We start from the raw sequence: 144,179 nt of genomic DNA, 5'->3' as shown, positions 1-144,179 counted from the left end.
ACATTTAAACTCAGTTTTTCACAATTCCTGACATTTAATCCTAGTAAAAATTCCCTGTCTTAGGTCAGTTAGGATCACCACTTTATTTTAAGAATGTGAAATGTTGGAATAATAGAAGAGAGAATGATTTATTTCAGTTTTTATTTATTTCAGCTTTTCCCAGTGGGTAAGACGTTTACAAATACTCAATTAGTATTTGGTAGCATTACCTTTACAATGTTTAACATGATTTAAACGTTTCGGGTAGCCTTCCACAAGCTTCCCACAATAAGGTGGGTGAATTTTGGCCCATTCCTCCTGACAGAGCTGGTGTACCTGAGTCAGATTTGTAGGCCTCCTTGCTCGCACACGCTTTTTCAGTTCTGCCCACAAATTTTCTATGGGATTGAGGTCAGGGCTTTGTGATGGCCACTCCAATACCTTGACTTTGTTGTCCTTAAGCCATTTTGCCACACTTTTGGAAGTATGCTTGGGGTCAATGTCCATTTGGAAGACCCATTTGCGACCAAGCTTTAACTTCCTGACTGATGTCTTGAGATGTTGCTTCAATATCGCCACATAATTTTCCTGCCTCATGATGCCATCTATTTTGTTAAGTGCACCAGTCCCTCCTGCAGCAAAGCACCCCCACAACATGATGCTGCCACCCCGCGCTTCACAGTTGGGATGGTGTTCTTCGGCTTGCAAGCCTCCCCCTTTTTCCTCCAAACATAACGATGGTCAATACGGCCTAACAGTTCTATTTTTGTTTCATCAGACCAGATGACATTTCTCAAAAAAGTACGATTTTTGTCCCATGTGCAGTTGCAAACCGTAGTCTGGCTTTTTAATGGGGGTTTTGGAGCAGTGGCTTCTTCCTTGCTGAGCGGCCTTTCAGGTTATGTCGATATAAGACTTGTTTTACTGTGGATATAGATACTTTTGTACCTGTTTCCTCCAGCATCTTCACAAGGTCCTTTGCTGTTGTTCTGGGATTGATTTGCACTTTTCGCACCAAAGTACATTCATCTCTAGGAGACAGAACGCGTCTCCTTCCAGAGTGGTATAATGGCTGCGTGGTCCCATAGTATTTATACTCGCGTACTATTGTTTGGACAGATGAACGTGGTACCTGCATGGAAATTGCTCTCAAGGATGAACCAGACTTGTGGAGGTCTACAATTTGTTTTCTGAGGTCTTGGCTGATTTCCTTTGATTGTCCCATGATGTCAAGCAAAGAGGCACTGAGTTTGAAGGTAGGCCTTGAAATACATCCACAGATACACCTCCAATTGACTCAAATAATGTCAATTGGCCTATCAGAAGCTTCTAAAACCATGACATAATTTTATGGAATTTTCCAAGTTGTTTAAAGACACAGTCAACTTAGTGTATGTAAACTTCTGACCCACTGGAATTGTGATACATTGAATAATAAGTTAAATAATCTGTCTATAAATAATTGTTGGAAAAATTACTTGTGTCATGCACAAAGTAGATGTCTTAACTGACTTTCAAACTATAGTTTGTTAACAAGACATTTCTGGGGTGGTTGAAAAACGAGTTTTAATGACTCCAATCTAAGTGTCTGTAAACTTCCGACTTCAACTGTAAAAGCATTCTCTACTATTATTCTGACATTTCACATTCTTAAAATAAAATGGTGATCCCATCTGACATAAGACAGGGAATTTTTACTAGGATTAAATGTCAGGAATTGTGAAAAACTGAGTTTAAATTTATTTGGCTTAGGTGTATGTGAACTTCCAACTTCAACTGTATGCCAAGACATGAAAATGGCTGTTGAACAATTATCAATAACCAACTTGAACGAGCTTGAAGAATTTAAGAACATTGTGCAAATGTTGTAGAATCCAGGTGTGCAAAACTCTTAGAGATTTACCCGGAAAACTCACATCTGTAATTGCTGCCACGCTGGTATAAATTATTCAGGAGACAGGCGCAGGAATGTGTAATAGTTTTTAAAAAGTTGTACACAAATTATGGCGTACCGTGTAAAGACACAGGGACGAAGACCAAGCAAACATGTAGCAATAACACAGGGTTGAAACCCTAACAAAAGAACAAGGAGTACCTCGAATAAATACACACGTGCACAATGATTAATGCACGGGACGTGACCCGTAATAATCAGCACAATCCACAAGGGCACGAATTCCCAAAACACACAGCACAGGTACTCACATGCCCCAACGGACATAGTAACAATAATCGACAGCACCATGGTGAACAAAGGGCACACTTATACAAGTACTAATCAGTGGGAATAGGGGACAGGTGTGCGTAATGATAGTTCCAGAGGAACCCGTGACACATGTATTGACTCAGGGGTGTGAATACTTATGTAAATGAGATATTGCTGTATTTCATTTTCGTAAATTTGTAATTCAAAACATATTTAGGGTGTTTTTTACTCACTTTTTGTCTCTCCCAAGATGTTATTCCTCTCCTACAGCGTCCATCAGAATTACACGCACATGGCTATTTATGCAAATTAAGTGATGACGTCATTAGCGACTTCTAGAGACTTTTAGGACAGCCAATAGCTACTTTCCTTACGGAGGCGTTGGCAACACTGGATGGCTGGCTGCGCTCTCACTCAGTAGATAAAAACAAGTGACCATTATAATAGACAGGAGAGAGCTCAGTCTTATTGATAAGAATAACAGACTACACTTTCCAGCAGTCGGAAGGACAGTTTATGCGTCAACATGTTTAGCAGATCTTTATTACAGATCGGACTGCGTGTTTGTACACAGGAGAATAGGAACGGGATTAAAAGATTGACACCGACGTTAACCTACATTAGTGACAGGCGGCGCGATGCCTCTACCACTATCGTGAGGGACAACAATAAACAGAAAACTATAGATGATTTGGATGGGCCTAGTTTTCTGAGATCTTTATATTGGCTTTTCGGGAAAGGGTATTTTCAGACAGCACATCAAATGCAAGTAAGTGCTGTAGAGTGTTATTACAGTGCATTGCGAAACCTAGCTGCCAGTGTTATACCACACTGGTTGCGTATTATTATGTCTAATCTCCTAGTCCGTGTGCCAGGGGTTCGGTCAGGTTGATTTGGGGTGGTGTGACGATGTTTCATAGTGATTTTCTTGAAGCTCTTTGTCCATAGAGTTAGAAAATGTGTGATAGCAGTGTAGCAATGGCAACTTTGTTTGATTGCTTTCATCCCTTCCTCCCTCCCTCCATCCCATTACATTTTCCAAAAGGTATTTTATCCATTCACAAACAATGTCTGCGAGTTTTCACAAAATGTGGAAAAAGTAAAGGGGTGTGAATACTTTCTGAAAGCACTGTATCACATTATTCCTGCCACACTGTAGAAAGCCATGCATGGGATTCCTGAAAAATGTATGTCATGTTTCGACCAGTCTGAACAATCTGAACTGTGTTTTTTGCTAGGTAAACATCATTAAAAAAGTTAGCACAATGTGACCAAAACCTCTATTGGACAAAACAATGTGCACTTATACTTTTTTCAACCTATTATCTTCACATCTTGGACTATTATGTCTTGCTGTACTTTCCAGAAGAGCCAGATGTGCCATGCATGCACTCATTTATCAAAACCATTCCATAAAATTGTTTTGCATTTACTGTAGGTCTCACACTGCAATTATGCTCTTCTCCCCCCTCCCCCAGATTGAACACAGCAAGATCTATGGCCCTCTGTGGAAGTCAAAGTACGGGCCCTTGGTGATAGTGAACGTGGCCAGTGCTGAGCTGATTGAGCAGGTGTTGAGACAGGAGGGCCGCCATCCCACCCGCACGGACATGCCCCACTGGAGGAGTTACCGCGAGCTGAGGAACCACGCCTATGGGCCCCTCACAGAGTGAGTAGACAGTGGAAAGCCAGTTCCAGGCCCTTTCATTGTAGTCTGATCCCAGATCTGTTTGTGCGGCCGTGCCATCTCCTATGGTTATGACAAGGGCCTTACACTCTTAGAAAAAAAGGTGATATCTAGAACCAAAAGGTTATTTGGCTGTCCCAATACGAGAATCCTTTTGAAGAACCCTTTTTGGTTCCAAGTAGAACGCTTTTGGTTTCAGGTAGAAACATTTTGGGTTCCATGTAGAACCCTTTCCACAGAGGTTCTACCTGGAACCAAAAAGGGTTCTCCAATGGGGACTGCAGAAGAACCATTTTGGAACTCTTTGTTTTAAGAGTGTAGGAGCTGGCTAAACAGTACAATCTAGGATCAGGCTACTGTCATTGCACAGCCAGGATATTTAGTATTTTAGTATTTTATTACGATCCCATAAAGCTTCAGCTACTCTTCCTGGAGTCCAAACAAAACATAAAACATGACATAATACATACCTCTTGTCGTTCGCCTAGGATAGGGGGCGCTACAGTGATTTTTGAAAAAAATTCGTGCCCATTTTAAATGGCCTCCTACTCAAACTCAGAAGCTAGAATATGCATATAATTAATACTTGTGGATAGAAAACACCCTAAAGTTTCTAAAACTGTTTGAATGGTGTCTGTGAGTATAACAGAACTCATATGGCAGTCAAAACCCCGAGACAGATCGTAACAGGATGTGGAATTCTGAATTGCGGACTCAACTTCACCACTTTGCCTGTAATTCACACAGTGAGCAATGGTTCATTGAGCACTTCCTATTGCTTCCACTAGATGTCCCCAGTCTTTACAAAGTGATTTGAGCCTTCTACTGTGAAAACTGAATGAATGAGACGCTGTGGAAAGTGGTCACATGGAGAGGGCCATCACCATTATGACGCCGGCGCCCCTGGCTACCCTCCCCTTTCGAAACATTTTGAAAGACAATGCAATCATCCCCCTTGAATCTTATTGGAGCTCTGGTTGAAAAAGGCCCTAAAGATTTATGTTATACAACGTTTGACATGTTTGAACGAACCTAAATTTTAAAAAAATGCTTTTTTTCGAAAGAGGTGTCCCGCGCACGACGGAGCTTTTGGTGCAGCCTTCAGAACGCGCTAACAAGAACAAGCTATTGGAACATAAAGGATTAACTTTTTCGAACGAAAATACATTTGTTGTGGACCTGGGATCCTGGAAGTGCTTTCTGATAAAGACAATCAAAGGTAAGGGATTATTGACAATAGTATACAGCACTAACCTTTTACAAACTTCATCAGATGACACTCCTAGGACATCATGTTACACAATACATGCATTCTTTTGTTCGATAAAGTTCATATTTATATATAAAAACAGCATTTTACATCGGCGCGTAACGTTGACTAACTATTTTCCCTCAAATGCATCCGGTGAAACAGCTCTACAATTTACTAAATTACTATTCGAAAACATTTTTAAAATGTAATATTGTCATTCTAAGATTTATAGATGAATATCTCTTGAAAGCACCTGTAATGCCAGATTTAAAAATAACTTTACTGGGTAATCACACTTTGCGATAAAAGGGGATGCGATACTCAGAAAATAGGCTAGCAATACAGGTCAGCGCCATCTTGGAACAATCGCATATCAAATCTAGTCTTGTATACTATTGTCAATAATCCCTTACCTTTGATTGTCTTCATCAGAAAGCACTTTTTCGATTAACTTTTTCGAACGAAAATACATTTGTTGTGGACCTGGGATTCCTGGAAGTTTTTTCTGATGAAGACAATCAAAGGTAAGGGATTATTGACAATAGTATACAAGACTAGATTTGATATGCGATTGTTCCAAGATGGCGCTGACCTGTATTGCTAGCCTATTTTCTGAGTATCGCATCCCCTTTTATCGCAAAGTGTGATTACCCAGTAAAGTTATTTTTAAATCTGGCATTACAGGTGCTTTCAAGAGATATTCATCTATAAATCTTAGAATGACAATATTACATTTTAAAAATGTTTTCGAATAGTAATTTAGTAAATTGTAGCGCTGTTTCACCGGATGCATTTGAGGGAAAATAGTTAGTCAAAGTTACGCGCCGATGTAAAATGCTGTTTTTATATATAAATATGAACTTTATCGAACAAAAGAATGCATGTATTGTGTAACATGATGTCCTAGGAGTGTCATCTGATGAAGTTTGTAAAAGGTTAGTGCTGCATTTAGCTGTTTTTTGGTTATTTGTGATGCATGTGGTTGGTTGGAAAATGGCTATGTGGCTACTTTTACGATATACTCCTCTAACATAATCTAATGTTTTGCTTTTGCTGTAAAGCCTTTTTGAAATCGGACAACGTGGTTCGATTCAGGAGAGGTGTATCTATAAAACGATATAACATAGTCCTATATTTGAAAAAAAAAATATATTACATTTCGTTATGCTAATAGCGATAGGATTTTTTCGCTGGATGTCCGTCCCGCATACGGGACGAGCCCATCAAGAGGCTAAGGACAGAACAACATCTTTTTTTTATACATGCTTTCCTACATTTACAGTGAAGTCAGAAGTGTATATACACTTAGGTTGGAGTCATTAGAACTCATTTTTCAACCACTCCACACATTTTTTGTTAACAAACTTTTCTTTTGGCAAGTCGGTTAGGACATCTACTTTGTGCTTGACACAAGTCATTTTTCCAACAATTGTTTACAGACAGATTATTTAACATATAATTCACTGTATCACAATTCCAGTGGGTCAGAAGTTTACATACACTAAGTTGACTGTGTCTTTAAACAACTTGGAAAATTCCATAAAATTATGTCATGGTTTTAGAAGCTTCTGATAGGCTAATTGACATTATTTGAGTCAATTGGAGGTGTACCTGTGGATGGATTTCAAGTCCTACCTTCAAACTCAGTGCCTTTTTGCTTGACATCATGGGAAAATCAAAAGAAATCAGCCAAGACCTCAGAAAACAAATTGTAGACCTCCACAAGTCTGGTTCATCCTTGGGAGTAATTTCCAAACGCCTGAAGGTACCACGTTCATCTGTCCAAACAATAGTATGCGAGTATAAATACCATGGGACCACGCAGCCATTATACCACTCAGGAAGGAGACGCGTTCTGTCTCCTAGAGATGAATGTACCTTGGTGCGAAAAGTGCAAATCAATCCCAGAACAACAGCAAAGGACCTTGTGAAGATGCTGGAGGAAACAGGTACAAAAGTATCTATATCCACAGTAAAACGAGTCTTATATCGACATAACCTGAAAGGCCGCTCAGCAAGGAAGAAGCCACTGCTCCAAAACCACCATTAAAAAGCCAGACTACGGTTTGCAACTGCACATGGGGACAAAGATCATACTTTTTGGAGATATGTCATCTGGTCTGATGAAACAAAAATATAACTGTTTGGCCATAATGACCATCGTTATGTTAAAAGGAAAAAGGGGGAGGCTTGCAAGCCGAAGAACACCATCCCAACTGTGAAGCGTGGGGGTGGCAGCATCATGTTGTGGGGGTGATTTGCTGCAGGAGGGACTGGTGCACTTCACAAAATAGATGACATCATGAGGCAGGAAAATTATGTGGCTATATTGAAGCAACATCTCAAGACATCAGTCAGGAAGTTAAAGCTTGGGCGCAAATGGGTCTTCCAAATGGACATTGACCCCAAGCATACTTCCAAAGTTGTGGCAAAATGGCTTAAGGACAACAAAGTCAAGGTATTGGAGTGGCCATCACAAAGCCCTGACCTCAATCCCATAGAACATTTGTGGGCAGAACTGAAAAAGCGTGTGCGAGCAAGGAGGCCTACAAATCTGACTCAGGTACACCAACTCTGTCAGGAGGAATGGGCCAAAATTCACCAAACTTATTGTGGGAGGCTTGTGGAAGGCTACCCGAAACGTTTGACTCATGTTAAACAATTTAAAGGTAATGCTACCGAATACTAATTGAGTGTATGTAAACTTCTGACCCACTGGAAAAAGCTGAAATAAATAATTCTCTCTACTATTATTCTGACATTTCACATTCTTAAAATAAAGTGGTGATGCTAACTGCTTTTTACTAGGATTAAATGTCAGGAATTGTGAAAAACTGAGTTTAAATGTATTTGGCCAAAGTGTATGTAAACTTCTGAATTCAACTGTATGTAAATGTCTTTTGCAGTTTTTTATTTTCAATACATTTGCTAACGTTCTTAAAATCTTGTTTTTGCTTTGTCATTATGGGGTATTATGTGTAGATTGGTGAGGGGGGAAAAAACAATTTAAAACATTTTAGAATAAGGCTGTATCGTAACAAAATGTGGAAAAGTCTAGGGGTCTGAATACTTTCCAAATGCACTGTAGGTAACAACTCAAGGACAGAACTACTTTCCTACATTTAAAATAAGAATACACACTTCATACCCTTAAGCCTAACAATCAAACATCAATAATACTTTGATCTACTGAGGCAGGACCTGAAATCCTAATGTCACTTCACCAATGTTCTTTAAACAACCTGAGAGATTCTCAAGACATCAGCTAGTCAGTGAGCTGAGCAGACTATCATATCATACGGAGCATGACTGAAATCCTTACTCTACTGAGGCTTTGCTTACAATTACTTTCTCTGAACAGGCCCTAATATCCTAATGCCAAGGGCACACCTTATCTTGAACTTCAGCCCAAATACCAGATATTCTCAGGAGGGAGATGCTACAAGCTATTTAGGTCAGAGGCGTTGTGCTGTGATGTGCTGTTTTACTTGTTTAAAGCATTTTGCTGCTTTGGCTGCTTGCTTGAGTGATTTGAGATTGCAAGGAGTTTAATGTTATCATGGCTCTATACATTACTGTGCGTTGCCTTGAATTCGTTTTGGTTATAGGGACTGGGAAGAGTCTTCTGGTTGCAAGTCTTGTGGAGTATGAATGTCACTCCACTGGTATGTAGTTATTCCTGTGTTGCTTGTCCCAACACCACAGTGAAATATCAGTGTTGTAGTAGGAACATGCACAAGACAATGCGCAAGAATTTGACAAGCACAAACACTTGAACCATGGGCTGCATACAGAGCCTAGATGAGCCAGACTGTACATGAAACACAAAACCTAGGACATAAAACCTCAGCATGATCCATCATGTCGTGCTTGAACCAGTGTTGTAGTAGCGAAGGATTGTGGTGCATCTGGGGGATAGGTTAAAGAGATTTTCTGGTACTTCTGAATACTTTTTAGCCAGTAGTTCTGAAAGTAGCGCTCACAAGCCAAAAGTGGTCCCTGAAAAATAGCGTACTACGTCACATATGTGCAGATATGCGCACCATGTCATTGCTCTCTCTCCCGCTCTGCTGTGTGTGCATCTTGCTAGTTGTCACTCAAATGGCGAAGGGCTAAGGCTCATTGGCTAGAACTCAAATCGCTAGGGGCTGGCACACGTGGGACCACATTTCAGGAAAATGGCGCAGCACTGCTTTCAGAAAAACAGTTGCTTTCAAACTAGGGATTTTGTGGCTAAATGAGGTAAAATAGTTATTCTGGTCATAGATTATGCATGTACGAACCCATTGACACATCCAGCACAAATCGATTGTGTCACTTTTTGAACACAACAATATGTCAGTGGTACATCACTCTGTCACAAGTTGTCACAACAAGTTGAAATAACAGGTAAAGTGGCATAAAGTGTTTGTTTTCAGTGAATTTATCTAAATCACAAAGCTCATCTGCATTTCCTGTGGTGTGGAAAATTCTAGGCAACAAAAGAGTGATCAAATTAAGATCCTACCTCTGTACATAACAAGTTGTCTAAGGTAGAAATGTTAGATTAAATGGAAATGGAGCTCAGTTACAATGGAAAACAGCACACATGAGAGGGTCTGCCTACCTATGGGTGTTTTGCATGTTCTCTCTGAAACAGTTCTTCTTTGTTTCAAATTACTATACAATACATCTCTTCTCCATGTTAAAGCATGATTCTGTTTGTGTCTATACTACAGGATGGGTGCTCAGTGGCAGCGGATCAGGAGTATCCTGAACCCGCGGATGCTGAAGCCCAAGCATGTCTCAGCCTACACCAACGCCATCAATGACGTGGTTACAGACTTCATAGACAAGGTGGCATGGCTCAGGGAGACCAAGGGAGAAGGGGTCATGGTGAACGACCTGGCTGGAGAACTCTACAAGTTCGCCTTTGAAGGTTAACAGAGGAAATGACTGTCTGTAATAATTTTCTAGTCCCCATCAGATTAAAATCTGGACCTCTAAAACAGTTCCACTGCTTTTTAAAATTCTTCTGTTCTAATCAGGGACCTGGGACACCAAGTGGGTGCAATTAATTACATGGTTGAACAGAGCCAGAAATAGTCTAGACCTCGTAGGGTAAGATTTGAATACCCCTGGTCTAGTCATTAGAAAGGAAAATCTTAGAACAATCGAGGAACTGATATCTGCTTCATGAAGTATAAAAAGCTGTCCTCATCATGATCTTATAATTATGTCATTTTGACGCTACGTTCTGGCACAGGTGCAAGTGTTTCTGTGTCTTTGGTATTTGTTTTCTGTGAATTGGGAGAAACGTGTGAATGTGAAAGGACAAGGTCATTGTGAGGGTTGTGGACGGCTATATCTGTTAGAAAGTGATGACCTTGAAGTAATTGCATAGTGATCTTTAGCCTTGGAAGTTGAGTAGATACTGAGTAGCTGATCGTTTGACTACCTTGTTAGGTAGGCAGTTCTTATTATAATTTTGAAGGACATCGTATTCATTTGGTCAAGGGCAGTAGAGATGAAAAATGTCTATCTGGATGTTCTAGATCACGAGTCAAACTCATTCCACGGAGGGCAGAGTGTCTGTGGGCTTTTTCTCCTACCTTGTACTTGATTGATGAATTAAGGTAATTAATTAGTGAAGAACTTCCCTCACCTGGTTGTCTAGGAATTGATTGAAAGGAAAACCCCAAAATCCTAGACACACGGCCCTCCATGGAATGAGTTTGACACCCCTGTACTCGATACGAACTATGGTCTTTGCTCGCATATCGCGATTGTATGATGTGACATAATCACCGTCATACACTCTGTAAACTGCCATCCTGATGCTGTAATGTACCCTTTAACCTCACATAATGTCATCATACTCATGACATGGTCCTAAAGAAACAAACAAGTAATTCATAGGTTATAACTGTGTAATTACCATTTTACCATGCACTTTCTAAGTTAATAGCTGCTTATTTCTCTACTGGCATTGAATTTGATGCATTTGGATATCAATAAAGTATAGATCTATCTAATCTATATACATTTAAATAAACTGCTACCGTTGTTTGTCTCTGTCCTCAGGGATCTGTTCTGTGCTGTTTGAGACCCGTTTGGGCTGTCTGAATGAGGAGGTTCCTGAAGAGACCCAGAAGTTCATTGTTTCAGTAGGAGAGATGTTTCGCCTCTCCCCCATCATCGTTCTCTTCCCCAAGTCCACCTGGCCATACCTCCCCTTCTGGAAACATTTTGTGGCTGTCTGGGATCACCTGTTCAAAGTTGGTGAGTGATCCAGAAGCCTTGATTTCCAGAATGAATCATGCTATGTTTCACAATTGCGCAGATATTAGTTTTGCATCACATGCTCCATCGCGTATAGAAAATAGTTAAAAAAGTTACACAGTAAAACTTCACAACATAACACATCATCACATAGCCATGAACTTAAGTAACCTCTACTACATGCAAGCAAGTGAGGGGTGGGATGTAGGGTATATTTGGAGAGCACTCACTTGTTTCGCATGTGAAACATGCAAATGGTACAATGTGTTAATGTTGTTGATGTTATATTACATCATCAGCACACTTTCCGATGTTGGCACTAAGACCGCTCTCAACCAGCTGTAAATGGCCATAATCAAAGAAGAAAATGCACATTCAGAGGCAGTGTTTCTCGTGGCCAGTGAATTTAATGCAGGGAAACTAAAATCTGCTTTACGTCATTTTTTACCAGCATGTCACCTGTGCAACTATAGGTGACAATACTCTAGACGACCTTTACTCCACACATAGAAATGCACACAAGACCTTCCCTCACTCTCCCTTTGGCAAATCAGACCATAACTCTATCCTCCTGCTTCTTACTTACAAGCAAAAACTCAAACAGGAAGTACTAGTGACATGCTCAATACGGAAGAAGAGGTTCAATGAAGCGGATGCTAAGCTACAGGACTGTTTCGCTAGCACAAACTGGAATATTTTATGGGATTTATCCAACAACATTGACGTGTTTACCACATCAGTCACCGGCTTCATTAATAAGTTCATCGACAAAATCATCCCCACAGTGACCGTGCGTACATACTTCAAACAGAAGCCATGGATTACAGGCAACATCCGCACTAAGCTAAAGACTAGAGCTGCCGCTTTCAAGGAGCGGGACACTAATCTGGATGCTTATAAGAAATCCCGCGAACACCTCCGACAAGCCATCAAACAGGAAAAACATCAATACAGGACTAAGATCGAATCCTACTATGCCTGTAGCGGGGCTTGCAAACTATCACGGATTACAAAGGGAAACCCAGCCACAAGCTGCCCAGCGACGCGAGCCTACCAGATATGCTACATGCCTTCTATGTTCACTTCATGGCAAGCAACACTGAACCATGCATAAGAGCATGGTTCAGATGACTGTGTGATCTCGCTCTCTGGAGCCGATGTGAGTAAGACCTTTAAATAGGCCCCTCAGGGGTGTGTGCTTAGTCCCCCCCTGTACTCCCTTTTCACCTGGCAATGTGGTGCCAGGACAACAACCTCTTCCTCAATGTCAGCAAGACAAAGGAGCTTATCGTGGACTACAGGCAATGGAGGGGCGAGCACGCCCCCATCCACATCGACAGGGCTGTAGTGATCCTCAGAAAGTCCTACAGCTGCACCATTGAGAGCATCTTGACTGGCTGCATCACCGTTTAGTACGGCAACCGCAAGGCACCCGACCGTAAGGTGCTACAGAGGGTAGTGACATCACTGGGGCCAAGCTCCCAGCCATCCAGGACCTTTATACCAGGCGGTGTCAGAGAGAGGCCCAGAAAATGGTCAATGACTCCAGCCAACCAAGCCATATTCTGTTCTCCTATCTACTGCACAGCAAGCGATACCAGTGTACTGACTTTGGAACCAACAGGACCCTGAACAGCATTATACCCCAAAGCCATAAGACTGCTAAACAAGACTGCTAAATAGCTAATTTAATGGCTTCCCGCTGCTGCTACTGTCTATTGGCTATCCTGTTGCCTAGTAAGTTTAACCTACCTAAATGTACATAGCTACCCCTGCACATCGACTCGGTACTGGTACTCCCTGTAAATAGCCATGTTAATTTTTACTCGTTATTGTTATTCACTGTGTATTTATTCCTTGTGTCACTATTTTCATTTTTCTCATCTTTAACTCTGCGCTGTTGAAAAAGGACCAGTAAATAAGCATTTCACCGTTAATCTACACCGTGTTTACGAAGCATGTGACATAACATTTGATTTGATTTCTCATGTAAAAGGAGTGAGTGCCCTCACATACCCTACAATGCCGTCTCCTTTACTTTCAGCAGAGGTTTCAAAAGTTCAATGGCTGTGTTTCAGCTCTAAGCAAATCAAACAGGTGCACTGCTCCTGGCAAGAGACTTGCCCCAATAAGCAAAGTTCACTCTGACAATCCTTGGCTTGTTGGGTTGAGCTCAGGGTGCATGATAGGCTAAGTCATATTACAGTGTAGTATATCGCCATCTAGTGGCAGATATCCTACATGAGCAAAAATAACATCCCATCATGACTCAGGTCCATAGCGAGGGTGAAGTCTTTCCTCGGTTATTCGCTTCCTCTCCTTGCCTCCTCCTCAGAACATCAGAGGGAAGTGAGTGGGGAGAAGAACATCCAATGCCCTCCTCACTCTTGTTTGATGGTTTGAGAAGAAGGCGAGGATTGAGGAGGCAAGTGTAAAGGATGTCACGCTGCTTGCTTAGCCAGTCCTACTTTCTCCTGATTCAGCTCATACTGAGGCTTGAACACAGGACCTCTCACTTGCAAACACCTGTAACTGCCCTCCTGAAGCGTCTTACCCAGTTGTGCCACCGAAAAGCAAGCTATTCTGCAGAGCAAGTGGGACACTTCAGGCTGAATTTGAGTTTCACAGATCCCTATCTGCTACACAAGGAATTGAGAAAAGACTTGAGATTCACCCTAAGCATCTATATTGTCTTTGTGCTGGTTGCTATATCCTCTGACCTCTGCTCTCTCCCCATGCAGCAGAGGAGCAGGTGCGTCAGAAGATGGAGGAGATCCAGGAGAGGGTGCGCCTGGGCCAGCCGGTGCAGGGAGAGTACCTCACACACCTCCTTGTCAGCGAACAGATGTCTGTCACTGAGATACTGGGCTCCATCACTGAGCTACTGCTGGCTGGGGTCGACACGGTGTGTGTGTGTGTGTGTGTGTGTGTGTGTGTGTGTGTGTGTGAAAATACCAGTGAGGAGCTGTTTCACAGTAGGGTGGAAACAGGTGGGGAAAGGGGTGATGAGCTGGTGGGAGGCATTTTTTTTCTTAATTTCAGCCACTTTAGATTGTGATTTGCTGAATGAATGTTTGCAACATAACCACATTAGCTAACTTCGTCATGTACAGTTACAACTGCAGCATAACAGTATCCGTACAATATTATTAGCTCACAACCTATTCTTATTGTAATTGTTTTTGTATCCTCCAGACGTCCAACACCATCTCGTGGTCTCTGTACCACATGGCCCTGGAGCCAGAGATCCAGGAGAAGCTGTACCAGGAAGTGATCAGTGTCTGCCCGGGGGACAAGGTGCCTACTAGTGATGACATTGCCAGAATGCCATGGCTTAAGACTGTTGTCAGGGAGACACTACGGTATGTTATTAGTCATCTGTCATCCCCACTCAGGTCATTTTCAGTAAATTCACTAATTAATAAAATGAATAATGGGTTATTAAAGTTATTATATTCATAATGAGGTCTTCATAATGAATTATAATGAGTTGTTAAATTCATTATACGCCAATGTGCTTATGTGTAGTTTTTTTATTAATTTCTTGTTAATTAGTCAAATTAGTCAATCCCTTTCTCTCTCGAAGATGTACCACATAGAGCTATATTTTAGCATTTTATTCTGCAGTCGAAACTAACTCCACTACACTCTCTACTCCTAGTGACTTTCTTGTATTCTCCCTCCTCAGGATGTACCCAGTAGTACCAGGAAATGCCCGCATCAATGTGGAAAATGAGATAGTTGTGGGGGACCACCTCTTCCCCAAAAATGTGAGTTTTACTTTTGTCATCTTGTACTGTTGGAAATGGTTGCTATTGGTGAATTGAATTACTTTTCTTTTCATCCTGTATGTAGAGGAGATCCGATCACACTTGTGTATTCAGTTTTATCCAGAGATATACATGCACTTTCACCATTCAATATTTTATTTAGTTCAAATCCAGGGTAGAGTTTTGGTTTGTCAATATCGCTCATACCAAACAATTATACAGTATACCACTAATCAGAGTTAGAGAGCGGCTATGTTTGACTGTTCTCCTCTCTTCTGTTCTCTCCCTCCATCCCTTCTCTCTCCTCCTTTCTTTCCATCTCTCTGTTCCAGACCCTGTTCCACCTGTGTCACTATGCCGTGTCCTATGACCAGACAGTGTTCCCGGAGCCCCATGCCTTCCTGCCAGAGCGCTGGCTCCGTGGGGGCCGGGGGGAAGACAAGAAGAACCAGCACCCCTTCGGCTCAGTGCCCTTCGGTTTTGGGGTCCGGGCCTGCCTGGGCCGTAGGGTGGCCGAGCTGGAGATGTACCTCATCCTCTCAAGGGTAAGACTTCCAGGCCTGTTCTGTAGTTGTATAGTACTGTTATAGCATCAGCTACCCCTGCAGTAGCTACCCTTCATCAAACAGCATTCTTCTGTTGTTATGTAGGACTGTAATAGTAGCTAGGGATGCTGACCACTTGTTACAAAGCTAGATTTTCTGCATCTGGTAATGGTCAGGGCTCAATACAGCATCCTCTGTCTGTAATACATTTCCTACACCAATTTTCATATTTCATTTGACAGTGACTCTAGAGGGTTGAGAGGTTAAAGCTACAGTAAGTTTAACCAACTGTTTAGCCCCAAAACCAGGACATTGATTAAGTTAGTTAGTGTTGCTGTAGTCTGTAGTAACAGTCTTGTAGAATCTGGTTCAACTTGTTGTGGTGTTCCTCTGTTAGCTTTGGTATTGGAAGGAAAACATGGCAGACCAGACCTTCACCTTTGGTCTGATTCATCCCATCTGGATACATGGTGATACCATGAATCTGTCTGTCGGCAAAGAATATGTAATCATTAACTTAACTTGGATTGTTGGAAGGAAGGAGTTCAAACCTCCAGCCTTTAAGATCCTGTATAGTGTTCTCATATGTTTTATTGATTCAGAGACACAGTTCAATAATAGGATAAAACAATGACTTTCTCATGATCTATTTACTGTAAATGTTTCAACTGTCATGACACATTGTGATAAAACATTGTCATTAATTTCCCAATTAGGAGAGTTCATATTTCTAGGTTATTGTGCAATTCATGAGTTTTTGTTTTTGTTCCTTTTATCTATTATGTACAGTATATATCTTTCCATTGAACACGTGGATAGCTGATATTCTCTCAGACTAGGACAATAACATACTAATGTCAACATGTTTTCCTCTCTCTGTCCTCCCAGTTGATAAAACATTATGAAATACGTGCAGATCCTGCCGGAGCCACAGTTAAGCCAATCACAAGAACCCTTCTTGTCCCTGCTACCCCAATCAACCTGCAGTTTATTAATAGGACAGTCCAGTAGCAAGAGGAACCAATGGCAGCGGAAGGAATTTCCCTATGAACCACATTAGTATCAAAGATTGTATATTATATTGACAAGATAGACAAGTGACCGCTGTGCCAATGGAAATATATGTCCTCAAAGATGAAGGAGGAAACCAGATCAGGTGAGGCCATTCTAGCCAATGAAAGGGCAGATATGTGTGTAAACAACAGACAGGCCAAAGAGATAGATAAAGGACTTATCTTTGTATCTGTGCTATTATATATATTTTTTTGTAGAGAGGCGAAGGTCGAGAGCCGTGCGTCCTCCGAAATGCAACCCAACCAAGTTGCACTGCTTGTTGACACAATGCCCACTTAATCCGGAAGCCAGCCGCACCAATGTGTCGGAGGAAACACCGTACACCTGGCGACCGTGTCAGTGTGCACTGCGCCCGGCCCGCCACAGGAGTCGCTGGTGCACGATGGGACAAGGACATCCCTGCCGGCCAAACCCTCTCCTAACCCGGACGACGCTGGGCCAATTGTGCGCCACCCCATGGGTCTCCCGGTCGCGGCCGGCTGCGACAGAGCATGGACTCCCAACTCATAGGAATTCACACCCAATTGACTACTTTAAAATGGTGGAAGCCCTCAAAGGCAATGTCCATGCTAAAGCGTATAATATATGCCAAAGCGTATATCCATGATGAGTCCTCTATCTATCTCTATGACACAGGCACAACTCAAAGTAGCCCGAAATGCCAAATGCACTTATATCAGTGCATTTGTAACAACCTAAGCATCAAGAAACGTATATTTAATCAAATAAGCATCAATTAGCAATAAAACATTTTGATGACCAAATTAGACACTGATTGGCCTCCATACAAACATTCCTTACTTTGTGTGCTTATTTTCATGGACAGATTTTGTGTAACATCATGACCACAAGACAGCAAGACCACAGTAAGACCCTGTTGTTGACAGTGTGTTGTCATTATTTTAACATTTATTTCTGTAGATAGGTTTAATTTAACAACTGTCTTGCTCTAGGTGAGGCTATGTGTTATTTGTTGCTAGTAAACACTGTTTAATTTGTATGTTCTTTTTAAAAGTTATATGATTTTAAAATGTATTTTATGTAATATGACAATGCACTTAATATTATAGATGTATAATTACCTACAAAGTTATGCTGTTGATTCAGTATTGAAGACGTTCTAAATGAATGTAACACAATAAAAGTGCCTTTTAGACAGTTTTGTGATGTATTGGTGTACTTTTCACAGAGATTCCTTTTGAGGACATTCTCTAGTATTACAATGATTGATAAGACAGTTTGGACTTTGCCGGATGAAAGCTGGCAAAGTCCCAAATGGTACCCTATCCCCTAGTGCACTGATATTGACCAGGGCCCATAGTGGATAGGGTGCCATTTGGGACGCTGGCCTTTAGCCTCAACACTACTAGAGATGCTACTGTGGAATAACAGCTTGGACTGCTGGGAATCTTCAATAATGAGGTTCCACAATTTCACAGTTGTCACGTCCTGGCCAGTAAAAGAGGTTATTTGTTATTGTAGTTTGGTCAGGACATGGCAGGGGTGTGTTTGTTTTGGGTTGTGTTCTATGTTTTGTATTTCTATGTTCTATTTTCTAGTTTTTCTATGTCTAGTTTATTGTTTTGACCTTCAATTGGAGGCAGCTGTACCTTGTTGCCTCTAATTGAAGGTTCTATTTAGTAGGGGTGTTTTTTCTATGGGATTTGTGGGTAGTTGTTTCCTGTTTAGTGTTTGTTGCCTGACAAGACTGTTTTCGTCGTTCTTTTTGTTCAGTGTTCATTTTTGTTTAATAAAGAAGATAATGAGCATTCACGTACCCGCTGCATTTTGGTCCAATTCATATGACGCCCGTGACAGAACTACCCACCACCAACGGACCAATCAGCAGAGGAAGGAGCAGCAGCAGAGTTATAAGGAGTTTTGAACTTGGGAGCAGATACTAGTGGGAGAACGACCATGGAGGAAGGCTGGAGAGGACAGAGAACGCTATGCTGGGACACGGCTGGCAAGGAAGCCTGAGAGGCACCCCCAATATTTTTTTGGGGGGGGGTACAAGGGTAGTTTGGCTGGGCCAAGGGTGAGCCCTAAGCCAACTCCCCGTGTTTATTATGGGGAGCGTGTGGAGTGGATAGCGCCGGTGTATGCGGAAGTGTACACGATCTCACCCATGCGCACGCACAGTCCGGTGCGAGCGATCCCAGCCCCTCGCAAGTGCCATGCTAGAGTGGGCATCCAACCTGGAAGGAGGATGCATGCACATCACATCTGGCCACCAGTGCGCCTCCTAGGCCCAGATTACCCTACGCCTGCTCTACGCACGGCAGCCATCAGGCCTCTGCACAGCCCAGTTCGCCCTGTGCCAGCACTCCGCTCGTGCAGGGCTACTATTACCATCCAGCCAGGACGGGTTGTGCAGGAGGTGCGCTCCAGACCTCCAGTACCTACTCATGGCCCGGTGTATCCAGTTCTTGATCATTGCACTAGCCTTGAGGTGCGTGTCTCTAGTCTGGCGCCTCCAAAGCCAGAACCACGCACCAGGCCTCCAGTGCGTCAGCCCAGTCTAGTACGTCCTGTTCCCGCTCCTCGCACTAGCCTTGGGGTGCGTGTCTCCAGTCTGGTACCTCCAGTACCAGCCCCACGCACCAGGCCTCCAGTGCGTCAGCCCAGTCCAACTCGTCCTGCTCCTGCTCCTCGCACTAGCCCTGTGGTGCATGTCCCTAGTCTGGCGCCTCCTAAGCCAGCCCCACGCATCAGGCCTTCAGTGCGCAGTCCCCGTCCAGAGCTTCCGGCAACAGTGCCCCGTCCAGAGCGTCCGGCAACAGTGCCCCGTCCAGAGCGTCCGGCAACAGTGCCCCGTCCAGAGCATCCGGCAACAGTGCCCCGTCCAGAGCTTCCGGCGATAGTGCCCTTTCTAGAGATGGCCCACAGTCCGGAGCCAGCAGAGACGGCCCACAGTCGGAGCCGCCAGAGTCGGCCCTCCAGTCCGGAACCGGCGCAGCCAGAGTCGGCCCTCCAGTCCGGAACCGGCGCAGCCAGAGTCGGCCCTCCAGTCCGGAACCGGCGCAGCCAGAGTCGGCCCTCCAGTCCGGAACCGGCGCAGCCAGAGTCGGCCCTCCAGTCCGGAACCGGCGCAGCCAGAGTCGGCCCTCCAGTCCGAGGTCTCCAGCGACGCGCATCAGCCCGAGGTCTCCAGCGACGCGCATCAGCCCGAGGTCTCCAGCGACGGGCATCAGCCCGAGGTCTTCAGCGATGCGCCATAGCCCAGAGACTTCGGGAGGGGTAAAATATAATAAGCATTTAGCGGAGGTGGACAGGTTAGGTTGGGGAGTAAGGCCGGAGCCTGAGCCACCTCCGTAGTAGGAGGTAGGGGAGGGGGGGTGTAGCACAGAACCGTCGGTGACGGTGGCCACCCTTCCTTCCCTCCCTTTAGTTAGGATTATTATTGTTTTGGGGTTTATTATTATTTTTGTTTATTTTTGTGAGGTGCTTCCGGGGTCTGCATCTTTGGGGGGGGGGGGGTACTGTCACGTCCTGACCAGTAAAAGAGGTTATTTGTTGTTGTAGTTTGGTAAGGACATGGCAGGGGTGTGTTTGTTTTGTGTTGTCAGGGTTTTTGGGTTGTGTTCTATGTTTTGTATTTCTATGTTCTATTTTTTCTATTTCTATGTCTGGTTTATTGTTTTGACCTTCAATTGGAGGCAGCTGTTCCTCGTTGCCTCGTTGACTTTTCATAGCAGGTTAGGAGAGCATTTTAGCTAACCCTAACCTTTTTCCTAACCTTAAACTAAGTCTCCTAACCTGCCACATTAATTATCTTAACCTGCTACAAAAAAGTAACTTCCCGTTGAAGCTGTACTCCCTTTAGTTAGAACCACAAAAAAAGTGACATTTTCTCTACCAAGCATGGTGACTTCAAGCCGTGGATAGTAAGACTAGATAAGTCTTATGCATACTGAAGAGTCTTTTATCACAAAATATATTCAGTAAAAGTCCTGTCATTCATGTTTCCCTAGTATTCAATTCAAAAAACGTTTATTTCCTGAGAGGGAATTTCATGAGCGGTGATGGGGTGATACATACAAGACACAACAACATAGCAAAATAGAACATAGAAACATTAACAGTATAACAGATTAGATTGCTTCTAACCTATGCAATCACAGGCTATAAATACACATATTTAAAAAATCTATTAAAACGAGAAGCTGCTCTCTTAGAATTGTATGACAGATCTACAGTATATCTGCGTCCGGAGGGTAGGGGACTGTACTGGTCATGGAGTATGTGCATAATGTTCAAGGCTATTTGTTCCCCCTTCTTCCTTGTTTTTTTATAGATGTCACTAAGGGGTTTCTGGCTTTCTCCAATGACCTTCCCACTGTTTTTTATTACAATGGGCTCTAACTAGTGTTCCATAGAGCACCAAACCACCGCACAATATTAAAAGCTAGGATGGATTATATAAAGCATTTATAAAATGCTTGGAGGATGGATGGGTGTACATTAAACTGCCTACATTTCTGTAAAAAGAACAGCCATTGTTGACATTTAGAGTGAATCTATTCAGTGTTCCTTTTGAAGGAGAGCTTGTTGTGAATGATGGTTCCAAGGTATTTATAGTCCTCCACTCACTCAATGATCTGGCTGTTAATCTCCCCTTCAAACAGCATAGCTTCAAGTGCATCCTCATCCCTAGATAACCATCCATCCAAATGGTGCAGTTTCTGTCCTCATTCGAATATCATAAAGGAATAAAAGAAAGGTGTTGGCATGAAATTGCAACATAAAACAGGGGACCTTTACACTTTATGGCATTATTTGGAGTTAATTGTGACTTAAAATGTACTTAACAAATCAGTGTTGTGGATTTAGAGTGTGGTCATTTGAAGTCACTGGATGATAAGGGTGATATCACTATCAGATCTATTTGCTTATTTTAGTTACCATAGATACAGCGATTCAGTTGGCACAACATGTTTAGAAAACAACCAATGTTTGAAACTGTTAACCCTTTTGGAAGTGGTTCCATATTGAACTTGCAGGCTCGATTTTCTTTTCACATCACAGTTTTAACATAGCCTATATCTGAGACTGTGCTAGAAGGGTCCTGTGGTCAGAATTTCAAAGGAGCAATTGAAGTCTTTCAGTGAATTAGATTACTGAGTACAGGTCCTTGTATGGGTTGCTGTTTTCAATGGCCCAGGGTTCCCTTAGCTCTCTTGATCTCTCTCGCTCTCTTTTTCTCTCTTTCTCTCTCTCTCTAAATCCAGTTCAATTCAAATGGGCTTTATGGCATGGGAAACATATTTTTACACGGAACAAAAATATAAATGCAACATGTACAGTGTTGGTCCCATGTTTCTTTGACTAACAGATGCATATCTGTATTGCTAGTCAGGTGAAATCCATAGAATAGGGCCTAATGAATTCATTTAAATTGACGGATTTCCCTATATTAACTGTAACTCAGTAAAATCGTAGAAATTGTTACATGTTCCGTTTATATTTTTCTTCAATATATATTGCCTAAACAACACGAAAAACCATGTGGTCCTGTGTGGCTCAGTTGGTAGAGCATGGTGATTGCAGGGTTGTGGGTTCGATTCCTACGGGGGACCAATACGGAATTTTTTTTAATGAAATGTATGCATTCACTACTGTAAGTCGCTCTGGATAACATGAAATAAACAAAGACAAAAACAATAAACACACGAAAAGTTTCAAGAGAATAATAATGTTTAAAATATTATATTGTTAGCGATTAAAAAATGTAGTATAACATTTGAAATGTTACATCATTTTTATTTAGTTTTTCACCTTTATTTAACCAGGTAGGCCAGTTGAGAACAAGTTCTCATTTACAACTGTGACCTGGCCAAGATAAAGCAAAGCAGTGTGAAACACACAACAACAGAGTTACACATGGAATAAACAAATGTACAGTCAATAACACAATAGAAAAAAAATCTATATACAGTGTGCAAATGAGGGAAGATTATGGAGGTAAGGCAATAAATAGGCTGTAGCGGCTATTAGTAAGCTATTGTGACAATGTGCAACTAGTAGAATGAATTATTGATTGAAGGGAAATAAATAGGCAGATAAATATAGGTTATATTTATTTACATTAGTGTTTTTGACTCACTGGCTGACCTTTTCTTGTGGCAGCAAGTCACAAATCTGCTTCTGGGATTGCACACTGAGGTATTTCCCCTAACAGATATGGGGTTTTGAATTTGTGTTCAAATACTTTGTGGATTTGTGTAATTTGAGGGAATTATATGTCTCTTATATGGTCCTACATTTGGAAAGAAGTTAGAAAGTGCAGCTTGGTTTCCACCTCATTTTGTGGACAGTGGGTACATATCCTGTCTTCATGCTCCCGAGTGGGGCAGCAGTCTAAGGCACTGCAACTCAGTGCTTGTAAGGGGTGCATACTGGAGGCAGAGAAGTCAGACGCAGAAGAGCAAAACCTGTGTTTCCAATGGCGCAGTTTAATAAATAACACCCACCGGAAAACAGAACAATCAATAAATGGGTACAATACTCGACGCACACCAGACATAACGTGCACAAGCACTTACAATAAACAATTCCGGACAAGGACATGGGGGAACAGAGGGTTAAATACACAACATGTAATGAATGGAATTGGAACCAGGTGTGTGGGAAGACAAGACAAAACAAATGGAAAATGAAAGGTGGATCGGCGATGGCTAGAAGACCGGCGACGTCGACCGCCGAACGTTGCCCGAACAAGGAGAGGGACCGACTTCGGAGGAAGTCGTGACAGTACCCCCTCTTGGCGTGCGGCTCCAGCAGCGCGTCGACACCGGCCTCGATGACGACCCGAAGGGCGAGGCGCAGGGCGATCCGGACGACGATGGTGGAACTCCTGCAGCATTAAAGGGTCCAACATGTCCTCGACCGGAACCCAGCACCTCTCCTCTGGACCGTACCCCTCCCACTCCACGAGATACTGAAGGCCCCTCGTCCGATGCCTCGAATCCAGTATGGAGCGAACGGAGTACGCCGGGGCCCCCTCGATGTCCAGAGGCCCCCTCGATGTCCGCACCTCAGACTCCTGGAGCGGGCCAGCCTCCACCGGCCTGAGGAGAGACACATGGAACGAGAGGTTAATACGGTAATCGGGGGGAAGCTGTAACCTATAACAAACCTCGTTCACTCTCCTCAGGACTTTAAATGGCCCCACAAACCACGGACCCAGCTTCTGGCAGGGCAGGCGGAGGGGTAGGTTTCGGGACGAGAGTGTTATGGCCGTCGTCAGAAAGAGACCAAGGTGCAGCGGAGGATGTGTTCATCATAAAGGATTTAATGAATCGCATGAACACTACAAAATAAACAAAACGACCAGCAACAGTTCTGTCCGGTTACACACTAAACAGAAAACAATCACCCACAAACCCCAAAGGAAAAACAGGCTGGCTATTTTATGACTCCCAATCAGCAACAACGAACTACAGCTGTTCCTGATTGAGAGCCACACACGGCCAAACAAAGAAACAAACCAACATAGAAAAATAAACAGAACGCCCACCCATGTAACACCCTGGCCTAACCAAAATAGAGAACTAAAAACCCCTCTCTATGACCAGGGCGTTACAGTACCCCCCCCCCCCAAAGGTGCGGACTCCAGCCGCAAAACCTGACACTAAAGGGGAGGGTCCGGGTGGGCCTTCCTACGGCGGTGGCTCTGGTGCGGGCCGTGGACCCCGCTCCCCCCTCGGCTTAGCCCAACTAGGTGGCGCCCCTGGCTGCGCCGGAGGACTGGCGGGCGACCCTGGCTGCGCCGGAGGACTGGCGGGCGACCCTGGCTGCGCCCGGCTGGCGGGCGACCCTGGCTGCGCCCGGCTGGCGGGCGTCTCTGGCTGCGCCCGGCTGGCGGGCGTCTCTGGCTGCGCCCGGCTGGCGGGCGACTCTGGCTGCGCCCGGCTGGCGGGCGACTCTGGCTGCGCCCGGCTGGCGGGCGACTCTGGCGGCTCCGGACAGGCGGGCGACTCTGGCGGCTCCGGACAGGCGGGCGGCTCTGGCGGCTCCGGACTGGCGGGCGGCTCTGGCGGCTCCGGACTGGCGGGCGGCTCTGGCGGCTCTGGCTCAGGATTCACCAGGCTGGGGAGACATGCAGGAGGCTTGGCTCTGGGCGCAGGCACAGGACTCACCAGGCTGGGGAGACCCACAGGAGGCATGGTACGAGGAGGAGGCACAGGATAGACCAGGCTGGAGAGACCCACAGGAGGCCTGATGCGTGGTGCTGGTACTGGAAGTGCCAGTTCGGGGACACGCACCTCAGGGTTAGTGCGGGGAGCGGGAACAGGCTTAGTTGGACTGGGCTGCCACACTGGAAGCCTGATGCATGGTGCTGGTACTGGAAGTGCCAGTTTGGGGACACGCACCTCAGGGTTAGTGCGGGGAGCGGGAATAGGCTGAGTTGGACTGGGCTGCTGCACTGGAAGCCTGATGCGTGGTGCTGGTACTGGAAGTGCCAGTTTGGATACACGCACCTCAGAGCTAGTGCGAAGAGCAGGAATAGGACGAGTAGGACTGGGCTGACGCACTGGTGCGTGGGCCTGGTACTGTCTTTACCAGATGGCTAGCACGCACCTCAGGACAAGTATGAAGTACTAACTCAGGTGACATTATTTCTAGGACACGCTCTGCAGGGCGAATGCCGTGCCTAATACACCAACACAATAGCTCTCACATATACTTCTCCTCCAATTTACCCATCAACTCCTTAACAGTCTCTGCTTCGCTCCCCTCCAATTTTACCCCGACTGGCTCTGGTTCCATCCTCGGCTCCGCCGATCTGTCCATGTGCCCCCCCAAAGAAATGTATTGGGGCTGCCTCTCCGGTTTGAACGCTATCGGCGTTCCACTGTAATATTCCCGGTCCTTCTTTGCCTTCTTCCATGGGCCCACTCCGGCTCTGATCTCCTATCAGGTCCACGAGTCCATACTGCCCCTCTCCTGGTGCTTCTCCTTCCGCCGCTGCTTGGTCCGTTGTTGGTGGGTGATTCTGTAACGGCCGTCGTCAGAAAGAGACCAAGGTGCAGCGGAGGATGTGTTCATCATAAAGGATTTAATGAATCGCATGAACACTACAAAATAAACAAAACGACCAGCAACAGTTCTGTCCGGTTACACACTAAACAGAAAACAATCACCCACAAACCCCAAAGGAAAAACAGGCTGGCTATGTATGACTCCCAATCAGCAACAACGAACTACAGCTATTCCTGATTGAGAGCCACACACGGCCAAACAAAGATAAAAACTAACATAGAAAAATAAACATAGAACGCCCACCCATGTAACACCCTGGCCTAACCAAAATAGAGAACTAAAAACCCCTCTCTATGGCCGGGGCGTTACAGAGAGCCAGACCCGGTCTCACTGCGGTGGCGGTCTGCGTTCTCCTTTTGGCGCAGCACGGCCCGCTGAAGGTGGACACGGACAGCTTCCCATGTCTCCTCCGTGCGCCTGAACCAGTCGTCCACCGCAGGAGCCTCGGTCTGACCCTGATGCCAAGGCGCCAGAACCGGCTGGTACTCCAGTACACACTGGAAGGGAGAGAGGTTAGTGGAGGAGTGACGAAGCGAGTTCTGTGCCATCTCGGCCCAGGGCACAAACACAGCCCACTCACCCGGCCGGTCCTTGCAATAGGACCGTAGAAACCTGCCCACATCCTGGTTCACTCTCTCCACCTGCCCATTACTCTCGGGGTGAAACCCTGAAGTAAGGCTGATCGAGACCCCCAGACGTTCCATGAACGCCTTCCATACCCTAGACGTGAATTGGGGACCTCGATCAGACACTATATCCTCAGGCAGCCCGTAGTGCCGGAAGACGTGCGTAAACAAGGCCTCCACAGTCTGTAGGGCCGCAGGGAGACCGGGCAAAGGAAGTAGACGACAGGACTTTGAAAACCGATCCACAACGACCAGGATTGCGGTGTTACCCTGCGAGGGGGGGAGATCGGTTAGAAAATCCACCGACAGGTGCGACCAAGGCCGTTGTGGAATGGGTAAGGGGTGTAGCTTCCCTCTGGGCAGGTGCCTAGGAGCCTTACACTGGGACCACACCGAGCAGGAGGAAACATAAACCGTCACGTCTTTAACCAAGGTAGGCCACCAGTACCTCCCGCTCAAACAGCGCACTGTCCGACCGTTCCCAGGATGACCAGAGGAGGGTGACGTGTGGGCCCAATAGATCAACCGGTCACGAACAGCAGACGGGACGTACTGACGCCCAGCGGGACACTGGACGGGAGTGGGCTCTACACGTAACGCCTGCTCAATGTCCGTGTCCAGCTCCCACACTACCGGCGCCACCAGGCAGGAGGCGGGGAGTATGGGAGTGGGATCCATGGGCCACTCCTCTGTGTCATACAGCCGGGACAATATGTCTGCCTTCACGTTCTGGGAGCCTGGCCTGTAGGAAAGGGTAAACACAAAACGGGTGAAAAAAATGGCCCACCTTGCCTGGCGAGAGTTTAATCTCCTCGCTGCCCGGATGTACTCCAGATTGCGGTGGTCAGTCCAGATGAGGAAAGGGTGTTTAGCCCCCTCAAGCCAGTCTCCACGCCTTCAGAGCCTTGACGATAGCTTACAGCTCCCGGTCCCCCACACCATAGTTTCGCCCCCACCGGGATGAGCTTCTTCGAGAAGAAGGCACAGGGGCGGAGCTTCGGTGGCGTACCCGAGCGCTGAGAGAGCACAGCTCCTATCCCAGCCTCGGAAGCGTCCACCTCCACTATGAATGCCAAAGAGGGATCTGGATGGGCCAGCACGGGAGCCGAGGTAAACAGAGCCCTCAGGTGACCAAAAGCCCTGTCCACCTCAGCCGACCACTGCAAACGCACCGGGCCCCCCTTCAGCAGTGAGGTAATGGGAGCCGCTACCTGACCAAAATCCCAGATAAATCTCCGGTAGTAGTTGGCAAACCCTAAGAACCGCTGCACCTCCTTTACCGTGGTGGGAGTCGGCCAACTACGCACGGCTGAAATGTGATCACTCTCCATCTCCACCCCTGAAGTGGAAATGATGTACCCTAGGAAGGAGACGGACTGCTGGAAGAACAGGCACTTCTCAGCCTTCACGTACAGGTCACGCTCCAACAGGCGACCAAGCACCCTGCGCACCAGGGACACATGCTCGGCGCGTGTAGCGGAGTATATCAGAATGTCATCAATATACACCACTACACCCTGCCCATGCAGGTCCCTGAAAATCTTGTCTGCAAATGCCTGGAAGACTGATGGTGCATTCATCAACCCGCATGGCATGACGAGGTACTCATAGTGCCCTGAGGTGGTACTGAAAGCTGTCTTCCACTCGTCTCCATCTCGGATACGCACCAGGTTGTAATCGCTCCTGAGATCTAGTTTGGTGAAGAAGCGCGCCCCGTGCATTGATTCAGTTGCTGTGGCTATGAGCGGTAGAGGGTAACTATACCTCACAGTGATCTGGTTCAGATCTTGATAGTCAATACACGGGCACAGACCTTCCTCCTTCTTCTTCACAAAAAAGAAACTCGAGGAAGCGGGTGAAGTGGATGACCGAATGTACCCCTGACACAGGGATTTGGAGACATATGTTTCCATAGCCTCCATTTCCGCCTGTGAGAGGGGATACATGTGACTCCTGGGAAGTGCAGCATCTACCAGGAGATTTATCGCGCAATCGCCCAGGCGACGGGGTGGTAATTGAATCGCCTTCTTTTTGGAGAAGGCGAGAGCCAAATTGGCATATTAAGGGGGTATGCGCACGGCGGAGACCCGGTCTGGACTTTCCACCGTAGTAGCACGAACGGAAACCCCTAAACACCTCCCCGAGAACTCTCGCGACCACCCTGTGAGAGCCCTCTGTGGCCAAGAAAAAGTGGGGTCATGACAAACTAACCAGAGTAGGCCTAGCACCACAGGAAACGCAGGAGAGTCAATAAGGAAGAGACTAATTCTCTCCTTGTGATCCCCCTGCGTCACCATGCCCAGAGGAGTGGTGGCCTCCCTGATCAACCATGACCCTAATGGTCGACTATCTAAAGCGTGAATGGGGAAGGGTACAGCCACGGGAACAATGGAGATCCCTAAACTATGGGCGGACGATCTATGAGGGGAACGGCTGTGAGGGGAACGGCACCTCTGTACCTTCAGGCTCTGATCAGGCCCTACACCCAAACAAGGGCACTGCGTTCATCCACCTCTCGCCTCCCTACCTCTGAGGAAGCACAGTTCCCGCTCAGCCCAGTCAAAACTGTTCGCTGCTCTGGCACCCCAATGGTGGAACAAGCTCCCTCACGACGCCAGGACAGCGTAGTCAATCACCACCTTCCGGAGACACCTGAAACCCCACCTCTTTAAGGAATACCTGGGATAGGATAAAGTAATCCTTCTAACCCCCCCCCCCTAAAAGATTTAGATGCACTATTGTAAAGTGGTTGTTCCACTGGATATCATAAGGTGAATGCACCAATTTGTAAGTCGCTCTGGATAAGAGCGTCTGCTAAATGACTTAAATGTAAATGTAAATCTATAAAATTCCCAGCCGCGCCTGAATCGATGAGCGCCTTATGCTGGGAATGCGGGGAAAACTCAGGAAAAGTTACATACACAAACATATGTGCGACTAAGGGCTCTGGGTAGAATGGTGCCGGCTCACCTGGGGTGACGCCATAGCGCCCTGCCTGCTGCCTCGATACCCAGAGGAACCAACCCAGCACCGGCCGGCAGTTTGACCTCTGCGGCCACAGATGGTGCACGAGCTGGAACCACCTCCGGTCTCCCTGCACACCACCCCTCCCAGCTCCATAGGTATCGGAGAGGGGGTGCGAGGGAATGGAACCAACAGACCCCGATCTGAACGTCCGCGGGTAGCCGCAGGTTGTCCAGCCAGATGGACAGGTCCACCAGCTGGTCGAACGTGAGGGTGGTGTCTCTGCAGGCCAAATCCCGACGGACGTCCTCACGCAGACTGCAGCCATAATGGTCGATCAGGGCCTTGTCGTTCCATCCCGCGCCGGCTGCCAGGGTCCGAAACTCCAGGGCGGGCGAACTCCTGGGCGCTCCTCGTTCCCTGCCTCGGATGGAAGGCGTTCATCTGCCGCTCTACCCTCGGGCGAGTGGTCGAAGACTGCCCGGAAACGGCTGGTGATAGGTAGGAGGGGCGCGTAGTGGAGACCCTGGCTGTGCTGGTGGAGGCGCTGGGAGAACTCCCTGTCTCTCCCAGCGGTCCATTGTCTGGACAACGCGGTCCATGGTGGTGCCAAGATGGTGGAGCATTGCTGCATGCTCCCGGACGCGCTCCTCTACCCCTATACCCGGGGTACCTGCTCCTGCTGACTCCATAAGTTTGGTCCGGAATTCTGTAAGGGCTGCGTACTGGAGGCAGAGATGTCAGACGCAGGAGAGCAAAATCTGTGTTTCCAATGGTGCAGTTTAATAAATAAAACCCACCGGAAAACAGAACAATCAATACATGGGTACAATACTCGACGCACACCAGACATAACATGCACAAGCACTTATAATAAACAATTCTGGACAAGGACATGGGGGGAACAGAGGGTTAAATACACAACATGTAATGAATGGAATTGGAACCAGGTGTGTGGGAAGACAAGACAAAACAAATGGAAAATGAAAGGTGGATCGGCGATGGCTAGAAGACCGGTGACGTTGACCGCCGAACGTAGCCCGAACAAGGATAGGGCCCGACTTCGGAGGAAGTCGTGACAGTGCTAGAGGCGTCACTACAGACACCCTGTTTCGAATCCAGGCTGATTCACAACTGGCCGTGATTGGGAGTCCCATAGGGCGGTGCACAATTGGTCCTGCGATGTCCAGGTTTGGCTGGTGTAGGCCTTCATTGTAAATAAATAAAACCTTTTGGGGATAGGGGGCAGTATTTGCACGGCCGGATAAAAAATGTACCCGATTTAATCTGGTTACTACTCCTGCCCAGTAACTAGAATATGCATATAATTAGTAGATTTGGATAGAAAACACTCTAAAGTTTCTAAAACTGTTTGAATGGTGTCTGTGAGTATAACAGAACTCATATGGCAGTCAAAACCCTGAGACAAATCCTAACAGGAAATGGAAATCTGATGTGTGGAATCACTTCAAACCTTTGCCATTGAAACACACAGGGACTTATTAATCATTTAGCACTTCCTAAGGCTTCCACTAGATGTCAACAGTCTTTACAAAGTGGTTTGAGTCTTCTATGGTAGAAACTGACCCAAAGAGAGGCTTGGGAAGTTGGTCACAGGGGGAGGGCTATTACTACTATGACGCGGGCGCCCATGGGAACCCTTTTGTTCCGAAACGTTTAGTAAGAAAATGCAATCATCCGCCTTGAATATTATTGAAGCTCTGGTTGAAAAAGGCCCTAAAGATTTATGTTATACAACGTTTGGCATGTTTGAACGAACGTAAATATATTTGTTTTGCACATTCGTGACGACAAGTCCCGCGCGCTTCAGTACATTATGAGTAGCCTTCGGAACGCGCTAACAAGAAGGAACTATTGGGACATATTGGGACATAAATTATTAACTTTTTCGAACAAAACTACATTTGTTGTGGACCTGGGATTACTGGAAGTGCCTTCTGATGAAGATAATCAAAGGTAAGGGAATATTTACAATAGTATATTTGATTTTAGATGGTTCCAAGATGGCGCTAACATGTATCGCCTAGCCTATTTTTCTGAGCATACCACGTCGTTTATTGCAAAGTGTGATTTCCCAGTAAAGTTATTTTTAAATCTGGCAATGCGGTTGCATTCACGAAATGTTAATCTATATGTAACGCCCTGGCCATTGAGAGGGGTTTTTGTTCTTTATTTTGGTTAGGCCAGGGTGTTACATTGGGTGGGCGTTCTATGTTCCTTTTTCTATGTTTTGGTATTTATTTGTTTTGGGCCGTGTGTGTGGCTCCCAATCAGGCACAGCTGAAGCTCGTTGCTGCTGATTGGGAGTCACACATAAGGAGCATGTTTTTCCTTTGGGTTTTTGTGGGTAATTGTTTCTGTCAGTGTTTTGTACCAGACAGGACTGTTTGCTGTCGGTTTACGCTTTTCTTGTTTGTATAGTGTTCATGTTGTTTATATTAAATTCTAATAATGAACACTAACTCCGCTGCACCTTGGTCCACTTCTTCAGACGACAGCCGTTACACTATAATTCTTTGAATGACAATATTAAATTGTAACAATGTTTTCGAATAGTAATTTTGTAAATTGTAGCGCTGATCCACCGGAAGCATTTGAGGGAAAATATTTTCTGAACGTCACGCGCCGATGTAAAATGCTGTTTTTATATATAAATATGAACTTTATGGAACAAAAAATGCATGTATTGTGTAACATGATGTCCTAGGAGTGTCATCTGATGAAGATTGTCAAAGGTTAGTGCTGCATTTAGCTGTGTTTTGGGTATTTGTGATGCATCTAGTTGCTTTGAAAATGGCAGTGTGATTTTTTTTTGGCAGGGTACTCTCCTAACATAATCTAATGTTTTGCTTTTGCTGTAAAGCCTTTTTGAAATTGGACAGCGTGGTTCGATTCAGGAGAGGTGTATCTATAAAATGGTGTAAAATAGTCATATGTTTGAGAAATTGAAGTTATAGCATTTATGAGGTTTTGTATTTCGCGCGACGCGATTCCACTGGCTGTTGACTAGGGTGGGACGCAAACGTCCCACGTTCCCAGAGAGGTTAACTGACTTGCCTAATTAAATAATGGTTCAATAAAAAATAAATAAATAAAATTAACTGTTATGTAGTTAGTGTCTCTACTGCCGCCTGTGGTGCTCATGCATAGGGGATGGTGACTGGCACCAGGGTGGAACATCATAGCACATCAAAGGAGAATGTAAATGTGACATGCTGACCATTCATTTATTTACAATTGGAGACTATTGACATGGAAAATATAACCAAACAGCATGGTAGGGGTTTCATGGGGGAAATAGTTATATGCTAATATATACTATATACTATTGAGTTTTACAATCCACTATTTTGTTGCTGAGAATTGTCCTGCACTGCAAGGAATGCAGATGAGCTTTGCGATTTACATACATTCACTGAAAACCCACACTAACATGGTTATATTAACAGTATTGCACGTTTCATGTAGCCTACTTTTGGCCAGCTAATAGCCTAACCCCTTATCAAGCAACATTACAATGAAATCTTGTTTCTGAATGATTATTTTGCTGTAACAATACAGGTCAAATTAAGATCCTACACCTGTGTGTGGAAATCAGGAAATACTAGAGATGAACTACATGAAAACTTTTTTGTGTGAACAATTTGTTTTATTCAGTCACTTCAACAATAGCACTCTCCATGAGAAATAAATAAAAAATGCATGATAACAAAACCCCATAAATACATGATAACTTGTCCAAAAATGACTCAGTTAAAAGTGCCAGAACATATGGAAGTTATTCAATTCATAAGGTATTCAAAAAACAAGGAGGACCAGAGGCACTCTTCATATAATGAAAATGCCTTCATTTTTACAGTTTGTTTAATGGAACAAATATGTAAAATCTCTGACGCGTTTCAGCAGCATGGACTTCGTCAGAGTAGGCTAACGAAGTTACAAGTTACGAATTATTAATTCACACCAAGCCAACTACTACCAAAGTTTAATCGGTTAGATAGGCAGACTAATGATTTGATAATAAAATGATGAGGGATAAATGTTCTCTAAACTTTTCTTATCAAAAGGTAGGCTTAGCCTACCCTATTTTGTCTGAGCAAACACTACTGTTAGTCTACTATCCACCAGTGGGACTCAAGGAACTCACAGGCTATGATCACTTCAGGCCAATTTCAACAGGCATTCATTCCATGCTCAGGTTTGCGGGTTCAAAAACCCAAACAAGAACTCTATTGTGCATCCAGAATCTGGTTCACAGGCAGGTTCCCACACAGTCCAGTCAAGTAGCTGGGCTAAATGAAAGTCAAGTAAGATCTGTTATTCTACTGACAGTAACATATCTGTACTGAACAGCTCTTGAAGTCACAAATTCATGGATCTGGAGTCGAATATTATGTTGAACATATGTTATAAGAGAGCTGCGTTTTCCATTACTGCGCAGTGCGCTCAGAGTCATAGACAAGAGAGGAACGGACTTGGACACACGTCAAGAGGTCCACCGACCGATGCGACGCTAGTGTGCCAAAAACACTCCAGAAAAAAACAGAAGAAATGGAGACACGAAAGGGTAATGCATGTCTTTTTATTGGATCTATGGTCCATGCATATTTGAAGGAAAGAGTTTTACACACAAACTTTATTATCAATAGTTTTCAGTTTTTTGTAGAGTGACAAATGGCGAATGATTGTCGTTATGCATGCCAATGCTTGACAAGATGGATGGATGTAGGCAAATGTGTAACATGTGCTCGATTTATAGAAATGCTGAAATATGTGGAATTTGTAATTCTGCATTTAGTATTTGGTTTTCACTGCGAAACTTCGGAATATGTTTACCATCACATCTGTCTATTTGCAATGGAACTGAGTCAACAGGCGCATCATCGGAGCGTTTGTATTCATTTGACCTATTATTACCATAAACCACTTTCCTCTCATAGGCCATAGAGCGTAATAATAATGAGTAGTCTGGCATGAATTATTATTTTATTATTAATAGTCACTATGGCAATTCCCAGAAATTATGCACCTAATTGACTAGTATTTGTCACTGCGTGAATACTGCACTACGGGTTGGATTTCATTGCATTTGACAGAAGGCCTGCATTTATTAGAGATTATGTTTAAAGTAACTGTCCAGTGAAAATCTCACTTTTAAAAGTTCATATTCTGTTAACTCATACTCAAATAATGTTGTCCTATCCTATACTGGTACTTGTGGCCAAAGCATACATTGTAGAAAAAAAACATTCCAAAAACCCCACCTCAAACCTATATCTTAAACAGGCATTTAAAAAATGCTTACTATTTCCTGATGAGGATGAGCTGGCCAATCAGCGGTCTACTTGCATTAATATTTTTATGGACCAGTATACACCCACACCATTCTGTTGTTGGGGTACACCCACACCATTCCAACACAGAAAAGCTGCTTTTTAATCATAATTTTAAAAAGTGGAAGGAAAATGATTTCAATAATATTGTAATTAATTATAGATCTTATTTCATAGAAATCTGGAAACACTGGACAGTTACTTTAAATGTAGATACAGTACGTCATGTCATGTACATGCATCTTGTAAATGCAATACCTCCAATGTTAAATTATTTTGTGATTTCCTTACAGAACATGAGTTGAAAATTCATGAAAATGGAAAGACAAGCAAATCACCGGTAATTTTTGATATTTCTCTACTTTCATGTTTCATTGCACTATATCCATGGTCCTGTCTTTGGAAAGTGCCTTGAACAGTGTAACGCCCTGGCCATAGAGAGGGGTTTTTGTTCTTTATTTTGGTTAGGCCAGGGTGTTACATTGGGTGGGCGTTCTATGTTCCTTTTTCTATGTTTTTGTATTTCTTTGTTTTGTGCCGTGTGTGTGTGTGGCTCCCAATCAGGCACAGCTGAAGCTCGTTGTTGCTGATTGGGAGTCACACATAAGGAGCATGTTTTTCCCTTTGGGTTTTGTGGGTAATTGTTTCTGTTTAGTTTTGTACCTAGCAGAACTGTAGGCTGTCGTTCATTTTCGTGTTTTGTTTAAAGTGTTTCTATTAATTAAATATTGAATATGAACACTCACTCCGCTGCGTATTGCTCCACCTTTTCCGACGATGACTTCTCTGTTTCATCTGACGACGAAGACAGCCGTTACAAACAGGCACAATGTATATCGATTGGATGATTCTTGGAAAGTGGCATCTTAGTTATCTTGGTTTCTTCGTTGAGCAACATTTCAACTGTAACGATCGTCTGACAGAGGGGACCAAGATGCAGCGTGGTGAGTGTTCATATTGAAGTTTTAATAATACAAAACACTTGAACTTAAGAAACAAAAGTATGGCTCCCAATCAGCGACAACGATGTACGATTGAGAGCCATACCAGGCCAAAACAAAGAAATACAAAAACATAGATAAAAGCACATAGAATGCCCACCCTAGTCACACCCTGGCCTAACCAAAATAGAGAACAAAAAACCTCTCTATGGCCAGGGCGTGACATCAACTTTAATTTCTTCTTCTTCAGACCTTCGTAGTACTTGTCATTTCTTTCTATCATGAATGGATAATGTCATAATTGTATTATTTAACTGATTGTAGTTAGTCATTGTGTACAGTGAGGGGAAAAAAGGATTTGATCCCCTGCTGATTTTGCACGTTTTCCCAGTGACAAAGAAATGATCAGTCTATAATTTTAATGGTAGGTGTATTTGAACAGTAAGAGACAGAATAACAACAACAAAATCTAGAAAAACGCATGTCAAAAATCTTATAAATTGATTTGCATTTTATTGAGGGAAATGAGTATTTGACCCCTTTGCAAAACATGACTTAGCACTTGGTGGGCAAAACCTGTTGGCAATCACAGAGATCAGACGTTTCTTGTAGTTGGCCACCAGGTTTGCACACATCTCAGGAGGGATTTTGTCCCACTCCTCTTTGTAGATCATCTCCAAGTCATTAAGGTTTCGAGGCTGATGTTTGGCAACTCGAACCTTTAGCTCCCTCCACAGATTTTCTATGGGATTAAGGTCTGGAGACTGGCTAGGCCACTCGAGGACCTTAATGTGCTTCTTCTTGAGCCACTCCTTTGTTTCCTTGGTTGTGTGTTTTGGGTCATTGTCATGCTGGAATACCCACCCACGACCCATTTTCAATGCCCTGGCTGAGGGAAGGAGGTTCTCACCAAAGATTTGACGGTACATGGCCCCGTCCATCGTCCCTTTGATGCGGTGAAGTTGTCGTGTCCCCTTAGCAGATAAACACCCCCAAAGCATAATGTTTCCACCTCCATGTTTGACAGAGGGGATGGTGTTCTTGGGGTCATAAGCAGCATTCCTCCTCTTCCAAACACGACGAGTTGAGTTGATGCCAAAGAGCTCCATTTGGGTCTCATCTGACCACAACACTTTCACCCAGTTGTCCTCTGAATCATTCAGATGTTCATTGGCAAATTTCAGACGGGCATGTATATATGCTTTCTTGAGCAGGGGGACCTTGCGGGTGCTGCAGGATTTCAGTCCTTCACGGCATAGTGTGTTACCAATTGTTTTCTTGGTGACTATGGTCCCAGCTGCCTTGAGATCATTGACAAGATCCTCCCGTGTAGTTCTGGGCTGATTCCTCACCGTTCTCATGATCATTGCAACTCCACGAGGTGAGATATTGTATGGAGCCCAAGGCCGAGGGATATTGACAGTTCTTTTGTGTTTCTTCCATTTGTGAATAATCGCATCAACTGTTGTCACCTTCTCACCAAGCTGCTTGGCGATCGTCTTGTAGCCCATTCCAGCCTTGTGTAGGTCTACAATCTTGTCCCTGACATCCTTGAGGAGCTCTTTGGTCTTGGCCATGGTGGAGAGTTTGGAATCTGATTGATTGCTTCTGTGGACAGGTGTCTTTTCTACAGGTAACAAGCTGAGATTAGGAGCATTCCCTTTAAGTGTGCTCCTAATCTCAGCTCGTTACCTGTAGAAAAGACACCTGGGAGCCAGAAATCTTTCTGATTGAGAGGGGGTCAAATACTTATTTCCCTCATTAAAATGCAAATCAATTTTTTGTTGTTATTCTGTCTCACACTGTTCAAATAAACATACCATTAAAATTATAGACTGATCATTTCTTTGTCACTGGGCAAACGTACAAAATCAGCAGGGGATCAAATACTTTTTTCCCTCACTGTACCCTCTCTCTCTGCATTTCTCGCTCTCTCTCTCTCCCTTCTCCCCTCTCTCTGTCCCTCTGTCTCTCTTTCTCCTTTCTTCTCAGAAACTATGTGGGACCAACTACCCTGTCAGCATCTCCTTTATAGTGGTGAATGAGTTCTGTGAACGCTTCTCCTACTATGGCATGAAAGGTATAGTAACCTATAATTAAGAATGGTTCTCCTAACTAAGAACATTACTAAGAATGGTTCTCTGTCACGGTTGTCGTCGGTGAAGGAGGACCAATACGCAGCAGGTACGTGTATGCTCATCTTGAGAATTTATTAACTTCAAAAATGAATGTACAAAAAATAACAAACAAACGAAAACCACGAACGAACGAACAACAAACAGTCTGGTAAAGCATAAGGCTGAACACAGAACAATCACCCACAAATAACAACCACAAACACACCCTAATATATGGGACTCTCAATCAAAGGCAGATAGACAACACCTGCCTTCAACTGAGAGTCCCAACCCCAATCAACACAACATAGAAACACACTCACCAGACTAGACATAGAAATACATAAACAGACTATAAACCAAAACCCCGGAAATACTAAATCAAACACCCTTTAACCAAACACACCACCCTGAACCACATAAAACAAATACCCCCTGCCACGCCCTGACCAAACCACAAAACAATTAACCTTATATACTGGCCAGGACGTGACATTCTCCTAGAATGGCTTGAAAGATAGTTAACCTAACTAAGACACAAACAAGCGACGTGAGCAGGCAAGTGTACATGTGAAAATGTAGTTTCCATCAACCTCGCGCGCAATGTAGATATCAAACGCCACAGTTCGCGGAGTTGTAGGTGAAGCCATTCACTTCAGGAAAAGGAGTGATATAAAGTTTCCTTTCATTATGTGTTGCTGAATTCATAAGAATATTTGCTGCCATTGTAGTAAGGTTGGCAATACGAGAGGTCTTCGGACATTGTTCTTTCAAAGAAAATAATACAGCTAGTGGGTTTTGAGTGCTTCTCCCCTATTTGGGAAGTTGGTCTGCCTGCTCCTCAGTCTGAGAGAGATATTCTGAGAGTGTGTATGTGTCTCCTTCCTCTGTATTTAAAACTGTATAACACAATAGTGTCTTTGGAAAACTGGTTCATATATCCTGAAGTCAATAACGAATAGGACTATGTATATATTTATTTTGCCGTTAATGTATTTAAGACATATTTCGGCAAGTTAACCAAGTTTTTGCTGGCTTAGCTAGCCATGTTAATGACGAGCTAACTAGCACCGTTGGTCACTGCACTACAATGTCACTCTAGCTATTGCTAACAGGTGATTTGCTAGCTGGTGGTTTATTTAAATGTTAAGTGAATGCTTATTTTCTTACTACCTTAAAAGGTTTATATAAAAAGGGTTGTACTTGTGCTCTGTATTTATGGACGAATATCACTTCAGATTGAGAGTATGTATCACTACTGTTGCTCCTATCTAAAATATATATTGTGTCCTACCTAACCAGTGAACGTGTGGCTGTGACCGTCATGTCAAAGCCTGTCATCACTGTTTGATATCTTTTACCGCAGGTATGCTTTTCTGTCACGACTTCTACCGAAGGTGGCTCCTCTCTCTGTTCGTGCGGGGCTCGGCGGTCATCGTCGCCGTCCTACTAGCTGCCACCGATCCCCTTTTCCCTTTTCGTTTGGTTTTGTCTGTCTTGTGTTGCACCTGTTTTGAGTTCAGTTCATTAGTGGGTTATTTAGTCTTGCTGTTCTAGGTTGGGTTTTGTGCGGGATTGTTTCGTGTTACCTGTCGTGGGTTTGGGGGTTACGTATTTCTCTTTTTTCTATTGTGGACTGCCGTTTTATTCTGGACTGCGTTCTGGCCCTTTTGGGGTGGACATTTTTGTCTGGTTGAGTTTTCCTTATTCATGCCTGTTCATGGTGGTTTTGACTCTGGAAATAAAACGCTCTACTATTGCATATTTGGTCTCCTGTGCCTGACTTCACCCAACCACTCCTAGTGAGTACTGACAGAATCCCGCACCCGAATATTATGGAGTCAGCAGGAGCAGACGCGCCCCACCCATCCATGGAGGAGCGTGTCGCTCAACATACCGCCATCCTACATCGTCTGGGGACCGCCATGGATGAAGTGTTGGCGAGGATGGAGAGATGGGAGATGAGCGCTCTCCCTACCCCACCCTCCGCTGCTCTCCAACCTGCACCACCACCATCTCTGACGGCGCCCAGCCCCAGCGGGATTAGGCTTGCGCTCCCGAGGGAATACGATGGGACGGTTGCCGGGTGTAAGGTGTTCCTGCCCCAGTTGGAGCTTTACCTGGCGACCATCCACCCGACTCCCTCGGGAGAGGAGCGCGTCAACGTCCTCGTCTCCTGTCTTACGGGTAAAGCCCTGGAATGGGCCAACGCGGTCTGAGAGGGTCCGGATTCAGCAAGGGACCATTACCCAGAGTTCACCCGTCGCTTCCGGGCTGTGTTCGACCATCCACCGGAGGGCAGAGCGGCAGGTGAACGGCTATTCCATCTAAGGCAGGAGACGAGAAGCGAGCAGGACTTCGCGCTGGAGTTCGGACCCTGGCCGCTGGCGCGGGGTGGAATGACAGGGCCCTGATGGACCATTATAGGTGTAGCCTTAGAGAGGACGTCCGCAGGGAGCTGGCTTGTCGGGACACCACCCTAACTCTGGACCAACTCATTGACATGTCCATCAGATTGGACAACATGCTGGCTGCTCGCGGGCGTCCTGATCGGGCCCTGTTCGTTCCACCTCCCAGCACTCCCGCGCCGACGCCCATGGAGCTAGGGGGTGCTGCTGCTAGGACGACTGGAGGAGGAGTCTCCTCCTGCACCAGCTGTGGTTGGAGAGGACACACTGCTGACCGGTGCTGGAGGAGCTCATCTGGGAGTCGAGAGGGCAGGCAGAGCACTACTCGGACACCTCAGGTGAGTCAGCACCAGGCTCACCCAGAGCTCCCTGTCGGCCATATGTATGTGTTGGTTTCTTTTCCCAAGTTTTCCCCTCATTCCCAGCATAAGGCGCTAGTCGATTCAGGCGCAGCTGGGAGTTTTATGGACCGTGAGTTCAAGACTAAGTTAGGGATTCCTTTGGTTCAGTTGGACCAACCCTTCCCCGTGCACGCCTTAGATAGTCGACCACTTGGGTCAGGGCTGGTCAGGGAGGCCACAGTTCCACTGGTCATGGTAACGCGGGGGGGTCATGAGGAGCAGATTAGCCTCTTCCTCATTGATTCCCCTGCGTTTCCGGTGGTGCTGGGGGTTCCCTGGTTAGCTTATCACAATCCTAAAATTTTGTGAAGACAGAGGGCTCTTAAGGGGAGGTCAGAGGAGTGCTCGGGTAGATGTGTGGGAGTTTCCATCGGTGCGACTACGGTGGAGAGTCCAGACCAAGTCTCCACTGTGCGCATTCCCTCAGAATATGCCGATTTTGGCTATCGCCTTCAGTAAAACGAAGGCGACTCAATTACCACCTCATCGACGAGGAGATTGTACGCTACACTTCCCAGGAGTCACGTGTATCCCCTGTCACAGGAGGAGACGGTGGCTATGGAGACATACGTCACTGAGGCAGGGATACATTCGGCCATCCACGTCACCCGTCTCCTCAAGCTTTTTTTTTGTGAAGAAGGAGGAAGGTTTGCGTCCGTGCATTGACTATAGAGGTCTAAATTTCATCACAGTGGGATTTAGTTACCCGCTACCTCTCATCACCACGGCGGTGGAATCATTTCACGGAGCACGCTTCTTCACAAAACTGGATCTCAGGAGCGCAGATAATTTGGTGCGTATCCGAGATGGAGATGAGTGGAAGACCGCGTTTAGTACCACATCTTGCCATTATGAGTACCTTGTCATGCCGTATGGGTTGGAGATTGCTCCAGCCATTTTCCAATCCTTTGTAGACGAGATTCTCCGGGACCTGCACGGGCAGGGTGTGGTGTACATCGATGACATTCTGATCTACTCCGCCACACGCGCCGCGCATGTGTCTCTAGTGCGTAAGGTGCTTGGGCGACTGTTGGAGCATGACCTGTACGTCAAGGCCGAGAAATTTGTGTTCTCCAAACAAGCCGTCTCTTTTCTGGGGTATCGCATTTCCACATCTGGGGTGGTGATGGAGTGTGACCGCATTTCGGGCGTGCGTAATTGGCCGACTCCGACCACGGTAAAGGAGGTGCAGCGGTTTTTAGGGTTTGCCAATTACTACCGGAGTTTTATCCGGGGTTTTGGGCAGGTGGTGGCTCCCATTACTTCACTGTTGAAGAGGGGGCCGGTGCGTTTCCGGTGGTTGGCGGTGGCGGACAGAGCTTTTGGTCGTCTGAAGACTCTGTCTACCGATGCTCCCGTGCTGGCGCATCCAGACCCCTCTTTGCCATTCATAGAGGATTTTTTGCACAACTTTGGAAGTATGCTTGGGGTCAATGTCCGTTTGGAAGACCCATTTGCGACCAAGCTTTAACTTCCTGACTGATGTCTTGAGATGTTGCTTCAATATATCCACGTAATTTTCCTGCCCCATGATGCCATCTCTTTTGTGTAGTGCACCAGTCCGTCCTGCACCAAAGCCCCCTCGACAACATGATGCTGCCACCCCTGTGCTTCATGGTTGGGATGGTGTTCTTCGGCTTGCAAGCCTCCCCCTTTTTCCTCCAAACATAACGATGGTCATTATGGTCAAACAGTTCTATTTTTGTTTCATCAGACCAGAGGAAAGTTCTCCAAAAAGTACGATCTTTGTCCCCATGTGCAGTTGCAAACCGTAGTCTGGCTATTTCATGGCAGTTTTGGAGCAGTGCCTTCTTCCTTGCGGTGCGGTGTTTCAGGTTGTGTCGATTATAGGAATCTTTTTACTGTGGATATAGATACTTTTGTACCTGTTTCCTCCAGCATCTTCACAAGGTCCTTTGCTGTTGTTCTGGGATTGATTTGCACTTTTCACACCAAAGTACATTAATCTCTAGGAGACAGAACGCGTCTCCTTCCTGAGCGGTATGACGGCTGCGTGGTCCCATGGTGTTTATACTTGCGTACTATTGTTTGTACAGATGAACGTGGTACCTTCAGGCATTTGGAAATTGCTCCCAAGGATGAACCAGACTTGTGGAGTTGTACAATTTTTTTTTTCCCTGAGGTCTTGGCTGATTTCTTTTGATTTTCCCATGATGTCAGGCAAAGAGGCACTGAGTTTTAAGGTAGGCCTTGAAGTACATCCACAGGTACTCCTCCAATTGACTCAAATGATGTCAATTAGCGTATTAGAAGCTTCTAAAGCCATGACATCATTTTCTGGAATTTTCCAAGCTGTTTAAAGGCACAGTCAACTTAGCATATGTAAACTTCTGACCCACTGGAATTGTGATACAGTAAATTATAAGTGAAATAATCTGTCTGTAAACAATTGTTGGAAAAATGACTTGTGTCATGCACAAAGTAGATGTCCTAACCGACTTGCCAAAACTATAGTTTGTTAACAAGAAATATGTGGAGTGGTTGAAAAACGAGTTTTAATGACTCCAACCTAAGTGTCTGTAAAATTCCGACTTCAACTGTAAAAGCTGAAATAAAGCATTCTCTCTACTATTATTCTGACATTTCACATTTTTTAAATAAAATGGTGATCCTAACTGACATAAGACAGGGAATTTGTACTAGGATTAAATGTCAGGAATTGTGAAACACTTTAGCCAAATGCATTTAAACTCAGTTTATGTAAACTTCCAACTTCAACTGTATGCCAAGACTTGAAAATGGCTGTTGAACAATTATCAACAACCAACTTGAAAGAGCTTGAAGAAATTTTAAGAACAATGTGCAAATGTTGTAGAATCCAGGTGTGCAAATCTCTTAGAGATTTACCCGGAAAACTCACATCTGTAATTGCTGCCAAAGGTGATTAAAACACGTTGTCACGCTGGTATAAATTATTCAGGAGACAGGCGCAGGAATGGGTAATAGTTTTTTAAAATTGTACACAAATTACAGCATACCGTGTAAAGACACACATTCTTACAACAATATCCTGTTCATGGTAGATATTTCAACCTATTGTATCTCTGTGTTTACAGGTCTATATTTCCAAGATGCATTAAGATACCCTAACGCTGTTTGTTTGTGTATTGACTACTTGTATTACAAATGTTAGAAATATCAGAGCTTCATATATTGGGTTATATGAGTTTGTGTTTCATGGTTGGAGGGTGTGAGGTGTCACAGTATCTATCAATTTAACCACTTTTGCAGTTAAATATTTTTTTCACAATCATCCATTTCATAGATGGGAGACATTAGAGAATGTTTTTCCTCATAATCCTGGATTATCGGACCACCATTTTATTGCGTTTACAATTGCAACAAATAATCTGCTCAGACCCCAACCAAGGAAGATTAAAAGTCGTGCTATAAATTCTCAGACAACCCAAAGATTCCTTGATGCCCTTCCAGACTCCCTCTGCCTACCCAAGGACGTCAGAGGACAAGAATCAGTTAACCACCTAACCGAGGAACTCAATTCAACCTTGCGCAATACCCTAGATGCAGTTGCACCCCTAAAAATTAAAAACATCTGTCATAAGAAACTAGCTCCCTGGTATACAGAAAATACACGAGCTCTGAAGCAAGCTTCCAGAAAATTGGAACGGAAATGGCGCCACACTAAACTGGAAGTCTTCCGACTAGCTTGGAAAGACAGTACCGTGCAGTATCGAAGAGCCCTCACTGCTGCACGATCATCCTATTTTTCCAACTTAATTGAGGAAAATAAGAACAATCCGAAATTTCTTTTTGACACTGTCGCAAAGCTAACTAAAAAGCAGCATTCGCAAATGGAGGATGGCTTTCACTTCAGCAGTAATAAATTTATGAACTTTTTTGAGGAAAAGATCATGATCATTAGAAAGCAAATTACGGACTCATCTTTAAATCTGGGTATTCCTCCAGGGCTTCATTGTCCAGAGTCTGCACAACTCTGCCAGGACCTTGGCTCAAGGGAGATACTAAAGTGTTTTAGTACTATATCTCTTGACACAATGATGAAAATAATCATGGCCTCCAAACCCTCGAGCTGCATACTGGACCCTGTTCCGACTAAACTACTGAAAGAGCTGCTTCCTGTGCTTGGCCCTCCTATGTTGAACATAATAAACGGCTCTCTATCCACCGGATGTGTACCAAGCTCACTAAAAGTGGCAGTAATAAAGCCTCTCTTGAAAAAACCGAATCTTGACCCAGAAATTATAAAAAACTATCGGCCTATATCGAATCTTCCATTCCTCTCAAAAATTTTAGAAAAAGTTGTTGCGCAGCAACTCACTGCCTTCCTGAAGACAAACAATGTATACGAAACGCTTCAGTCTGGTTTTAGACCCCATCATAGCACTGAGACTGCACTTGTGAAGGTGGTAAATGACCTTTTAATGACGTCAGACCGAGGCTCTGCATCTGTCCTCGTGCTCCTAGATCTTAGTGCCGCTTTTGATACCATCGATCACCACATTCTTTTGGAGAGATTGGAAACCCAAATTGGTCTACATGGACAAGTTCTGGCCTGGTTTAGATCTTATCTGTCGGAAAGATATCAGTTTGTCTCTGTGAATCGTTCGTCCTCTGACAAATCAATTGTACATTTCGGTGTTCCTCAAGGTTCCGTTCTAGGACCACTATTGTTTTCACTATATATTTTACCTCTTGGGGATGTCATTCGAAAACATAATGTTAAATTTCACTGCTATGCGGACGACACACAGCTGTACATTTCAATGAAACATGGTGAAGCCCCAAAATTGCCCTCGCTAGAAGCCTGTGTTTCAGACATAAGGAAGTGGATGGCTGCAAATTTTCTACTTTTAAACTCGGACAAAACAGATGCTTGTCCTAGGTCCCAAGAAACAAAGAGATCTTCTGTTGAATCTGACAATTAATCTGGATGGTTGTACAGTCGTCTCAAATAAAACTGTGAAGGACCTCGGCGTTACTCTGGACCCTGATCTCTCTTTTGAAGAACATATCAAGACTGCTTCAAGGACAGCTTTTTTCCATCTACGTAACATTGCAAAAATCCGAAACTTTCTGTCCAAAAATGACGCAGAAAAATTAATCCATGCTTTTGTTACTTCTAGGCTCGACTACTGCAATGCTCTACTTTCCGGCTACCCGGATAAAGCACTAAACAAACTTCAGTTAGTGCTAAATACGGCTGCTAGAATCCTGACTAGAACCAAAAAATTTGATCATATTACTCCAGTGCTAGCTTCCCTACACTGGCTTCCTGTTAGGCAAGGGCTGATTTCAAGGTTTTACTGCTAACCTACAAAGCATTACATGGGCTTGCTCCTACCTATCTTTCCGATTTGGTCCTGCCGTACATACCTACACGTACGCTACGGTCACAAGACGCAGGCCTCCTAATTGTCCCTAGAATTTCTAAGCAAACGGCTGGAGGTAGGGCTTTCTCCTATAGAGCTCCATTTTTATGGAATGGTCTGCCTACCCATGTGAGAGACGCAGACTCAGTCTCAACCTTTAAGTCTTTACTGAAGACTTATCTCTTCAGTAGGTCCTATGATTAAGTATAGTCTGGCCCAGGAGTGTGAAGGTGAACGGAAAGGCTGGAGCAACGAACCGCCCTTGCTGTCTCTGCCTTGTCGGTTCCCCTCTTCCCACTGGGATTCTCTGCCTCTAACCCTTTTACAGGGGCTGAGTCACTGACTTACTGGTGTTCTTCCATGCCGTCCATGGGAGGGGTGCGTCACTTGAGTAGGTTGAGCCACTGACGTGGTCTTCCGGTCTGGGTTGGCGCCCCCCCCTTGGGTTGTGCCGTGGCGGACATCTTTGTGGGCTATACTCGGCCTTGTCTTCAGACGGTAAGTTGGTGGTTGTAGATATCCCTCTAGTGGTGTGGGGGCTGTGCTTTGGCAAAGTGGGTGGGGTTATATCCTGCCTGTTTGGCCCTGTCCGGGGGTATCATCGGATGGGGCCACAGTGTCTTCTGATCCCTCCTGTCTCAGCCTCCAGTATTTATGCTGCAGTAGTTTATGTGTCGGGGGGCTAGGGTCAGTCTGTTACATCTGGAGTATTCTCTTGTCTTATCCAGTGTCCTGTGTGAATGTAAATATGCTCTCTCTAATTCTCTCTTTCTTTCTTTCTCTCGGGGGACCTGAGCCGTAGGACTACCTGGCATGATGACTCATTGCTGTCCCCAGTCCACCTGGCCATGCTGCTGCTCCAGTTTCAACTGTTCTGCCTGCGGCTACGGAACCCAGACCTGTTCACCGGACGTGCTTGTTGCACCCTCGACAATTACTATGATTATTATTATTTGACCATGCTGGTCATTTACGAACATTTTAACATCTTGACCATGTTCTGTTATAATATCCACCCGGCACAGCCAGAAGAGGACTGGCCACCCCTCATAGCCTGGTTCCTCTCTAGGTTTCTTCCTAGGTTTTTGGCCTTTCTCAGGAGTTTTTCCTAGGGAGTTTTTCCCAGCCACCGTGCTTCTTTCACATGCATTGCTTGCTGTTTGGGGTTTTAGGCTGGGTTTCTGTACAGCACTTTGAGATTTCAGCTGATGTACGAAGGGCTATATAAATAAATTTGATTTGATTAGAGATGTGAAAAAAACATGATTGTGCTTTGTTCTACCTCTGGTAGGGGTATCTAAAAAAAAAAAAAACTAAAGCCCCTTTGATGATTTATAGAGCTCTAGCCACTGACTGTAACCTTGGACTGTAGGGAAAGGTTTCCTCTGGCAGTAAAGGGGAGTTCACATGGATAGCCGACAATAAACGGTATCAAAGTTCACTAGCGTTCTGAAAAATTAGGACAACAGTGGCAGTTGGATGGCTGGCTGCGCTCTCACTCAGTAGATAAAAACAAGTGGCCATTATAATAGGCAGGAGAGAGCTCAGTCGTACGGATAAGAATAACAGACTACACTTTCCAGCAGTCGGAAGGACAGTTTATGCGTCAACATGTTTAGCAGATCTTTATTACAGATCGGACTGCGTGTTTGTACACAGGAGAATAGGAACGGGATTAAAAGAGTGACACCGACGTTAACCTACATTAGTGACAGGCGGCGCGATGCCTCTACCACTATCGTGAGGGACAACAATAAACAGAAAACTATAGATGATTTGGATGGGCCTAGTTTTCTGAGATCTTTATATTGGCTTTTCGGGAAAGGGTATTTTCAGACAACACATCAAATGCAAGTAAGTGCTGTAGAGTGTTATTACAGTGCATTGCGAAACCTAGCTGCCAGTGTTATACCACACTGGTTGCGTATTATTATGTCTAATCTCCTAGTCCGTGTGCCAGGGGTTCGGTCAGGTTGATTTGGGGTGGTGTGACGATGTTTCATAGTGATTTTCTTGAAGCTCTTTGTCCATAGAGTTACAAAATGTATGATAGCAGTGTAGCAATGGCAGCTTTGTTTGATTGCTTTCATCCCTCCATCCCATTACATTTTCCAATAGGTATTTTATCCATTGGCAAACAACGTCAGTATACAACAAGTTATTTGTCATGTATACAGTTTAATCGTATATAATTGGAAAGCTTAGATTCACAGCTATCCATTAGGCATATTTTTGCAATGTCCAGGTCAATAGACTTTGACCTTTGACCTCTAGGGTACATATCAGATGTACCCGTATAAATTGCTTTAAAAAAAAAAAGATACATTTTACACTTGTTTGACAAGTGGTACTGAACAGTCACGAAATTACCTTTCAAATGATATATAATAAAAACAACTTTGAAAGCACCACCTACAATTATTGTTTAAAAATAGCCCATATTGTGCATACATTTTTTTGCCTTAGAATTCCACTTTAGTGATAGAAGCACCAAATTGCACCCGCACAGCTAGAATAGGGTTTTAAAAAGATTTGTAGATACACCACAGGATTCATGCATTAATCCCCGAGAAGCCTTTTTCTAATATGGCCTCCAAACAATTTAATGGGGTCTTATTGGATCAATTTCCCATGACCATAAATGTATGAAATATAATTGTATAATGCCCAATAAAATCATAAATGTTCACAGTGATTGATATAGAATACACAGCCAAATAAGGCGGATGTGCCAGATATACTGTATAAAGATGTTAAATTATTCACAAAATTGTTCTAAGAATATGCCCAAATTGTTATCCAAATTACTGATTTCTGAAGATCCTTAATTGCAATATTTCATGACATTTCACATGTATATATCAATTTGACATGCTTGAAGATTAAGATGAAGGATTAAATTAAGGCCATCTACACACAATACCCCATAAGGGAGAATAAAAAAAAATATATATTTGCAAATTTAATGGAAATGAAATACATAAATATCTAATTTACATAAGTATTCACACCACTGGGTCAATACGTTTGAATCATCTTTGGCAGCGATTACAGCTGTGCGTTTTCTGGGTAAATCTCTAAGAGTTTTGCACACCTGGATTGTACAATATTTTCACAAGAAAAAAGAAATTCTTCTAGCTCTTTTAAATTGGTTGTTGATCATTGCCAGACAGCCATTTTCAAGTCTTGCCATTTTCAACTCTAACTATGCCACTTTCAATGTTGTCTTGGTAAGCAACAGTGTATATTTGGCCTTGTGTTTTAGGTTATTGTCCTGCTGAAAGGTGAATTTGTCTCCCAGTGTCTATTGGAAAGCAGACTGAACCAAATTTTCCTTTAGGATTTTGCATGTGCTTCGCTCTATTCCATTTATTTTTATCCTAAAAAAAACGTAATAGTCCTTGCCGATGACAAGCCTACTCATAACATGAGGCCATCACCATGATTTAAAATACAAAGAGTGGTACTCAGTGATGTGTTGTGTTGGATTTGCCCCAAACATAAAGCTTTGTAAACTGGACATTTAAGCAAATTTCTTTGCTACATCCTTTGCAGTTTTACTTTTGTGCCTTGTTGCAAACAGAATGTATGTTTTGGAATATTTTTATTCTGTACAGGCTTCCTCCTTTTCACTCTGTCATTTAGGTTAGTATTGTGGAGTAACTACAATGTTGTTGATCCATCCTGTTTTCTCCTTTTAAAGTCACCATTGGCCTCATTGTGAAATTCCTAAGTGGTTTCCTTCCTCTCCAGCAACTGAGTTAGGAAGGACGCCATTATCTTTCTAGTGACTGGGTGTATTGATGCAACATCCAAAGTGTAATTAATAACTTCACCTTGCTCAAAGGGATATTCAATGTCTGCTTTTTAAAATTTAAGTTAGTCATAAGGTAGTCATTCAAAATTTCATGTTAAACATAGTCAATGCAACTTATTATGTGACTTGTTAAGCACATTTTTACTCCTGATGTAACGTTCGTCGTAAGGAGTGGACCAAAATGCAGCGGGTATATTTATCATCTTCTTTTTTATTGAAGGAAAAAACACTTAAACAAAACAAACGACGAAAACAGTCCCGTAAGGTGCACAGACTATACAGGAAACAACCACCTACAAACACAAGTGAAAACAAACACAACTAAATATGGCCTCCAATTAGAGACAACAACAACCAGCTGCCTCTAATTGGAGGTCATTGACAAAACTAACATAGAAATAGAAAGGCTAGATAAACACATAGAAATAGATAACCTAGAACATAAACCAAAAACCCCGAAACACACAAAACAAACACCCCCTGCCACGCCCTGACCAAACTACAATAACAAATAACCCCTTTTACTGGTCAGGACGTGACAGTACCCCAACCCCCCCCCCAAAGATGCAGACCCCGAATGCACCTCAAAACAAAAACCCCACAAAAATTAACCCCAACTTAAAGGGAGGGAAGGGAGGGTGGCCACCGTCAACGACGGCTCCCGTGCTACACCCCCCCCCCCCCCCCCCCAATCCTCCAACTACGGAGGTGGCTCTGGCTCCGGCCTTAGTCCCCATTCTAACCTGCCCACCCCCGCTGAAGGCTGATCCGTACTGATCCCGTGTGGCTCAGTTGGTAGAGCATGTTTGCAACGCCAGGGTTGTGGGTTCGTTTCCCACGGGGGACCAGTACGGAGAATTCTTTTTATGAAACGTATGCATTCACTACTGTAAGTCACTCTGGATAAGAGCGTCTGCTAAATGACTAAAATGTAAATGTAAAGCTCAGGGCTGTAGACCACTGCTGAAGGCTCTGGGCTAAGATGTGTTGCCGTCTCTGCGGGCTCCGGACTGTGGGCCGTCTCTGCGGGCTCCGGACTGTGGGCCGTCTCTGCGGGCTCCGGACTGTGGGCCGTCTCTGCGGGCTCCGGACTGTGCGCCGTTTCTGCGGGCTCTGGACTGTGGGCCGTCTCCGCGGGCTCCGGACTGTGGGCCGTCTCAGTCGGTTCCGGACTGTAGTATATTTAACAATCCCTTGAAAAAGGGGCACGCAGTTGTCCATGGTTTTAGCGGAGCTGTGGTCTCCTTGCCACCAAGCAGGCAAATCAAATATTGCGACGTTTTATTGATAACGATCTATTCAGTGTTACTGAATAGTGGGCAGGTGGGCAGGTCTCTGCGGGCTCCGGACTGTGGGCCGTCTCTGCGGGCTCCGGACTGTGGGCCGTCTCTGCGGGCTCTGGACTGTGCGCCGTTTCTGCGGGCTCCGGACTATGGGCTGTCTCAGTCGGTTCCGGACTGTAGGCCGTCTCTGTCGGTTCCGGACTGTAGGGCATCGCCGGAAGCACTGGACGGGGAACTGTCGCCGGAAGCTCTGGACGGGGAACTGTCGCCGGAAGCTCTGGACGGGGAACTGTCGCCGAAAGCTCTGGACGGGGAACTGTCGCCGGAAGCTCTGGACTGGGCAGGCGCACTAGAGGCCTGATGCGTGGGGCTGGCTTTGGAGGCGCCAGAACAGTAACACGCACCACAGGTCTAGTGCGAGGAGCAGGAACAGGATACACTGGGTCTTGAAGACGCACTGGAGGTCTGGAGCGCACAGCCTGCACAACCCGTCCTGGCTGAGTTGTTACTGTAGCCCGGCACGGGCGGAGTGCTGGCACAGGGCGAACTGGGCTGTGCTGAGGAATGATGGCTGCCGTGCATAGAGCAGGCGCAGGGTAGCCTGGGCCTAGGAGACGCACTGGTGGCCAGATGTGCTGAGCAGGCATACTCCTTCCTGGCTGGATGCCCACTCTAGCATGGCACTTGCGGGGGGCTGGTATCGACCACACCGGACTATGCGTGCAGATGGGCGAGACCGTGCGCACTTCCGCATAGCACGGTGCTCTCCACGCCAAACGCTTTCCATAATAAGCACGGGGAGTTGGCTCAGGGCTAACCCTTGGCCCAGCCAAACTACCCGTGTGCCCCCCCCAAAAAACCTTTGGGGGCTGCCTCCTCATACCTCCGTCGTTCTGCCTTAGCTGCCCCAGTTCCTCCTTTGGTCGCCGGTACTCCCCAGCCAACCTCCAGGGTCCCTTTCCATCCAATATTTCCTCCCATGTCCACGACTCCAAGTAGCTCTCCTGCTGCTCCTTCCTCCGCTGCTTGGTCCTTCTTTGGTGGGTGGTTCTGTAACGTTCGTCGTAAGGAGTGGACCAAAATGCAGCGGGTATATTTATCTTTTTTATTGAAGGAAAAAACACTTAAACAAAACAAACGACGAAAACAGTCCCGTAAGGTGCACAGACTATACAGGAAACAACCACCTACAAACACAAGTGAAAACAAACACAACTAAATATGGCCTCCAATTAGAGACAACAACAACCAGCTGCCTCTAATTGGAGGTCATTGACAAAACTAACATAGAAATAGAAAGGCTAGATAAACACATAGAAATAGATAACCTAGAACATAAACCAAAAACCCCGAAACACACAAAACAAACACCCCCTGCCACACCCTGACCAAACTACAATAACAAATAACCCCTTTTACTGGTCAGAACGTGACACCTGAACTTATTTAGCCTTGCCATAACAAAGGGGTTGAATAGTTATTGACTCAAGACATTTCAGCTTTTCATTTTTTATTAATTTGAAAATAATTCTATAAACATAATTCCACTTTGACATTATTGGGTATAGTGTGTAGGCCAGTGACACAACATCTCAATTTAATCATTTTTAAATTCAGGCTGTAACACAACAAAATGTGGAAAAAGTCAAGGGGTGTGAATACTTTCTGAAGGCACTGTATCACATTAGTCCTGCCACACTGTAGAAAGCCATGCTTGGGATTCCTGAAAAATGTATGTATGTACAGTAAGGGAAAAAAAGTATTTGATCCCCTGCTGATTTTGTACGTTTGCCCACTGACAAAGAAATTATCAGTCTATAATTTTAATGGTAGGTTTATTTGAACAGTGAGAGACAGAATAACAACAAAAATATCCAGAAAAACGCATGTCAAAAATTTTATAAATTGATTTGCATTTTAATGAGGGAAATAAGTATTTGACCCCTCTGCAAAACATGACTTAGTACTTGGTGGCAAAACCCTTATTGGCAATCACAGAGGTCAGACGTTTCTTGTAGTTGGCCACCAGGTTTGCACACATCTCAGGAGGGATTTTGTCCCACTCCTCTTTGCAGATCTTTTCCAAGTCATATTAAGGTTTCGAGGCTGACGTTTGGCAACTCGAACCTTCAGCTCCCTCCACAGATTTTGTATGAGATTAAGGTCTGGAGACTGGCTAGGTCACTCCAGGACCTTAATGTGCTTCTTCTTGAGCCACTCCTTTGTTGCCTTGGCCGTGTGTTTTGGGTCATTGTCATGCTGGAATACCCATCCACGACCCATTTTCAATGCCCTGGCTGAGGGAAGAAGGTTCTCACCCAAGATTTGACGGTACATGGCCCTGTCCATCGTCCCTTTGATAAGGTGTAGTTGTCCTGTCCCCTTAGCAGAAAAACACCCCCAAAGCATAATGTTTCCACCTCCATGTTTGACGGTGGGGATGGTGTTCTTGGGGTCATTGGCAGCATTCCTCCTCCAAACACGGCGAGTTGAGTTGATGCCAAAAGCTCCATTTTGGTCTCATCTGACCACAACACTTTCACCGAGTTGTCCTCTGAATCATTCAGATGTTCATTGGCAAACTTCAGACGGGCATGTATATGTGCTTTCTTGAGCAGGGGGACCTTGCGGGCGCTGCAGGATTTCAGTCCTTCACGGCGTAGGGTGTTACCAATTGTTTTCTTGGTGACTATGGTCCCAGCTGTCTTGAGATCATTGACAAGATCCTCCCGTGTAGTTCTGGGCTGATTCCTCACCGTTCTCATGGTCATTGCAACTCCATGAGGTGAGATCTTGCATGGAGCCCCAGGACTATTATGTCTTGCTGTACTTTCCAGAAGAGCCAGATGTGCCATGCATGCACTCATTTATCAAAACCATTCCATAAAATTGTTTTGCATTTACTGTAGGCATCATGCTGCAATTATGCTCTTCTCCCCCCTCCCCCAGATTGAACACAGCAAGATCTATGGCCCTCTGTGGAAGTCAAATTACGGGCCCTTGGTGATAGTGAACGTGGCCAGTGCTGAGCTGATTGAGCAGGTGTTGAGACAGGAGGGCCGCCATCCCACCCGCACGGACATGCCCCACTGGAGGAGTTACCGCGAGCTGAGGAACCACGCCTATGGGCCCCTCACAGAGTGAGTAGACAGTGCAAACCCAGTCCCAGGCCCTTTCATTGTAGTCTGATCCCAGATCTGTTTGTGCGGCCGTGCCAACTCCTATGGTCATGACAAGGGCCATACACTCTTAGAAAAAAAGGTGCTATCTAGAACCAAAAAGTTATTTGGCTGTCCCAATAGGAAAATCCTTTGAATAACCCTTTTTGGTTCCATGTAGAATGCTTTTGGTTTCAGGTAGAAACCTTTTGGGTTCCATGTAGAACCCTTTCCACAGAGGTTCTACCTGGAACCAAAAAGTGTTTTCCCATGGGGACTGCAGAAGAACCATTTTGGAACTCTTTGTTTTAAGAGTGTAGGAGCTGGCTATACAGTACAATCTAGGATCAGGCTACTGTCATTGCACAGACAGGGTATTTAGTATTTAGTATTTTAGTATTTTATTACGATCCCATAAAGCTTCAGCTACTCTTCCTGGAGTCCAAACAAAACATAAAACATGACATAATACATAACATGAATAGACAAGGACAGAACTACATATATTTTTATGCGTGCTTTCCTACATTTACAGTGAAGTCAGAAGTTTTCATACATTTACATTTAAGTCATTTAGCAGACGCTCTTATCCAGAGCGACTTACAAATTGGTGCATTCACCTTAAGATATCCAGTGGAACAACCACTTTACAATAGTGCATCTAAATCTTTTTGGGGGGGGGTTAGAAGGATTACTTTATCCTATCCCAGGTATTCCTTAAAGAGGTGGGGTTTCAGGTGTCTCCGGAAGGTGGTGATTGACTCCGCTGTCCTGGCGTCGTGAGGGAGCTTGTTCCACCATTGGGGTGCCAGAGCAGCGAACAGTTTTGACTGGGCTGAGCGGGAACTGTGCTTCCTCAGAGGTAGGGAGGCGAGCAGGCCAGAGGTGGATGAACGCAGTGCCCTTGTTTGGGTGTAGGGCCTGATCAGAGCCTGAAGGTACGGAGGTGCCGTTCCCCTCACAGCTCCGTAGGCAAGCACCATGGACTTGTAGCACTTAGGTTGGGGTCATTAGAACTCGTTTTTCAACCACTCCACAAATTTCTTGTTAACAAATTATAGTTTTGGCAAGTCGGTTAGAACATCTACTTTGTGCATGACACAAGTAATTTTTCCAACAATTGTTTACAGACAGATTATTTCACTTATAATTCACTGCATCACAATTCCAGTGGGTCAGAAGTTTAGATACACTAATTTGACTGTGCCTTTAAACAACTTGGAAAATTCCAGAAAATGATGTCATGGCTGTAGAAGCTTCTGATAGGCTAATTTACATTATTTGAGTCAATTTGAGGTGTACCTGTGGATGTATTTCAAGGTCTACCTTCAAACTCAGTGCCTCTTTGCTTGACATCATGGGAAAATCAAAAGAAATCAGCCCAGACCTCAGAAAAAGAATTGTAGACCTCCACAAGTCTGGTTCATCCTTGGGAGCAATTTCCAAATGCCTGAAGGTACCACGTTCATCTGTACAAACAATGGTACGCAAGTATAAACACCATGGGACCACGCAGCCGTCATACCGCTCAGGAAGGAGACGCGTTCTGTCTCCTAGAGATAAACGTACTTTGGTGTGAAAAGTGCAAATCAATCCCAGAACAACAGCAAAGGACCTTGTGAAGATGCTGGAGGAAACAGGTACAAAAGTATCCATATCCACAGTAAAGCGAGTCCTATATCGACATAACCTGAAAGACCGCACAGCAAGGAAGAAGCCACTTCTCCAAAACCACCATTAAAAAGCCAGACTACGGTTTGCAACTGCACATGGGGACAAAGATCATACTTTTTGGAGAAATGTCCTCTGGTCTGATGAAACAAAAATAGAACTGTTTGGCCATAATGACCATCGTTATGTTTGGAGGAAAAAGGGGGAGGCTTGCAAGCCGAAGAACACCATCCCAACCGTGAAGCGCGGGGGTGGCAGCATCATGTTGTGGGGGTGCTTTGGTGCAGGAAGGACTGGTGCACTTCACAAGATAGATGGCATCATGAGGCAGGAAAATTATGTGGCTATATTGAAGCAACATCTCAAGACATCAGTCAGGAAGTTAGAGCTTGGTCGCAAATGGGTCTTCCAAAGCATACTTCCAAAGTTGTGGCAAAATGGCTTAAGGACAACAAAGTCAAGGTATTGGAGTGGCCATCAAAGTGACCTCAATCCCATATAAAATTTGTGGGCAGAACTGAAATAGCATGTGCGAGCAAGGAGGCCTACAAACCTGACTCAGCTACACCAGCTCTGTCAGGAGGAGTGGGCCAAAATTCACCCAACTTATTGCGGGAAGCTTGTGGAAGGCTAACCGAAACGTTTGACTCAAGTTAAACAATTTAATGGCAATACTACCAAATACTAATTGAGTGTATGTAAACTTCTGACCCACTGGGAATAGCTGAAATATATAATTCTCTCTGCTATTATTCTGACATTTCACATTCTTAAAATAAAGTGGTGATCCTAACTGATTTTTACTAGGATTAAATGTCAGGAATTGTGAAAAATGTTTTTGGCTAAGGTTTATGTTAACTTCCGACTTCAACTATATATAAATGTATTTTGCAGTTTTTTATTTTCAATAAATTTGCTAAAGTTCCTAAAATCTTGTTTTCGCTTTGTCATTATGGGGTGTTATGTATAGATTGGTGAGGGGGAAAACGATTTAAAACATTTTAGAATAAGGCTGTATCGTAACAAAATATGGAAAATGTCAAGGGGTCTGAATACTTTCCAAGTGCACTGTAGGTAACAACTCAAGGACAGAACTACTTTCCTAAATTTAAAATAAGAATACACACTTCATACCCTTAAGCCTAACAATCATACATCAATAATACTTTGATCTACTAAGGCAGGACCTGAAATCCTAATGTCACTTCACCAATGTTCTTTAAACAACCTGAGAGATTCTCAAGACATCAGCTAGTCAGTGAGCTGAGCAGACTATCATATCATACGGAGCATGACTGAAATCCTTACTCTACTGAGGCTTTGCTTACAATTACTTTCTCTGAACAGGCCCTAATATCCTAATGCCAAGGGCACACCTTATCTTGAACTTCAGCCCAAATACCAGATATTCTCAGGAGGGAGATGCTACAAGCTATTTAGGTCAGAGGCGTTGTGCTGTGATGTGCTGTTTTACTTGTTTTTTAAAGCAAATTTTGCTGCTTTGGCTGCTTGCTTGAGTGATTTGAGATTGCAAGGAGTTTAATGTTATCATGGCTCTATACATTACTGTGCGTTGCCTTGAATTCGTTTTGGTTATAGGGACTGGGAAGAGTCTTCTGGTTGCAAGTCTTGTGGAGTATGAATGTCACTCCACTGGTATGTAGTTATTCCTGTGTTGCTTGTCCCAACACCACAGTGAAATATCAGTGTTGTAGTAGGAACATGCACAAGACAATGCGCAAGAATTTGACAAGCACAAACACTTGAACCATGGGCTGCATACAGAGCCTAGATGAGCCAGACTGTACATGAAACACAAAACCTAGGACATAAAACCTCAGCATGATCCATCATGTCGTGCTTGAACCAGTGTTGTAGTAGCGAAGGATTGTGGTGCATCTGGGGGATAGGTTAAAGAGATTTTCTGGTACTTCTGAATACTTTTTAGCCAGTAGTTCTGAAAGTAGCGCTCACAAGCCAAAAGTGGTCCCTGAAAAATAGCGTACTACGTCACATATGTGCAGATATGCGCACCATGTCATTGCTCTCTCTCCCGCTCTGCTGTGTGTGCATCTTGCTAGTTGTCACTCAAATGGCGAAGGGCTAAGGCTCATTGGCTAGAACTCAAATCGCTAGGGGCTGGCACACGTGGGACCACATTTCAGGAAAATGGCGCAGCACTGCTTTCAGAAAAACAGTTGCTTTCAAACTAGGGATTTTGTGGCTAAATGAGGTAAAATAGTTATTCTGGTCATAGATTATGCATGTACGAACCCATTGACACATCCAGCACAAATCGATTGTGTCACTTTTTGAACACAACAATATGTCAGTGGTACATCACTCTGTCACAAGTTGTCACAACAAGTTGAAATAACAGGTAAAGTGGCATAAAGTGTTTGTTTTCAGTGAATTTATCTAAATCACAAAGCTCATCTGCATTTCCTGTGGTGTGGAAAATTCTAGGCAACAAAAGAGTGATCAAATTAAGATCCTACCTCTGTACATAACAAGTTGTCTAAGGTAGAAATGTTAGATTAAATGGAAATGGAGCTCAGTTACAATGGAAAACAGCACACATGAGAGGGTCTGCCTACCTATGGGTGTTTTGCATGTTCTCTCTGAAACAGTTCTTCTTTGTTTCAAATTACTATACAATACATCTCTTCTCCATGTTAAAGCATGATTCTGTTTGTGTCTATACTACAGGATGGGTGCTCAGTGGCAGCGGATCAGGAGTATCCTGAACCCGCGGATGCTGAAGCCCAAGCATGTCTCAGCCTACACCAACGCCATCAATGACGTGGTTACAGACTTCATAGACAAGGTGGCATGGCTCAGGGAGACCAAGGGAGAAGGGGTCATGGTGAACGACCTGGCTGGAGAACTCTACAAGTTCGCCTTTGAAGGTTAACAGAGGAAATGACTGTCTGTAATAATTTTCTAGTCCCCATCAGATTAAAATCTGGACCTCTAAAACAGTTCCACTGCTTTTTAAAATTCTTCTGTTCTAATCAGGGACCTGGGACACCAAGTGGGTGCAATTAATTACATGGTTGAACAGAGCCAGAAATAGTCTAGACCTCGTAGGGTAAGATTTGAATACCCCTGGTCTAGTCATTAGAAAGGAAAATCTTAGAACAATCGAGGAACTGATATCTGCTTCATGAAGTATAAAAAGCTGTCCTCATCATGATCTTATAATTATGTCATTTTGACGCTACGTTCTGGCACAGGTGCAAGTGTTTCTGTGTCTTTGGTATTTGTTTTCTGTGAATTGGGAGAAACGTGTGAATGTGAAAGGACAAGGTCATTGTGAGGGTTGTGGACGGCTATATCTGTTAGAAAGTGATGACCTTGAAGTAATTGCATAGTGATCTTTAGCCTTGGAAGTTGAGTAGATACTGAGTAGCTGATCGTTTGACTACCTTGTTAGGTAGGCAGTTCTTATTATAATTTTGAAGGACATCGTATTCATTTGGTCAAGGGCAGTAGAGATGAAAAATGTCTATCTGGATGTTCTAGATCACGAGTCAAACTCATTCCACGGAGGGCAGAGTGTCTGTGGGCTTTTTCTCCTACCTTGTACTTGATTGATGAATTAAGGTAATTAATTAGTGAAGAACTTCCCTCACCTGGTTGTCTAGGAATTGATTGAAAGGAAAACCCCAAAATCCTAGACACACGGCCCTCCATGGAATGAGTTTGACACCCCTGTACTCGATACGAACTATGGTCTTTGCTCGCATATCGCGATTGTATGATGTGACATAATCACCGTCATACACTCTGTAAACTGCCATCCTGATGCTGTAATGTACCCTTTAACCTCACATAATGTCATCATACTCATGACATGGTCCTAAAGAAACAAACAAGTAATTCATAGGTTATAACTGTGTAATTACCATTTTACCATGCACTTTCTAAGTTAATAGCTGCTTATTTCTCTACTGGCATTGAATTTGATGCATTTGGATATCAATAAAGTATAGATCTATCTAATCTATATACATTTAAATAAACTGCTACCGTTGTTTGTCTCTGTCCTCAGGGATCTGTTCTGTGCTGTTTGAGACCCGTTTGGGCTGTCTGAATGAGGAGGTTCCTGAAGAGACCCAGAAGTTCATTGTTTCAGTAGGAGAGATGTTTCGCCTCTCCCCCATCATCGTTCTCTTCCCCAAGTCCACCTGGCCATACCTCCCCTTCTGGAAACATTTTGTGGCTGTCTGGGATCACCTGTTCAAAGTTGGTGAGTGATCCAGAAGCCTTGATTTCCAGAATGAATCATGCTATGTTTCACAATTGCGCAGATATTAGTTTTGCATCACATGCTCCATCGCGTATAGAAAATAGTTAAAAAAGTTACACAGTAAAACTTCACAACATAACACATCATCACATAGCCATGAACTTAAGTAACCTCTACTACATGCAAGCAAGTGAGGGGTGGGATGTAGGGTATATTTGGAGAGCACTCACTTGTTTCGCATGTGAAACATGCAAATGGTACAATGTGTTAATGTTGTTGATGTTATATTACATCATCAGCACACTTTCCGATGTTGGCACTAAGACCGCTCTCAACCAGCTGTAAATGGCCATAATCAAAGAAGAAAATGCACATTCAGAGGCAGTGTTTCTCGTGGCCAGTGAATTTAATGCAGGGAAACTAAAATCTGCTTTACGTCATTTTTTACCAGCATGTCACCTGTGCAACTATAGGTGACAATACTCTAGACGACCTTTACTCCACACATAGAAATGCACACAAGACCTTCCCTCACTCTCCCTTTGGCAAATCAGACCATAACTCTATCCTCCTGCTTCTTACTTACAAGCAAAAACTCAAACAGGAAGTACTAGTGACATGCTCAATACGGAAGAAGAGGTTCAATGAAGCGGATGCTAAGCTACAGGACTGTTTCGCTAGCACAAACTGGAATATTTTATGGGATTTATCCAACAACATTGACGTGTTTACCACATCAGTCACCGGCTTCATTAATAAGTTCATCGACAAAATCATCCCCACAGTGACCGTGCGTACATACTTCAAACAGAAGCCATGGATTACAGGCAACATCCGCACTAAGCTAAAGACTAGAGCTGCCGCTTTCAAGGAGCGGGACACTAATCTGGATGCTTATAAGAAATCCCGCGAACACCTCCGACAAGCCATCAAACAGGAAAAACATCAATACAGGACTAAGATCGAATCCTACTATGCCTGTAGCGGGGCTTGCAAACTATCACGGATTACAAAGGGAAACCCAGCCACAAGCTGCCCAGCGACGCGAGCCTACCAGATATGCTACATGCCTTCTATGTTCACTTCATGGCAAGCAACACTGAACCATGCATAAGAGCATGGTTCAGATGACTGTGTGATCTCGCTCTCTGGAGCCGATGTGAGTAAGACCTTTAAATAGGCCCCTCAGGGGTGTGTGCTTAGTCCCCCCCTGTACTCCCTTTTCACCTGGCAATGTGGTGCCAGGACAACAACCTCTTCCTCAATGTCAGCAAGACAAAGGAGCTTATCGTGGACTACAGGCAATGGAGGGGCGAGCACGCCCCCATCCACATCGACAGGGCTGTAGTGATCCTCAGAAAGTCCTACAGCTGCACCATTGAGAGCATCTTGACTGGCTGCATCACCGTTTAGTACGGCAACCGCAAGGCACCCGACCGTAAGGTGCTACAGAGGGTAGTGACATCACTGGGGCCAAGCTCCCAGCCATCCAGGACCTTTATACCAGGCGGTGTCAGAGAGAGGCCCAGAAAATGGTCAATGACTCCAGCCAACCAAGCCATATTCTGTTCTCCTATCTACTGCACAGCAAGCGATACCAGTGTACTGACTTTGGAACCAACAGGACCCTGAACAGCATTATACCCCAAAGCCATAAGACTGCTAAACAAGACTGCTAAATAGCTAATTTAATGGCTTCCCGCTGCTGCTACTGTCTATTGGCTATCCTGTTGCCTAGTAAGTTTAACCTACCTAAATGTACATAGCTACCCCTGCACATCGACTCGGTACTGGTACTCCCTGTAAATAGCCATGTTAATTTTTACTCGTTATTGTTATTCACTGTGTATTTATTCCTTGTGTCACTATTTTCATTTTTCTCATCTTTAACTCTGCGCTGTTGAAAAAGGACCAGTAAATAAGCATTTCACCGTTAATCTACACCGTGTTTACGAAGCATGTGACATAACATTTGATTTGATTTCTCATGTAAAAGGAGTGAGTGCCCTCACATACCCTACAATGCCGTCTCCTTTACTTTCAGCAGAGGTTTCAAAAGTTCAATGGCTGTGTTTCAGCTCTAAGCAAATCAAACAGGTGCACTGCTCCTGGCAAGAGACTTGCCCCAATAAGCAAAGTTCACTCTGACAATCCTTGGCTTGTTGGGTTGAGCTCAGGGTGCATGATAGGCTAAGTCATATTACAGTGTAGTATATCGCCATCTAGTGGCAGATATCCTACATGAGCAAAAATAACATCCCATCATGACTCAGGTCCATAGCGAGGGTGAAGTCTTTCCTCGGTTATTCGCTTCCTCTCCTTGCCTCCTCCTCAGAACATCAGAGGGAAGTGAGTGGGGAGAAGAACATCCAATGCCCTCCTCACTCTTGTTTGATGGTTTGAGAAGAAGGCGAGGATTGAGGAGGCAAGTGTAAAGGATGTCACGCTGCTTGCTTAGCCAGTCCTACTTTCTCCTGATTCAGCTCATACTGAGGCTTGAACACAGGACCTCTCACTTGCAAACACCTGTAACTGCCCTCCTGAAGCGTCTTACCCAGTTGTGCCACCGAAAAGCAAGCTATTCTGCAGAGCAAGTGGGACACTTCAGGCTGAATTTGAGTTTCACAGATCCCTATCTGCTACACAAGGAATTGAGAAAAGACTTGAGATTCACCCTAAGCATCTATATTGTCTTTGTGCTGGTTGCTATATCCTCTGACCTCTGCTCTCTCCCCATGCAGCAGAGGAGCAGGTGCGTCAGAAGATGGAGGAGATCCAGGAGAGGGTGCGCCTGGGCCAGCCGGTGCAGGGAGAGTACCTCACACACCTCCTTGTCAGCGAACAGATGTCTGTCACTGAGATACTGGGCTCCATCACTGAGCTACTGCTGGCTGGGGTCGACACGGTGTGTGTGTGTGTGTGTGTGTGTGTGTGTGTGTGTGTGTGTGAAAATACCAGTGAGGAGCTGTTTCACAGTAGGGTGGAAACAGGTGGGGAAAGGGGTGATGAGCTGGTGGGAGGCATTTTTTTTTCTTAATTTCAGCCACTTTAGATTGTGATTTGCTGAATGAATGTTTGCAACATAACCACATTAGCTAACTTCGTCATGTACAGTTACAACTGCAGCATAACAGTATCCGTACAATATTATTAGCTCACAACCTATTCTTATTGTAATTGTTTTTGTATCCTCCAGACGTCCAACACCATCTCGTGGTCTCTGTACCACATGGCCCTGGAGCCAGAGATCCAGGAGAAGCTGTACCAGGAAGTGATCAGTGTCTGCCCGGGGGACAAGGTGCCTACTAGTGATGACATTGCCAGAATGCCATGGCTTAAGACTGTTGTCAGGGAGACACTACGGTATGTTATTAGTCATCTGTCATCCCCACTCAGGTCATTTTCAGTAAATTCACTAATTAATAAAATGAATAATGGGTTATTAAAGTTATTATATTCATAATGAGGTCTTCATAATGAATTATAATGAGTTGTTAAATTCATTATACGCCAATGTGCTTATGTGTAGTTTTTTTATTAATTTCTTGTTAATTAGTCAAATTAGTCAATCCCTTTCTCTCTCGAAGATGTACCACATAGAGCTATATTTTAGCATTTTATTCTGCAGTCGAAACTAACTCCACTACACTCTCTACTCCTAGTGACTTTCTTGTATTCTCCCTCCTCAGGATGTACCCAGTAGTACCAGGAAATGCCCGCATCAATGTGGAAAATGAGATAGTTGTGGGGGACCACCTCTTCCCCAAAAATGTGAGTTTTACTTTTGTCATCTTGTACTGTTGGAAATGGTTGCTATTGGTGAATTGAATTACTTTTCTTTTCATCCTGTATGTAGAGGAGATCCGATCACACTTGTGTATTCAGTTTTATCCAGAGATATACATGCACTTTCACCATTCAATATTTTATTTAGTTCAAATCCAGGGTAGAGTTTTGGTTTGTCAATATCGCTCATACCAAACAATTATACAGTATACCACTAATCAGAGTTAGAGAGCGGCTATGTTTGACTGTTCTCCTCTCTTCTGTTCTCTCCCTCCATCCCTTCTCTCTCCTCCTTTCTTTCCATCTCTCTGTTCCAGACCCTGTTCCACCTGTGTCACTATGCCGTGTCCTATGACCAGACAGTGTTCCCGGAGCCCCATGCCTTCCTGCCAGAGCGCTGGCTCCGTGGGGGCCGGGGGGAAGACAAGAAGAACCAGCACCCCTTCGGCTCAGTGCCCTTCGGTTTTGGGGTCCGGGCCTGCCTGGGCCGTAGGGTGGCCGAGCTGGAGATGTACCTCATCCTCTCAAGGGTAAGACTTCCAGGCCTGTTCTGTAGTTGTATAGTACTGTTATAGCATCAGCTACCCCTGCAGTAGCTACCCTTCATCAAACAGCATTCTTCTGTTGTTATGTAGGACTGTAATAGTAGCTAGGGATGCTGACCACTTGTTACAAAGCTAGATTTTCTGCATCTGGTAATGGTCAGGGCTCAATACAGCATCCTCTGTCTGTAATACATTTCCTACACCAATTTTCATATTTCATTTGACAGTGACTCTAGAGGGTTGAGAGGTTAAAGCTACAGTAAGTTTAACCAACTGTTTAGCCCCAAAACCAGGACATTGATTAAGTTAGTTAGTGTTGCTGTAGTCTGTAGTAACAGTCTTGTAGAATCTGGTTCAACTTGTTGTGGTGTTCCTCTGTTAGCTTTGGTATTGGAAGGAAAACATGGCAGACCAGACCTTCACCTTTGGTCTGATTCATCCCATCTGGATACATGGTGATACCATGAATCTGTCTGTCGGCAAAGAATATGTAATCATTAACTTAACTTGGATTGTTGGAAGGAAGGAGTTCAAACCTCCAGCCTTTAAGATCCTGTATAGTGTTCTCATATGTTTTATTGATTCAGAGACACAGTTCAATAATAGGATAAAACAATGACTTTCTCATGATCTATTTACTGTAAATGTTTCAACTGTCATGACACATTGTGATAAAACATTGTCATTAATTTCCCAATTAGGAGAGTTCATATTTCTAGGTTATTGTGCAATTCATGAGTTTTTGTTTTTGTTCCTTTTATCTATTATGTACAGTATATATCTTTCCATTGAACACGTGGATAGCTGATATTCTCTCAGACTAGGACAATAACATACTAATGTCAACATGTTTTCCTCTCTCTGTCCTCCCAGTTGATAAAACATTATGAAATACGTGCAGATCCTGCCGGAGCCACAGTTAAGCCAATCACAAGAACCCTTCTTGTCCCTGCTACCCCAATCAACCTGCAGTTTATTAATAGGACAGTCCAGTAGCAAGAGGAACCAATGGCAGCAGAAGGAATTTCCCTATAAACCACATTAGTGTGAAAGATTGTATATTATATTGACAAGATAGACAAGTGACCGCTGTGCCAATGGAAATATATGTCCTCAAAGATGAAGGAGGAAACCAGATCAGGTGAGGGCATTCTAGCCAATGAAAGGGCAGATATGTGTGTGAACAACAGGCCAAAGAGATAGATAGAAGACTCATCTTTGTATCTGTGCTATTATATATTTATTTTTGTTATTTAATTTTTTTTGTATTTTTTTTTACCCCTTTTTCTCCCCACTTTCGTGGTATCTAATTGGTATTTACAGTCTTGTCTCATCGCTGCAATACCCGTACGGACTCGGGAGAGGCGAAGGTCGAGAGCCGTGCGTCCTCCGAAACATAACCCAACCAAGTTGCACTGCTTGTTGACACAATGCCCACTTAATCCGTAAGCCAGCCGCACCAATGTGTCGGAGGAAACACCGTACACCTGGCTACCTTGTCAGCGTGCACTGCGCCCAGGCCGCCACAGGACTCGCAAGGGCGCGATGGGACAAGGACATCCCTGCCGGCCAAACCTTCCCCTAACCTGGACGACACTGGGCCAATTGTGCGCCACTCCATGAGTCTCCCGGACGCGGCCGGCTGCGACAGAGCATGGACTCCCAACTCATAGGAATTCACACCCAATTGACTACTTTAAAATGGTGGAAGCCCTCAAAGGCAATGTCATGCTAAAGCGTATAATATATGCCAAAGCGAATATCCATGATGAGTCCTCTATCTATCTCTATGACACAGGCACAACTCAAAGTAGCCCGAAATGCCAAATGCACTTATATCAGTGCATTTGTAACAACCTAAGCATCAAGAAACGTATATTTAATCAAATAAGCATCAATTAGCAATAAAACATTTTGATGACCAAATTAGACACTGATTGGCCTCCATACAAACATTCCTTACTTTGTGTGCTTATTTTCATGGACAGATTTTGTGTAACATCATGACCACAAGACAGCGAGACCACAGTAAGACCCTGTTGTTGACAGTGTTGTCATTATTTTAACATTTATTTCTGTAGATAGGTTTAATTTAACAACTGTCTTGCTCTAGGTGAGGCTATGTGTTATTTGTTGCTAATAAACACTGTTTAATTTGTATGTTCTTTTTAAAAGTTATATGATTTTAAAATGTATTTTATGTGATATGAAAATGCACTTAATATTATAGATGTATAATTACCTACAAAGTTATGCTGTTGATTCAGTATTGAAGACGTTCTAAATGAATGTAACACAATAAAATGCCTTTTAGACAGTTTTGTGATGTATTGGTGTACTTTTCACAGAGATTCCTTTTGAGGACATTCTCTAGTATTACAATGATTGATAAGACAGTTTGGACTTTGTCGGATGAAAGCTGGCAAAGTCCCAAATGGTACCCTATCCCCTAGTGCACTGACATTGACCAGGGCCCATAGTGGATAGGGTGCCATTTGGGACGCAGGCCTTTAGCCTCAACACTACTAGAGATGCTACTGTGGAATAACAGCTTGTACTGCTGAAAATCTTTAATTATGAGGTTCCACAATTCCACAGTTCCACTATTTGTTTTACTACTTTACTCACCAATCTGTAACAGTATGATATTACACTGTTGTTACACTGGCATAAAGCTACTGTAATATAACGTGCCACAGAATAGAGAGAGTACAGCCATGACCGGAAGTGACTTTTCATAGCAGGTTAGGAGAGCATTTTAGCTACAGTGAGGGAAAAAAGTATTTGATCACCTGCTGATTTTGTACGTTTGCCCACTGACAAAGAAATTATCAGTCTATAATTTTAATGGTAGGTTTTTTTGAACAGTGAGAGACAGAATAACAACAAAAAAATCCAGAAAAACGCATGTCAAAAATGTTATAAATTGATTTGCATTTTAATGAGGGAAATAAGTATTTGACCCCTCTCAATCAGAAAGATTTCTGGCTCCCAGGTGTCTTTTATACAGGTAACAAACTGAGATTAGGAACGCACTCTTAAAGGGAGTGCTCCTAATCTCAGTTTGTTACCTGTATAAAAGACACCTGTCCACAGAAGCAATCAATCAATCAGATTCCAAACTCTCCACCATGGCCAAGACCAAAGAGCTCTCCAAGGATGTCAGGGACAAGATTGTAGACCTACACAAGGCTGGAATAGGCTACAAGACCATCGCCAAGCAGCTTGGTGAGAAGGGGACAACAGTTGGTGCGATTATTCACAAATGGAAGAAACACAAAAGAACTGTCAATCTCCCTCCACCTTGGGCTCCATACAAGATCTCACCTCGTGGAGTTGCAATGATCATGAGAATGGTGAGGAATCAGCCCAGAACTACACGGGAGGATCTTGTCAATGATCTCAAGGCAGCTGGGACCATAGTCACCAAGAAAACAATTGGTAACACACTACGCCGTGAAGGACTGAAATCCTGCAGCGCCCGCAAGGTCCCCTTGCTCAAGAAAGCACATATACAGGCCCGTCTGAAGTTTGCCAATGAACATCTGAATAATTCAGAGGACAACTGGGTGAAAGTGTTGTGGTCAGATGAGACCAAAATGGAGCTTTTTGGCATCAACTCAACTCACCGTGTTTGGAGGAGGTGGAATGCTGCCTATGACCCCAAGAACACCATCCCCACTGTCAAACATGGGGGTGGAGTTATGCTTTGGGGGTGTTTTTCTGCTAAGGGGACAGGACAACTTCACTGCATCAAAGGGATGATGGACGGGGCCATGTACCGTCAAATCTTGGGTGAGAACCTCCTTCCCTCAGCCAGGGCATTGACAATGGGTCGTGGGTGGGTATTCCAGCTTGACAATGACCCAAAACACACGGCCAAGGCAACAAAGGAGTGGCTCAAGAAGAAGCACATTAAGGTCTTCGAGTGGCCTAGCCAGTCTCTAGACCTTAATCCCATAGAAGATCTGTGGAGGAAGCTGAAGGTTCGAGTTGCCAAACGTCAGCCTCGAAACCTTAATGACTTGGAGAAGATCTGCAAAGAGGAGTTGGACAAAATCCCTCCTGAGATGTGTGCAAACCTGGTGGCCAACTACAAGAAATGTCTGGTCTCTGTGATTGCCAACAAGGGTTTTGCCACCAAGTACTAAGTCATGTTTTGCAGAGGGGTCAAATACTTATTTCCCTCATTAAAATGCAAATCCTTTTATAACATTTTTGACGTGTTTTTCTGGATTTTTTAATGTTATTCTGTCTCTCAATGTTCAAATAAACCTACCGTTAAAATTATAGACTGATCATTTCTTTGTCAGTGGGCAAACGTACAAAATCAGCAGGGGATCAAATACTTTTTTCCCTCTACTGTAACCCTAACCCTTTTCCTAACCTTAACCTAAGTCTCCTAACCTGCCACGTTAATTATCTTAACCTGCTACAAAAAAGTAACTTCCGGTCTAAGCTGTACTCCCTTTAGTCAGAACCACAGAAAAAGTGAGATTTTCTCCACCAAGCATGGTGACTTCAAGCCGTGGATAGTAAGACTAGATAAGTCTTATGCATACTGAAGAGTCTTTTATCACAAAATATATTCAGTAAAAGTCCTGTCATTCATGTTTCCCTAGTATTCAATTCAAGAAACATTTATTTCCTGAGAGTGAACTTCATGAGCGGTGACGGGGTGATACATACAAGACACTTAACAACATAGCAAAATAGAACACAGAAACATTAACAGTATAACAGTTTAGATTAGAAGCAATCTATGCAATCACAGGCTATATATACACATATTAAAAAAATATGTATTAAAACGAGAAGCTGCTCTCAGAATTGTATGACAGATCTACAGTATATCTGCGTCCGGAGGGTAGGGGACTGTACTGGTCATGGAGTATGTGCATAATGTTCAAGGCTATTTGTTCCCCCTTCTTCCTTGTTTTTTTATAGATGTCACTAAGGGGTTTCTGGCTTTCTCCAATGACCTTCCCACTGTTTTTTATTACAATGGGCTCTGTGACGACCCTCCCACTCTGTCTGCCGAATTCTTTCTCTTTGCTCTTATTTTCCTTAATAGGATGTCGGTGGGCAGAGCCGAGAGGGTCATCAGTGAAATGGGACACACCCGGGCTCGGGTGTGTCCCAGGATAAATGCACCTCTTCCCCATTTGTTGAGGAGACTCTCTTCATGCAGACACAGATTTTGGTTGTGCCATTTTTGTGGCTGTTTACTTTGGCACCTTTCAACACCCCCTCATTATCACATTTATGCACGCAACCACTCACTTACACTAGTGATTACTGACTACACACACCATTGTTAATTTTATTTAGTATACTTTAGTTAAATAAATATATTTTGTTATTCTCTATCTCCATGTTGTCTCCTTGTTTGTTACGTGCTTTGAGCCGGTTCGTGACAAGTGGGGGCTCGTCCAGGATCATAAGGTTGGTTCCTAGACATTTTGGCGTATAGCACTTTGTTACATTATGAAGGACTAATATCATTGTCATTTGGCTTACTAGTATGTGTGTTGTGTTTGGGAGAAAACGTGGCGTTAATGTTCAACTCTGTAGGTGCTTTGTTTGTATCTTTTGTTACAGATTTGAGTTGTAATGTTTGGTGCCCAGTACTGATTTAGTTTGTTTGTTTGGTAAACTTGCCACTGCGGTGGATAGTTTGTTGTGTGCTGTGTTGGAGAGAGTACATTGGTTAGTTTCCAGGCCCCTCCCCAGGCTGGAGACTCTTGCTCTACTGCTGTTGGGACATCGGTCCGAGGAGGTGAGTACAATCGGCGGTGTACCTCAGTGGGAGATTTGGGTAGGGTAGTGAAACTTGCTACCTGGAGCTATAGCCTTTTCCCCCTGTTAGGCTTAGCGACGTGTTTCATTTTGGTAAACGTTGGGCATGGTAATTTTGTTTTATTTTTGTGGTGTCTGTGGACTGAGCAGTTGTCTCAGGGGCACATTTGTGGCTTGGGGGAATCTGACAGTGTTTAATTACCCATCGCAAATCCGCATGAAGACTAGGGTTGAGTTACTGTAGGTTTTGGGGAAGCTCCAAATATCTCATCTTTCCTCTGTGGTGCCCAGTGTGATTGTCATTTCTCTGGTTGTGGTCTGGTGTGCTCAGCAGAGGGGAAGAGTGAGATATATCAAATTTTACTTGTGACAATGGCGTCTTATGTAGACGAGTTCATTCGCTTTCCATCAGAGGAACTGTTAGAATTATGTACTAAAGAACAGCTGTTGAAGGTTGCTGAACACTACCAGGTTTAAATTAGTGATAAACGTCTAACATTCTATTAGGTTAATATTGAAGGTCAATCTGATGGAGAGTGGTATTCTTGAAGTTACCACTGGGGCAGCCTCTGCTGAGGACTCGCTGTCTCCCCGTAACGTTACAATGACCGCTCCATCGGTTAGTCCTAGTAGTCTTATTTTTGAATAGCAGGAAGAACTGCTTCTGTTAGAGCGTGATCGCGAGAAGCTAGAGCATGACCGTGTAAAGTATGAAAAGGAATTGGCGTTTAAACAGGATTTGGAGCGTACTAAAATCAAGCTGCAACAAGAGCGGTTAGAGTTGTGAGCCGTGGCGAACTAGTCACTGCCCCGACTAACGAGAATACCACAAAGAAGTCTGTCACTGCTTTCCCTGTTATCCCCTTATCTGTATCCTGCTCCGATCTAATCAATGCGCAACGGACTAACCCCACATTAGAAGAGTTGTGTAACCAAATTGTGCCTGTGGAACAGTTGGGAGATGTCGCACATGGTTATTTTCTCCAAGAGGATGTCCTGATGAGAAAGTGGGTGTCTCATGGTAGTTGTTTTCTGGGGGAGGCGATTAGTCAGGTTGTTGTACCAGTTAAGCTTTGTGAGTTGGTGTTGACAACTTCCCACAACAATGTTGCTGGACATATGGGTGTGAGGAAAACCTACAATCGCATATTAAGACATTTCTTTTGGCCTAGGTTAATAAGGGATGTTTCTGAGTTCATCAAAACTTGTCACACCTGTCAATTAACTGGTAAACCTAAGCAAGCTATTAAGGAGGTACCAGTGTTTCCTATTCTTGTACTCGGCAAACCTTTTGAGTATCTGATTATTGACTGTGTTGGTCCTCTGCCTCGTTCTAAAAAGGGTAGTAATTATCTGTTTACTGTGATGTGTCAGACCACTAGGTTTCCTGCCGCCTATCTTCTCTTGTCTATCATGACTAAGTCTGTTAAAAGCTTTGACTCAGTTTCTCACTGTTTGGAATCCCTAAGGTCACTCAGAGTGATCACGAATGCAATTTCACCTCTAATCTGTTTGGTCAGGTTCTCCAACAGCTCCATATTAAACCCAATTTGTCTAGCGCCTATCACGCAAAAAGTCAAGGAGCACTGGAACGTTTCCATCAAACACTAAGTCTTATGGAGAGCTTATTGTACTGAGATGGATTTGGAGTAGGGGTTGCCTTGGTTACTGTTTGCCGCTAGGGAGGTTTCACAGGAGAGCATGGGTTTCAGTCCAAATGACCTTGTGTTTGGATATGGGGTGTGTGGACTTCCATCTGTTCTCCAGGATGACTGGAAGTCTCCCGAGCCCCCTCAGTCCCTGTTATCGTATGTGTGTGATTTCCGGCGACGCCTGAACGCTGCTGGTGAAATGGCTAAAGAGAAGCTATCATCTTCACAGGAGAGGATGAAGGGCATATTTGATCGGCGAACTGAGCCTCGTCACTGTTGTCCAGGTGACCAGGTTCTTGCTCTGCTGCTAATTGTCGGTTCTCCTTTTCAAGCCAAGTTTCAAGGTCCATATACAGTGGTGCGCCAGTACACTGAGCAAAACTATCTAGTTGCCACTCCAGAACGGAGAAAAGCACACCAACTGTGCCATGTAAATTTGTTAAAACCCTATTATGCACGTTCCTTTGAGAGTGAACAGTGGACGGTAAACCTGTTCTTTTGGCTGACACCGTTATTTCCCTGGGTTCTTGTCATGCTAGGTTCGTGCATGAGGAAGAAGATGTTCCTGGTCCCGACGATTGCATTTTAATTTTTTTATTTCACCTTTATTTAACCAGGTAGGCTAGTTGAGAACAAGTTCTCATTTGCAACTGCGACCTGGCCAAGATAAAGCATAGCAATTCCACACATACAACAACAGTTACACATGGAATAAACAAAACATACAGTAGAACAAAAGAAAACAAAAAGTCTATATACAGTGAGTGTAAATGAGGTAAGTTAAGGCAATAAATAGGCCATGGTGGCGAAATAATTACAATATAGCAATTAAACACTGGAATGGTAGATGTGCAGAAGATGAATGTGCAAGTAGATACTGCAGGGTAGATTGAAAAATTCAGAGACACTGGATATTTTAGACAGCCTTCTTGCTCATCTACCTGTTGATGGGCGGAAAGAGGTGGTTGGTCTGATTCTGAGATTTACAGGTTTGTTTTCTGATACACCTACACGTACAAACTTAATAGAACATGATATTGACATTGGAGATGCTGACCCCATTTGTCAGCGGTTCTATAGAGTTTCTCCAGAGAAACTGTTGTCTGGATGCTGAGGTCAGGTACATGCTGAAGAGTAAGATAGCAGAGCCTTCTTTCTCCAGTTGGGCTTCTCCCTGTATCTTGGTCAGTAAACCGGATGGGACAAACAGATGTACGGACTACCGTAAGGTAAACGGTGTCACTAAGCCAGATTCATTTCTTCTTCCTCGGATGGAGGACTGCGTAGATCAAGTGGACGCAGCTAAGTTTGTGAGCAAATTTGACCTGTTTAAGGGCTATTGGCAGGTGCCACTGACGAGTAGGGCACTTGAAATCTTTGCCTTTATTACACCCTCTGATCTGTACTTGTATTCGGTGATGAGTTTCGGCCTGCGTAATTCACCTGCCATTTTTCAGAGACTCATGAAATGGGTTGTCTCCGGTCTGGCTGGGTGCCCTGTTTATCTGGACGATAAAGTGATATATGCAGATACTTGGGAGGAACATCTGTCCCGTATTCAAGCCTTGTTCCGCCTTGCTGCGGGTCGCCTCACGCTCAATCTGGCTAAATGTGAGTTTGCTTAGGCGATTGTTACATACCTTGGAAAGGTGGTTGGGCAGGGTGAAGTGCGTCCTGTTTGGGCTAAAGTGTTAGCTATTGATGCTTTTCCACCACCAACTACTAAAAAGGAACTGATGCGTTTCTTGGGAATGATTGGTTATTACTGTAGTTTTTGTAGGAACTTCTCTACTGTGGTCGCTCCCTTGACAGATTTGCTGAAAGCTAAGGCTGTTTATGTATGGTCTTCTCATTGTCAACAGGCTTTTGAAGATGCAAAGAGGTTGCTTACCTCAACTCCGGTGCTGGCTGCTCCTTGCATGGATTTGTCATTTAGGTGCAGTTTTGCTGCAAGCAGATATTTCTGGGGTTGAGAGGCCTGTTAGCTTCTTTACCAAAAAGTTTAACCATTATCAATTGAGCTACTCGGTCATTGAAAAAGAAGCGCTAGCACTCATATGGACGCTACAACACTTCGAAGTGTATGTCGGGTCAGGAGTAGTACCTATTGTGGTCTACACCGACCATAACCCTCTCACCTTTTTGAGGTCCACGATGTGTCCTAATCAGAGGATAATGAGATTGGGTTTATTTTTACAAGCATTCCATCTTGATGTGTGGCACATCCGGGGGACTGATAATGTCATTGCTAACGCACTCTCTCGTGCGCCCTGTTCCTGAATGTCCACGTGACTGACCACTTATTTTGGGTCTGGTATTGTCCTGTTCTGCCGCTCCTGTCTGTTCCCTTCTGGTCTCGTTTTCTTTCCTCTTAAAGTTTGCTTCCTGTCCGCAAAGGTTGCTGAGGTCTGGGGAGGACGAGGATGGCTGGGGCAAGTGGATGTAAAGGCTGGATCAATTTGTTCTGTGACTGGTATGGTGTTCCGGGGTCTTTGTTGGTCCCCGGTTTTATGTGGGGGGGTGTGACAACCCTCCCACTCTGTCTGCCGAATTCTTTCTCTTTGCTCTTGTTTTCCTTAATAGGATGTCGGTGGGCAGAGCCGGAGGGTCGTCAGTGAAATGGGACACACCTGGGCGTGGGTGTGTCCCAGGATAAATGCACCTCTTCCCCATTCATTGAGGAGACTCTCTCCATGCAGACACAGATTTTGGCATTTTTGTGGCTGTTTTTGTTGTTTGCGTTTGCACCTTTCAACACCCCTCATTATCACATTTATGCACGCAACCACTCATTTACACTACTGATTACTGACTACACACACCATTGGTAAATATATTTAGTTTACTTTAGTTAAATAAATATATTTTGTTATTCCTTATCTCCATGTTGTCTCATTTGTTACGCGCTTTGAGCCGGTTTGTGCCAGCTCTAACTAGTGTTCTTTGTCATAGCTTGATAATTGTGTAGTTTAGTAATTACCGAGGTTAGCTAGCCAGCTATTGTCCCCCGCGACGCCATTTTTCCAAACCCAGCCAACTAGTAACACTGTAGAAACTAACTACATTACAAAGGAACGTCTTGATTAGTGTTATGTTAGCTAGCTACAAAGTTGCTTTTGTATCATGACAAGGTGTAGTACTGAAACAATCCAGGTCACCTAGCCAGCTACACCTAGCCAGCTACACGGTCAAGCAAAGTCAACAACGCAGCCACTGCTAGCTAGCCTACTCCACCAGCCAGCAGTACTGTATCATTTTCGTCATTTTAGTCAATAAGATTTTTTGCAACGTAAGCTTAACTTTCTGAACATTCGAGACGTGTAGTCCACTTGTCATTCCAATCTCCTTTGCATTAGCGTAGCCTCTTCTGTAGCTTGTCAACTATGTGTCTGTCTATCCCTGTTCTCTCCCCTCTGCACAGGCCATACAAACGCTTCACACCGCGTGGCCGCTGCCACTCTAACCTGGTGGTCCCAGCGCGCACGACCCACGTGGAGTTCCAGGTCTCCGGCAGCCTCTGGAACTGCCGGTCTGCGGCCAACAAGGCTGAGTTCATCTCAGCCTATGCTGCCCTCCAGTCCCTAGACTTCCTGGCGCTGACGGAAACATGGATCACCACAGATAACACTGCTACTCCTACTGCTCTCTCCTCGTCTGCCCACGTGTTCTCGCATACCCCCAGAGCATCGAGCCAGCGGGGTGGTGGCACTGGAATCCTCATCTCTCCCAAGTGGACATTCTCTCTTTCTCCCCTGACCCATCTGTCTATCTCCTCATTTGAATTCCATGCTGTCACAGTTACCAGCCCTTTCAAGCTTAACATCCTCATCATTTATCGCCCTCCAGGTTCCCTTGGAGAGTTCATCAATGAGCTTGACGCCTTGATAAGTTCCTTCCCTGAGGATGGCTCACCTCTCACAGTTCTGGGTGACTTTAACCTCCCCACGTCTACCTTCGACTCATTCCTCTCTGCCTCCTTCTTTCCACTCCTCTCCTCTTTTGACCTCACCCTCTCACCTTCCCCCCCTACTCACAAGGCAGGCAATACGCTTGACCTCATCTTTACTAGATGCTGTTCTTCCACTAATCTCATTGCAACTCCTCTCCAAGTCTCCGACCACTACCTTGTATCCTTTTCCCTCTCGCTCTCATCAAAAACTTCTCACTCTGCCCCTACTCGGATGGTATTGCGCCGTCCCAACCTTCGCTCTCTCTCTCCTGCTACTCTCTCCTCTTCCATCCTATCATCTCTTCCCTCTGCTCAAACCTTCTCCAACCTATCTCCTGATTTTGCCTCCTCAACCCTCCTCTCCTCCCTCTCTGCATCCTTTGATTTTCTCTGTCCCCTATCCTCCAGGCCGGCTCGGTCCTCCCCTCCTGCTCCGTGGCTCGACGACTCACTGCGAGCTCACAGAACAGGGCTCCGGGCAGCCGAGCGGAAATGGAGGAAAACTCGCCTCCCTGCGGACCTCGCATCCTTTCACTCCCTCCTCTCTACATTTTCCTCTTCTGTCTCTGCTGCTAAAGCCACTTTCTACCACTCTAAATTCCAAGCATCTGCCTCAAACCCTAGGAAGCTTTTTGCTACCTTCTCCTCCCTCCTGAATCCTCCTCCCCCTCCCCCCCCTCCTCCCTCACTGCGGATGACTTCGTCAACCATTTTGAAAAGAAGGTTGACGACATCCGATCCTCGTTTGCTAAGTCAAGCGACACCGCTGGTCCTGCTCACACTGCCCTACCCTGTGCTTTGACCTCTTTCTCCCCTCTCTCTCCAGATGAAATCTCGCGTCTTGTGACGGCCGGCCGCCCAACAACCTGCCCACTTGACCCTATCCCCTCCTCTCTTCTCCAGACCATTTCCGGAGACCTTCTCCCCTACCTCACGTCGCTCATCAACTCATCCTTGACCGCTGGCTACGTCCCTTCCGTCTTCAAGAGAGCGAGAGTTGCACCCCTTCTGAAAAAACCTACACTCGATCCCTCCGATGTCAACAACTACAGACCAGTATCCCTTCTTTCTTTTCTCTCCAAAACTCTTGAACGTGCCGTCCTTGGCCAGCTCTCCTGCTATCTCTCTCAGAACGACCTTCTTGATCCTAATCAGTCAGGTTTCAAGACTGGGCATTCAACTGAGACTGCTCTTCTCTGTGTCACGGAGGCTCTCCGCACTGCTAAAGCTAACTCTCTCCTCTGCTCTCATCCTTCTAGACCTATCTGCTGCCTTTGATACTGTGAACCATCAGATCCTCCTCTCCACCCTCTCCGAGCTGGGCATCTCCGGCGCGGCCCACGCTTGGATTGCGTCCTACCTGACAGGTCGCTCCTACCAGGTGGCGTGGCGAGAATCTGTCTCCGCACCACGTGCTCTCACCACTGGTGTCCCCCAGGGCTCTGTTCTAGGCCCTCTCCTATTCTCGCTATACACCAAGTCACTTGGCTCTGTCATATCCTCACACGGTCTCTCCTATCATTGCTATGCAGACGACACACAATTAATCTTCTCCTTTCCCCCTTCTGACAACCAGGTGGCGAATCGCATCTCTGCATGTCTGGCAGACATATCAGTGTGGATGACGGATCACCACCTCAAGCTGAACCTCGGCAAGACGGAGCTGCTCTTCCTCCCGGGGAAGGACTGCCCGTTCCATGATCTCGCCATCACGGTTGACAACTCCCTTGTGTCCTCCTCCCAGAGTGCTAAGAACCTTGGCGTGATCCTGGACAACACCCTGTCGTTCTCCACTAACATCAAGGCGGTGACCCGATCCTGTAGGTTCATGCTCTACAACATTCGCAGAGTACGACCCTGCCTCACACAGGAAGCGGCGCAGGTCCTAATCCAGGCACTTGTCATCTCCCGTCTGGATTACTGCAACTCGCTGTTGGCTGGGCTCCCTGCCTGTGCCATCAAACCCCTACAACTCATCCAGAACGCCGCAGCCTGTCTGGTGTTCAACCTTCCCAAGTTCTCTCACGTCACCCCGCTCCTCCGCTCTCTCCACTGGCTTCCAGTTGAAGCTCGCATCCGCTACAAGACCATGGTGCTTGCCTACGGAGCTGTGAGGGGAACGGCACCTCCGTACCTTCAGGCTCTGATCAGGCCCTACACCCAAACAAGGGCACTGCGTTCATCCACCTCTGGCCTGCTCGCCTCCCTACCTCTGAGGAAGCACAGTTCCCGCTCAGCCCAGTCAAAACTGTTCGCCGCTCTGGCACCCCAATGGTGCCAGAGATCTTCTGTTGAATCTGACAATTAATCTGGATGGTTGTACAGTCGTCTCAAATAAAACTGTGAAGGACCTCGGCGTTACTCTGGACCCTGATCTTTCTTTTGAAGAACATATCAAGACTGCTTCAAGGACAGCTTTTTTCCATCTACGTAACATTGCAAAAATCAGAAACTTTCTGTCCAAAAATGACGCAGAAAAATTAATCCATGCTTTTGTTACTTCTAGGCTCGACTACTGCAATGCTCTACTTTCCGGCTACCCGGATAAAGCACTAAACAAACTTCAGTTAGTGCTAAATACGGCTGCTAGAATCCTGACTAGAACCAAAAAATTTGATCATATTACTCCAGTGCTAGCTTCCCTACACTGGCTTCCTGTTAAGGCAAGGGCTGATTTCAAGGTTTTACTGCTAACCTACAAAGCATTACATGGGCTTGCTCCTACCTATCTTTCCGATTTGGTCCTGCCGTACATACCTACACGTACGCTACGGTCACAAGACGCAGGCCTCCTAATTGTCCCTAGAATTTCTAAGCAAACGGCTGGAGGTAGGGCTTTCTCCTATAGAGCTCCATTTTTATGGAATGGTCTGCCTACCCATGTGAGAGACGCAGACTCAGTCTCAACCTTTAAGTCTTTACTGAAGACTTAAGTATAGTCTGGCCCAGGAGTGTGAAGGTGAACGGAAAGGCTGGAGCAACGAACCGCCCTTGCTGTCTCTGCCTTGTCGGTTCCCCTCTTCCCACTGGGATTCTCTGCCTCTAACCCTTTTACAGGGGCTGAGTCACTGACTTACTGGTGTTCTTCCATGCCGTCCATGGGAGGGGTGCGTCACCTGAGTAGGTTGAGCCACTGACGTGGTCTTCCTGTCTGGGTTGGCGCCCCCCCCTTGGGTTGTGCCGTGGCGGACATCTTTGTGGGCTATACTCGGCCTTGTCTTCGGACGGTAAGTTGGTGGTTGTAGATATCCCTCTAGTGGTGTGGGGGCTGTGCTTTGGCAAAGTGGGTGGGGTTATATCCTGCCTGTTTGGCCCTGTCCGGGGGTATCATCGGATGGGGCCACAGTGTCTTCTGATCCCTCCTGTCTCAGCCTCCAGTATTTATGCTGCAGTAGTTTATGTGTCGGGGGGCTAGGGTCAGTCTGTTACATCTGGAGTATTCTCTTGTCTTATCCGGTGTCCTGTGTGAATGTAAATATGCTCTCTCTAATTCTCTCTTTCTCTCTTTCTTTCTTTCTCTCGGAGGACCTGAGCCCTAGGACTACCTGGCATGATGACTCCTTGCTGTCCCCAGTCCACCTGGCCATGCTGCTGCTCCAGTTTCAACTGTTCTGCCTGCGGCTACGGAACCCTGACCTGTTCACCGGACGTGCTTGTTGCACCCTCGACAATTACTATGATTATTATTATTTGACCATGCTGGTCATTTACGAACATTTTAACATCTTGACCATGTTCTGTTATAATATCCACCCGGCACAGCCAGAAGAGGACTGGCCACCCCTCATAGCCTGGTTCCTCTCTAGGTTTCTTCCTAGGTTTTTGGCCTTTCTCAGGAGTTTTTCCTAGGGAGTTTTTCCCAGCCACCGTGCTTCTTTCACATGCATTGCTTGCTGTTTGGGGTTTTAGGCTGGGTTTCTGTACAGCACTTTGAGATTTCAGCTGATGTACGAAGGGCTATATAAATAAATTTGATTTGATTTGATTTGGTGGAACAATCTCCCTCACGATGCCAGGACAGCGGAGTCAATCACCACCTTCCGGAGACACCTGAAACCCCACCTCTTTAAGGAATACCTGGGATAGGATAAAGTAATCCTTCTAACCCCCCCCCCCCCTTTAAAAGATTTAGATGCACTATTGTAAAGTGGTTGTTCTACTGGATATTATAGGTGAATGCACCAATTTGTAAGTCGCTCTGGATAAGAGCGTCTGCTAAATGACTTAAATGTAAATGTAAATGTAATGTGTTCCATAGAGCACCAAACCACCGCACAATATTAAATGCTAGGATGGATTCTATAAAGCATTTATAAAATGCTTGGAGGATGGATGGGTGTACATTAAACTGCCTACATTTCTGTAAAAAGAACAGCCATTGTTGACATTTAGAGTGAATCTGTTCAGTGTTCCTTTTGAAGGAGAGCTTGTTGTGAATGATGGTTCCAAGGTATTTATAGTCCTCCACTCACTCAATGATCTGGCTGTTAATCTCCCCTTCAAACAGCATAGCTTCAAGTGCATCCTCATCCCTAGATAACCATCCATCCAAAAGGTGCAGTTTCTGTCCTCATTCGAATATCATAAAGGAATAAAAGAAAGGTGTTGGCATGAAATTGCAACATAAAACAGGGGACCTTTACACTTTATGGCATTATTTGGAGTTAATTGTGACTTAAAATGTACTTGACAAATCAGTGTTGTGGATTTAGAGTGTGGTCATTTGAAGTCACTGGATGATAACGGTGATATCACTATCAGATCTATTTGCTTATTTTAGTTACCATAGATGCAGCGATTCAGTTGGCACAACATGTTTAGAAAACAACCGATGTTGGAAACTGTTAACCCTTTTGGAAGTGGTTCCATATTGAACTTGCAGGCTCGATTTTCTTTTCACATCACAGTTTTAACATAGCCTATATCTGAGACTGTGCTAGAAGGGTCCTGTGGTCAGAATTTCAAAGGAGCAATTGAAGTCTTTCAGTGAATTAGATTACTGAGTACAGGTCCTTGTATGGGTTGCTGTTTTCAATGGCCCAGGGTTCCCTTAGCTCTCTTGATCTCTCTCGCTCTCTTTTTCTCTCTTTCTCTCTCTCTACATCCAGTTCAATTCAAATGGGCTTTATGGCATGGGAAACATATTTTTTACACTGAACAAAAATATAAATGCAACATGTACAGTGTTGGTCCCATGTTTCATGAGCTGAAATAAAAGATCCCAGAAATGTTCCATCTGCACAAAAGCTTATTTCTCTGCAATAAACGGCCACTGAAATGTACAGCTCTGTCACACAACTCAATGCCACAGATGTCTCAAGTTTTTAGGGAACGTGCAGTTGGCATGCTGATTACAGGAATGTCCACCAGAGCTGCCAGAGAATTTTATGTTCATTACTCTACCATAAGCCCCCTCCAACTTAATAAAAAAAATGTGGCAGTACGTCCAACCAGCCTTACAACCGCAGACCATGTTTATGACATCATGTGGGCAAGCGGTGTGCTGATGTCAACGTTGTGAACAGAGTGCCCCCAGTTGTGGCAGTGGGGTTATCGTGTGGGCAGGCATAAGCTACAGACAATGAACACAATTGTGTTTTAACGATGGAAATTTGAATGCACAGAGATACCGAGACGAGATCCTGAGGCTCATTGTTGTGCCATTCATCCGCCGCCATCACTTCATGTTTCAGCATGATAATGCACAGGCCCATGTCGCAAGGATCCTTACACAATTCCTGGAAGCTGAAAATGTTCTTCCATGCCCTGCATACACACCAGACATGTCAACCATTGAGCATGTTTGGGATGCTCTGGATCGACGTGTACGACAGCGTGTTCCTGTTCCCGCCAATATCCACAAACTTCGCACAGCCATTGAAGAGGAGTGGGTCAACATTCCACAGGCCACAATCAACAGCCTCATCAACTCAATGTGAAGGAGGTGTCGTGCTGCATGAGGCAAATGGTGGTCACACCAGATACTGACTGGTTTTCTGATCCACGCCCCCCATTTTTTTAAAAGTATCTTTGACTAACAGATGCATATCTGTATTGCCAGTCATGTTGAATCCATAGATTAGGGCCTAATGAATTCATTTAAATTGACGGATTTCCCTATATTAACTGTAACTCAGTAAAATCATAGAAATTGTTGCACGTTGCGTTTATATTTTTCTTCAGTGTATATTGCCTAAACAACAACACCAAAAACCAACAAAGCAAATTAAACAAAACAAAGACAAAAACAATCAGACATAACAGCAAACAATAGACACACAAAACGTTTCAAGAGAATAATAATGTTCAAAATATTATATCGTTAGCGATTAAAAAATATAGTATAACATTTAAAATGTTACATATTCTTTTTTCGCCTTTATTTAACCAGGTAGGCCAGTTGAGAACAAGTTCTCATTTACAACTGCGACCTGGCCAAGATAAAGCAAAGCAGTGCGACACAAACAACACAGAGTTACACATGGAATAAACAAATGTACAGTCAATAACACAATAGAAAAAAAATCTGTGAGGTAAGATTAGGGAGGTAAGGCAATAAATAGGCTGTAGCGGCTATTAGTAAGCTATTGTGACAATGTGCAACTAGTAGAATGAATGATTGATTGAAGGGAAATAAATAGGCAGATAAATATAGGTTATATTTATTTACATTGGTGTTTTTGACTCACTGGCTGACCTTTTCTGGTGGCAGCAAGTCAAAATCTTGCTTCTGTGATTGCACACTGAGGTATTTCCCCTAACAGATATGGGATTTTGAATTTGTGTTCAAATTCTTTGTGGATTTGTGTAATTTGAGGGAAATATACGTCTCTTATATGGTCCTACATTTGGCAGGAAGTTAGAAAGTGCAGCTTGGTTTCCACCTCATTTTGTTGACAGTGGGTACATATCCTGTCTTCATGCTCCCGAGTGGGGCAGCAGTCTAAGGCACTGCATCTCAGTGCTAGAGGCGTCACTACAGACACCCTGGTTCGAATCTGGGCTGCATCACAACCGGCCATGATTGGGAGTCCCATAGGGCGGTGCACAATTGGTCCTGCGTTGTCCGGGTTTGACTGGTGTAGACCATCATTGTAAATAAGAATTTGTTCTTAACTGACTTGCCTAATTAAATAATGGTTCAATTTAAAAATAAATACATTAAATTAACCCTTTCTCTCAGCACACACATTCAACAACCAATTAAAAAGTCATGCTGTTATGTAGTCAGTGTCTCTACTGCCGCCTGTGGTGCTCATGCATAGGGGATGGTCACTGGCACCAGGGTGGAACATCATAGCACATCAAAGGAGAATGTAAATGTGACATGCTGACCATTCATTTATTTACAATTGGAGACTATTGACATGGAAAATATAACCAAACAGCATGGTAGGGGTTTCATGGGGGAAAGAGTTATATGCTAATATATACTATATACTATTGAGTTTTACAATCCACTATTTTGTTGCTGAGAATTGTCCTGCACTGCAGGGAATGCAGATGAGCTTTGCGATTTACATACATTCACTGAAAACCCACACTAACATGGTTATATTAACAGTATTGCACGTTTCATGTAGCCTACTTTTGGCCAGCTAATAGCCTAACCCCTTATCAAGCAACATTACAATGAAATCTTGTTTCTGAATGATTATTTTGCTGTAACAATACAGGTCAAATTAAGATCCTACACCTGTGTGTGGAAATCAGGAAATACTAGAGATGAACTACATGAAAACTTTTTTGTGTGAACAATTTGTTTTATTCAGTCACTTCAACAATAGCACTCCATGAGAAAAAAAAATGCATGATAACAAAACCCTAAAAATGTCTCAGTTAAAAGTGCCAGAACATATCGAAGTTATCCAATTGAGAAAATATTTAAAAAAACAAGGAGGACCAGAGGCACTCTTCATATAATGAAAATGCCTTCATTTTTACAGTTTGTTTAATGGAACAAATATGTAAAATCTCTGACGCGTTTCAGCAGCATGGACTTCGTCAGAGAGTAGACTAACGAAGTTACAAGTCACGAATTATTAATTCACATCAAGCCAACTACTACCACAGTTTAATTAGTTAAATAGGCAGACTAATGATTTGATAATAAAATGATGAGGGATAAATGTTCTCTAAAATTTTCTTATCAAAAGGTAGGCTTAGCCTACCCTATTTTGTCTGAGCAAACACTACTGTTAGTCTACTATCCACCAGTGGGACTCAAGGAACTCACAGGCTATGATCACTTCAGGCCAATTTCAACAGGCATTCCATGCTCAGGTTTGCGGGTTCAAAAACCCAAACAAGAACTCTATTGTGCATCCAGAATCTGGTTCACAGGCAGGTTCCCACACAGTCCAGACTCTGCTGGGCTATATGAAAGTCAAGTAAGATCTGTTATTCTACTGACAGTAACATATCTGTACTGAACAGCTCTTGAAGTCACAGATTCATGGATCTGGAGTCGAATATTAACTAAGGGGTTGAACATATGTTATAAGAGAGCTGCGTTTTCCATTACTGCGCAGTGCGCTCAGAGTCATAGACAAGAGAGGAACGGACTTGGACACACGTCAAGAGGTCCACCGACCGATGCGACGCTAGTGTGCCAAAAACACTCCAGAAAAAAACAGAAGAAATGGAGACACGAAAGGGTAATGCATGTCTTTTTATTGGATCTATGGTCCATGCATATTTGAAGGAAAGAGTTTTACACACAAACTTTATTATCAATAGTTTTCAGTTTTTTGTAGAGTGACAAATGGCGAATGATTGTCGTTATGCATGCCAATGCTTGACAAGATGGATGGATGTAGGCAAATGTGTAACATGTGCTCGATTTATAGAAATGCTGAAATATGTGGAATTTGTAATTTTGCATTTAGTATTTGGTTTTGACTGCGAAACTTCTGAATATGTTTTCCATCACATCTGTCTATTTGCAATGGAACTGAGTCAACAGGCGCATCATCGGAGCGTTTGTATTCATTTGACCTATTATTACCATAAACCACTCTCTTCTCATAGGCCATAGAGCGTAATAATAATGAGTAGTCTGGCATGAATTATTATTTTATTGTTAATAGTCACTATGGCAATTCCCAGAAATTATGCACCTAATTGACTAGTATTTGTCACTGCGTGAACACTGCAATACGGGTTGGATTTCATTGCATTTGACAGAAGGCCTGCATTTATTAGAGATTATGTTTAAAGTAACTGTCCAGTGAAAATCTCACTTTTAAAAGTTCATATTCTGTTAACTCATACTCAAATAATGTTGTCCTATCCTATACTGTCACGGTTTTTGTAGGAATGAGCAGACCAAAGTGCAGCATGTGTGTCATTCCACATTTTATTTATACTGTGAAACTATGCAATACATAAATAAACTGAATGACAAAAACAGCAAACCTTGAAGCAGAGGTGAAACATACACTACTCAAAATTAATCACCCACAAAACCCAGGTGGAAAAACCCCTACTTAAGTATGATCTCCAATTAGAGACAACGAGGACCAGCTGCCTCTAATTGGAGATCATCCTAAACAAAACTCCAACATAGAAATACAAAACTAGAACCTAAACATAGAAATAGAAAACATCGAGAGAAAAAAACCTGTCACGCCCTGACCTACTCTACCTTAGAAAATAACATCTTTCTATGGTCAGGACGTGACATATACTGGTACTTGTGGCCAAAGCATACATTGTAGAAAAAAAACATTCCAAAAACCCCACCTCAAACCTATATCTTAAACAGGCATTTAAAAAATGCTTACTATTTCCTGATGAGGATGAGCTGGCCAATCAGCGGTCTACTTGCATTAATATTTTTATGGACCAGTATACACCCACACCATTCTGTTGTTGGGGTACACCCACACCATTCCAACACAGAAAAGCTGCTTTTTAATCATAATTTTAAAAAGTGGAAGGAAAATGATTTCAATAATATTGTAATTAATTATAGATCTTATTTCATAGAAATCTGGAAACACTGGACAGTTACTTTAAATGTAGATACAGTACGTCATGTCATGTACATGCATCTTGTAAATGCAATACCTCCAATGTTAAATTATTTTGTGATTTCCTTACAGAACATGAGTTGAAAATTCATGAAAATGGAAAGACAAGCAAATCACCGGTAATTTTTGATATTTCTCTACTTTCATGTTTCATTGCACTATATCCATGGTCCTGTCTTTGGAAAGTGCCTTGAACAGGCACAATGGATATCGATTGGATGATTGTTGGAAAGTGGCATCTTAGTTTTCTTGGTTTCTTAGTTGAGCGACATTTCAACTTTAATTTCTTCTTCTTCAGACCTTAGTAGTACTTGTCATTTCTTTGTACCATGAATGGACAATGTCATAATTGTATTGTTTAACTGATTGTAGTTAGAATGGATATTGGCTACTCCAGTAAACTGTGCATAGTCCTTATGTACCCTCTCTCTTTTTTCTCTCCCTCTCTCTCTCTGCATTTCTCTCTCTCGCTCTCTTTCTCTCTCCCTTCTCCTCTCTCTGTCCCTCTGTCTCTCTTTCTCCTTTCTTCTCAGAAACTATGTGGGACCAACTACCCTGTCAGCATCTCCTTTATAGTGGTGAATGAGTTCTGTGAACGCTTCTCCTACTATGGCATGAAAGGTATAGTAACCTATAATTAAGAATGTTTCTCCTAACTAAGAACCGAACTAAGAATATAATAAAGAATGGTTCTCCTAAGTAAGAACCTAACTAAGAACATTACTAAGAATGGTTCTCCTACAATGGCTTGAAAGATTGTTAACCTAACTAAGACACAAACAGGCGACATGAGCAGGCAAGTGTACATGTGACAAAGTGAAAATGTAGAGTTTCCATCAACCTCGCGCGCAATGTAGATATCAAAGAACGCCGCAGTTCGCGGCGTTGTAGGTGAAACCATTCACTTCAGGAAAAGGGGTGATATAAATAAAGTTTCCTTTCATTATGTGTTGCTGAATTCACAAGAATATTTGCTGCCATTGTAGTAAGGTTGGCAATACGAGAGGTCTTCGGACATTGTATTATTTTCTTTGAAAGAACAGCTAGTGGGTTTTGAGTGTTTCTCCCCTATTTGGGAAGTTGGTCTGCCTGCTCCTCAGTCTGAGAGAGATATTCTGAGAGTGTGTATGTGTCTCCTTCCTCAGTATTTAAAACTGTATAACACAATAGTGTCTTTGGAAAACTGGTTCATATATCCTGAAGTCAATAACGAATAGGACTATGTATATATTTATTTTGCCGTTAATGTATTTAAGACATATTTCGGCAAGTTAACCAAGTTTTTGCTGGCTTAGCTAGCCATGTTAATGACGAGCTAACTAGCACCGTTGGTCACTGCACTACAATGTCACTCTAGCTATTGCTAGCTGGTGGTTTATTTAAATATTAAGTGAATGCTTATTTTCTTACTACCTTAAAAGGTTTATATAAAAAGGGTTGTACTTGTGCTCTGTATTTATGGACGAATATCACTTCAGATTGAGAGTATGTATCACTACTGTTGCTCCTATCTAAAATATATATTGTGTCCTACCTAACCAGTGAACGTGTGGCTGTGACCGTCATGTCAAAGCCTGTCATCACTGTTTGATATCTTTTACCGCAGGTATGCTTTTCTGTCACGACTTCTACCGAAGGTGGCTCCTCTCTCTGTTCGTGCGGGGCTCGGCGGTCATCGTCGCCGTCCTACTAGCTGCCACCGATCCCCTTTTCCCTTTTCGTTTGGTTTTGTCTGTCTTGTGTTGCACCTGTTTTGAGTTCAGTTCATTAGTGGGTTATTTAGTCTTGCTGTTCTAGGTTGGGTTTTGTGCGGGATTGTTTCGTGTTACCTGTCGTGGGTTTGGGGGTTACGTATTTCTCTTTTTTCTATTGTGGACTGCCGTTTTATTCTGGACTGCGTTCTGGCCCTTTTGGGGTGGACATTTTTGTCTGGTTGAGTTTTCCTTATTCATGCCTGTTCATGGTGGTTTTGACTCTGGAAATAAAACGCTCTACTATTGCATATTTGGTCTCCTGTGCCTGACTTCACCCAACCACTACTAGTGAGTACTGACAGAATCCCGCACCCGAATATTATGGAGTCAGCAGGAGCAGACGCGCCCCACCCATCCATGGAGGAGCGTGTCGCTCAACATACCGCCATCCTACATCGTCTGGGGACCGCCATGGATGAAGTGTTGGCGAGGATGGAGAGATGGGAGATGAGCTCTCTCCCTACCCCACCCTCCGCTGCTCTCCAACCTGCACCACCACCATCTCTGACGGCGCCCAGCCCCAGCGGGATTAGGCTTGCGCTCCCGAGGGAATACGATGGGACGGTTGCCGGGTGTAAGGTGTTCCTGCCCCAGTTGGAGCTTTACCTGGCGACCATCCACCCGACTCCCTCGGGAGAGGAGCGCGTCAACGTCCTCGTCTCCTGTCTTACGGGTAAAGCCCTGGAATGGGCCAACGCGGTCTGAGAGGGTCCGGATTCAGCAAGGGACCATTACCCAGAGTTCACCCGTCGCTTCCGGGCTGTGTTCGACCATCCACCGGAGGGCAGAGCGGCAGGTGAACGGCTATTCCATCTAAGGCAGGAGACGAGAAGCGAGCAGGACTTCGCGCTGGAGTTCGGACCCTGGCCGCTGGCGCGGGGTGGAATGACAGGGCCCTGATGGACCATTATAGGTGTAGCCTTAGAGAGGACGTCCGCAGGGAGCTGGCTTGTCGGGACACCACCCTAACTCTGGACCAACTCATTGACATGTCCATCAGATTGGACAACATGCTGGCTGCTCGCGGGCGTCCTGATCGGGCCCTGTTCGTTCCACCTCCCAGCACTCCCGCTCCGACGCCCATGGAGCTAGGGGGTGCTGCTGCTAGGACGACTGGAGGAGGAGTCTCCTCCTGCACCAGCTGTGGTTGGAGAGGACACACTGCTGACCGGTGCTGGAGGAGCTCATCTGGGAGTCGAGAGGGCAGGCAGAGCACTACTCGGACACCTCAGGTGAGTCAGCACCAGGCTCACCCAGAGCTCCCTGTCGGCCATATGTATGTGTTGGTTTCTTTTCCCAAGTTTTCCCCTCATTCCCAGCATAAGGCGCTAGTCGATTCAGGCGCAGCTGGGAGTTTTATGGACCGTGAGTTCAAGACTAAGTTAGGGATTCCTTTGGTTCAGTTGGACCAACCCTTCCCCGTGCACGCCTTAGATAGTCGACCACTTGGGTCAGGGCTGGTCAGGGAGGCCACAGTTCCACTGGTCATGGTAACGCGGGGGGGTCATGAGGAGCAGATTAGCCTCTTCCTCATTGATTCCCCTGCGTTTCCGGTGGTGCTGGGGGTTCCCTGGTTAGCTTATCACAATCCTAAAATTTTGTGAAGACAGAGGGCTCTTAAGGGGAGGTCAGAGGAGTGCTCGGGTAGATGTGTGGGAGTTTCCATCGGTGCGACTACGGTGGAGAGTCCAGACCAAGTCTCCACTGTGCGCATTCCCTCAGAATATGCCGATTTTGGCTATCGCCTTCAGTAAAACGAAGGCGACTCAATTACCACCTCATCGACGAGGAGATTGTACGCTACACTTCCCAGGAGTCACGTGTATCCCCTGTCACAGGAGGAGACGGTGGCTATGGAGACATACGTCACTGAGGCAGGGATACATTCGGCCATCCACGTCACCCGTCTCCTCAAGCTTTTTTTTTGTGAAGAAGGAGGAAGGTTTGCGTCCGTGCATTGACTATAGAGGTCTAAATTTCATCACAGTGGGATTTAGTTACCCGCTACCTCTCATCACCACGGCGGTGGAATCATTTCACGGAGCACGCTTCTTCACAAAACTGGATCTCAGGAGCGCAGATAATTTGGTGCGTATCCGAGATGGAGATGAGTGGAAGACCGCGTTTAGTACCACATCTTGCCATTATGAGTACCTTGTCATGCCGTATGGGTTGGAGATTGCTCCAGCCATTTTCCAATCCTTTGTAGACGAGATTCTCCGGGACCTGCACGGGCAGGGTGTGGTGTACATCGATGACATTCTGATCTACTCCGCCACACGCGCCGCGCATGTGTCTCTAGTGCGTAAGGTGCTTGGGCGACTGTTGGAGCATGACCTGTACGTCAAGGCCGAGAAATTTGTGTTCTCCAAACAAGCCGTCTCTTTTCTGGGGTATCGCATTTCCACATCTGGGGTGGTGATGGAGTGTGACCGCATTTCGGGCGTGCGTAATTGGCCGACTCCGACCACGGTAAAGGAGGTGCAGCGGTTTTTAGGGTTTGCCAATTACTACCGGAGTTTTATCCGGGGTTTTGGGCAGGTGGTGGCTCCCATTACTTCACTGTTGAAGAGGGGGCCGGTGCGTTTCCGGTGGTTGGCGGTGGCGGACAGAGCTTTTGGTCGTCTGAAGACTCTGTCTACCGATGCTCCCGTGCTGGCGCATCCAGACCCCTCTTTGCCATTCATAGAGGATTTTTTGCACAACTTTGGAAGTATGCTTGGGGTCAATGTCCATTTGGAAGACCCATTTGCGACCAAGCTTTAACTTCCTGACTGATGTCTTGAGATGTTGCTTCAATATATCCACGTAATTTTCCTGCCCCATGATGCCATCTCTTTTGTGTAGTGCACCAGTCCGTCCTGCACCAAAGCCCCCTCGACAACATGATGCTGCCACCCCTTTGCTTCATGGTTGGGATGGTGTTCTTTGGCTTGCAAGCCTCCCCCTTTTTCCTCCAAACATAACGATGGTCATTATGGTCAAACAGTTCTATTTTTGTTTCATCAGACCAGAGGAAAGTTCTCCAAAAAGTACGATCTTTGTCCCCATGTGCAGTTGCAAACCGTAGTCTGGCTATTTCATGGCAGTTTTGGAGCAGTGCCTTCTTCCTTGCGGTGCGGTGTTTCAGGTTGTGTCGATATAGGAATCTTTTTACTGTGGATATAGATACTTTTGTACCTGTTTCCTCCAGCATCTTCACAAGGTCCTTTGCTGTTGTTCTGTGTTTGATTTGCACTTTTCACATCAAAGTACATTAATCTCTAGGAGACAGAACGCGTCTCCTTCCTGAGCGTTATGACGGCTGCGTGGTCCCATGGTGTTTATACTTGCGTACTATTGTTTGTACAGATGAACGTGGTACCTTCAGGCATTTGGAAATTGCTCCCAAGGATGAACCAGACTCGTGGAGGTCTCCAGTTTTTTTCCTGAGGTCTTGGCTGATTTCTTTTGATTTTCCCATGATGTCAGGCAAAGAGGCACTGAGTTTGAAGGTAGGCCTTGAAATACATCCACAGGTACACCTCCAATTGACTCAAATGATGTCAATTAGCCTATCAGAAGCTTCTACAGCCATGACATCATTTTCTGGAATTTTCCAAGTTGTTTAAAGGCACAGTCAACTTAGTGTATGTAAACTTCTGACCCACTGGAATTGTGATACAGTAAATTATAAGTGAAATAATCTGTCTGTAAACAATTGTTGGAAAAATTACTATGCAATTGTTGGAAATTTGTGGTTGAAAAACGAGTTTTAATGACTCCAACCTAAGTGTATGTAAACTTCCGACTTAAACTGTAACTAGTGGTCAGGGAATATCTGACTCATTTCTTGGTGGACTGCTCTCATTCGTTGTAGTCTCTCTCCCTGTGAACGTACCACAGAGTTGGTCAGCAACTCTACTGATTCATCACAATCTCATCTTTCATCTATTATTTAGTTTGTCCCTCTGTGATGAACAAAGTGGTTTTGTTTCACATCTTCAAACTGTTAAATTTTTAAAATTAATTTCTATATAAATTGATGTGTGTTTGTCATAGAACGATGGAACTACTGTCTAACGCTCCAGTAAACTCTCAGTTTTGCAGCTATATGCAGCTTATGTGCCTGTGATGTACCGTTCCGACACAAATTGACAGACAGTCCAATCACTGAATGAGCGTTAAGGTGGTACTCCCAAGTCTCCAATGGCTGTGGATATGTGACCGGATACCCCAGAGTAATTTGAGGCTAAATTAATTGAAGCAGTCAAATTCGTTGTTGGTGAAAACCCAGTGTAACAGAAGTTGATTACTAAGCCAATAACCTTGATATGCCTTGGTAAAACAATTACATTATAACGAAGGTCTCCTAAATAGGGGACTTAATGTTTAAAAGGTTTTAAGTGTGTTTCCTTATTTTCAGTAGTAAAGAGTTTACATAATCTTATCCTTATTTTTAGTAGTAAAGAGTTTACGTAATCTTATCCTTATTTTCAGTAGTAAAGAGTTTACGTAATCTTATCCTTATTTTTAGTAGTAAAGAGTTTACATAATCTTATCCTTATTTTCAGTAGTAAAGAGTTTATGTAATCTTATCCTTATTTTTAGTAGTAAAGAGTTTACATAATCTTATCCTTATTTTCAGTAGTAAAGAGTTTACGGAGTCTCACATATAAAAAATACATTGTAGTAGTCAGTGAGATAGTGGGTCTCAAAATTGTATTTGGTGAATTGTATTGTACGCTAATTGAAAATAAGTAAATATATACATATTATAGCAAACAATACTGAAAAAAGAGAGTTTAGCCACATTATTATATTGCAAAACTCTGATCCCTAACCTGGTGCTTACTGTGTTTCTTTGTAGCGGTGCTGACACTGTACTTCATCAACTACCTGCATTGGGACCCGAACCTATCCACAGCAGTGTACCATGCCTTCTCCAGCCTCTGCTACTTCACCCCTGTGCTGGGGGCCCTCATCGCTGACTCTTGGCTGGGCAAGTTCAAGTGAGTTAGATGTAGAAGCCACTTTAAAAAATATATATACTTTAAATTTCAACTTTATTTAACCAGGTAGGCTAGTTGAGAACAAGTTCTCATTTACAACTGCGACCTGGCCAAGATAAAGCAAAGCAGTGCGACACCAACAACAACACAGAGTTACACATGGAATAAACAAACATTGTCAATAACACAATAGAAGTCTATATACAGTGTGTGCAAATGATGTAAGATAAGGGAGGTAAGGCAATAAATAGGCCATAGTGGCGAAATGATTACAATTTAGCAATTAAACACTGGAGTGATAGATATGCAGAAGATGAATGTGCAAGTAGAGATACTGGGGTGCAAAGGAGCAAAAAAATAAAATAAATAACATTATTGGGATGAGGTAATTGGATGGGCTATTTACAGATGGGCTATGTACAGGTGCAGTGATATGTGAGCTGCTCTGACAGCTGATGCTTAAAGTTAAAGTTAGAGGGAGATATGAGTCTCCAGCTTCAGTGGTTTTTGCAATTCGTTCCAGTCATTGGCAGCAGAGAACTGGAAGGAAAGGAGGCCAAAGTAGGAATTGGCTTTGGGGGTGACCAGTGAAATATACCTGCTGGAGCGCGTGCTACGGGTAGGTGCTGCTATGGTGACCAGTGAGCTGAGATAAGGTGGGGCTTTACCTAACAAAGACTTATAGATGACCTTGAGCCAGTGGGTTTGGCGACGAATATGAAACGAGGGCCAGCCAACGAGAGCATACAGGTCGCAATGGTGGGTAGCATGTGGGGCTTTGGTGACAAAACGGATGGCACTGTGATAGACTGCATCCAATTTGCTGAGTAGAGTGTTGGAGGCTATTTTGAAAAATGACATCGCCGAAGTCAAGTATCGGCAGGATAGTCAGTTTTACGAGGGTATGTTTGGCAGCATGAGTGAAGGAGGCTTTGTTGCGAAATAGGAAGCTGATTCTAGATTTAATTTTGGATTGGAGATGCTTAATGTGAGTCTGGAAGGAGAGTTTACAGTCTAACCAGACACCTAGGTATTTGTAGTTGTCCACATATTCTAAGTCAGAACCGCCCAGAGTAGTGATGCTGGACGGGTGGGCAGGTGCGGGCAGCGATCGGTTGAAGAGCATGCATTTAGTTTTACTTGTATTTAAGAGCAGTTAGAGGCCACGGAAGGAGAGTTGTATGGCATTGAAGCTTGTCTGGAGGTTAGTTAACACAGTGTCCAAAGAAGGGCCAGAAGTATACAGAATGGTGTCGTCTGCATAGAGGTGGATCAGAGAATCACCAGCAGCAAGAGCGACATCATCGATGTATACAGAGAAAATAGTCGGCCCGAGAACTGAACCCTGTGGCACCCCCATAGCGACTGCCAGAGGTCCGGTCAACAGGCCTTCCGATTTGACACACTGAACTCTGTCTGAGAAGTAGTTGGTGAACCAGGCGAGGCAGTCATTTGAGAAACCAAGGCTGTTGAGTCTGCCGATAAGTTGTGATTGACAGAGTTGAAAGCCTTGGCCAGGTTGCTGAATACAGCTGCACAGTATTGTCTCTTATCGATGGAGGTTATGATATCGTTTAGGACCTTGAGCATGGCTGAGGTGCACCCATGACCAGCTCGGAAACCAGATTGCATAGTGGAGAAGGTACGGTGGGATTCGAAATGGTCGGTGATCTGTTTGTTAACTTGGCTTTCGAAGACCTTAGAGAGGCAGGGTAGGATAGATAGAGGGGGATGACCGCAGCAGCTTTCCAATCTTTTGGGATCTCAGACGATGCGAGAGGTTGAACAGGCTAGTAATAGGGGTTGCAACAATTTCTGATAATTTTAGAAACAGAGGGTGATTTGTAGGAGTCCAGATTTTGCAGCTCTTTCAGATCATGAGCTATCTGGATTTGGGTGAGGAGAAATGGGGAGGCTTGGGCAAGTTGCTGTGGGGGGTGCAGGGCTATTGACCGGGGTAGGGGTAGCCAGGTGGAAAGCATTGCCAGCCGTATAAAAATGCTTCATGAAATTCTCAATTATCGTGGATTTATCGGTGGTGACAGTGTTTCCTAGCCTTAGTGCAGTGGACAGCTGGAAGGAGGTGCTCTTATTCTCCATGGACTTTAGTGTCCCAGAACATTTTGGAGTTTGTGCTACAGGATGCAAATTTCTGTTTGAAAAAGCTAGCCTTTGCTTTCCTAACTGCCTGTGTATATTGGTTCCTAACTTCCCTGAAAAGTTGCATATCACGGGGGCTATTCGATGCTAATGCAGTACGCCACAGGATGTTTTTGTGCTGGTCAAGGGCAGTCAGGTCTGGAGTGAACCAAGGGCTGTATCTGTTCCTGGTTCTACATTTTTTGAATGGGGCATGCTTATTTAAGATGGTGAAGGAAGCACTTTTAAAGAATAACCAGGCATCCTCTACTGACGGAATTATGTCAATATCCTTCCAGGATACCCGGGCCAGGTCAATTAAAAAGGCCTTCTCGCTGAAGTGTTTTAGGGAGCGTTTGACAGTGATGAGGGGTGGTAGTTTGACCGCAGACCCATTACGGACACAGGCAATGAGGCAGTGATCGCTGAGATCCTGGTTGAAGACAGCAGAGGTGTATTTGGAGGGCAGGTTGTTTAGGATGATATCGATGAGGGTGCCCATGCTTACAGATTTGGGGTTGTACCTGGTAGGTTCATTGATCATTTGTGTGAGATTAAGATCATCAAGCTTAGATTGTAGGATGGCTGGGGTGTTAACATGTCCCAGTTTAGGTCACCTAACAGCACGAGCTCTGAAGATAGATGGGGGGGCAATCAATTCACATATGGTGTCCAGGGCACAGCTGGGGGCAGAAGGTGGTCTATGGCAAGCGGCAATGGTGAGAGACTTGTTTCTGCAAAGGTGGATTTTGAAAATTAGAAGCTCAAATTGTTTGAGTTCTGCTGACAGTAAAACAGAACTCTGCAGGCTATCTCTGCAGTAGATTGCAACTCAACCCCCTTTGGCAGTTCTATCTTGTTGGAAAATGTTATAGTTAGGGATGGAAATTTCAGGGTTTTTGGTGGTCTTTTCATCCCTTAAAGGGAAAAATACTCTGATCTATTGTGGTTTCAAGTATTCTATTCTATTCTAAGCTAATTGTGAAAGTAACTACTGTGTGTCATGTCATCCACAGGACCATTGTCTACCTCTCTGTTGTCTATGTGCTCGGTCACATCGTCAAGTCTGTTGGGGCCATACCGAGTGTGGGGGACTCAACCATACACATGTGGGTAGTTGATCACTGATTGGTTAAGAGCTAGAAATGTTACCCTGTAAATGGGTTGACCAATCTGACATCTAACGCTGTGCTCTGTATGTGTATGTGTATGTGTATGTGTGTTTGTGTGTTCTAGAGTACTGTCTATGGTGGGTCTGATCCTCATAGCCTTTGGTACAGGAGGTATCAAACCCTGTGTAGCAGCGTTCGGAGGTGACCAGTTTGATGAAGAGCATGTAAGAGAATATTATATCCAACATTTATACAGGGGTTGGAACTTTTCAGGGAACAGAACCAAAAAAACTGAAAATAATGAAATTATTTGAGGAACAGAACCCAAACCGGAAACGAAAGTGACCTATACTGTTCCGAAACAGAAACTTTATTTTAAAAGCATGGGAACCGGTAAATAACGTTATTTTACATTCCGGGCATTTTTATCCAGTCCCACACAAATTACAACAAAAAGCCTATGCAAAGGCCTCACTCTGTCACTCAGAAACTTAATCCAGCGTCTTCCTGCCAGCTGGAAATCTTTGCCAGTGGGTATGCGTTTATGTGTAGGCTGCCCCTCCCCTCTGAAGCATAGGTTACTTTGTAGCTTACTGACAACATTAAAAATTTCAGTAGCATCTCACGCCCTACACTGTGACTGGCAACACAGTGTGTCACGGTTGTCGTTGGTGAATGAGGACCAAAATGCAGCAGGTACGTGTATGCTCATATTTAGATTTATTAACTTACAAAAAACAACTGAATACAAAATAACAAAACTACTAGAACTAACAAACGAACAACAAAACAGTCTGGCAAAGCCTAGGGCTGAACACAGAACAATCACCCACCAAAACACAAACACAAACACACCCTCATTTATGAGACTCTCAATCAAAGGCAGATAGAAAACACCTGCCTTCAACTGAGAGTCCCAACACCAATTCACCAGACATAGAAACAGACATACTAGACTCCACATAGAACTACCTAGACATAAACCAAAACCCGGACATACTAAATCAAACACCCTTTACACAAACACACCACCCCGAACCACATAAAACAAATACCCTCTGTCACGCCCTGACCAAACTACAAAACAATTAACCTTATATACTGGCCAGGACGTGACAGTACCCCCCCCTTAAAGGTGCTACCCCAGAAGCACCTTAACACAAAAAAAATTACCCCCAAACAATACCCAAAAGAAAATTCCCCCTTACTAAAGGGAGGGAAGGGAGGGTGGCTGCCGTCAACGACGGCACTGTGCTACACCCCCCCTCCCCAACCCACCTATATTGGAGGCGGCTCCGGCTCAGGCCGTTCCAGGCTGTCTGGGCAGTCTGGCAGCTCGGGACGGTCAGGGCAGTCTGGCAACTCGGGCAGGTCAGGGCAGTCTGGCAACTCGGGCAGGTCAGGGCAGTCTGTCAGCTCGGGGCAGTCTGGGCAGTCTGTCAGCTCGGGGCAGTCTGGGCAGTCTGGCCACTCCGGCAGGTCAGGGCAGTCTGGCCACTCCGGCAGGTCAGGGCAGTCTGGCAACTCGGGCAGGTCAGGGCAGTCTGTCAGCTCGGGGCAGTCTGGGCAGTCTGTCAGCTCGGGGCAGTCTGGGCAGTCTGGCCACTCCGGCAGTTCAGGGCAGTCTGGCCACTCCGGCAGTTCAGGGCAGTCTGGCCACTCCGGCAGTTCAGGGCAGTCTGGCCACTCCGGCAGTTCAGGGCAGACTGGCCACTCCGGCAGTTCAGGGCAGACTGGCCACTCCGGCAGTTCAGGGCAGACTGGCCACTCCGGCAGTTCAGGGCAGACTGGCCACTCCGGCAGTTCAGGGCAGACTGGCCACTCCGGCAGTTCAGGGCAGACTGGCCACTCCGGCAGTTCAGGGCAGACTGGCCACTCCGGCAGTTCAGGGCAGACTGGCCACTCCGGCAGTTCAGGGCAGACTGGCCACTCCGGCAGTTCAGGGCAGACTGGCCACTCCGGCAGTTCAGGGCAGACTGGCCACTCCGGCAGTTCAGGGCAGACTGGCCACTCCGGCAGTTCAGGGCAGTCTGGCCACTCCGGCAGTTCAGGGCAGTCTGGCCACTCCGGCAGTTCAGGGCAGTCTGGCCACTCCGGCAGTTCAGGGCAGTCTGGCCACTCCGGCAGTTCAGGGCAGTCTGGCCACTCCGGCAGTTCAGGGCAGTCTGGCCACTCCGGCAGTTCAGGGCAGTCTGGCCACTCCGGCAGTTCAGGGCAGTCTGGCCACTCCGGCAGTTCAGGGCAGTCTGGCCACTCCGGCAGTTCAGGGCAGTCTGGCCACTCCGGCAGTTCAGGGCAGTCTGGCCACTCCGGCAGTTCAGCGCAGTCTGGCCACTCCGGCAGTTCAGCGCAGTCTGGCCACTCCGGCAGTTCAGCGCAGTCTGACCACTCCGGCGACTGTTGACTGACGGGCAGCTCCGACGACTGTTGACTGACGGGCAGCTCCGACGACTGTTGACTGACGGGCAGCTCCGACGACTGTTGACTGACGGGCAGCTCCGACGACTGTTGACTGACGGGCAGCTCCGACGACTGTTGACTGACGGGCAGCTCCGACGACTGTTGACTGACGGGCAGCTCCGACGACTGTTGACTGGCGGGCAGCTCCGACGACTGTTGACTGGCGGGCAGCTCCGACGACTGTTGACTGGCGGGCAGCTCCGACGACTGTTGACTGGCGGGCAGCTCCGACGACTGTTGACTGGCGAGGCTGGGTTTACGCACTTGCCGTTTAGTGCGGGGAGCGGGAACAGGACGAGTCGGACTGGGTGGACGCACTTCCGGGTCCGCACGAGAGACAGGAGCTGGAAACCCAGGGCTATGGAGGCGCACAGCCGGTCTAGATCTTACCTCCTGCACAACCCGCCTTGGCTCGATGGAACTAGTAGCCCTGCACGAGCGGAGTGCTCGTACAGGGCAGACTGGGCTGTGCAGGGGCTTGATGGTAGCCGTGCGTAGAGCGGGAGTTGGGTAGCCTGGTCCTCGGAGGCGTACCGGCGACCAGATGCGCTGCGCAGGCATCCTCCTACCAGGCTGGATGCCCGCTCTAGCACGGCACCTGCGAGGGGCTGGAATAACTCGCACCGGACTGTGCGTGCGTATGGGTGAGATATTGCGCTTCTCAGCGAAACATGGCGCTCCCCACCTCATACGCTCCTCCATATAACCACGGGTAGCTGGCTTCCGGCTCTTCTTACGCCTAGCCAAACTACCCGTGTGCCCCCCCCCAAAATTTTCTTGGGGGTGCCTCTCGTGCATCTCCTTCAGCGCGTCCACTCTGGCCTCGTACCACCGCCTCTCTGCCTTGGCTGCTTCTATTTCCCACTGCGGGCGGCGATACTCCCCAGCCTGATGCCAAGGTCCGGCCCCGTTCAGAACTTCCTCCCAAGTCCACTTCTCCCGCCAGTCCAACTCGAACTCCGTCTGCTCCTTCCTCTGCTGCTTGGTCCTTTGGAGGTGGGTGATTCTGTCAGTATTTTGTTCCAGACAGGACTGTTTGCTGTCGGTTTAATCTTTTCTTGTTTTGTATAGTGTTCATGTTGTTGATATTAAATTCGAATAATGAACACTAACTCCGCTGCACCTTGGTCCACTTCTTCAGACGACAACCGTTACACAGTGTGTGTTTTTCTTTCACTATGATTAAAACTATGCTGTTACGGCAAAATACAATTTGCTCTTAATGACTTTCCTATACAGATTAAATCGCTTACCCGCTCCAAAGCAAGCAGTTCTATCCACACTGATTGGTGAAGCAATTCAATGTCAAGCTAAATGTAAAAAAACATGCCTAGAAGGCCAGCATCCTGGAGTCGCCTCACTGTTGACGTTGAGACTGGTGTTTTGCGGGTACTATTTAATGAAGCTGCCAGTTGAGGACTTTTGAGGAGTCTGTTTCTCTAACTAGACACTCTAATGTACTTGTCCTCTTGCTCAGTTGTGCACCGGGCCTCCCACTCCTCTTTCTATTCTGGTTAGAGCCAGTTTGCGCTGTTCTGTGAAGGGAGTAGTACACAGCTCTGTACGAGATCTTCAGTTTCTTGGCAATTTCTCGCATGGAATAGCCTTCATTTCTCAGAACAAGAATAGACGAGTTTCAGAAGAAAGGTCTTTGTTTCTGGACATTTTGAGCCTGTAATCAAACCCACAAATGCTGATGCTCAACTAGTCTGAAGAATGGCAGTTTTATTGCTACTTTAATAAGCACAACAGTTTTCAGCTATGTTAACATAATTGCAAAAGCGTTTCTAATGATCAATTAGCCTTTTAAAATGATTAACTTGGATTAGCTAACACAAAGTGCCATTGGAACACAGGAGTGATGGTTGCTGATAATGGGCCTCTGTACGCCTTTGTAGATATTCCATTAAAAATCAGCCATTTCCAGCTACAATAGTCATTTACAACATGAACAATGTCTACACTGTATTTCTGATCAATTTGATGTATTTTAATGGACACATTTTTTGGCTTTTCATTAAAAAACAAGGATATTTCTAAGTGACCCCAAACTTTTGAACAGTAGTGCATATCTGTACTTTTTTGGGGCCCAAACCGGTTCAGAACTTTATTTTGCGGGTCAGAACAGTGGAACGAAGAAAAAATAATAATACTTCTGTTCAGAACAAAATAATTAGAAACTATTTTCAGTTCCAACCCCTGCTTTTATACCGTCACTGCAATATGTGAGGGATGGTTCAATCTAACATCTGTGATTGAACCACATAAAATGTGTTTTGTTGAAGGCCTATTGAAGTAGAAATATGATAGAAATTCAGCCATGAATGGAAGAAAACAACAACTTTATTGAGCTGTAAAAGAACTAATCTAAATTGATTTTCTGATATTAAACAGTGTTCACCATCATTGGTTTTCTTCCCTCTCACCTCAGACAAATGAAAGGAGGAAATTCTTCTCCATTTTCTACATGTCCATCAATGGTGGGAGTGTCTTATCGACACTCATCACACCAATATTGCGAGGTTCGTGTCAACATTAACCTTAATCCTAACCTTAATAGTGAGGGCTTTGGCCTCTGAAATTGCATATGGCTGCTGCATAGACAGCACAGCTTAACTGTACTGTGTGTTCTTACACTTGCAGGAGATGTGCAGTGTTTTGGTGGTGACTGCTATGCTCTTGCCTTCGGAGTACCAGCGATTTTGATGGTCGTTGCTCTAGGTGAGTGTACTCTCTTCTTCACACCTCTTCTTATGAAGCCAGTCTGGATTTCTACTTGAGACTAGAATATACCCAGTCAGTAAACCTGGTAGAAAGGATGTTATTACATTACCAGATTACAACCTTGACTGCTGGGTAAAGTATGTATTGAATGCATTCAGCACAGACCTGGTTGTGCAGCAGACTTGTATACATGAGCTACTTTTCACATGGCCAAGCTACCATTATGGGTCACAGTGGGGGGCTGTGGCCCCCGAGTCGGAAAACAGAGTTTGTTTTGATAGCGCATGCTTTAGCCTGGCAGAGGCAGTGAACCCTAAAGAAGAATGGGATTCTGAGGCAGTCAGCAGAAAGACCCTAATGGCAGGAACACCGATGTGTGTGTAGGGCCTGGTAAACATGGAGCCTCGCCAGTCAAAACAACACGGAACTGTGTTAGACACACACAAACATGCATAGGCACACACACACACACACACACACACACACGGCTGGTATTGGCTACTTGCTGGTCTTGTCCATTATAACATATGCTTGATTTAGCGGTAGGTGGGTTACAATAACAATACAAACATTACACAAATGTTGTTGACATATGTAAATACAGTCTGCAGGTCTTTTGGCTAATTTGTTTTAGTCAAATCAAAATCAAATCAAATCAAATCAAATGTATTTATATAGCCCTTCGTATATCAGCTGAAATCTCAAAGTGCTGTACAGAAACCCAGCCTAAAACCCCAAACAGCAAGCAATGCATGTGAAAGAGGCACGGTGGCTAGGAAAAACTCCCTAGGAAAAACTCCCTAGAAAGGCCAAAAACCTAGGAAGAAACCTAGAGAGGAACCAGGCTATGAGGGGTGGCCAGTCCTCTTCTGGCTGTGCCGGGTGGATATTATAACAGAACATGGTCAAGATGTTAAAATGTTCATAAATGACCAGCATGATCAAATAATAATAATCATTGTAGTTGTCGAGGGTGCAACAAGCACGTCCGGTGAACAGGTCAGGGTTCCGTAGCCGCAGGCAGAACAGTTGAAACTGGAGCAGCAGCATGGCCAGGTGGACTGGGGACAGCAAGGAGTCATCATGCCAGGTAGTCCCGAGGCATGGTCCTAGGGCTCAGGTCCTCCGAGAGAAAGAAAGAAAGAGAGAAAGAGAGAATTAGAGAGAGCATATTTACATTCACACAGGACACCGGATAAGACAAGAGAATACTCCAGATGAAACAGACTGACCCTAGCCCCTCGGCATATAAACTACTGCAGCATAAATACTGGAGGCTGAGACAGGAGGGATCAGAAGACACTGTGGCCCCATCCGATGATACCCCCGGACAGGGCCAAACAGGCAGGATATAACCCCACCCACTTTGCCAAAGCACAGCCCCCACACCACTAGAGGGATGTCTACAACCACCAACTTACCGTCCGAAGACAAGGCCGAGTATAGCCCACAAAAATCTCCGCCACGGCACAACCCAAGGGGGGGCGCCAACCCAGACAGGAAGACCACGTCAGTGACTCAACCCACTCAAGTGACGCACCCCTCCCATGGACGGCATGGAAGAACACCAGTAAGTCAGTGACTCAGCCCCTGTAATAGGGTTAGAGGCAGAGAATCCCAGTGGAAAGAGGGGAACCGGCAAGGCAGAGACAGCAAGGGCGGTTCGTTGCTCCAGCCTTTCCGTTCACCTTCACACTCCTGGGTCAGACTACACTTAATCATAGGACCTACTGAAGAGATAAGTCTTCAGTAAAGACTTAAAGGTTGAGATTGAGTCTGCGTCTCTCACATGGGTAGGCAGACCATTCCATAAAAATGGAGCTCTATAGGAGAAAGCCCTACCTCCAGCCGTTTGCTTAGAAATTCTAGGGACAATTAGGAGGCCTGCGTCTTGTGACCGTAGCGTACGTGTAGGTATGTACGGCAGGACCAAATCGGAAAGATAGGTAGGAGCAAGCCCATGTAATGCTTTGTAGTTTAGCAGTAAAACCTTGAAATCAGCCCTTGCCTAACAGGAAGCCAGTGTAGGGAGGCTAGCACTGGAGTAATATGATCAAATTTTTTGGTTCTAGTCAGGATTCTAGCAGCCGTATTTAGCACTAACTGAAGTTTGTTTAGTGCTTTATCCGGGTAGCCGGAAAGTAGAGCATTGCAGTAGTCCAGCCTAGAAGTAACAAAAGCATGGATTAATTTTTCTGCGTCATTTTTGGACAGAAAGTTTCTGATTTTTGCAATGTTACGTAGATGGAAAAAAGCTGTCCTTGAAACAGTCTTGATATGTTCTTCAAAAGAGAGATCAGGGTCCAGAGTAACACCGAGGTCCTTCACAGTTTTATTTGAGACGACTGTACAACCATCCAGATTAATTGTCAGATTGAACAGAAGATCTCTTTGTTTCTTGGGACCTAGAACAAGCATCTCTGTTTTGTCCGAAGTTTAAAAGTAGAAAGTTTGCAGCCATCCACTTCCTTATGTCTGAAACACAGGCTTCTAGCGAGGGCAATTTTGGAGCTTCACCATGTTTCATTGAAATGTACAGCTGTGTGTCGTCCGCATAGCAGTGAAATTTAACATTATGTTTTCGAATGACATCCCCAAGAGGTAAAATATATAGTGAAAACAATAGTGGTCCTAAAACGGAACCTTGAGGAACACCGAAATTTACAATTGATTTGTCAGAGGACAAACCATTCACAGAGACAAACTGATATCTTTCCGACAGATAAGATCTAAACCAGGCCAGAACTTGTCCATGTAGACCAATTTGGGTTTCCAATCTCTCCAAAAGAATGTGGTGATCGATGGTATCAAAAGCGGCACTAAGATCTAGGAGCACAAGTGCAGTCTCAGTGCTATGATGGGGTCTAAAACCAGACTGAAGCGTTTCGTATACATTGTTTGTCTTCAGGAAGGCAGTGAGTTGCTGTGCAACAGCTTTTTCTAAAATTTTTGAGAGGAATGGAAGATTCGATATAGGCCGATAGTTTTTTATAATTTCTGGGTCAAGATTCGGCTTTTTCAAGAGAGGCTTTATTACTGCCACTTTTAGTGAGCTTGGTACACATCCGGTGGATAGAGAGCCGTTTATTATGTTCAACATAGGAGGGCCAAGCACAGGAAGCAGCTCTTTCAGTAGTTTAGTTGGAATAGGATCCAGTATGCAGCTTGAGGGTTTGGAGGCCATGATTATTTTCATCATTGTGTCAAGAGATATAGTACTAAAACACTTTAGTATCTCCCTTGAGCCAAGGTCCTGGCAGAGTTGTGCAGACTCAGGACAATGGAGCTTTGGAGGAATACCCAGATTTAAAGAGGAGTCCGTAATTCGCTTTCTAATGATCATGATCTTTTCCTCAAAGAAGTTCGTAAATGTATTACTGCTGAAGTGAAAGCCATCCTCCATTTGCGAATGCTGCTTTTTAGTTAGCTTTGCGACAGTATCAAAAATAAATTTCGGATTGTTCTTATTTTCCTCAATTAAGTTGGAAAAATAGGATGATCGAGCAGCAGTGAGGGCTCTTCGATACTGCACGGTACTGTCTTTCCAAGCTAGTCGGAAGACTTCCAGTTTGGTGTGGCGCCATTTCCGTTCCAATTTTCTGGAAGCTTGCTTCAGAGCTCGTGTATTTTCTGTATACCAGGGAGCTAGTTTCTTATGACAGATGTTTTTAATTTTTAGGGGTGCAACTGCATCTAGGGTATTGCGCAAGGTTAAATTGAGTTCCTCGGTTAGGTGGTTAACTGATTTTTGTCCTCTGACGTCCTTGGGTAGGCAGAGGGAGTCTGGAAGGGCATCAAGGAATCTTTGGGTTGTCTGAGAATTTATAGCACGACTTTTAATGCTCCTTGGTTGGGGTCTGAGCAGATTATTTGTTGCAATTGTAAACGCAATAAAATGGTGGTCCGATAATCCAGGATTATGAGGAAAAACATTAAGATCCACAACATTTATTCCATGGGACAAAACTAGGTCCAGAGTATGACTGTGGCAGTGAGTAGGTCCAGAGACATGTTGGACAAAACCCACTGAGTCGATGATGGCTCCGAAAGCTGTGGACTTTTCCATGTGAATGTTAAAGTCACCAAAAATTAGAATATTATCTGCTATGACTACAAGATCCGATAGGAATTCAGGGAACTCAGTGAGGAACACTGCATATGGCCCAGGAGGCCTGTAAACAGTAGCTATAAAAAGTGAGTGAGTAGGCTACATAGATTTCATGACTAGAAGCTCAAAAGACGAAAACGTCATTGTTTTTTTTTTGTAAATTGAAATTTGCTATCGTAGATGTTAGCAACACCTCCGCCTTTGCCGGATGCACGGGGGGTATGGTCACTAGTGTAACCAGGGGGTGAGGCCTCATTTAAAACAGTAAATTCATCAGGCTTAAGCCATGTTTCAGTCAGGCCAATCACATCAAGATTATGATCAGTGATTAGTTCATTGACTATAACTGCCTTGGAAGTGAGGGATCTAACATTAAGTAACCCAATTTTGAGATGTGAAGTATCACAATTTCTTTCAATAATGGCAGGAATGGAGGAGGTCTTTATACTAGTGAGATTACTAAAGCGAACACCGCCATTTTTAATTTTGCCCAACCTAGATCGAGGCACAGACACGGTCTCAATGGGGAAAGCTGAGCTGACTACGCTGACTGTGCTAATGGCAGACTCCACTAAGCTGGCAGGCTGGCTAACAGCCTGCTGCCTGGCCTGCACCCTATTTCATTGTGGAGCTAGAGGAGTTAGAGCCCTGTCTATGTTCGTAGATAAGATGAGAGCACCCCTCCAGCTAGGATGGAGTCCGTCACTCCTCAACAGGCCAGGCTTGGTCCTGTTTGTGGGTGAGTCCCAGAAAGAGGGCCAGTTATCTACAAATTCTATCTTTTGGGAGGGGCAGAACACAGTTTTCATCCAGCGATTGAGTTGTGAGACTCTGCTGTAGAGCTCATCACTCCCCCTAACTGGGAGGGGGCCAGAGACAATTACTCGATGCCGACACATCTTTCTAGCTGATTTACACGCTGAAGCTATGTTGCGCTTGGTGACCTCTGACTGTTTCATCCTAACATCGTTGGTGCCGACGTGGATAACAATATCTCTATACTCTCTACACTCGCCAGTTTTAGCTTTAGCCAGCACCGTCTTTAGATTAGCCTTAACGTCGGTAGCCCTGCCCCCTGGTAAACAGTGTATGATCGCTGGATGATTCGTTTTAAGTCTAATACTGCGGGTAATGGAGTCGCCAATGACTAGGGTTTTCAATTTGTCAGAGCTAATGGTGGGAGCAGTCAGCGTCTCAGACCCCACAGCGGGAGGAGTAGAGACCAGAGAAGTCTCGGCCTCCGACTCCGACTCACTTAATGGGGAGAACCGGTTGAAAGTTTCTGTCGGCTGAATAAGCGACACCGGTTGAGCATTCCTACAGCGTTTCCCTCCAGAAGCCATGAGAAAGTTGTCCGGCTGCGGGGACCGTGCGAGGGGGTTTATACTAACGTTACTATCTGTACTTGCTGGTGGCACAGACGCTGTTTCATCCTTTCCTACACTGAAATTACCCTTGCCTAACGATTGCGTCTGAAGCTGGGCTTGCAGCACAGCTATCCTTGCCGTAAGGCGATCGTTCTCCTGTATATTATAAGTACAACGACTGCAATTAGAAGGCATCATGTTAATGTTACTTAGCTTCGGCTGTTTGAAGTCCTGACGAACCATGTCCAGATAAAACCTCCGGGGTAAGAAAGTTGAATGAAAAAAGTTGAGTGAGGGTAAAAAGTAAAAATATACGGTAATGAAAAAGTAAAAACCGTTAGGTAGCAAAGTAAGATCGGCAACAAAAACGCACAGCAGCGTAAACAAGTCTAGTTCCTAAACAAATGTCACCCACCCAGATAGCACACATCATCAACACTCTTCAGTGTGTAGTCAAGAAGTTTACTATAACAGAGAGTAAGGGTCTTGTTTACTTCTAACCATTCAGGGATGACCATGGGTGGAAAAGGCTTCTGTAGGAACTCCTAGAATTCAAATTTGTACATGTCAAAAGGACTTCACTTCGGGAACTCATTGGGAACTCCCGCATGTCCGTCTCCCCTCAGTTCTCCCTTGGTCTGACAGAAAGACAACAGTGATGATCATTTGTTTGCAGTTAGGGAGTGCTCTTTGGAGGAGACCAACACTCATAAAACTGTTTTGCCATAGTACATTTACAATCAGTTTTTTAATAACCAATGTCAAATAAACTCAGCAAAAAAAGAAACGTCTTCTCACTGTCAACTGCGTTTATGTTCAGCAAACTTAACATGTGTAAATATTTGTATGAACATAACAAGATTCAACAACTGAAACATAAACTGAACAAGTTCCACAGACATGTGACTAACAGAAATTCAAAAATGTGTCCCTGATCAAAGGTGGGGTCAAAATCAAAAGTAACAGTCAGTATCTGGTGTGGCCACTCTTCCACCTGCAAGTTCACGGGCATTTCTGGGGGGGATGGCCCTAGCCCTCACCCTCCGATCCAACAGGTCCCAGACGCGCTCAATGGGATTGAGATTCGGGCTCTTTGCTGGCCATGGCAGAACACTGACATTCCAGTCTTGCAGGAAATCACGCACAGGACGAGCAGTATGGCTGGTGGCATTGTCATGCTGGAGGGTCATGTCAGGATGAGCCTGCAGGAAGGGTATCACATGAGGGAGGAGGATGTCTTCCCTGTAACACACAGCGTTGAGATTTCCTGCAATGACAACAAGCTCAGCCCAATGATGCTGTGACACACCACCCCAGACCATGACGGACCCTCCACCTCCAAATCAATTTCGCTCCAGAGTACAGGCCTCGGTGTAACGCTCATTCCTTCGACGATAAACGTGAATCCGACCTCACCCCTGGTGAGGCAAAACCGCGACTTGTCAGTGAAGAGCACTTTTTGCCAGTCCTGTCTGGTCCAGCGACGGTGGGTTTGTGCCCATAGGCGACGTTGTTGCCGGTGATGTCTGGTGAGGACCTGCTTTACAATAGGCCTACAAACCCCCAGTCCAGGTGTTGTTACACGTGGCCTACCACTGCGAGGACGATCAGCTGTCCATCCTGTCTCCCTGTAGCGCTGTCTTAGGTGTCTCACAGTACGGACGTTGCAATTTATTACCCTGGCCACATCGGCAGTCCTCATGTCTCCTTGCAGCATGCCTAAGGCACGTTCACGCAGATGAGCAGGGACCCTGCGCATCTTTCTTTTGGTGTTTTTCAGAGTCAGTAGAAAGGCCTCTTTAGTGTCCTAAGTTTTCATAACTGTGACCGTAATTGCCTACCGTCTGTAAGCTGTTAGTGTCTTAACAACCGTTCCACAGGTGCACGTTCATTAATTGTTTATGGTTCATTGAACAAGCATGGGAAACAGTGTTTAAACCCTTTACAATGAAGATCTGTGAAGTTATTTGGATTTTTACAAATTATCTTTGAAAGACAGGGTCCTGAAAAAGGGACTTTCTTTTTTTTGCTGAGTTTAGCAGAACTTCTACTCAACATCTACTCAAACTCCACTCTTTATATGTTTATGTCTTTGTAGTTGTGTTCATCTCTGGAAGTGGGATGTATAAGAAGAGTCCACCGGAAGGGAACATCTTGTTGGATGTGTGTAAGTGCATGGGGGTAAGTCATCCGTCTCTCACTCTCTCAGCAGTCATATACTTCCATAGAAAGATGTCTCTCGTGGCAGACTGTTAACATTGCTGGCCAGCACACTCAATATTTGGTGCTGGGTTCTGAGATTACAGAAAGATAAACCTCTGAGAAATTCTGTCCCTGTGCTTAATATTGTACCATGACTGCTCCTGTTCCCTCCATCCTACAGTTGGCCATCAAGAACCGCTGGAAGAGCTCTAAGTATGACCCTAAGAAGAAACACTGGCTGGACTGGGCAGAGGACAAGTATCCGGTATGATTATCAAGAATGAAATAACTTTTTCTGATTAACTCCAGTGACGACTAGAATGACTTCATGGAGCTTTTAACTGCCCCCATTAACAATGTTTCAGATTAAGATATGATAAAATAATATAAAGATAAGAAAACGTTATTGTCCCTAAGATTTTCATAAAATTGCATTGTCTTTGGAGATCTGGCCTAGAGGTGAACGTCTACAGGAAAAGGTATATGTGTATGGATAAAGAAGTCTCTCCTGGTAGTGACCCATAATGTATGGTTTCCTATGTGTTTCTCTACAGAGACGTCTGATCCATGAGATTAAGATGGTCCTAAGGGTTCTAGTGCTCTACATCCCTCTGCCCATGTTCTGGGCTCTGTTTGACCAGCAGGTAAGGACCCAACGCTTACCCTTACCCTAACCAGCCTCACGAGAACAGTAATCACCACCCTCGCTGTTAAAAAGCCCCGGCCTAAGCAATACCTTTCATGATTCCGAAACCCGGGATACAGTCCAATACAGTGGGTATGGACTGAGTTAAGACAGTAATTTCAACCAGCTTTGCCCTCTGGGACCCCAAGTTCTGCTTGCCTCACTGCTTGATCTTAAGGTTCCTCTCCTCTCCTCTGGCCAACAACAAACAGCACCACACTACCATCTGATTAGGGAAAACTCCAAACCCACATCTATCCAACATTCCCGAACCCAAACTTCGTGGGAACATTCCTCTTATATAACACAGTGATTCAAACTAACAAGTAGAACAAAAACGTTCATCTTAGTTTTAAAGGAAGGGAATTTATGTTGTTTATAGGTAAGAACATTTCGTTTGGCTTTCCATTAGGCATGTTAGAAGCCAAGGACATGTTGGATTAATGAGGTTTGCCATTGAAGTGAATGGTGACGGCGAACCAGCTATCCAGTGCCATAGAATACAATGAATGGGCCAGTGATAACATGATAACTTTCAGCCATCTTTGTTTTGTGATGCTTTAGGGATCCCGTTGGACTCTCCAGGCCACCCGGATGAACATGGCCTTCGTAAGTTCCTTTTTCTTTCTTTCAATGTACAGTACATAACAACAGTGGTATGAGTCTCGTTGTGAATGGTCTTCGTAAGTTTATTTCCTTGTGTAGCAATGTGCTTTACAACTGTGGTAAAAGGTGATTGTACAATATTTATGATTTCATAGTATTCTGAATTGTTTTATTATCGTTGACTGTAATCTGAAATTGAGATCTTGTTGTAAAATCTGTCTCCATGTTACAGGGATCAACATTTGTCCTGAAGCCTGATCAAATGCAGGTACCTGCAGTTCCTTACTTTCTTCCCACTCTCTGCGGGGTCGACAGAAAGACGATGTTTTCAGGAATACAGTATTTTCAACCTAACTTCCGCTTCCCCTGAAAAATTGATATGGGGCCTTCGCTCAATAGTTTTTTCACACCTGCTAACTTAGGTTACTCACTTCCTAACAGTATATAATACATTACTACTGCTTATAATCTTTATACTAAACTCAGCAAAAAAAGAAACGTCCCTTTTTCAGGACCCTGTCTTTCAAAGATAATTTGTAAAAATCCAAATAACTTCACAGATCTTCATTGTAAAGGGTTTAAACACTGTTTCCCATGCTTGTTCAATGAACCATAAACAATTAATGAACATGCACATGTGGAACGGTTGTTAAGACACTAACAGCTTACAGACGGTAGGCAATTACGGTCACAGTTATGAAAACTTAGGACACTAAAGAGGCCTTTCTACTGACTCTGAAAAACACCAAAAGAAAGATGCTCAGGGTACCTGCTCATCTGCGTGAACGTGCCTTAGGCATGCTGCAAGGAGACATGAGGACTGCCGATGTGGCCAGGGTAATAAATTGCAACGTCCGTACTGTGAGACACCTAAGACAGCGCTACAGGGAGACAGGATGGACAGCTGATCATCCTCGCAGTGGAAGGCCACGTGTAACAACACCTATACAGGATCGGTACATCCGAGCATACACCTGCGGGACAGGTACAGGATGGCAACAACAACTGCTCGAGTTACACCAGGAACGCACAATCCCTCCATCAGTGCTCAGACTGTCCGCAATAGTCTGAGAGAGGCTGGACTGGGGGCTTGTAGGCCTGTTGTAAGGCAGGTCCTCACCAGACATCACCGGCAACAACGTCGCCTATGGGCACAAACCCACCGTCGCTGGACCAGACAGGACTGGCAAAAAGTGCTCTTCACTGACGAGTCGCAGTTTTGTCTCACCAGGGGTGATGGTCGGATTCGCGTTTATTGTCGAAGGAATGAGCGTTACACCGAGGCCTGTACTCTGGAGCGGGATTGATTTGGAGGTGGAGGGTCTGTCATGGTCTGGGGTGGTGTGTCACAGCATCATCGGACTGAGCTTGTTGTCATTGCAGGCAATCTCAACGCTGTGCGTTACAGAGAAGACATCCTCCTCCCTCATGTTGTACCCTTCCTGCAGGCTCATCCTGACATGACCCTCCAGCATGACAATGCCACCAGCCATACTGCTCATTATGTGCGTGATTTCCTGCAAGACTGGAATGTCAGTGTTCTTCCATGGCCAGCGAAGAGTCTGGATCTCAATCCCATTGAGCATGTCTGGGACCTGTTGGATTGGAGGGTGAGGGCTAAGGCCATTCCCCTCAGAAATGTCCGGGAACTTGCAGGTGTCTTGGTGGAAGAGAGGGGTAACATCTCACAGCAAGAACTGGCAAATCTGGTGCAGTACATGAGGAGGAGATGCACTGCAGTACTTAATGCAGATGGTGGCCACACCAGATACTGACTGTTAATTTTGATTTTTACCCCACCTTTGTTCAGGGACACATTATTCAATTTCTGTTAGTCACATGTCTGTGGAACTTGCTCAGTTTATGTCTCAGTTGTTGAATCTTGTTATGTTCATACAAATATTTACACATGTTAAGTTTGCTGAACATAAACGCAGTTGACAGTGAGAAGACGTTTCTTTTTTTGCTGAGTTTAGAACTGGAACCATGGCCTTGACTAAGATCACACTTGTTTTCTCCTGAACCCAAACCCTTTTATAATGGACATTACCACCATAAGGCTATCTTTTTATTGAGAACATTGAGCACAAATATTTACTGGTGTCTTTTATAAGTATGCTGCATTAACCTTTATGATTTTATGATATTTTTAGGGGATTTTTTATTGTCATTTATAGGCGTGTGCCCTGTGTTTTGTTCTTGCTTGTTTTTTCAGATGTTAAACGCTCTGCTGATCCTCGTGTTTGTGCCTATCTTTGACATGGTTGTGTACCCACTCATAGGCCTGTGTAGGATCAATCTCACGTGAGTGGACCTTGTGTGTCTGAACACTAGCTGTCTCATCCTGGCTTCCTCCGTCCTTATTTCCTCAATTCCTTGCCTTTCCTATCAAAGCTCATTGGAGGAGGGACCTTGGATCCTCTTCTCCAATGCGTTTTAAGGATTATTGGGGAAACAAGGATGAAGGAAGCAAGGCTATGTTTTCAGATACAGCCCGTCTCTAAACGAGCAGGAGCTTTAGCTGACGGTGGACACTACAGCATTCCACAGTCATCTTTTATGAGGAAACTAAGGGAGTAATGGTGCAAGAACAGGCATCATGTGGCTTACACAGCTTCCTGTTGGCCATAAAGAAAACATTTGTAGCTGCTCTACCAAACCTTGTGATCTTATCATGTCATAGAGATGGGTGAAAGATACGTGGAAACAATGTTGTGCAAACGTCTTCTCCTACAGAGATATAAAACAACTGACCAAATTAATCATTTCTGAGAACAGAAATTGTTGTTACTGTGTAGTAGCAACTGTGTACTACTGGTTAGTACTGTGTAGTAGTGCGTGGTAACAACTGTGTTAGGGACAATGTGAGTTGACCGTCAAGCAGTCTGTTAAAGATGCACTCTCGAACGTTTGTAGAAATTCAGCCAGTAGTTTTGAAAGTGGTGCTCACAAGCCAAAAGTGGTCCCCATGTTTTGTGTACTTCGCCATCAAGTCATATACTACGTCATCCTTTTCGAATGCTATGTTATGTCATGCAAAAAAAATTATCCAATTCGTACTATATGTTATGAATTTGTGCTTAAGATCCAAGAGGGCATCTTTAAAAGTCTATAAGAGTGTAGTGTAAGGTATCTAAGGGTAGTGGGGTCAGATTGTTTGATTGTCAGATTCTTCTATCTCTTCTCAGGCCGCTGAAGAAGATGGCTGTGGGTATGATCTTTGCAGCGCTGGCCTTCGGTTCTGCCACCTTGGTGGAGGTCAATGTCACGGTAAGACTAAACATCTCTGGCTCAATTTCACTTTAGATTTTGTTTGTATAACTTGCCAAAGGCCAGAACAATCCCTAATCGTGTTTTTGCAAGATTATCATAATTCTCAATAACTTCTGGAACGACCTCTTTAAATCCATAGTGACAGAATCATGGCGTTCTACCCTACCTATAGCAGCTGTAGCTGTGGGAAGAGACTACCTTGATTCTAATGTCCCCTCTATCTTCTCTTTGCCTCTGGTAGAAAACGGTGGTGGAGACTGCGCCACAGGGACAATGTCTGCTACAGGTCTACAATCTGGCTGTCAGTGACGTCAAACTGAACATCCCCGGGAGTAACCTCTTCTCACAACCCATCAAATCCTATGAGGTAAACTAGATTGGCAGATTTGTAAAACAATACAACAGTAAAGCACATTACAGGATAATACCAAACAGGATGTTTTACTGTAACCTAACCATAGAATTAATGTACCCATGAGGGTGTGGCCAAATTGCTGTGGTCTGGGTGGCTTTGTACATTCCTGTAATTCTATTTCTATGAACTTAACTTAAGTTGATAATACTATGCGTATAACACATGTATTTATAAACGTTGACAGCAGCTCTTACAGAAAGCAGTCCTACCAGATAGGAGTGTGTTCTTCTGAATCAGCGTGTCTTTTGTTTTGGCTATATAGCTGAACGTAAGCCTTGTCAATTCACTCTGCCACTGTGTCTGACCATTAGGATCCACCAGCATATCAGCATATTCAACTAGGGGGACACAACAAGACCATCAATATGGCGGTCACCCAAAATGAAATCCTTTACCAGTGTGTCCAGACCTTCACAGAGCAGAAAGCCTACACTCTCGTCCTGCACAGCAATGGTTCTGGGATTGTGTGTAAACTAGTGAGTCTGAAGTCTGATCTGAAGCACGATAATGATTACAAAAGTTATTGAACGACCAGTAGCTCTTAATAGCCTACTACAGAAATGATTTCTGTATTTCCAACTTTCATGATCTTTTCTGTTTATTTTTTATTTATTTTTTCATAATATAGGCGACAGACAACATACATAAAAGTGAAAAAATGGAAGCGTACCTGAGGTAATGATGTTTTTATGTGTGAATTTAACTGGAGGAAAGAATAAGAGTTCATCTTGTGAATCATCTTGTACAATGGAAAAATACATGTTCCCCATAACTCTCAGCTATAGATCAATGAATACACTTTATCCCATCTCTGCATACCTGCATTAGAAATGTATTGGAGCTGAAGCATTTAACATGTACACTGTCTCAAACAGATTCATCAACACACGGAGCGAGGCTGTGAACATAACAGTGGGTGCTGTGGATTTTTACGTACCTGCTGACTATGGCATATCTCCCCATAACAGTGTGGAAAGAAAAGAGTGAGTATGACTTGCATATTTCCTTTCCATTGTAGTTCACCTTAACAAATATTAAAGTATCTCATCCCAGTCCACTGACAGAATATCCTATAATTGATATTCCTAATTTTCTAACATTGAAAATCTGAGTGATATATTAACAAATTGGTAATAGATACAATACTAGATCATATCTCAGTAGACACAGATCACTTTTACCTCTGCCTTCTCTAAATCCTTCACCTATCCCATCTCTCACAGGTACACAAATGATAAGTGTACATCAGGCTCACAGGATTTCCTCATCACCCTGGGCCTGCTTGACTTTGGAGCCTCGTACACTGTCATTCTCAAAGGAGTGAGTCAGGCCACTGGTTTTACATGAGACCACAAAAGACCATACTGTAGATACTATATGTGTTTCCTGCTACAGCCTGAAGCCAGTATAACTATAAATACCTGGACTAGCCTGCGATAATTGAACACACAACCTTGGCATTGTTAGCATTTTCAGTGCCTGCACTGGCATACAGTACTAACCTCCTTTACTTTTTTCCCAGCATCCTGGAGAGATCATTCTCCAGAAAATGGAGGATGTGAAGGCCAACAATGTCCACATAGCCTGGCAGATTCCACAATACGTCCTGATCACAGCAGGAGAAGTCATGTTCTCCATCACAGGCCTCGAGTTCTCCTACTCACAGGTCAGTAGTTGTCCTACTCACAGGTCAGTAGTTGTCTTACTCACAGGTCAGTAGTTGTCTTACTCACAGGTCAGTAGTTGTCTTACTCACAGGTCAGTAGTTGTCCTACTCACAGGTCAGTAGTTGTCCTACTCACAGGTCAGTAGTTGTCCTACTCACAGGTCAGTAGTTGTCCTACTCACAGGTCAGTAGTTGTCCTACTCACAGGTCAGTAGTTGTCTTACTCACAGGTCAGTAGTTGTCCTACTCACAGGTCAGTAGTTGTCCTACTCACAGGTCAGTAGTTGTCTTACTCACAGGTCAGTAGTTGTCTTACTCACAGGTCAGTAGTTGTCCTACTCACAGGTCAGTAGTTGTCCTACTCACAGGTCAGTAGTTGTCCTACTCACAGGTCAGTAGTTGTCCTACTCACAGGTCAGTAGTTGTCCTACTCACAGGTCAGTAGTTGTCCTACTCACAGGTCAGTAGTTGTCCTACTCACAGGTCAGTAGTTGTCTTACTCACAGGTCAGTAGTTGTCCTACTCACAGGTCAGTAGTTGTCCTACTCACAGGTCAGTAGTTGTCTTACTCACAGGTCAGTAGTTGTCCTACTCACAGGTCAGTAGTTGTCCTACTCACAGGTCAGTAGTTGTCCTACTCACAGGTCAGTAGTTGTCCTACTCACAGGTCAGTAGTTGTCCTACTCACAGGTCAGTAGTTGTCTTACTCACAGGTCAGCAGTGATTGGTAATTGGTTATTGGTTGAGTATTGATAATAAGCCTAAAATGCCTATATAGTGTAGGCACCTCTGAATATCTGAAAGAATTGGGGTGTCCAATATGATGAAAATTCTACCTAGCCTTTCACAGGGCAAGATGAAGCTAAAACCATATTGCTGATACCAACCTGAACCCTTTCAGATCTACATGAAATGCGTTGGGGGATTACAAGGTTATGGGTTGATTATTTGGAATTCCGCCTTTACAAGGAGAGAATATAATGTTTGAGTAAAGAACGTGTGCATCATCACTATTATCCCCCAGAGCTGTGTGATCTGTCCCTGCTTTTCCCCACCAATGATAAACAATATATAGGTCTATGTTCAATACAGGCCCCAGCTAACATGAAGTCAGTGCTGCAGGCCGGCTGGCTGCTGACTGTAGCCTTTGGCAATGTCATTGTGCTGATCGTCGCAGAGGGGGCAGGTCTGGATCAGGTAGGTCCCAGTCCCAGTAGTAGAAGAGTGCTTTTGTTTTCACTGTGCCGTTTAGAAAATCTTGTCATTGCACCATTGAACCCATAGACTGCATAAAACAGTTAAAAACAGTAAAACAGAACCAAATGTCTGTGGTAGTCCACTAGAGGGCAATCAATCACAACATCATTACTGTCTTGGTCCCTTTCTCAAGTAGAGTACAGCAGGGTAATAAATATGGCTTTCAAATAACAACATAGACCTGTGTTAAATGTGTTTAACGTTGAGTCGAACTTCTAATTCCCAGTGGATGGAGTTCCTGCTGTTCGCTGGCCTCCTGGTGGCAGTCTGCATCATCTTCTCCATCATGGCTTACTTCTACACCTACGTAGACCCTGACGAGCTAGACAAGCTGTTCCCAGACAAGGCAGCCAATGACGACGATGAAGACAACTTGAAAAAGAACCAGAAATACCACATGGACCAGACAGACAACAGTATGTACTTGAACCCAGTAGAGAAGAGCACTAAGATGTAGCTTGGTGACTGACGTACTGCGTTACGACTTCCCCCTCGATAGACCTGTAAGCCCCTATTGTGGAATGTTTTTATGCATTGGTAAATCGAAGCAAAGCATTACGATTTGGTGAATGGTGTTTGAGTATATTTTCACTGAGCCTTACTGTATGTAGTTTGTTGTTGTCACACCCTGTCTGTGTGATCTTATGTATTAACCAGAGTTAACACTCCAACCTAAACACCTCAACATCCACAGGTGGAACCAGGATCAGTAGGAACAAAACAACATTGTTGAAATACTTTATGGCAAAATACATTTAATTTTTGTGGATTTATAACATTTTACAGAATTTTGCAGTACTGCACATAATTAAACAAACGTTAGTTTCCTGTTTATAATGTTGTTCATAGTAGACAAGGAACACAACTGTCTCTTACAGTTAATGATAAATGAAAGAGAACCTATCCAAAAACAACACAATAACAGGACATTGTAAAAATGGTCCCTCTTCATACTGGCTACTTGAGAGGCAACAGTAAACATGTAGTCCCGCACAAATGATGCAGCGCCACCACCTTGGGCTAATGGAGATATTGCGTGTGACTAGTAAATTTCAGTTAATTACTATAGCTCCACGCCTTGGCCAATCAGTGTAATTTTGTAAAAGCCGAATCTCTGTGGCAAGACGTACGTACAAACAAAAGGAAGGATGGAGACAAATCCACAGTACTCTCCCCGATTTCATCGTGAGGGACAACTGTGGAGTCAGGGAAAAGTCTCAAGACACTCTAGAGAAGACACGCTGCTCCTAATCATCAGCATAACATTTTCTAATCTTGAGAAACATTTTCCTGTAATTTTACTGTAAATAAAAAATTAAATGCTAAATAAAAAGGTGTACATTTCTCTAGTTGAATATTTTATACTTTTATTTCTGATGGTGTCACTAGAAAGCTTACTACTCCTATGGCTTTGCAGGACTAGCTCACTGTTGGTGGAATTGGTATGCACATTTATCATTTTTACTCATTCATGGCTTTGGCACGTGGGATTTCCTTCCCTTATCACAGATCCATGACTACCGACAGAAAGCAATCACACCACTTCCTAGTAACGGACATATTACATCCATCACTCCTTAGACAACCTTCATTAATCACTGTTTCATAACAGGCTGCCATTCTACCATTCCAAAATGGCACCTATAGGGCTCTGGTCAAAAGTAGTTCACTAAATAGATAATAGGGTGCCATTTGGGATGCAAACAGCTGGGGAATGTAATGCAGAAAATGTAGCCGACATCTGAGAGATATCACTATTATTACAAAGATTAGGATCATACAAAGTAACTCTAAGTGCTATTTGAGTGCTATTTGCTCGGCGTGTATAGAATTAAATGAATCAAACTAATAGCACAAGACAACAAAACATGGTAAGAATGTAAGAAATAATCTTGTCTTGGATTTGACCTCATGGAACTGAGTCCCCAAGATTATAATAGTCATATAAATCATTATAACAGACTACAATAAACCATATCTATGGGGGTAGAAAAAGAAGGAGCATCTCTTTACTTTTTCCTTCTCTGACACTGGAATAACTATGAGCCAGGCAGGATTTCCCATGTGGGCACTGCAGAGCAGAGAAGTTCATTCCGTGGTTTCTAAATCTCTAAAACACTGCTAACTCCACAGAGAGAATCTCAGCAGCCGTATTAGAGGACATAAGAGCCGCTGTCAGAGGTTTTACTACTATGATCTACCTTCACTACCTCAGGTACTCAAGTCAACTGTCTTACTGATCTCCTTCCCCCTTTTTTAACACTTAAGGGAACTTATTTACAATCTACTTCTTCGATGAGTGTTGTGGTGCATTTCAAGTGTTACTCAACTAAGTCCAAAACGATATACTTACAGATTACTTACTGACCTGTTTTCACCCTTTTTAACAATTGAGGGAACTTAATTAAAGGAGTAGTTCACTATTTTACAACGTGATGTTAGATGTTTCTTAACCTGTAAATTAGTTGATGGGCCAAGATAACTGAACCCTGAATTATAGTTTTTCTCTAAACAGCCACTACAAATGCCAGCTAACCTTAGCCACCACAAGCTAACAATCAACGGAAGTGAGAGCATGTAAAAAGTTAAAATCACCTGAAATCAATTAAAATCAACTCCACATTTAGTTTTATGTTACTTAAAGGTGATTTGGCCATTGAAAAAAAACATGCTCACATGCCCTATCACTTCCATTGATTGTTAGCTTGTGGTGGCTAAAGTTAGCTGAAGTTTGTAGTGGATGTTTAAAGAGAGCTGAACCATACATTACAGTTTCTCCTGGCCCATAGACTACTTTCCAGGCAATTAACCATCTAACATCAAGTTGTAAAATAGTTAACTACTCTTTTAACAGTCAATCTACTTCTTCTGTGAGTGTTAGACTCTGCTGCAGTATCCATATATTAGCTTACCACTTAGTATGAAGTAATGTAGTATGGCATTCATCCTAAGTAGTATGCTAGTATGAACATTGTAATGCAGACTATGAGGCTATGGAGGGGCTGTCCCTGATCTGACTGTCTCTCCATCAGTAGTTCTGCAGTAGGTCGTTGGTGATGATGGAGATGGGGCAGTGTGCTCCGTCACCCTCGTCTCTGTCCCCAGGTTGTGGCCTTCCTATATCTCTATAGCCTGGCTCTGGTAACACTAGAGGGTCTGAAGCTGAACTGGAGATTGGACATGCCTCCCCTCCATGCTGGTGTGGGCTCTACTATCACAACCAGGTCTGGGTGTGATGCTTTGTGTTATGCTGCTAGGCCTGACGATGTCTTTGGATGGTGATGGTCTGTCTTTCTCTTTGGGGTTCTGCTCTGTAGTTTTCTGTTTGCCATTCTGGTTCCAGGTCACAGGGATGAGGTGGGGGCCGAAGGGTACAGTAGATTGTGAGGAAGAGGAGGGTGAGTAGGAGTCCTCTGCTGGTGGTGATGAAGAGCTAGTGTTCTAAGCTTGGCCTTTGGAGTCACGATATGCCCCTGTACGGGTCCCTGGATGGCCCCCTGCTGGGGTATCCTGGGTCTGTTGGTCACCGTGACTTGTCCCTCTCTTCTCTATTCAGGCCCCCACAGCCAACTTCAGGTACTGCATGTTCACATCAGTACCACCAACCCCTCCTTCAGAAAAATAAAGTTGAAACCAAAATAACCAATGTTTCAGCACTATCCACCTTACTCAGGGTTGACATACCTCAGGGACTATGGTCAGTACTGTATGTTTACAAGGTCTCTGTCTCTTAATAACTAGTCTCACACACGTAATCCTTTGTTCTGTAGCCTCTTTCGAGCTCTTAATTTCTTACCTAAAAAGCCAAGTTTTAGACTAGGCAATCTCTAGCATAAGGTCAGTCAACAACTCAAATGCTTGAATGCTAATTGGAGCTAGACAGATTTGTCAATATGGGTGGGTTGGAATTCAGTCATCTCCTCTCTGTTGTTCTATGCTGCATTCCTGGGACTTTTGTCTTTCCCTGGACCTCAGCCAAACGGGACAAATTCCTCACTGTGATCTATGTTCTTATAAGGACAACAAATGGTCGGACTGCCCTGAGAATGACCCTGAGTGTGCATGACAAATGTACCATCAGATTCTGCAAGGTACAGGGGGCTCGTTGTGGCTTGTGGCAGTGCCAAGTGAACTGTCAATATTTTGACATACAGTAGGGTGTGAAGAGGATAAGTCGGGGTCAATGTAACCTGGTCCAAGATCTGTTTATGCCGTCTTCCCAAGTCTTATGGTCATTGTCAATGACAATTGGTATATTTTCAACTGTATATAGACTTTTTCCTATTGTATTATTGACTGTATGTTTGTTTATTCCATGGGTAACTCTGTGTTGTTGTTTGTGTCACACTGCTTTGCTTTATCTTGGCCAGGTCGCAGTTGTAAATGAGAACTTGTTCTCAACTAGCCTACCTGGTTAAATAAAGGTGAAATAAATCAAAACAAATAAAAAGACAGCACAAACAGATCTGGGACCAAGGGTCAGGATACTGTACCTCAGTGGGATTGAGCCAGTCATCATCATTGTCGTTACTAAGTGTTGTCCTCAGAGCTCAGACGATGGCTTTGGCGAGGGCCTCGCCTACTCTTGCCTCATCATCAACTTCCTGTATCAGATCAGGAAGAAGAAAGAAACTCCTATCATGGGAAAGAAGTCGCTGATAAAGACATTATGTGCAGCAGGCATAATTGATTGTGTCTGTGACGTTGTCTCAGAGCCAGTTATCAGGAGGCACCAGAGGTGACACACTACCTGAATACACATTCCTCTCATCTAGATATATCAATGTGTTATGCAGTGCACCACTCCTTTACATGCACACCCACAAATCATTATGACAGCCATAGCTTTACTCTGAGGCCTGTTCATTACTCAAAAACCCACAGTCATCATCAGGGAGTCTCAACACCCGTCACATCCATCACCCGTGAGGCTGCATCCCAAATGACACCCTATTCCCTATATAGTGCACTACTTTTAACCAGGGCCCTATGGGCGGTAGGGGTAGCTTGTGGTGGGAAAACCACATCAAGCTGTAAATATGGCCCTCTGAAACGTTTAATTTCCTCTGAAGCATATGAGGTGACTTTACTGTACTTACCAACTCAATCCAGGAGTTGACGGAGACGTTAACAGGGTCGACAGACTCCACATGGTGCCCCCAGTGTCTGGGAACAAATAGCACCTATTGGAATAGGAGGGCAACAGGGCCCGATGTCAGAAGAAACGCAATGTCAATATTTTGACATACAGTAGGGTGTGAAGAGGATAAGTCGGGGTCAAGGTAACCTGGTCCAAGATCTGTTTATGCCGTCTTCCCAAGTCTTATGGTCATTGTCAATGACAATTGGTATATTTTCAACTGTATATAGAGGAATATGGATAAGAAATGTATTTCTTAGTAGGAGCACTGAAGGAGCCAAAAATGTCTGGAATTGTCTTCTAGCACCACAGATCACAGTCCAGGGGTCAGAGAGCAGAGCAGAGCATAGCCAGTCAATAAGTAGTAGAGCTGAAGGAGTCAAGGACTGTAAGGATTAGAATGCTGAGTGCTCTGTGTGACGACCCTCCCACTCTGTCTGCCGAATTCTTTCTCTTTGCTCTTGTTTTCCTTATTAGGATGTCGGTGGGCGGAGCTAGGAGGGTCTTCAGCGAAATGGGACACACCTGGGCGTGGGTGTGTCCCGGGATAAATAGACCTCTTCACCATTCATTGAGGAGACTCTCTCCATGCAGACATGCTGTTTGATTTTGGTTGGGCTGGTTGCATCTTTCAACGCTCCTCATTATCACATCTATACACGCAACCACTCACTTACGCTACTGACTAAACACCATTGTTTATTTGTATATGAGTTACCTCAGTTAATAAATATATCTTTGTTATTCCATATCTCCATGTTGTCTCCCTTTTGTTATGGGCTTTGAGCTGGTTCGTGACAAGTGGGGGCTCATCTGGGGTTTTGAAGGTATGTTTCTCACATTATGGTGCGAGTCAGCTGGGATTTTGAAGTTATGATTTTCGCTTTGTGGTGTGAGTCATCCAGGATCATAAAGTTGGTTCCTCGACATTTTGGTGTATTGCACTTTGTTGCATTATCAAGGACTAATACTAGTGTCATTAGGTTAACTGGTATGTGTATTGTTTGGTAGAAAATGTGGAGTTAATGTTAAACTCTGTAGGTGCTTTGTTTGCATCTTTTGTTTGAAATGTATTTGTTATTTTTTAATATTTTTTTTGAGTTGTAATGTTTGGTGCCCAGTGTTGGTTGCCTTTTTGTTTGGTAAACTTGCCACTGTGGTGGATAGTTTGTTTGCCCAGGCTGGAAACTCTTGCTCTACTCGCTGTTGGGACATCAGTCTGAGGTGAATACAATCTGCAGTGTACCTCCGTGGGAGAAATGGGTAGGGTAGTGCCATTTGCTACCTGGAGCTATAGCCTTTATTTTTTTTCACCTGTTAGGCTTTGTGATGTGTTTCATTTTGGAATAGGTTGGGCATGGTTATTTTTTTGTTGTTGGTGGTGTCTGTGGACTCAGCAGTTGTCTCGGTGGCACATCTGTGGCTTGGGGGGAATCTGCCAGCGTGCTGGTGGGGGTTTTCCCTTGCTAGCGGTGTACAGTGTGTAATTACCCACCGAGAATCTGCACGAAGACTAGGGTTGAGTTATTGTAGGATTTGGGGAAGCTCCATATATCTCATCTGTCTTCTGTGGTGCCCAGTGTGATTGGCATTTCTCTTGTGGTTTGGTGTGCTCAGCAGAGGGAAGATTTTTTTTTGTATTTACTTGTGACTATGGTGTCTAATGTAGACAAGTTCATTCGCTTTCCATCAGAGGAACTGTTCGAATTCTGTACTAAAGAGCATCTGTTGAAGATCGCTGATCACTACCAGGTTGAAATTAGTGATAAATGTCAAATTCTGTTAGGTTGATATTGAAAGCGAATCTGATGGGAGTTACCACTGGGGCAGCCTCTGCTGAGGACTCGCCGTCTCCCCGGTTCAATGGCCGCTCCATCTGTTAGCCCTAGTAGTCTTTCTTTTGAACTCCAGAAAGAACTGCTTCTGTTACAACTAGAGTATGATTGTGTTAAGCTAGAGCATGATCGTGTAAAGTATGAAAAGGAATTGGCATTTAAACAGGATTTGGAGCGTACTAAAATCAAGTTGCAACAAGAGCGGCTAGTTGGTTAGGGAAGGAAAGCTCTCAGGGAGAGTTTGCTCTGGGATGGTGACCCAGATTTACCTAGGGGTCGCTCTTGGTTGTGCCTGGGCTTATTTGATATTGTTGTAAACTTATGGTTGCTGGCAAAATTTAATGGAAGGACCCTGAGATGTTCTTTTCGTTGGAACTTGTTGCTGACGCGCTCTCTCGTATGCCCTGTTCCTGAATGTCTACATGACTGACCGTTGTTTATTATGTTTGGTATTGTCCTGTTCTGTCGCTCCTGTCTGTTCCCTTCTGGTCTCGTTTTCTTCTTTCCTCTTAAAGGTTGCTTCCTGTTGCCAAAGGTTGCTGAGGTCTGGGGAGGACGAGGTTGGCTGGGGCAGTGGGACTAGGATCCAGGGCAGTATTTTATTTGTGTGATTGGTGTGGTGTTCCGGGGTCCTTGTTTGTCCCTGGTTTTATTTGTATATAGGTTGCCTCAGTTAAATATATTTTTGTTATTCCTTATCTCCAAGTCGTCTCTTTTTTTTTTGTTACGGGCTTCGAGCTGGTTCGTGACATATGAAACAGAAATTTGAGACTGGTTCAACACAGCCACTAGATGGCAGCTTGTGACCTCCCTCCACTCCCTCTAAGAGACTTTTGTCCAATTCCTAATGTGGCTCTGGTCTTCAAGTGAACAGGCCATATTGATCCTCTGGTTCCACTGCAGTCTTAATTCATTCAGCCTAGAGAGCAGTCTGCTGCGTGCTTTGTTTGATTTGGACAGACTTAGCAATATTTCAATAAATCACATAGTGATAAGTGTTTTTTTCTAGGGGGGAACTGGGCTTAGTCTTGACACAACAGACGATTGGTCCTAGTTCAACCCTACAGACATGGACCTGTGGAAAACAACTGAAATTAGTTACTAAAAATCTGAAAGTGAATCACCTGAGATAATAGTGCAGGATAACCTGTACGATAATGCTTGGTTTCCCATCTACAGCTTTGTACAACAGATGTCTGTTATAACAGTGTATAACCTCTAAAGACCTAATTCTTTGAAGTCCCCTTAAAACTAGGTGTCATGTACCTACATAATAGGTTTAACTTATAAACCAAATGAACGGCCCCCACTGTTTTGTTTCTTAGTGGTAGCACTTGTAACTAACTTCCTTAGCATTCCGCAGGAGCACTATGTTCTCAGAGATAGTAAGTGGGATAGAAACTCATTGTTTTGCCACTGTCTTGACTCAAAGAGAGAGTTTATGGATGTGCTGGCTGATGCTGCTAGAATCTGAAGGGTGAAAGAGTGGTGGGTATCAGAGACAAAAGACAACACAACCCCTCTCCTAATTAGCTTCTAGAGTCAGTATCAAGACAGGAAAAGGCCAGCGGTCACAAACCAAAGTATCAAAAATGAGACAAAGATACATTTTAAATTATTTAAACATCTTTGACCTGCAAACTCACTCAGACCTCATACTGTGCAGCAGCAATGTGGGGTTGAGTAAGGCTGAACTTCCAATGATTAATATTCCATTGACTAGGGCTGCTGCGTCTGAATTGGTGAATCTGGTCAATATAAGTGGATTATATAGGGAATAGCGTGCTATTTGGAACTCCTAGAAGTCTGGGTGGCTGATGGCACAATCTTACTTTGATGCAGCATACCTGTCCTCTTCATCCATAATGAATCTCTGCTCTGTTCTGCCAGAACAATCCTCAGCAGCCAGTGTTATAGATTATTGCTAGGTCTTAATTGGATTTATAAACCAAAGTCCTTATCACCAGTCCTGCATCCTAACAGATGAGAGGCTGTGCGCTGAGGCAGAGAAACATGCTCCTTTTGAGAGTCAATAATGTTTAACATTAAAGCTTCTGTTCTGTCACGATTACTCAATTATTAACCGATAAAACAAACATTTCATTGTCCCGCTCTCCTGTTCCGGCACTCAACGTGGCCGGTCTACTAACCACCGGTCCTGGCAATCCACGTTACGCACACCTGGAAACCATCATTGCACACACCTGCTCCCCATCATTACGCACACCTGAACTTCATCATCACCCTGATTACTCTCCCTTTATTTAGCCCTCAGTAGCTCAGTATTCAGGCAGTTTTGGTTTTGTTTATACCTAATTTGAGCATATTCATGGTTTTATTATTAAACTCACCGTCTTCCTGACTCCCTGTGTATATGTTACAGAATACTGCCTCTCAAGATATGGAAGCTGCAGAAGTTAAGGATATCTCCCAGATGGTTGACGAACAGGAACACCTACTCCGTCAACACCATGGCCAGCTGGCTCAACTGGGTACGGTAATGGATAAGGTCCTCCGCGTTCTCCACCACCTGTGAGAATTCATCTCCAACTAGCGGAGGTTCCTCTACCACGAGTCGTCCCAGTGAGCCAGACCCCCAGCCGATCCAGCAGTCCGCCCAGGTCAGCGACGTAATATATATATGACGCGACTCCATCGGAATGCCGTGGCTTCCTACTCTAGTGCTCTCTCTATTTCGCTCATCAGACAGGAGCCCCCACCACCGAGAGGTCCAAGGTTGCTGCGGTCATTTCCCTGCTGACTGGACGGGCTTTGGCGTGGGCTACGGCCGTCTGGGAGAGAGGAGAGGAGGAGCTGGGTTCCTATGGCTCTGTTTATGGCGATCTTCAATCATCCACCTGAGGGCAGAGCAGGAGGTGAGTGACTACTCCGTCAGGGTGCCCAGATCACTGCGGAGTACGCCCTCACCTTCCAGACTGTGGCAGCCTCCAGCAGATGGAATAAGACGATTCTCTAAATCCTGCTACTTTATCCCTCCCTCTGGTCTCCCTACTGCTCTCCAGGTCGCTGAGGCACAGTTCCAGCAGGTCTTCCGACACTATGACCTTCCGGAGGACATCGTCTCCGATAGTGGCCTCCAATTCACGTCACGGGAATGGAAAGCCTTCATGGAGAAGCTGGGGGTCACCGTCAGCCTCACTTCTGGGTACCGGCCTCAGTCCAACGGGCAGGTGGAGAGGATGAACCAGGAGCTGGGGAGGTTCCTTAGGCGCTGGCCTAGTTTCATCCCTGGATGGGGTACACCCAGAATTCACACTGCCACTCCTCCACCGGGCAGACCCCCTTCCAGTGTGTCCTGGGATATCAACCATCCCTGGCTCCGTGGACCCTGAGCCAGACCGACTCTCCTGCGGCAGACGAGTAGTTCAGAAGGAGCAGGTGGAGCCGGCGGACTGAGGCTTCCATATTCCATCCTGGTGATCGTGTCTGGCTCGCCACCGGAACCTCCTGCTCCGCCTGCTCTGTAGGAAGCTGAGTCTCTGGTTTATGGGGCCCTTCAAGGTCTTCCGGTCAATGAGGTAACCTATAGATTACAACTACCCAGTGGTTCCTGGTGTCGTCCCCCGCCCCTGGACATCAATGGGAGCATCACCTTTGCCGTCAGGTCCCTCCTGGACTCCCGACGTCGTGGGGGTTGACTCCAGTACCTGGTGTACTGGGAGGGTACCCCTGGCCTGGCGTCATCCTGCGGCTAGAGGGGAGGGGGGGGAGGGGTACTGTCACGCCTACTCCGGCGCTCGACGTCGCCAGTCTACTAACCACCGGTCCTAGCAACCCACATTAGACACACCTGGCAACCATCATTGCGCACACCTGGACTTCATCATCACCCTGACTACTTTCCCTTTTATTTAGCCCTCAGTATTCAGGCAGTGTTGGTATGGTTTACTTTGAATACGCTATCCCTGTTTTGATTATCTTCATGTTTCTTATTATTAAACTCACCTTCTACACCTGCTTCCTGACTCCAACACAGATTAAGCCTAGTCCTGGAATTAAAAACATGCTCAAGAGAGAATCTGTCCAGGAAACTGGCACAGTGTGTACTTGTCCAGGCTAGAGGGTGACTGTGTGGGCCGGAGTATGTCTGGCTGGAGTACGTCACACTAGACTCCTCATAGGGGATCCTGCTGGGGTACAGACAGCTTGTTTGCAGGGGGGAACAGCTGCCAACGCTTCCTGAAATACAACAGGGTAGGAGTGCTGATCTAGGGTCAGTTTATTTTAAAGGGAAAGCCATCACCAAAGCCATTGCATGCATCATTGCAAGTTAAGCATGTCACTGTACTTCAGCATGTGACAAATAAAACTTGAAACCACAATGGTTATACTCTATGTAGTTGAGGAAACCTGGAATCTATCGCCATTCAATTTAAGAAGCTATAGTTCAATATAATCCTCTATTTATTGAAATATTATGTAATGTGAGTTCTTTGGTTAGGTCATCACATCAATGTGAAAGGTTTCAACAGCCAATTTAAAGAAACAAGAATAGTGATCTTCATATGTGAATGAAGTGAGAATATAATATACAAAAATATATTTGTATCTTTTGTCAGACTGTGCTCCACAGAACTAATATCTCTGTTCTAAAGAGCCTCACCTCATACCCTTATCTCTTTCTCATGAGACGTCGATAAATGACTTTCTCTTTCAGGGGCCAGAGAACCCATCTGATTCTGTCCCCAAGTGAGTTTCATCCCCTTCCCCTCTGTCTCCCTACCCTCCTCTCAGCCCCTCACCCCACTCCCCTCCCAGGAAATAAAAACGGCCACCTCTACATCCTCCAAAAGGGGTTTCTAAACCTCCTTTCCTCAGAGTTAGAGGGATGAATGGTGAGTAGATCTTTGCCCTACAGACAGTTCTCATTCTGTTGATTTGCTGTATCTATTGTCTGACTCCAGTACCACTCCTTTCTTCTTAGCTATAATGCTGTTAAATTGTTTCTTTCTAATCTATTGTACAATTCCCTCTGTGAAGGGGAACATCCATCGTCTGTGTGCACTACTACCACTTGCCAGTGAGGTATGTTTTGTTCATTAGGGCTCATCGAAGCAAAACATTTTGCAACAGAAAACAAAAAGCGCTTCTTATTGGACATATCCAGGTAATCTCTCTCCATTTCACAGGTGTTTTTTCTTGTTTTGTGCCTACTGAACACAACCCAGTTCTGTACAATTACCTTCCTTGCACCTGTAGTACCAGGTTGTGCCCATAGGGGTCCAGGTGGCAGAGAGTATTGGCACCTTCTGTATCAATCCACAATGTGCTGTCTCTACCAATACAACTCAAACTGAGACCACACTACGTCCTGTAATGCACACAATACAGTTCCAATTACTAACACTGTAATTACCAATCATACTGTATATTCATGGTTGCTATAATCTCTCATATCAATTCATGCGGTCATCTATTTAAATAATATCATCTAACATTTAAATATGTAATTGTAAACAAAACAATTCATATTCATGGAACAATATGACAATGTGCCATGAGCAGTTTCAATATTACGGTATGGCAGCAATACACCCTGAGGGAAACCTCCATTGTCACTAGACACAGGTGAAAATGCATGCCCATTCACCATCTCATTGGTTGCTTAATAGGCAGTGCAATGACTGACAACAAAGGTTGCACCCCAAATTACACCTTATGCCCTATATATTGTACCTCTTTTCACCAGACCCCTATGGGCCCTGGTCAAAAGTAGTGCACTATATAGGAATAGGCTGCCATTTGGGAAAAACCCTACTCTAGAGGAAACAAGATGTTTGTTGTCTGTAGGCTCTTTGTCAAACCATATGGGCTGTCAATCATTTCCTGTCGAAAAGCAACAAAAAAAGGTGGGTTTCTGCCCAGCACCCTGGATAATGAAACCATTACCATATTCAGGCAACTGTAAATGATAGACTTCACAATCTTGGCTTTCAGCAACTTTTAAATGGCGCTATTCATCATTTAAAAAGGCATCTGACTACCTGTCTTTAAGGCATGAATTTCGTCAGACCTGTGCAAAAATGCAGGCCGCCCCTTAAGCATCTATTATCATTAAAGGAAAATGAATTAATGGAGCGGCCAACTCGAACTAGAGTGGACTTTCAAGTCCTTGTCTGCCCGAGGACTCAAAAGGAAAAGGGCTGCCATTGAAAAGTTCCACTGAAAATGTCTGTCCTATCACGACAGGATATCATCAAAAAGAGAGAGAATGTCTGCTGATTGCTAAAGTTGTCACTTTTGATTTGTACGTGTCTGTCAATTTAGGCTTAGGCTAGTTAGCTTCTCCAGGATTGCTGATGGGGCAAAGGAATTCATTAAAGATATCCATGCATCTGTTTGACATTTACATGTTGGTGTGATACTGTCAGAACTGGACTCAATTTCAGTTAAATTCAATTGATGAATAAATAGAAAATCATGGCACGAATTGATAATCATCCATTATTTTCTCTGAGTACAACTTTATTAAAGAATGGAATTTCAAAGACATCTCTTGACCTGAATTGACTGAGGAAAAATCCCATATAGTTGTGTCTGTGCTTTGAATATAACAGATCAGAGCAGCCCATGTGTTAACCAAAAGGGCTTTAATTCAGCAGAATGATTCAAGGGACAGGCTTTTGATTGTGACAGACCCACTTGAACATTCCATAGAACTAGCCCCATGGCCTGAATCTGTCTAACGCTGAGCACTTTATGTGAGCCCTGTCCTCAACTGCCCTACAAGTTACTCATCACACCTGGCAACCTGAAAACAGAAAGTTAGTGACTGAGGACAAAAATAGCATACAAAAAGTAAGAAATCACAGGCAGACAAATTGCAGAGTGACAACATGTAATCCATCTCAACATTATGTCAGTGCTGAAAAGACTAATAATTCTTAATTATGTTGTTCAGTTTCCTTGATTATATAAGATAGATGTGACTGTGTAGCATCGTGAGATTGATTGAGGAAGGTGTGTATATCTGAAATAGAGAGTAGTTTACTTCAAACATGTCGGGCTCCTCTTGGAGCAGCAGTGCCATGTACTAGCAGTCTGCATAGGCCCAGTACTGTGAGAGGTGGTAGTCAGAAAAACACCCAACATCTTCTGCACCAGTCTGACCCTCTGTCCAGGACTGAAACTCCTCAAGTCTGGCCTCTACATATGAGCACTGAGCTCAAAAATAAGTGCTTTGACCATGAAAAGATAGAGAGGGAGAGAACATATGTTTCCCATGCTTCACCAATATCCAATGGAACAGCGTGGCACGAAATACAAAAACCTCAAATGCAATAATTTCAATTTTTCAAACATACGACTATTTTATACCATTTTAAAGATAAGACTCTCGTTAATCTAACCACATTGTCCGATTTCAAAAAGGCTTTACAGTGAAAGCAAAACATTAGATTATGTTAGGAGAGGACATAGACCAAAATAATCACACAGCCATTTTCCAAGCAAGCATATATGTCACAAAAACCCAAAACACAGCTAAATTAAGCACTAACCTTTGATGATCTTCATCAGATGACACTCCTAGGACATTATGTTATACAATACATGCATGTTTTGTTCAATCAAGTTCATATTTATATCCAAAAACAGCTTTTTACATTGGCGTGTGATGTTCAGAACATGCATTCCCACCAAAAACTTCCGGTGAATTTACTAAATTACTCATCATAAACGTTGACAAAATACATAACAATTATTTTAAGAATTATAGATACAGAACTCCTTTATGCAATCGCTATGTCAGATTTTAAAATAGCTTTTCGGCGAAAGCATATTTTTCAATATTCTGAGTGCATAGCTCAGCCATCACGGCTAGCTATTTTGACACCCGCCAAGTTCGTGGCACACTAAACTCAGAATTACTATTAGAAATATTGTATTACCTTTGCTGATCTTTGTCAGAATGCACTCCCAGGACTGCTACTTCCACAAGAAATTTTGTTTTTGTTCCAAATAATCCATAGTTATGTCCAAATACCTCCGTTTTGTTCGTGCGTTCAGGTCACTATCCAAAGCGTAACGCGCGAGCGCATTTCGAGACAAAAAAATTTAAAAAATTCCATTACCGTACTTAGAAGCATGTCAAACACTGTTTAAAATAAATTTTTATGGTATTTTTCTTGTAAAATAGCGATAATATTCCAACCGGACAATAGTGTATTCATTCAAAGAGGAAAAGAAAAGACAGCATGCTCGCGTGAATGCGCATATCCAATCTCTTTGTCACCAGGCAGACCACTGAGAATCTGAGCTACTATACTCTGCCCAGAGACAGAAGACGCCTCAATCCGCTTTCTGAAGGCTTTAGACAGCCAATGGAAGGCTTAGAAAGTGCAACGTAACCCCACAGATACTGTAGTTTCGATAGAGAATCAAAAGAAGAACTACAAATTCTCAGACAGGCCACTTCCTGCTTGGAATTTTCTCAGGTTTTTGCCTGCCATATGAGTTCTGTTATACTCACAGACACCATTCAAACAGTTTTAGAAACTTTAGAGTGTTTTCTATCCAAATCTACTAATAATATGCATATTCTCGTTTCTGGGCAAGAGTAGTAACCAGTTTAAATCGGGTACGTTTTTTCATCTGGCCGTGAAAATACTGCCCCCTATCCTAAACAAGTTTTAATTCAATGTAAATATATGATTTTCGAAGTAAAAGAACATTAAACATTTAACCAGTATTCTCTTGAGATTAAAGTCTTATTTAGAGTTGTACTGCAAGATATGAATTGCCAAAATGTTGCATGTGCAGGGCAGTGGTGGAAAAAGTACCTAATTGTCATACTTGAGTAAAAGTAAAGATACCTTAATAGAAAATAACTAAGTAAAAGTGAAAGTCACCCAGTAAAATCCTACTTGAGTAAAAGTCTAAAAGTATTTGGTTTTAAATATACTTCAGTATCAAAAGTAAATGTAATTGCTATACTGAAGTATTAAAAGTAAAAGTGTCACGGCTGTCGAAAGAATTGGACCAAAGTGCAGCGTGGTTGTAGTTCCATATTTTATTAAATCTGTGAAACTTTGCAAAAACATAACTGAATTTACAAAACAACAAATCGTGACGCAGAGAGAAACAAACACTACTCAAAATATAATCACCCACAAAACCCAGGAAGAAAAACTTCTACTTAAATCTGATATCCAATCAGAGGTAACGAGGACCAGCTGCCTCCAATTGGAGATCAACCCAAAAACAACAACATAGAAATAGAAAAACTAGAACTTTGAAATAGAAAACATAGAAAAACACAAAACACCCCCTGTCACGCCCTGACCTACTCTATCATAGAAAATCACATCTTACTATGGTCAGGACGTGACAAAAAGGGTAAACCATTTTAAATTCCTAATATTAATCAAACCAGACCGCACCATTTTCATGTTTGTTTTTTTACGGAGAGCCAGGGGCATGCTCCAACCCTCAGACATAATTTACAAATGAAGCATTTAGTATTTAGTGAGTCTGCCAGATCAGAGGCAGTAGTGACCAGGGATGTTCTCTTGATAATTGTGTGAATTAGACCATTTTCCTGTCCTGCTAAGCATTCAAAATGTAACAAGTACTTTTGGGTGTCCAGGGAAAATGTATGGAGTAAAAAGTACATAATTTTCTTTAGGAATGTAGTGAAGTAAAAGTATAAAGTTGTCAAAAATATAAATAGTAAAGTAAAGTACAGATACCCCAAAAAACTACTTAAGTAGTACTTTCAAGTATTTTTACTTAAGTACTTTACATTACTGGTGCAGGGTATACAGGCTGCCTCCAATTTATTAATGCACAATTTGACTAAATGGGTCATGGAAAAAGTTAGTTTTCGCAAAAAAACATTTGTCTTTATGTGACGTCATTACTGTTTTAATCGACACAAGATAGTTAAATGGAAACACACCGAAGTAGGCAATTGTCAACACCTATTTTCTATGAAAACTTTCTAAATGTTGACCAAAAATCCCTGGACAAGTTAACAGAAACATAGCTACTGTCTGGCAAGACCCAACATCCTGGGAAATCCTTTGGTTTATGTGTCCTGATGTGATACCATGGACATATAACCACGTTGCATGATTTATGAATAACAAAGGGAGGAGGAGATCAACTTTATTCAGTCAGTTTGACACCTTTTATAAACTTGTCAACACTTGCTGTTTAGTTGTCAATCAACACACAGTAGCCTAAATAGCCTACTATGCGTGCTGGCTATGTGAAACACGCAAAAGAAAAAAAATGAATGTGTCAGAAAACAATAATTAGGCTAAATCCTGGATTTCGACTCATTGTTACAACTTACATTAGTCAACATGGGACATTAAAATTCACAAGCATCGCGCTCTCTCCCTCAGTGTAAAGAAATTTGACTGTACCAGAGATCTGGAAAGTATTCAGAGCCCTTCACTTTTTACTCATTTTGTTACATTACAGCATTATTCTAAAATGGATTCAATATTTTTGTTCCCTCATCAATCTACACACATTACCCCATAATGACAAAGCAAAAACTGTATTTAAAAAAATAACTGAAATATCACATTTACATAAGTATTCAGACCCTTTACTCAGTACTTTGTTGAAGCAGCTTTGACTACGATTACAGCATTGAGTCTTCTTGAGTATGCCGCTACAAGCTTGGCACACCTGTATTTCTCCCATTCTTCTCTGCAGATCCTCTCAAGCTCTGTCAGGTTGGATGAGGAGCGTGGCGGCACAGCTATTTTGAGGTCTCTCCAGAGATGTTAGATCAGGTTCAAGTCCGGGCTCTGGCTGGGCCATTCAAGGACATTCAGAGACTTGTCCCGAAGCCACTCCTGTGTTTTCTTGGCTGTGTGCTTAGGGTCATTGTCTTGTTGGAAGGTGAACCTTCGCCCAAGTTTGAGGTCCTGAGCGCGGATCTCTGTGCAATTTGCTCCATTCATCTTTCCCTCAATCCTGACTAGTCTCCCAGTCCATGCCACTGAAAAACATCCACACAGCATGATGCTGCCACCACCATTCTTCACCATAGGGATGGTATTGGCCAGGTGATGAGTGGTGCATGGTTTCCTCCAGACGTGATTCTTGGCATTCAGGCCAAAGTGTTCAATCTTGGTTTCATCAGACCAGAGAATCTTGTTGCTCATAGTCTGAGAGTCCTTTAGGTGCCTTTTGGGAAACTCCAAGCGGGCTGTCATGTGCCTTTTACTGAGGAGTGGCTTCCGTCTGGTCGCTCTACCAGAAAGGCCTGATGGGTGGAGTGCTGCAGAGATGGTTGTCCTTCTGGAAGGTTCTCTCATCTCCACAGAGGAACTCTGGAGCTTTGTCAGAGTGACCACTCTGACCAAGTCCCTTCTCCCCTGATTGCTCAGTTTGGCCGGGCGGCTAGCTCTAGGAAGAGTCTTGGTCGTTCCAAGCTTCTTCCATTTAAGAATGTTGGAGGCCACTGTGTTCTTGGGGACCTTCAATGCTGCATAAATGTTTTGGTACCCTTCCCCAGATCTGTGCCTCGACACAATCTTGTCTCGAAGCTCTACGGACAATTCCTTCGATCTCATAGCTTGGTTTTTGCTCTGACATGCCTTGTCAACTGTGGGACTTTTCCAAATTATGTCCAATCAATTTAATTTACCACAGGTGGACTCCAATCAAGTTGTAGAAACATCTCAAGGTTGATCAATGGAAACAGGATGCAGCTGAGCTCAATTTCGAGTCTCATAGCAAAGGGTCTGAATACTTACGTAAATAAGGTATTTACGGTTTTTATTTTTAGTACATTTGCAACACTTCTAAAAACCTGTTTTCGCTTCGTTGTTATGGGTTATTGTGTGTAGATTAATGAGGATTTATTTTTTTGTAATCCATTTTAGAATAAGGCTGTAACATAACAAAGTTGGAAAAAGTGAAGGGGTCCAAATGCATTGTATATGATGACAAGATGCTCATGTCTTCTACCTAACAATGTGAGTCGTTGTCCCAAAGGCGGAAAGGCAGGCGACAAGCTTAGGTCCAAAATAAGCCCATAGAAATGCATTGGGCTTATTTTGGACAGATTTTGGCGAGGGTGAAACCTCTCTCTTCGCCTCTTCCTCTCTGGCACGTTTCCCTGTCATCGCTCACTTTGTGACTGACAGGCGCCTATCCTATCAATAGATCGGTAGAAGATGCATATCGTTCATTCTAGTAGGAGAGGTCTCGACGGACTTGCAAATTGAAACTTTTAAATGAAAATTAAAAGTAGCCTAGTAAATATGAAGTGGAAAAGGTAGCCTCCTGAAAATGAGTCCATAACCGGCTGATTAGCCAACAGGCGGCACTAATGGAAAACACTGCTATTGGCGTCTCCATTTGATTTATTCTGCTTGAACAATGTGTCAGTAGGATCAAGGGTGGGTGAGGACATTTATAATTAACCATGTTAAATTATACCTTCGGTCTGCTGTCACAAAATATGTACCTTTTAAAAATATTTTTGACATTCTGAAGGCTGGCAGACAAAAGCCAATATTTACGCTACCAAATGTACAAACAATTTTACTGGAGCTTTATTTTAGACCACATCAAACTGCAAAACCTGCCAGAGACCAGAGCAACTGGAGGAAGCTTGAGGTTGGTCATTCTGCGTGATGATAAAGACAAATAGGTCCTTAACAATTGCTTGAGAACATTGGAAAAGCACAGTATATCACAACTAAACTAAACATAGGCCCACAAATTGTTCAGTAAATATGACAGTAAACAACAAGGTCTTTGGAGCCAAAGAGGCAACATAGCCATGCAAGATGCACAGAGCTCAATGGCTGACTTTCATAAATTATGAAGAATGGTGGAGTAGAATATCTTCATGACAATGCCTAAAGTTTGGGTGAGGTAATGCAGTGAGGTAATGCAAAGTTGGCCCAGTCCAGACACAACCCATAGATCCTACAGGCACTGATCCTAAATCAGCACTCCTAATGTGAGACACTTAATACATACAGCCTCTGAAATAATTGGTGTTGTGACTATCATTAATGTGATGACTGCTATTCATCGGCAAGTTTTCGTCTAGTCTTCACCTTCTTCACTTGTCGAGAGTTTCAGAGGGTCTTACCATTTTCTGGTCTTGTAGTTTTAACCATTTCATGAAGTCTGGCTTACACCATCCGCCTGCTTGGTCTAATGTACAGTACATTTCGTTATGAGTCCTTGTAAGCACTCTGACCTGAAAGGCAGTTCCATCATGTTGACACGAACTCTGAGCCCACTTGGGCATGGCTACTGACTGGCACAAGTTTTGCAAGAGAAACTATTCTCATTTAGATGGCAAAAATCACATTGATATCTTTTCACAAATACTTTCATATTTAAGCATATACGTTTTACAACATTTAGATGTAAATCTGATATATACGTTATCACGTCTTCCTGATAATTTTAATGACATCACAAAATAGACATTCGTTTTCTGTATTCCATCTGTCATAATTCCCAACATTTGGATATTGAAATATATTGTCCCAATGTTCATTGTTTGAAGTTTTGGCAAGTCTCTGTAATGGCTGTTGAATGGAGTAGACCAAGGCACAGTGTGGTTAGTGCTCATCTTTGTAATTTAATGGAAAAAGAGAACGCTTTACAAATAAACAAAAGACAACAGCCAAACAGTTCTGTCAGGTAACAAATGACTAAACAGAAAATAACCACCCACAAAACCCAAAGGAAAACAGGCTGCCTAAGTATGGCTCCCAATCAGCGACAACGATATACAGCTGTCCCTGATTGAGAGCCATACCCGGCCGAAACAAAGAAATACCAAACATACAAAAAAGGACTTAGAATGCCCACCCCAACTCACGCCCTGACCAACCAAAATAGAGACATAAAGGGATCTCTAAGGTCAAGGCGTGACAGTACCCCCCCCAAAGGTGCGGACTCCGGCCACAAAACCTAAACCTATAGGGGAGGGTCCGGGTGGGCATCTACCCGTGGTGGCGGCTCAGGAGCAGGACGCAGACCCCGCTCCACCGCTGGCTCACCCCACTTTAATGGCTCCCCTAGAGCGTGGTCTCTTGCCGCCGACCACGGACTGGGGACCCTCGCAGCGGGCCCCGGACTGGAGGGCGACTCTGGCTGCGCCCGGCTGGCGGGCGACTCTGGCTGCGCCCGGCTGGCGGGCGACTCTGGCTGCGCCCGGCTGGCGGGCGACTCTGGCTGCGCCCGGCTGGCGGGCGACTCGGCTGGCTGCGCCTGGCTGGCGGCTGTCTCGGCAGGCTCCGGACTGTGGGCCGTCTCGGCAGGCTCCGGACTGTGGGCCGTCTCGGCAGGCTCCGGACCATCTCTAGACGGGGCACTGTCGCCGGAAGCTCTGGACGGGGAACTGTCGCCGGAAGCTCTGGACGGGGAACTGTCGCCGGAATACCTGAACGGGGTACTGTCGCCGGAAGCTCTGGACGGGGAACTGTCGCCGGAAGCTCTGGACGGGGAACTGTCGCCGGAAGCTCTGGACGGGGATCTGTTGTCGGAAGCTCTGGACGGGGAACTGTCGTCGGAAGCTCTGGACGGGGAACTGTCGCCGGAAGCTCTGGACGGGGAACTGTCGCCGGAAGCTCTGGACGGGGAACTGTCGTCGGAAGCTCTGGATGGGGATCTGTCGTCGGAAGCTCTGGACGGGGAACTGTCGTCGGAAGCTCTGGACGGGGACTTTCCGTAGGCCTGGCTCTGGGCGCAGGCACAGGACTCACCAGGCTGGGGAGACATGCAGGAGGCCTGGCTCTGGGAGCAGGCACAGGACTCACCAGACTGGGGAGACATGCAGGAGGCCTGGCTCTGGGAGCAGGCACAGGATAGACCGGGTCCTGGAGACGCACTGGAGGTCTGGAGCGCACGACCTGCACAACCCGTCCTGGCTCGATGCCCACTCTAGCATGGCACTTGCGGGTGGCTGGCCTATAGCGCACCGGGCTATGAGCGCGCACTGGAGACACCGTACGCTTCACAGCATAACACGGTGCCTGACCAGTACCACACTGCTTCCGGTAAGCAGTGTGGCAGAGTCTCCAACTTGACTCTGCCACAATCCCCGTGTGCCCCCCAAATTTTTTTTGGGGGGGCTGACTCTCGGGCTTCCTTGCCAGCCGTGTTCCCTCATACCGTTGCCGTTGGTCCTTTTCTCCTGCTGCCTCCGCTCTTCTGAGTGCCTCTACCTGTTCCCATGGGAGGCGATCCCTTCCGACCAGGATCTCTTCCCAAGTGTAGGATCCCTTGCCGTCCAAGATGTCCTCCCATGTCCAGTCCTCCTCTCCACGCTGCTTGGTCTGCTTGTGGTGGGTGGTTCTGTAACGGCTGTTGAATGGAGTAGACCAAGGCGCAGTGTGGTTAGTGCTCATCTTTGTAATTTACTGGAAAAAGAGAACACTTTACAAAGAAACAAAAGACAACAGCCAAACAGTTCTGTCAGGTAACAAATGACTAAACAGAAAATAACCACCCACAAAACCCAAAGGAAAACAGGCTGCCTAAGAATGGCTCCCAATCAGTAACAACGATATACAACTGTCCCTGATTGAGAGCCATACCCGGCCGAAACAAAGAAATACCAAACATAGAAAAAGGACATAGAATGCCCACCCCAACTCACGCCCTGACCAACCAAAATAGAGACATAAAAGGATCTCTAAGGTCAGGGCGTGACAGTCTCTCTCTGTTGTGACAAAGGGATTTGTTTTACTTCTCCATACTGCAGGGGCAAGAGAGAGAAAGTTTACGACTGGTCCGTTAAGTAAAAAAAACGGCCCAACTCACCCAGGACATGGGGGTCCGGCTATCTTCAAACCTTTGTATCAGGAATCAAGGTAAGACACAAGTGCAGACTGTGTGAAGTAACAATGTGTATTGTAACGACAGGGGCAGGCAAACGACAGGTCAAGGCAGGCAGGGGTTGATAATCCAGAGCAGAGCCAAAGTACAGGACGGCAGGTAAAGGGTCAGGACAGGCAAAGGTCAAAACCAGGAGGACAACAAAAAGAAAGACTGGGGAAAACCAGGAGCTGAGACAAAACGTTGGTAGGCTTGAACAAACAAGACGAACTGGCAACATACAGACAGAAAACACAGATATATGTCTGTAATAAAGCCCTTTTGAGTGGATAAACTCATGATTGGTCCACCCATGCCCACCCATGGCTTCACCACTGCCCAGTCATGTGAAATCCATAGATTAGGGCCTAATGAATTTATTTAAATTGACTGATTTCCTTATATGAACTGTAACTCAGTAAAATCGTTGAAATTGTTGCATGTTGCGTTTATATTTTTGTTCAGTATATGAAGTGGCTAAGGGGCAGTGGATACATGAAGAGCCTAGGGGTTAGAGTTGTTTCTGCACTGGACCGTTCTCTTACTCTTCTTCTCATGCCGTCTCCCATTCTGAATCTGACAGCCTTCCCTCCTAGGAATCGTGACAGGTGGTCCACAGTCTGACACGCATAGCCAATATTAATCAAATACATTTTGTGCCGAATACAACTGGTGAAGACTTTACCGTGAAACGCTTACTTACGAGCCCTTCCCAATGATGCAGAGTTTAATAATTAAAATTAAATAGTAACACAAGTAATGAAATCAAATAGAACAATGGAGCTATATTAGTGCTGTGCGATGATAATTTTTTTATCACGGTTTTCGATTTCAAATTTTTTTTTCAATATTAAATGCACTATGCATTACATGGATTGAATGCTGTAACAACACTGAATGAAACAATTAAGAAAAGTCCCATGATGGTAGTGACTGCCCATTTACTGCATCATTTATTTACATTACTTTAATAAAATATTTGTTTTATTTGATGACTTTATTATTCCATTCCAAATCATATAATCTCATCTCTATAGAGCTGCTGCCCATGCTGTCTGACAAAATCACTATTTTAGTAGTTATGCGAAGTAAATAAGGCATACTTTTATGACTGTGGAATACCAACTATCAATCACTTAGATCATGTATTTTCAGCCTTGTGAAGCAACTGCTATTGATCACCCTTTCTCTCTTCTCTTAAAGGGGAATTTCACCCTGGGGGAATCTGGGCTTGTTTTCATCATGTCCAAGGCATTTCTAGGTCAGTGAGATGCGTTTCACACATAATTGCCCAGTAGGAAGGCAGGTCTGGGCTTCTCGTGCTGAAGATACACCCTATTATGGCTTCTGGTGTATTGATCTGGGGGGCGAGATCTGAAATTAAATGTAGTCCTGCTTTGTGGCATTTCGCGAAGGCTCTATGTGATACTGATCACACTATATGTTTTTGTGCTTGTTGATATGGTTGTCCTTGTTCGATAGAGCCATTGGATGTCTTTCAGCGATGTTCCTGTCAGCTGATTTATTCCTAAATATATAAACTGACACATTTTTTCCAGTCTCTGAAAGACTACAACTCGTGTGAGGCGGTGCTTTGCGCTCTGGCCCCGTCCCTCCCCAAAGCAGGCTTTTATGAAAGGGAGACACTAACAACCTAATCTTATGGGCAAGTGATTCCTGTCATCAACACGAATTCAGATGGAGCATTTTTTGTTGTTGTTGCTACCTGGCGGCATTTAACCATACATGTTTCAACCGGAATATAGCGAAGAGGATTCGAAAACAAAGCATTGGATTTAGCTAGAAGTCACAAAGTTAGCTAGCTAGCTAACTTTAGTTTATCTAATGAAACCAATATTGTGTATTGCTGGCTAACATACTACTTTGGGGGGAAATCAAATAATTGTTCTGTTTGCTAATTTACGTAGTTAAGTAGGTAGCTAGCTAAAATAGATAATCAACTACAGATAGCCATACCTGTGACAAACAATAGAAGAGGTTTTACAATCGGAGATCTATTGTATCTCGATTGAAAAACATATTCTCTTTTTAGTCATAGATATGGCTACTAAACAACAAGCTTAACTTACAACCAGCCACCTAAACTAGGTTTACCAGCAAACGTGAACACATGACTGGAGTTGGCTAGCTAGTTAGCCTGGCACCTGCTAACTTGTTACTATATGCTAGGCCTACCATTTGTAACATTTTAGCAAACTTGCAAACATTAGAAACTGTAAATACTGAACAAAAATATAAACGCAACATGCAGTGTTGGTCCCATGTTTATATTACACAGGTGGGGACAATAAAAGGCCACTCTAGAATGTGCAGTTTTGTCACACAACACAATTCCACAGATATCTCAAGTTTTGAGGGAACATGCAATTGGCATGCTGACTGCAGGAATGCCCACCAGAGCTGTTCCCATATGCCGCCTCCAACATCGTTTTAGAGAATTTGGCAGTACGTCCAACCGGCCTCACAACCGCAGACTACGTGTATCCATGCCAGCCCAGGACCTCCACATTTGGCTTCTTCACCTGCGGGATCGACTGAGACCAGCCACCAGGACAGGTGACGAAACTGTGGGTTTTCACAACCGAAGGATTTCTGCATAAACTGTCAGAAACCGTCTCAGGGAAGCTCATCTGCGTGCTGGTCATCCTCACCAAGGTTTGACCTGACTGCAGTTCGGTGTCGTAACCTTCGATGGCCACTGGCACGCAGGAGAAGTGTGCTCTTCACGGATGAATCCCAGTTTCAACTGTACTGGGTAGATAGCAGACATTGTGTCATGTGTGCGAGCGTTTATTTTTAGTATTTTTTATTTAACCTTTATTTAACTAGACAAGTCAGTTAAAAACAAATATTTTTTTACAATGACGGTCTACCCCAGCCAAACTCTAACTCAGACGACGCTGGGCCAATTGTGAGCTGCCCTATGGGACTCTCAATCATAGCCGGTTGGTTTACAGCCTGGAATCGAACTAGGGTCTGTACTGATGCCTCTAGCACTGAGATGCAGTGCCTTAGACTGCTGCATCACTCGGGAGCCCCCGTTGCTGATCTCAACGTTGTGAACAGAGTGCCCCTTGGTGACCGTGGGGTTATGGTATGGGCAAGCATAAGATATGGAAAATGAATACAATTGCATTTTATCGATGGCAATTTGAATGCACTGCAATACCGTGACGAGATTCTGAGGCCCATTGTCGTACCATTTATACGCCGCCATCCCCTCATGTTTCAGCATGATAATGCATGGCCCCATGTTGCAAGGATGTGTACACATTTCCTGAAAACTGAAAATGTCCCAGTTCTTCCATGGCCTGCATACTCACCAGAAATGCCACCCATTGAGCATGTTTGGGATGCTCTGGTTTGACATGTACGACGGCATGTTCCAGTTCCTGATAATATCCAGAAACTTCGCACAGCCATTAAAGAGGACTGGGACAACATTCCACAGGCCACAATAAACAGCCTGATAAACTCTATGCAAAGGAGATGTGTTACGCTGCATGAGGCAAATGGTGGTCACACCAGATACTGACTGGTTTTCTGATCCACACCCCTACCTTTTTTTAAGGTATATGTGACCAACGTCGTACATTATCTGTATTTCTAGTGATGCAAAATCCATAGATTAGGGCCTAATGAATGTATTTAAATTGACTGACTTCCTTATATGAACTGTAACTCAGTAAAATCTTTGAAATTGTTGCATTTTGCGTTTATTTTTGTTCATTATAGTTTTACCAGCTAGCTATGTAACATCATTGACAAGGGCTGACATTTGTTATGATCATGACCGTGGAGGCTTTTAAAAATCACTAAATTATAGGCATGATGCAAGATAGGATTCCAAACAGATGTAAATATCAATTATTGTCAATCAAGCAAGCTATCTAGCTAAGTTTACTAGCGAACAATGAGAAGAAACAATAATACAACGATTTAACTGTTGTAAATCTCTAAAACTGATAAGCTGGTTTTACTATAAAAATATTTGCCTAAGCATGCCTGTTTGACTTGGCTGTACCCAAACGCTGTCTGCCTACCTACCTACTGTAGGTACATTTGTATGGTCTGGTCACTGTGCAAAGGTTGAGGGTAATGCCATATTTCCTTCTATTATGCTAGATATTGTTCTTAAATATAATCTATGTGCCTATGTACATGTATGCATGTTCAACTAGTCTACCCTAATGGCCTCTGCAGAGCTCAGCTCTGTACCGCATCGCTGTGCATCGACCCGCACTTTGTACCAATGCGGAGGGCTTCGTATAGCTCCACATTGACATGATTTGCTGACAGTAGGTGGGGGCGGGAGGTTCAGTATACAGTACCAGTCAAAAGTTTGGACACACATACTAATTCAAGGGTTTTTCTTTATTTGTATTATTTTCTACATTGTAGAATAATAGTGAACACATCAGAACTATGAAATAACGCATATGGAATCATGTAGTAACCAAAGAAGTGTTAAACAAATCAAAATATATTTTTAATTCTTCAAAGTAGCCACCCTTTGCCTTGATGACAGCAGAGTTATTGTGCAAATTTGTAACATAATACAAATTGTAATTCGTAACATATCATATACAAAATGGATGATAACATCCAATAATACATACCATACGAAATGTAACATATCATA

General features: G+C 44.4%; 3 protein-coding genes and 1 long non-coding RNA gene across 5 annotated transcripts; all 4 read left to right on the top strand.

The window, feature by feature from the left end:
* The first annotated feature begins 2,615 nt into the window (after nt 1-2,615).
* LOC115160950 (sterol 26-hydroxylase, mitochondrial-like) lies at nt 2,616-16,970 on the top strand. Its single transcript, XM_029711514.1, has 9 exons — nt 2,616-2,954; nt 3,664-3,854; nt 9,843-10,042; nt 11,188-11,385; nt 14,127-14,290; nt 14,581-14,747; nt 15,074-15,155; nt 15,488-15,700; nt 16,589-16,970. The coding sequence occupies exons 1-9, from the start codon at nt 2,712-2,714 to the stop codon at nt 16,709-16,711; spliced, it is 1,581 nt and encodes a 526-aa protein (XP_029567374.1). The 5' UTR covers nt 2,616-2,711; the 3' UTR covers nt 16,712-16,970.
* A 16,857-nt stretch (nt 16,971-33,827) lies between these two features.
* LOC115161518 (uncharacterized) lies at nt 33,828-37,901 on the top strand. Its single transcript, XR_003869274.1, has 3 exons — nt 33,828-33,997; nt 35,057-35,103; nt 37,697-37,901. It is a non-coding gene; the product is annotated as an uncharacterized LOC115161518 (long non-coding RNA).
* Nucleotides 37,902-47,448: 9,547 nt separating this feature from the next.
* Nucleotides 47,449-66,834, top strand: LOC115160949 (sterol 26-hydroxylase, mitochondrial). Of its 2 annotated transcripts, XM_029711512.1 has the most exons (9): nt 47,449-47,856; nt 54,052-54,242; nt 58,641-58,840; nt 59,986-60,183; nt 62,925-63,088; nt 63,380-63,546; nt 63,873-63,954; nt 64,287-64,499; nt 65,388-66,834. In XM_029711512.1, exons 1-9 carry the CDS (start codon nt 47,614-47,616, stop codon nt 65,508-65,510), a joined length of 1,581 nt encoding a protein of 526 aa, XP_029567372.1. In that variant the 5' UTR covers nt 47,449-47,613; the 3' UTR covers nt 65,511-66,834. The 2 variants fall into 2 exon arrangements, with proteins under 2 accessions (XP_029567372.1, XP_029567373.1); XM_029711513.1 differs by lacking the exon at nt 54,052-54,242 and having other exon boundaries at nt 47,769-47,856.
* Nucleotides 66,835-84,417: 17,583 nt separating this feature from the next.
* Nucleotides 84,418-118,052, top strand: LOC115160947 (solute carrier family 15 member 2). The gene is made up of 23 exons (XM_029711511.1): nt 84,418-84,571; nt 86,021-86,067; nt 86,482-86,569; nt 92,552-92,693; nt 95,849-95,941; nt 96,069-96,168; nt 100,836-100,926; nt 101,048-101,125; nt 108,702-108,784; nt 108,987-109,070; nt 109,360-109,449; nt 110,055-110,099; nt 110,329-110,364; nt 112,312-112,400; nt 113,285-113,366; nt 113,611-113,736; nt 114,096-114,260; nt 114,413-114,459; nt 114,660-114,767; nt 115,008-115,104; nt 115,307-115,450; nt 116,543-116,647; nt 116,934-118,052. The coding sequence occupies exons 1-23, from the start codon at nt 84,556-84,558 to the stop codon at nt 117,162-117,164; spliced, it is 2,187 nt and encodes a 728-aa protein (XP_029567371.1). The 5' UTR covers nt 84,418-84,555; the 3' UTR covers nt 117,165-118,052.
* The last annotated feature ends 26,127 nt before the right edge of the window (nt 118,053-144,179 follow it).

The sequence above is a fragment of the Salmo trutta genome, chromosome 24 (assembly GCF_901001165.1).
Source record: "Salmo trutta chromosome 24, fSalTru1.1, whole genome shotgun sequence".
NCBI classification, from domain to species: domain Eukaryota; kingdom Metazoa; phylum Chordata; class Actinopteri; order Salmoniformes; family Salmonidae; genus Salmo; species Salmo trutta.
The sequence above is the reverse complement of the archived record's forward strand: the minus strand, read 5'-3'. Positions and strand labels throughout refer to the sequence as shown.

Bases quoted from the DNA above. Each gene is read 5' to 3' on its own strand.
- LOC115160950 (XM_029711514.1), top strand. From the start codon at position 2,712: ATGTTTAGCAGATCTTTATTACAGATCGGACTGCGTGTTTGTACACAG. The intron at 10,043-11,187 runs GTTAACAGAGGA...CTCTGTCCTCAG, and splicing joins CTACAAGTTCGCCTTTGAAG to GGATCTGTTCTGTGCTGTTT. The intron at 11,386-14,126 runs GTGAGTGATCCA...CTCCCCATGCAG, and splicing joins GGATCACCTGTTCAAAGTTG to CAGAGGAGCAGGTGCGTCAG.
- LOC115160949 (XM_029711512.1), top strand. From the start codon at position 47,614: ATGTTTAGCAGATCTTTATTACAGATCGGACTGCGTGTTTGTACACAG. The intron at 63,089-63,379 runs GTGTGTGTGTGT...TGTATCCTCCAG, and splicing joins TGCTGGCTGGGGTCGACACG to ACGTCCAACACCATCTCGTG. The intron at 64,500-65,387 runs GTAAGACTTCCA...CTGTCCTCCCAG, and splicing joins TGTACCTCATCCTCTCAAGG to TTGATAAAACATTATGAAAT.
- LOC115160947 (XM_029711511.1), top strand. The intron at 109,450-110,054 runs GTAAGGACCCAA...GTGATGCTTTAG, and splicing joins GGGCTCTGTTTGACCAGCAG to GGATCCCGTTGGACTCTCCA. The intron at 113,737-114,095 runs GTAAACTAGATT...TCTGACCATTAG, and splicing joins AACCCATCAAATCCTATGAG to GATCCACCAGCATATCAGCA.